This window comes from Wyeomyia smithii, chromosome 3 (assembly GCF_029784165.1).
Source record: "Wyeomyia smithii strain HCP4-BCI-WySm-NY-G18 chromosome 3, ASM2978416v1, whole genome shotgun sequence".
NCBI classification, from domain to species: Eukaryota; Metazoa; Arthropoda; class Insecta; order Diptera; family Culicidae; genus Wyeomyia; species Wyeomyia smithii.
In genome coordinates this window covers 198899751-199042279 of record NC_073696.1, presented here as the reverse complement: position 1 = coordinate 199042279, position 142529 = coordinate 198899751, and the positions used below count along the sequence as shown (strand labels likewise).

Sequence of the window (142529 nt, the reverse complement as noted above, 5' to 3'; positions counted from 1 at the left end):
TGCTAATGGCATTTTAAAACAAGCTCTTCATTTATCAGCATTCAACATGTCTGGCTTGAAGAACGTTAAGTGAATAAATTATCGAAAGCAGTAAACTTGGCAAATATCTTTCAAGATCACACCAGAGTGGCTGCTGGCAGTGGTTCTTCTGGTGACTGCCCTAAGCATTTGCCATACCTTCTGAAGCGCCCCTAACAGGTACCTACCTTTGCGTTCTTATTTTTATTCCATGAATGCGATATCTCCTGCCAAAAAAGTCTTTCATACCTGCTTGTGTTGCCTTTCCAAGCAGGTTGTGAGTAATCGAAGAACGATGCAGACAAAACAGAAAACGTCATTTCATGATGTTACAGTTTTCAGACTCGGGAACTAGACTCATCAGCGTAGTTGCGTTTCCGTCTGTGCGGGGCTTGAAGGGCAAATCAAAGAGAAAAAAACTTGACAAAATTTATTCAGCTGTGCTTGCCACCCGTACCGCACAGCCCATCGCTCAAATAGAGGGCACCTGAGCTAAAAAAGAAATTTATGCGAACTTGGTCAATGCTAGAAGTACGAAAATATCTGCAGGACGTTGAAACTGAATCCAGCGAGTTATTTCTCATCGATGCGCTTTGATCAGCGTGTTCTCAATTGAATTACTAATTGAGGGGTTCTGCAAAAATGTGTATTTAGACCGACGATAAAAGCGAATGATGTAGATTAAATGAATTTTTCTTTATTTTTGGCTGTTTATTCGGTTTCAAAAAGAAAAAGATTTTCTGACTGTAATGAAGTACAACTCAAAAAGCGTTTCAATCATCTGCTCAATCAGAGTTTGTATTTTGAATCAATTTATTCTCCGTGAAGAGAATTTAGTAAGTTTATTCGAAGATTTTAGGCTTCCTGTTGTTATTGTTCCCAGTATGATAATTTAGATACATCTTGAATAGAGATCCAATATGCTAGGCTCACTTCCATAGAAGCTGCAATTGCATTCTATTTTTCCCATGACAAGTTTTAAGATTTAAACTAATAGGCATTGACGGTCTATATAGGATGTCAAAACTCATTACCGGAATTATGAAATAATTACAATTCATCCTTCTGTGTTAGCATCATACGCATGCAAGTTGCACGGGTCAGGGTAAACTTCCCACTGAAATTCGACGGCACTCTAACCTACCGAAGGGGAAACACTAGAAGCTGCAAGTGACAATTTGATAACTGAAGGGCATCAACGCGCTTAAAGAAGGCCTCTGACACATGATCCCAATGCATCATTACGCCAGAGTGATTGAAGGGTATGCACACTCCGACCGGAATGTAGTGAAGAAACAGGGGGAGTTCCCTCGAAACATCCCAAAGTAATTTGTATGCTTCATTTTTTTTTTGTCCAAGCGATTCGGCAATAAATATTCTCCTATGAGAACTCAATTCCGTGCTCGACTCATTCGGAGAGGAAAACAAGTTACACGCATTTCAAAGAATGTGACGACCGCCTGAGCGAACTGTAAACAAATCAAAACAAACACCAGGATAATAACGGAGGAACAAAAAATAAGTGTATCGATGCCCAAACAAGGGTGGGAAATGAAATACAGCATCGATAAATTTTCTTGCCTTTCCCTTTTGCTGATGCTTGACACTCGCGCCAAAGCAGTTTGAAAAGTGCCGCTGATATTCAAAATATTCGTGGCTTTTCTCGGCGGAGTACAATCGGGAAAGCACTTGTGAAGGACACTGCGTACTGTAAAACCCGGATAAACGAGCAAAGGGCAATAAACTAATAAATCTAGCAACGGCGACGATTCTTTGTTACCGCTTTGGAGAAAAATGGCAGAAGGCATTCTTCGTTTGAAGGGTTTCCAGCAAAGTAAATATTTCAATAAATAATAAAATTTGCACACAAGAGAGATGAATAGCACGCTTGTTTGTTACCTTTGAAAATATCAAACAACCGATTCAACTTAATATAAACTGAGGGAACACAGTATATATTTTTCTAAGGTTTTTGAGATTTTTACGAATAGGAACTAGGGTCAAATTCTTTTTAAAAATACTAAAGTTATTACAGTAAGACCACAGACTAACAGACGTAACACTGAAACCTAGCTCCATCACCACAAAAAAACGATCAATTCAAATTTTCAATCGAATAACGGTCATCAAATTCCCAATCCAATAATAGTGTTTGTGCGAAATTAGATCAAAACTTGTGCAAATTGGAGGGAACCAATAAATACTCATGTGCGAACGAAGGAAAATGAGGGAAGTAAGAAAAAGTTACAGTTCAATAGTTTTATAATAGGTTGTAAAAACTGACCTCATACATCGACTCAACATGATTAGAATAATATGAAAAAAAAAATACAAAAACGTTGATGGTGGCTCAATCGACTGCATATGACATTGCCTTGAATATGTTAATAAAAGTATTTAAGTTCATCTCTCGAATCATGATATCACCAAAATTACAATCCTAACCAAACCACCTTCCGAAAGACTGAAGTGCTAGTTTGGTGCAAGTAGCAGCCAAATCACAGAAATGAAACCTAGTGTCCAAAAGACGTGCTTGGAATTTGTACAGCAAGGTGCTGATAAAGAACAAAAAAATGCTTGCGATGCAGGCAGCAAAATGCGTAGATATCGTGGCGTAAATTCATGGTAACTGTAACGGAACATTTTTTATTATCTCTCATAAAAGCTCAATAATCTTTATATATATAAAATTTTTCGTACGGTAACCTATTCCGTGACAAAACAGATTTTCATACTAGATCTGTATCTGAGCTTGAACGACCGCACATTTCGTAGTTACTCCTTTGTAACGGATCTGAGCTAGTGAAGTTGCACAAAGAACCACCATAAGATAGCTAATTTGGGATTGATTAACCACCTTCTATGTACAACAATTCAGTCGATATCGATATCGGTGTTGGTACGTCGTTACGGTCGTTTGGGGAAGAAAAGAGGAAAGTGTTACAATCGTTATTACCAAAGACCAAGTTTACCTCTGCATCTCTAACTACTCTAATGGAAAGGAAGGTTCTTTTTATTATTTTTTATAGTGGTTTTAACCCTTAGGGTCATTCGCCACCAAAAGGAAGTTATTTTTACCATCGTGATCAGAGTTACGGATTTTTATACTTTCATCCTTCTACTACTCTCCTACTCTTCATTACCGAACTTCGTTAGTTATCACAGCAAATGTCGGCAATTTTACTGCCTGGAGAGTAATTCTCACTACTGACTTTTTTCGAAATTTAGCGTAAAGAAAGGGACAAATATGGGGACGGGAGCGAACCTGATAAGAAACTCATGCGTAAAAGTCCCTTCGACACCCAACGGTCTGATTCTACTAAGATTCGAACTCATGACAATGCGCTTGTCAAAGTGGACCATGTAACCTTGAGGCTACGAGCTCCCTTTTTCATACTATATCTCTACTTTCGAAACTCAATAACAAATCTGTTTTTATTAATTGTACATTTAGGTATTCCGTTTTTCGTGTTCTTCTTTTTTGGTATGGACCCCACTGCGACCAGTATACTGCCGTAATCTCGCAGACTGACGTATGCGACGGCGAGTAAAACTTTCAGTACGAAGCTTTTTTCAAAAAACTTTGTATAGTGAGTGTTAGGACGAATTTCAACAATCTGATCTTTACATAATGCATTAATATAATCACAAAACATTGCCGAACATATGTTTTGTGGAAAACGGTTCATTAACTGAAGTTATGTTACCAACGTCATTTTGTTGTAGAAACAGCGATTTTTATTTCACTGTTTCTACAACCGATTGACGAACATCCATTGTAGTATGCGACAAGTCGCTCAACATTTTATTAATAAGGCAAAATATCGCGATTCAAGAATACTTTTTAGGAAATGAATTTGGTTTGGAATATAATAGCATTCGTGGTCTCTGCCATCTTACATCTGCACTTCTTCCGTACAAAAATAAAGTGCGCTTTAGTTGTCCACGAGCATGGACCAAGCTTCGTGGCCTTAGAGGGCTACAGTATGATCAAAATTTTGTAGATAGTCAACTGCGTTCCGCGGCGAATTTTTTTCGAGCAGTGCGTCCTCCAGAGTCCAGAAAAGGCACGATTTTCCGCTATAGGACCTCGACGAATTTCTCTGCTAATGTCGTTCTCGGTAATCACCAGTTAGCCTGGGTGCACACACTTGCCAATTACCTGAATTTCATCCCCACTAAGCTGAATCCGTGGTCGGAGATTAACACGGTCTTCTCTGGGGTCAATTGTAGGCTTCTGTTCATCATCCCGTTTAAGGAAATATCCATATTGAGTGGTACAGGTCGGACTCGATTATCCGGAACATCAAAAAAGAATTCATTCCGGATAATCGAGTTTTCCGGATAATCGAATCACACAAAAAATACTTAAATTTTGAGATTAACGAACATTAAATAAATGTTTCTTTTGTTTATTTTACTTGTATGATGCAGTGGCGTAACCAGAAGTTATTTCTGAGGCGAAAACAGGAAAAAACTTGAAAAGTAAAAAAAAAAATGGACATTGATTATTTTCACTTATTTCGACTTATGTCTCTTATTTTCACTTATGTCTCAAACATGCCGGAAGTGACATAAATGGTTAAAAATATGCCATAAAGGATGGTAAAGGCAAAATTTCGGACTAAAAGATGAAAACGGACTAAAAGATGAAACGGACTAAAAGATGAAACGGCCTCTGGGTATCATTCTGATTCCGAAAATTCTCTAATTGGGTGGTATTTGGCCATATTGGTCTGTTATTAAGGAACCAGAATATGCCATCTTGGAATTCAAAATAGTCTCTGGGGGCAATTCTTGGCTCCTATGCATCATTTCGATCATTTTTAGCTATTTTCCGGAAATACTGTTTCAAATATGTGGTTTTCTTGGACGGAACCCTTCTCTTGCAGAGGAGAGAGGTGTCGTACCACCATAGAAATATTTTCTGCTCCTATAAGCATCTACATGCCAAATTTGGTTTATTTGCGAGTCGTTGAATGCAATAAAAGCATCACAAACGTAGTTGGGTTGGATTTACGTCACGTTGAGTAGAAATGTCGGTTACGTCTTTGCGTTTTCGTGAATTAATGATGCTATTTTTTGCACTTTTCATAAAATTTCGGTGCCTATAGGTCCGGTTTGGTGTGTTCTACCGTTTAATCTCAGAAAACACAAATCGGCCACTTTGGCGCTTACGTGCAGTGTTACTTATTGAGAAGTAACCTGCTCCGTGTTGTATAACGTGCTATAGTCCCTATGATATAATCGAAGTTTTAGAACAGTGGTTATTAAGTCTGGAGAGAAGATTTTGCGTGGAAGAGCCTGAGAATAAACCCATACTTCAAGTTCTTTTTACCAACGAATGGCTAAGTTCTACTAAGATTCGAACCTATGACCATTCGCTTGTCAAAGCGGTTTCTGTAACCTTGCAGCTACAAAGCTCTACATTTTTCGTGTTAGTGCCCTTCCAGATTTCTAAGTGATATGGACCGACACATTTTATCGGAAATTCAATGATTACTTAGAACGCGTAAAGTAAAGCTTTGGTAAGCAACAATAAAAACAATAAGAAATTAAATTGCTGATTATCAGGAGAAAATCTCAAAAAATTATCAGAGCATCAACAAAACATCTTGGAACTAGAACTGCATTCAACGAAGGATGGGAAATACACTAAGGTCGCTTTTTATGCGGTTTTGTTATGCGGGTTTTTTTACGCGGATTCCGGAATATACGCGGTTTTTTTTACGCGGATTCCGGAACTTACGCGGTTTTTTTTTTTACGCGGATTCCGGAATTTACGCGGTTTTCTTTACGCGGTTTTTTATGTCCGGATTTCGGTTCCCCTTCACTAGGAATGCAAAATTAACGATGGTTTTTTTTTACGCGGATTCCGGAATTTACGCGGTTTTTTTTACGCGGATTCCGAAATTTACGCGGTTGTTTTTACGCGGATTCCGGAATTTACGCGGTTTTTTACGCGGCCCGTATCCCCCGCGTAAAAAGCGACTTTAGTGTATCGCATCGGACAGCTCCTTTAGATTTCAAACGATGATAACTATATAATCACATGATGAGTTACAATAATCAACATGGCGTTGAATAGATAAAATGTTGGAAAAGTTTGTGATATCGTAAGGAAGGAAAAAGAATCAATTCAGCTTTCGTTTCATTAGAAGAAATCTTCCTTTACGTGAAGTATAGCAACTGGAAAGCAGAAAGGCGTCGCACACGAATTACGTAACGCTAAAAATCTAGATTTTAGAACCCCCCTCCCCCCCCCCCCTCTATGAAACGATAGATAACGTCCTCCCCCCCTCCCCTTAAATTACCAAACGCTGAACATCCTGACCACCATCCGAAATTTTCAATTTCAAGCAAATATCATAGTTACGTAACGTCTCTACTACCTCCCCTCCCCCCTACGTAACCATAAGTAACGCTTCATTTGAACGGCTCGTAAGCCGTTCGCCCATCCCTAGTTCCACGCATAGTTGTCCCCCATGTTACTTTTGGTCGATTTTCGTTTTTGATCAGCAATGAGTCTATTTCCATGTATATTTTTGAAAAACTATTGAAAGTAACATTGTTTGTTCCAAAAATCTTGAAAAGCCATACCAAGTCTGTTTGTCCCATCAATGATTTTCTACACATATTTGTCCCCCTAGATTTTTTCTATTCTAATTCATCCCTTTAATCACAAATCCCCATATTTACAACTTGGGAAGTACTAAAGACTTCTCCTAACAACGTTTGGCTACATTACGGGTTTCAGAAATTCGGTATCGAAAATCACTTTGCTTGATTATTTAAATGCGGTACGTTCATATCTTTGTTAGAGATACCTAAACCTTGTTTGCTGGTTTGTAACCTGAATGCTTTTCCTTTTCGAGCATATATTAGAAGATAAACGCATTAGATTCATACTAATTGGAAGTTGTAAAAACTGTCTTTTGCGTGTAGCGAAAATGGTGAAAGCCCAACAACGTTCAAATATAATAGGAACGGGTAATCTAAAAAAAACAATTCCCCTTTGTAATTGTAAGTCATCTGATACTTATTCAATTAACCTAACTTTCATCTCGACTATCATCACTTGCGTATAACGACAACAAGATTAGCGTGATCATTTTCGTGAAAGATTAAACAGCCTTGTATCCCCAGTACGAACTTTGTATTGGGAAACATCGAATGCACGTGGTGGGACTGATATGCGTAGAAATTACCTATTGGAAGGCAAATTTCTCGGCTGTATTGTCCCAGTAGGTATTTTTATGGGGAAGAGTGTTAAATCTAAAAACCTTCAACTAGATTTATTGAAAACAGTCTTTTGCCATGTAAAGCTGGTTAGAAACGCACAATTGCATTTGTCACATTGACACAATGCGTAAAAGTATTGTAAAACTTTACAAGGTTTGGGTGTATGTGTGATTCGTATTCAGATTCTAATTTCTAAATACTGTTTTCCTGGGATATTTGATAAATAATTTATGCCTTGACGGCTTTTTGGTTTTTGGTTGTATTTGAGAGATGCTGGTTTTTGCTCGAATATGGGTTGCTTTTTTCTACTGAAGTTTTGCTCTATGATATTTTAATGCTGAAAAAATAAATGAAGTAGTTTAAAACCACTTGTGAAGTTTCAACAATGAATTACTTACAGAAAAAAATTGAAATTTCCTGTTTTTGAGATGCACCACAGTGTTCCCAATCTTTAATATCAAATATTATTCTCTATGTCTAAGATAAATTTTGCATCTTCAGAAAATGCTATTGCGATTTCTTTGGATACTCCTGGAGACTTGAAATCAATGGATCTGACGATAAAAGCAGTCTGAACAAACGATCAGCGTTGATTGTGACTCTTTAAGTTTTGCGTGTATTCTCCAATCTGTATCGCTTGACATCCTTGTTTCTAGCTTTCAAAGCTTCTTCGATAACTGGCCAATATGAATAGAGAAATGCCTATCACAGCTGATCCATGAGTTAAAATCTTATGGATTTTAGTTAGTTACTAACACCATGGGTATAAAGTAACAAGTGTAACTCCCCAAATTTACTAGCATTGGTTTTAAAACCCGATGCCACCACTTCCAAAATAGTGCCACATCAATACCTTCAATACCTCTTAATCTATACCTGTCATTTGAGCTGATATTTCAGGTTCGGCAAAAAACAACGTGCCGTATTACCATCGTTAGATGTACCAGCTCCACCAGGTCTGTGTTTATCTACGATAAGACCCATACGACGTTTAAATTCGAGTAATTTTGCATCAGCTCTCGAATTTGCCACTTTTTCATTACATCCGATGTGTCAAGTGAACAAAATACTCAAAAAATCTTATACATGTATGAAGCGTTGAAAGTCATTCATCAAAGTAAGTGTTGAATTACAAATATAGCACCTTTGTGAGGATTTTTTGTCTGTCAATGAGTTGCACACTTTACCACCAACCATGGTTCGTAACATTTCATATTTTATAGTAATTTCCCGGTCGTTAATTTTAATTATAGTTGGCAGTAACTTTTCAATCTGCTTTTCGACGTACGCTCGTTCTCATAGAGATTTCAGTAGTCTCCGATAAAAATTGAAATCGCAGTGGTGAATAAGGTTATGATTCGCTTCCAGTTTTATAGGAACGATTAAGGTTACGAACATGTTACTATCACCAACATTATTATCTAAAGAAAAACCTACAAGTTAAAAAGTCGGTTATTAAATTTACATATAAACCTTCCGGAAACTTTTGCTTTTGCATTTTGAGGTAAAGCAAAAATCTTGAAGCTCATTATCTGAACATTCCTGCAATGAATGTTGCAAAATTCTGGCATATTCTGGTAGCCGTGTGATTTAGTAACTGCTGCAGGTTTACCTCAGCTAATTTCTCAGTAACTATTATGAATTTTTCATCCGGATAGCAAAGTTTCATGGCTGCGAGAACCTGATTATATATTTGCATTCCGAAATTTTGCCCCTTTTAGAATTCTAATATACTGTGCTTTTGTTAAATTCGCATTAACAATCAAAGCCAAGGCCTCAATATCGGAGATATTCTGCGAAAGTTTTTTTTTTTTTTAAGAACTTTCGATCGAAGATGACGATTCTCCATTTTTTTTTGCTGCATGTACAATTTGGGTTTCGGAACCCGCGCTAGCAGTTCAACAACTTTCCTACGTTTAACATTTGAGCTGCTTTCGTACGGCAACGCCCACGGTGCTGAACCATTGATACAGATGGAAGTTTGTACAATATACGATCGGGTAGCACCTGAGAATTATTGAAAAAATCTTCATGAGACGAAAGTACCCGAACCGCCATGTAGTTGTACTTATTTATGAGCTTCTTGAATTCCGTTTTTTTTCTCGGTGTTATTAAATTTTCGAAATGAAAAGCCAATTGGAAACTAACGTCAGCGGTTGTAAAAGAGATAATTCTGAAGCCAACTAATCTATCACTTCACGCTTCTTGAACTTACTATATAACTATAAAGTTGTTACAGTTTTCAAAAGTGTTTTCCATCAAGACTTTACTTTAAATAATATTTTAATAGCAAATCATTGATTGAGAGAAGAGATTTTTATAATGTTTGCAAATGAGCTTTACCTTCAAGACATCAAATAATATGTTACATGTTAAGACAAGGAGGTTCTGCTGAGGTTGCATTAACCAATTGGAGAAACGTGCTTACGAATAATGCTACATATAAAAAAGTTGAACAAATTATCTCCGTCATTATATGCTGTGCAATTATTCAACAACAGCAATACTTTTGGCTTTCCATTAAAGTTAAGAACTCTCCTCACAGGCGACACAAACTTATCGTAGAACAACTTTTTGAACAAGTCTCGCGTCATCGAAACTAGACCTGGGATTCTTTCAAGCCCATTTCGATAATTATGGTTATGAAAATGTCCTCAAACTTAAGGTATACTACATATCGGATTTGTTACTCACCTCACACGCAATCCATTTCGACCTTTAAAATGCCGTATCCATCATCCGTCCACGTAATGTGCGTTTCTGAAGTTCACGCAGTAGTCCTTTACACAGATTGCGTTCTCTGTAACTATCTAATTTTGTTCTTAACTCTTCCTTGTGTAGAGGATCACATGTCATACTTTGTGATTCATAATCATACGTTCATACGTTCCGCCTTCACCTTCAAAATCCTCAATAACATTTACTTGTTGCATCAATGTGAGATTATTCTGCTTTCGGATCGAATCGAAAATAATCTCGACGCGATATTCACTTCTCTTCCGTGCACCATGACCGCCCAAAGTTTCTGAAAGAATGAGTTACCTGCAGAAATGATGAAAATAGTCTAGGCCAGAATTAACAAGGCGAAAATAGTCTCAATAAAAACATACAGATTTGCTGCATCAAAAATATGGTTTACGATTCACTTTCTCAACATTTAAATAATGTACTCATTACCCTCATATAACTAGTAAAAATTATGATTCAATCCGCTGAACAAGGGTCATATCTTGACAAGAAACAGTTTCAACGTATTCTAGTTCCTATACATAACGTTGATTCATATTCTGGAAACATCCAACATGAAGGTTCTGTAGACAGGTTTTTCCGCTAAAACATGGCAAATCCGTCCTACTCGTGCATTAACTGTTGAAAGCCGTTTTAAAAATAAAACGTATCGGAAAATATCGATATATGGATGAAAAATGATAGCGATAAAGGCATTCATAACCAGCTTTTTACGCGTCACAATGATGAACGTTGTCATGTTGGCAGATCACCTGGAGTCTCAATACCGACTGTTAATGATTCTTCTGTTAGTGTCATCTTCTTAAATAATATCAGTTCCTATAAGGTGTGGTTTTTGAGGAAAACTTATATTCCGGCTTGTATTTATGAAAATGTAAACCTGTTCGGGCAGAGGTCTTTAATTATTATGTCTCTTAAGCTGGAAGTACAAAGTCAGCAGAACAAAGAGTTAATAGCATGAATATTTAGTGCTCATTCGATGCTCATTTAATGCCATATCGCCGAATTTAATGCTCCATCATTTCTTTGAAAAATGTATTTGTTTGCTAGCTTAAGAAAATAGCTAGCAGACAATATACGAAAATAGCATTTTTAGTCACAAAACGGTTCTATAACGGTCAAAAACATTTAATGCTCATTTAATGCTCTTATAAAAACCTGATTTTCATGATAATTTTATTGATTTTGTATAAATTTTTCAAAAATATGACATTATATGAATAGCTTCATTTTTTTCAAACATTTTCCTCTGAAAACAATCAGAATCCTTTTGATACGATTAGATACCAATTAAATGCTCCTATATGCGAGCAGTTTCAATAACTTAGGTGCATTTTTCATAATATAATTTTTTTTTCAAAAATATTGTTATGCTAGCTTAAGAAAAAAGTTACCAGAACATTGGCCAGAAACAGCATTTTCAAGCAATAAACTGTTGTAGAATGGTCATAATAATTTAATGCTCATTTAATGCTCTTGAAAAAACATGATTTTCATGATAATTTTATTGATTTTGTATAAATTTTTCAAAAATATGATATTATAAGAATAGTTTCAATTTTTTCAAACATTTTCCTCTGAAAACAATCAGAATCCTTTTGATACGATTAGATACCAATTAAATGCTCCCATATGCGAGCAGTTTCAATAACTTAGGTGCATTTTTCATCAAATATATTTTTTTCAAAAATATTGTTCTGCTAGCTTAAGAAAAAACTTAGCAGAACATTGGCCAGAAACAGCACTTTTAAGCAATAAACTGTTGTAGAATGGTCATAATAATTTAATGCTCATTTAATGCTCTTGAAAAAACATGATTTTCATGATAATTTTATTGATTTTGTATAAATTTTTCAAAAATATGATATTATAAGAATAGCTTTAATTTTTTTCGAACATTTTCCTCTGAAAACAATCAGAATCCTTTTGATACGATTAGATACCAATTAAATGCTCCCATATGCGAGCAGTTTCAATAACTTAGGTGCATTTTTCATCAAATATATTTTTTTCAAAAATATTGTTCTGCTAGCTTAAGAAAAAACTTAGCAGAACATTGGCCAGAAACAGCATTTTTAAGCAATAACTGTTGTAGAATGGTCATAATAATTTGATGCTCGTTAAATGCTCTTGAAAAAACCTGATTTTTATGATAATTTTATTGATTTTGTATAAATTTTTCAATATTATAATAATATGATTATACATGAATAGCTTCAATTTTTTCAAACATTTTCCTCTGAAAACAATCAAATCCTTTTGATACGATTAGATACCAATTAAATGCTCCCATATGCGAGCAGTTTCAATAACTTAGGTGCATTTTTAATTAAATATATTTTTTTCAAAAATATTATTCTGCTAGCTTAAGAAAAAAGTTAGCAGAACATTGGCCAGAAACAGCATTTTTAAGCAATAAACTGTTGTAGAATGGTCATAATAATTTAATGCTCATTAAATGCTCTTGAAAAAACCTGATTTTTATGATAATTTTTATTGATTTTGTATAAATTTTTCAATAATATTGTAATATGATTATACATAAATAGCTTCAATTTTTTCAAACATTTTCCTCTGAAAACAATCAAATCCTTTTGATACGATTAGATACCAATTTAATGCTCCCATATGCGAGCAGTTTCAATAACTTAGGTGCATTTTTAATTAAATATATTTTTTTCAAAAATATTATTCTGCTAGCTTAAGAAAAAAGTTAGCAGAACATTGGCCAGAAACAGCATTTTTAAGCAATAAACTGTTTTAGAATGGTCATAATAATTTAATGCTCATTAAATGCTCTTGAAAAAACCTGATTTTATGATAATTTTATTGATTTTGTATAAATTTTTCAAAAATATGATATTATAAGAATAGCTTTAATTTTTTTCGAACATTTTCCTCTGAAAACAATCAGAATCCTTTTGATACGATTAGATACCAATTTAATGCTCCCATATGCGAGCAGTTTCAATAACTTAGGTGCATTTTTAATTAAATATATTTTTTTCAAAAATATTATTCTGCTAGCTTAAGAAAAAAGTTAGCAGAACATTGGCCAGAAACAGCATTTTTAAGCAATAAACTGTTTTAGAATGGTCATAATAATTTAATGCTCATTAAATGCTCTTGAAAAAACCTGATTTTTATGATAATTTTATTGATTTTGTATAAATTTTTCAATAATATTGTAATAATATGATTATACATAAATAGCTTCAATTTTTTCAAACATTTTCCTCTGAAAACAATCAAATCCTTTTGATACGATTAGATACCAATTAAATGCTCCCATATGCGAGCAGTTTCAATAACTTAGGTGCATTTTTCATTAAATATATTTTTTTCAAAAATATTGCTCTGCTAGCCTAAGAAAAAAGTTAGCAGAATATTGGCCAGAAACAGCATTTTTAAGCAATAAACTGTTGTAGAATGGTCAAAATAATTTAATGCTCATTAAATGCTCTTGAAAACACATGATTTTCATGATAATTTTATTGATTTTGTATAAATTTTTCAAAAATATGATATTATAAGAATAGCTTTAATTTTTTCGAACATTTTCCTCTGAAAACAATCAGAATCCTTTTGATACGATTAGATACCAATTGAATGCTCCCATATGCGAGCAGTTTCAATAACTTAGGTGCATTTTTCATCAAATATATTTTTTCAAAAATATTGTTCTGCTAGCTTAAGAAAAAACTTAGCAGAACATTGGCCAGAAACAGCATTTTTAAGCAATAAACTGTTGTAGAATGGTCATAATAATTTAATGCTCATTAAATGCTCTTGAAAAAACCTGATTTTTATGATAATTTTATTGATTTTGTATAAATTTTTCAATATTATAATAATATGATTATACATGAATAGCTTCAATTTTTTCAAACATTTTCCTCTGAAAACAATCAAATCCTTTTGATACGATTAGATACCAATTAAATGCTCCCATATGCGAGCAGTTTCAATAACTTAGGTGCATTTTTCATCAAATATATTTTTTTCAAAAATATTGTTCTGCTAGCTTAAGAAAAAACTTAGCAGAACATTGGCCAGAAACAGCATTTTTAAGCAATAAACTGTTGTAGAATGGTCATAATAATTTAATGCTCATTAAATGCTCTTGAAAAAACCTGATTTTTATGATAATTTTATTGATTTTGTATAAATTTTTCAATAATATTATAATAATATGATTATACATGAATAGCTTCAATTTTTTCAAACATTTTCCTCTGAAAACAATCAGAATCCTTTTGATACGATTAGATACCAAATCAGGGGCGACTCGTCTATAGGTGCAACCTGTGCAATGCACATGGGGTCGTCAGGCAAAAAATGAATCTAAAATCCAAATTCATGCTCTTATTTTCTTATTTTTTAGTTTTATTTTTAAATAGTAACAAAGGGAATTACCTGCTTTTATTCGCGGATAAAATTGTAATTACTTCCTCAAACTCTGATTTTCAGAATTTATAGTTGAACAGGTAGGTTCAACAGCCACGAGTCGCCCCTGTACCAAATAAATGCTCCCATTTACAAGCAGTTTCAATAACTTAAAAAATTAAATTAAAATAAAATTAAAATTAAAATTAAAAAATGTAATTTAATTTATTGAGATTTGTTTCAATTAGGACTTATCATTCGTAGGGAGTTAAACCTACTTATCAAAAAAAATATATATAAACTGACAACTAACTCAATTCAAAACTTATTGACTAAAAAGAGAGCTCATCGTAGCAATTGAGGATTGCAACGATTTTTGTCGAAAATTGTTAATAATTTTATTTGACATAGCTTCATGTTTCAACACCAGTAAGTCTATGTTATTCGAGTGTACCAAACCAAGACGCTTCAAAATCATTTTCAGAATTTTATTCCGAACCTGTTATCTGTGCAAAAGAGTAAAAAAATGAGCGGTACAGCGGTACAGCTTGGAGAATTTTGTTTTGATTGTGAAATTGAACTTTGTTTACCTTGCCGTGCCTTAACAATTGCTAGACGGACTGGGCATTAATAAAAATTTGACATATGGTTGCCGTTACAATTCGCACAGCGAAAATTTTTACTCTCTTTCACAGGACATATAGCCTTTTTGTGAGAAGAGTCTCCACAAATGAGGCATTTTCGGTCGAAGTTACAGATTTTTGAATCATGGCCATAACGTTGGAAAATTCGCAATTGGGCTTTTCTCCTCCCCCAAACTTTCTATATAACTCCCACTTTACCTGAACATTATGGATGGCATGTGGTTTGTCAAAAAATTTCAAATTTTTAACCTCAGTGCGGTTAGTAAAGCAAAGCCTGGGTGCTACATTCCGATTCGGAAACTGACATTCTGTTTACTATACAAAGACTTCGCAGCCGACTGTTTTAGTGGTGCGGGGCTAGCGCTACGATCCTACAGACACTAACAGTCTCTCCCAAACCGAGACTCAAACTTACGACGACTGGCTTGTTAGGCTTGCATCGTACGACGAGACCATCTGGGAGATAAGTCCGGTTAAAATGAATTAAATAATTAACAAGGGAAATTCCAGCTCTCTGACTTTTCTCACCTCATGATTTTCGTTTCATTAGATATGCCAATTAATTCTGTTGGGGTAAGTTATATGATCGGTGGTTGAGCGGTGATGATGATCTCATCAACGGTTTGATCGCTGGTGAGACCTTTCAAGACAACCTCGACCGACTTGGCGTTCTTGATGTCATAGGTTAAAAATTTGTATATCTTATCAGTTTAATACTGAACAAAACGATTATGGCCCATAATTGACCCAGCTAATAAGCATTCGCCGCTAATAAGCATAAGCAGTTGATCAAACAAGTGATCAAATAGTACCCAACAAATCGAAAAAAGAGACCAACAGTTGTTAGAAAATAGCCAGAGAAGTTATTGCTATTGAAAAGGATACGGAATAAGGGATTGGGCGATCTACAGGGAAAGATCAATCTTCAGGATCGATTCAGCTGAGCGGTCCCAGATCGATCCATCTAAAAAATCGGAGCTGCAGGATCGATCTCTGTTGAAACGATCATTCAAAGCATATTTTTTGAGGCGCTGTGAAATTCACTGAACCAAGCGCCATTTTTTTTAATTGAGTTAAGTATTAACACCAGTGTAGGGGTATTGGGGGTAAGCCCGGCCCCCTAAGGAAAATGATTCTTTAGTAGCACTTGATGGCGAATATTGTTAATTTTTTTTTCGCAGAATCATTGCTTAGATTGTTTTCTACAAGATATGGAGGTTTTCAGTACTTTCAAATTGTTATTTTACAAGGAAAAGTGAAGTTTTGAAACTAGGATAAAGATGACGTTTAGCAATCAGTGCGGGTGAAACCGGCACCCCTTGGGGGTAACACCGGCACCTAAGTTTGTTCATGAATTAACTCGAATTAACTGAACCAATTTTAATTCGGAAACCACCGAATGAGAGATCTTACATTTCTGTATGTTACTGTTGAATTTGGTTGTTGTCGGTTAACTGGTTCTGGGCAGATTACCGGAACAAGTTCCGGTGAACATTATGTATAAACAATGAAAGAATTTGATACTCGGCAAGTCTATCATGTGGCACTCTAAATCATATTATTAACTAGTTTTATTGAAGCCAGGATCAAATTGACCACACCGGAGCATATTTCAAATACCACCGGGAAAGCCGTCAGTTTTGTGACTTGATTCAGTACATTTGACACCTCAAATAACCCTTGGAATCATTCATAAATCACAGAAGAGCTTGAGTGCACGGTTCTAAGTCGATTAATTAATTTATTTATCAGCGAGATATCGGTAATAGATGAGAAATATGTGTCAGTAACATCCAACTAGCCTCAGACCATGTCGGGCTTACCCCCAGTACCCCTACGTGAGAATGAATAATCTATCATACATGAAGAACAGAAATCATTTAAATAGTTCATAATCATATGGCCTCACCTCCAGTCACTGACGGACGAGCAAAATGTTGTATTAGAGAATGCGAGTGAAACATGTTTGGTGACAGCTGAGTCGAACAGTTTCGCAGACCAGCTTGTCCAAATCCAGCCATCTGCAATATCAAAATTGGTCAGGCGAGTAACTCGCCGCTTGCCTCGTTCTCTGTAATAAGCCCCAATTACAAAAAATCCCTAGAACATTGAACACCGATGACTCGAAATCATGTTTTTGGAGATTGGTTCGATCTGGTTGTACTCCGATCATTTCATTATTGCTAGTCCATCACCAGTTGCATTATGGGCAGGAATGAAATGGACTATATGGAGGCATGATGATGTCATAATCGCACGCAACCATTCAAAAGCCGATAAGACAATATTAGAAATGGTACACGATACCTGACAATCACTCAAAATTGCATAAAAAAAAAGTTCTGCACGCTGAAAAATAATTTTTTTAAAAGATCGAAAAAAAAACACAAAATAAACGATCTTTCTAACTTTTTCAGGTCAACAGAATCGATCTGAAAATCAAAAAACAGGAACAGGAAATCATATTTTATCTTATTATCGAAAATTTAGAAAAAATCAATAAAATTATCATTTAATGAAAAATGCACCTAAGTTATTGGAACTGCTCGCATATGGAAGCATTTAATTGGTATCTAATCGTATCAAAAGGTTTCTGATTGTTTTCAGAGGGAAATGTTTGAAAAAATTGAAGCTATTTATGTATAATCATATTATTATAATATTATTGAAAAATTTATACAAAATCAATAAAATTATCATAAAAATCAGGTTTTTTCAAGAGCATTTAATGAGCATTAAATTATTATGACCATTCTACAACAGTTTATTGCTTAAAAATGCTTAAAAATTTTCTTAAGCTAGCAGAACAATATTTAAAAAAAAATATATTTAATGAAAAATGCACCTAAGTTATTGAAACTGCTCGCATATGGGAGCATTTAATTGGTATCTAATCGTATCAAAAGGATTCTGATTGTTTTCAGAGGAAAATGTTCGAAAAAATTGAAGCTATTAATGTATTATCATATTATTATAATATTATTGAAAAATTTATGCAACATCAATGAAATTATCATGAAAATCAGGTTTTTTCAAGAGCATTTAATGAGCATTAAACTATTTTGACCATTCTACAACAGTTTATTGCTTGAAAATGCTGTTTCTGGCCAATGTTCTGCTAACTTTTTTCTTAAGCTAGCAGAACAGTATTTAAAAAAAAATATATTTAATGAAAAATGCACATAAGTTATTGCAACTGCTCGCAACTGAGAGCATTTAATTGGTATCTAATCGTATCAAAAGGACTCTGATTGTTTTCAGAGGAAAATGTTCGAAAAAATTGAAGCTATTCATATATTATCATATATTTGAAAAATTTATACAAAATCAATAAAATTATCATGAAAATCATGTTTTTTCAAGAGCATTAAATGAGAATTGAATTATTATGACCATTCTACAACAGTTTATTGCTTAAAAATGCTGTTTCTGGCCAATGTTCTGCTAACTTTTTTCTCAAGCTAGCAGAACAATATTTTTGAAAAAAAAATTTAATGAAAAATGCACCTAAGTTATTGAAACTGCTCGCATATGGGAGCATTTAATTGGTATCTAATCGTATCAAAAGGATTCTGATTGTTTTCAGAGGAAAATGTTCGAAAAAATTGAAGCTATTCATGTATTATCATATTATTACAATATTATTGAAAAATAAATGCAACATCAATGAAATTATCATGAAAATCAGGTTTTTTCAAGAGCATTTAATGAGCAATAAACTATTTTGACCATTCTACAACAGTTTATTGCTTGAAAATGCTGTTTCTGGCCAATGTTCTGCTAACTTTTTTCTTAAGCTAGCAGAACAATATTTAAAAAAAAATATATTTAATGAAAAATGCACATAAATTATTGAAACTACTCGCATATGGGAACATTTAATTGGTATCTAATCGTATCAAAAGGACTTTGATTGTTTTCAAAGGAAAATGTTCGAAAAAATTGAAGCTATTCATATATTATCATATTTTTGAAAAATTTATACAAAATCAATAAAATTATCATGAAAATCATGTTTTTTCAAGAGCATTAAATGAGAATTGAATTATTATGACCATTCTACAACAGTTTATTGCTTAAAAATGCTGTTTCTGGCCAATGTTCTGCTAACTTTTTTCTCAAGCTAGCAGAACAATATTTTTAAAAAAAAAAAAAATTAATGAAAAATGCACCTAAGTTATTGAAACTGCTCGCATATGGGAGCATTTAATTGGTATCTAATCGTATCAAAAGGATTCTGATTGTTTTCAGAGGAGAATGTTTGAAAAAATTGAAGCTATTTATGTATAATCATATTATTACAATATTATTGAAAAATTTACACAAAATCAATAAAATTGTCATAAAAATCAGGTTTTTTCAAGAGCATTTAATGAGCATTAAATTATTATGACCATTCTACAACAGTTTATTGCTTAAAAATGCTGTTTCTGGCCAATGTTATGCTTACTTTTTTCTTAAGCTAGCAGAACAATATTTTTGAAAAAAAATATATTTAATGAAAAATGCACCTGAGTTATTGAAACTGCTCCCATATGGGAGCATTTAATTGGTATCTAATCGTATCAAAAGGATTCTGATTGTTTTCAAAGGAAAATGTTCGAAAAAATTGAAGCTATTCATATATTATCATATTTTTGAAAAATTTATACAAAATCAATAAAATTATCATGAAAATCATGTTTTTTCAAGAGCATTAAATGAGAATTGAATTATTATGACCATTCTACAACAGTTTATTGCTTAAAAATGCTGTTTCTGGCCAATGTTCTGCTAACTTTTTTCTCAAGCTAGCAGAACAATATTTAAAAAAAAAAAATAAAATTTAATGAAAAATGCACCTAAGTTATTGAAACTGCTCGCATATGGGAGCATTTAATTGGTATCTAATCGTATCAAAAGGATTCTGATTGTTTTCAGAGGAAAATGTTTGAAAAAATTGAAGCTATTTATGTATAATCATATTATTACAATATTATTGAAAAATTTACACAAAATCAATAAAATTGTCATAAAAATCAGGTTTTTTCAAGAGCATTTAATGAGCATTAAATTATTATGACCATTCTACAACAGTTTATTGCTTAAAAATGCTGTTTCTGGCCAATGTTATGCTTACTTTTTTCTTAAGCTAGCAGAACAATATTTTTGAAAAAAAATATATTTAATGAAAAATGCACCTGAGTTATTGAAACTGCTCCCATATGGGAGCATTTAATTGGTATCTAATCGTATCAAAAGGATTCTGATTGTTTTCAGATGAAAATGTTTGAAAAAATTGAAGCTATTTATGTATTATCATATTATTATAATATTATTGAAAAATTTATACAAAATCAATAAAATATCATGAAAATCAAGTTTTTTCAAGAGCATTAAATGAGCATTAAATGTTTTTGACCGTTATAGAGCCGTTTTGTGACCAAGAATGCTATTTTCGTATATTGTCTGCTAGCTATTTCCTTAAGCTAGCAAACAAATGCAATTTTCAAAGAAACGATGGAGCATTAAATTCGGCGATATGGCATTAAATGAGCATCGAATGAGCACTTAATTTTCATGCTATTAACTCTTTGTTCTGCTGACTTTGTACTTCCAGCTTAAGGGACATTTAATTATTGGGGTCCTAATAAAATTTCTAACTTTCGCAGCTGTACCTGAAATTCCTATTTCGTTTATTCTTTGACGAAAAATTTAAATATTTGTTTAAAGCTGTTTATATTACCTTAATCAAGACTAACTTATTTTACTCTACTCTTTTAAAGTAAGTCTACTCCATCGAATAAAATTATTATTTCAGGGCTAGTAGCGAACTTGGAGCAAAATAATAGTGACTTTAGTGACTTTTTTCATTAAAATAGTGACCAAATAGAGACTAAATAGTGACAAAAAATATACAAAAGAGGGTTTTGAAATTTATTGTTGAACCATAAATGAATTAAATTTTATCTGAAATTTATGTCTTCAGAACATAGGATGCGCAATGATATGTTCTCATAGGAAAAAAACGTCTAACTAAAATCTGTATCATAATTTCACATTGAAATGGTTGTAATAACACCTTGTTCAATATATTCGAATACAAGTTTTCGAGTTATAAGTGTTAATGAAAGTACGTGAACGAATGTATGCACTCTCGAATACGCATTGGTGTGCTGGTGGTCTGTCAGTTGTATTTAGTTCTTGATGTGCGATGTAACAAATCCGGAAAGTTGTAGTAGAACGATTTTTGGTCAGTGACTGCCCTTGCACAATATTCAAACATCTCAAATCATGTGAAGCTAGGCGAAATTTCGTTTATTAAACCATCGAAAAATACAAGGGAACATTCTCTTTGGGGGATCGTTGAAAATTCTGTCGGCCACGATCTGCAAGGATGGCGCAAGTCGTAAAATTGTGACTGTTATGAAGAAGCGTGTCCGGCGAAATGATAACGTTTTGGCCGATTCTTTTAGAAAAAGAGGCTCGATTCACAACTCGCTGTTCGCGAGTGCATTGTTTCTGATGAGAAACTATTTGGCCTGGAGTGTGACTGGTTACACAAAACAATCGAGAGTGGGCAGCAGCAAGAGACAACATTCCAGAGTTCTAAAGGAGTGTTCCTCGATTGCAGAGTACAGCTTTAGCGATGGTCTCGGGAGCAATTTGCAAGCAAGTAAACTTCCTCTGATTTTCATTTACAAAGACGCCAAATTTAATGCTGTTTATTATAAAACGGTGGTTTGAAAAAAAAAAAACGTTACCCCGTGTCTTCGAAAACTCTTCAGAGTTAATTACTATATGGTCGGTGTTAAGTCAGAGCGGACCAAGTGACATTTTGATCATTTCGAGAAAAACGAATTTGAAGTTTGGTGCTCTGGGAATTACGAAGTTTTCAATATTTTTGCGCAGTTTTGATATTATGAGTTGGAGTAACTCTTCAACTGTATCATGCAATGTGACAATTGAAAAAAAGGAGTGCCGTGAGCTCATAAAGGAAAGTTTTGTAATTGATTAAATGTACTTGGTCCACTCTGATTGAATCAAAGAAGAATCATTAATGACTTGGTCCAGTGTTGGAATAATCATGATAAAAAAAAGTTCACTTACCGCTCAATGCAATGAAAAATCGCCAGAGAACTTTGCACAAGAAGATCATCAAGGACATTCGATCTAAAAGTTCATGAAAACACCATACGAGAATCATTTTCAGCTGGCATCGTAGATCCTCTATTTTTGTCTCCATCTCACATGCGAGCGAAACGTACTCGGGATTCGAATCATTCGAACATCGTGTCGCCTTCGTGCTTTTTCTACGTTGAGAATAGGTAGCCTATATCAACGAACGCGTGAACTCATATTGATATTCGGTTTTGATATTTTTCGTTTCACTCAACCGCCCGGCCCGAGCGGCTCGGGTGAGGATTTTGTTAGTAGTTGTTTGGAAGTCTTGCAGATTCGACGTGCATTTACGGCTGTGACAGCAATTGGATGCGAGTTTTCGAGGAATGGATAATAATCGAAACCAATGTAAACGGTTTAAAATCGAAAAAGCTGTAGAAAAAATGATAACTCATGCCATTGAATTGCCGTGCGTTTCATTAACATTTAAGCTGCTGTTGTTATAGCATATAAATTCTTTGCTAGAAAAAAACATTTATTCTTCTCATCTGTTTGATAGATAGTTAACCCTATTCCAGCGGACAGAAATGACCTTCGAACTTTTATTACTATATGCACATTTGACACCATTGAATAAGTAATTCCCAGAATAGCATTTTGAAAATAGCTTCTTAAAAATGAGTCGTGTTTATTCTACCAGCTCACCTCGTTTTGACCTGAAAACAACCTAACTGCTTTCAAAACCCTTCTCTTTTCACTCGATTTTGATCCAGTATTGATCTGGCGTGCTGCCCGAAGTGCATTGTGAAATTTGTCAGCTTCAAGCTAGCACCGCACGTGCTTAATTCGTAAACAATTATCTTTCTTTATTCCTCGACAGATTTGCCTCAATGCAGTGGAATAAAGAAATGTCATATGCAGCTACTAGAAAGCCCTACATTAGAATCACCCATCAGCACCTTCATTGCACTTGTCGTAAATGAAATGTATAATCAGTTATCTGGCTGAAGAGCGGGTGAAGATCGATATTTCGTCGAACAATATCCCGAATCATTTCATGCTATTTTATTTACGACATGTGCTCTCGGTATACCATGAGCGAATGTGATGTAAAGAGATAGAGAGAAAAAAACGATCTGATTATTTCCGTATCCTTGCATCGGTGAGTTGCGGCAAATCAAGTTCATGCAAGTTCGTTTTCATGCACCTCGAAGTTCAATCGGGATTTATCAGCGTGTGAAACGAGCGACAGAAAGTTCAGAGGCGAAAACATATCGCATTTGAAATTGATATTTTGCTGACAATTCCAACACTGACTTGGTCCATTATGACTGAACAATTGAACAAAAAAGTTTAGTCCATTGATCGTCGAACAGTCAAAAAGTTTTTAATCTACATGGTTAGCTTCTGCGACATCAACAATCATTGGAAATAGTTTGAATAAGTTTTAAACTGTATTTGTTTCAACAAAGCAATGGTAGGAACGTAATGTTTCAACGGAACAAAAACATGGTTAATTCACTCAATTAAGTTATTCGTAATCATCCACTTTCTCTGTAACTTTGGCCAAAATTGCCGTAGAATTGATGGTGGACTGGATGGTTTCCTCGTGTGTTGGTTCTGGAATATTTTTGCCGTTTGGATGTAGTGCTTCAAGGACAGCTTCATGAAAAGTTGGCACAGGTTCACCATTATCGATTAGAAAATAATATTGAACAGTTGCTCTCTGCGATTGGGCCTTCATCTTATTACATTTAATTAGAATTGAACAGCTATGACAACATGCTTTACACACTTAAATGTCAATCGAGTCAGCTTCTTCTTGTATTAATATGAAAGGTCTTCTCCAAACAATCGCTTGAGCCTTTAGCTTGTGCCTTTAGCATTGTAGTTTCATTACGGGCAGAAATCTAATTAGCTTGCATAAAACAGTAACAAACATACACTTACCACTTATTTTAATCTTCTGAGAAAATAATTCATAGGTAAAATCGTCAAGTTTTAAGTCAGTACTACTACTGTAACCTGAACTTCTTTCTAAAATTGTGGAATTTTGTGGCACCCACACAAATGACTAACGTTTTTAATTTATGTGTTCAATCAGAGTGGACCATGTACGTTTACCTGCTTTACTGGTAAAGTATACTTTTTTGACTAACGGGCAATGAAGCATTCCGATAAGTTGCCTGATAGTGTTGAAATCCATTTATGCTGACTTCAAACCGATGCTGTAAAACTTTTTTCAACTTTTTTCTACTTAACACATGGTCCACTTTGTCTGCACACTATAAGGCATGATATCAGGTCATATTAGTGACAGCAATAAACGGTCCAAAAATATATTTAAAAACACGGCAGTGTGTGAAACTTCACAGATTCCGATGGGGGGTGAGTAAAATAGTTCTCTGATATAAAGAATTTCAGGTTCAAGGGGTTAGATGTAGGTCGGGATTTCATTTGCGTGATGTCCCGGCTTATGTCCAATCACTATAGATTTGACGCGCATCTCCGTCGTGTTGGGCTCGGGGAAAGTGGTATCTGTGCCTGTGGTGAGGGTTATCACGACATAGAGCATGTGGTTTGGTCATGCCCTGTACACCGTGACGCCAGGTCTAAATTAATAGCTTCCCTGCAGGCCGAAAGTAGGCAGCCGGCTGTTCCTGTTCGTGATGTCTTGGCGAGCCGTGACCTATCCTACATGTCCCTTATATACGTTTTCCTGAAATCCATCCACGCCCCAGTTTAATCCTATTCCCTTCCGCCTACATCCAACCAAACGACAAGAACACGTTAAGACCCCGGATCCGGAAACAGCAACTAGACCCGCACGATACTCTCAGGACCCGAGGGAGACAACCCAATATGCCAGTCCGTAATATCTTGGCCCAGCAGCGGAACATATTCAATATGCTGCTTACCTATGGCGATGGAAAACCATCAAACAACAAATCAGTGCTTTTAATGCAAAACATTCCAGCTTTAAATTAGATTTAGTTTCAGCTCGTAGTCGGCAGCGAGGATAAAAAATTTGCTTTTAGTTATTAAGATACTTTAGAAAGTAAGCTACCAGATATAATTGGCACCGTCAAACATTAAATTGTATTTGTGCCGTGTCAAATAAATTAAAGATGAAGAAAAAAAAATAAAGAATTCCGGAAAAACGCTTTAAAAATTCTTCCGTTCGTTCGCTTTTATCAATAGCTGACCGAAGGCAGTCTCCTTGAAAATAAACACTTGGTCCATTCTGACTGAACACTGTGATCGCTTTTCATTGGTCATGCAGACAAAAATCATGCTGTTATTTCTGCTGTTTTAAAGATAAATAAAATCTGATTGTTGTGTGATGTAGCTTCAGAAAATCTTTATCCAAAGCTATCATTAACTCGTTTTTTCCAATTTTGCGACTTGGTCCGGTCTGACTTAACACTAGCAAGACGGTGCATCAGCGCATACTGCGAACTTGACTCAAGGTTGGTATAGGGACAATTCGAGAGACTTTTTGAATAGAAATAAATTGCCGTTAAGTTCACCTGATCTCAACTCAAAAATCTTTTTTTTTAACAAAATCTCCAACTTGTAAAGCGGTTAAAGCGGTTATCCAGAAAATCTGGGAATCCGTGCCGCCTGTGACAGCTTCAAAAAGCGTTTGAAGTTGGTTAGGCTAACTAAGGGAGGGGTTTTTCAAAATATATTAAAAATAGCATTGTTCGTTCCGAAAATCTGCAAAAACAATACTAAGCCTGTTGGTCCCATCAATGATTTTCCACGCATATTTAACCCACTTGACATTTTTCAATCAAATTCGTCCCACTAAACACTCGTTTGTTTGATCTGGAACATGGGACAAATATACGTAGAACGGGTTATCATTATGGAATTTCGATATGGTATCTGGTAAACACCGGCAGGTTCGGATGATTGAAAGCAAAATCCTCAACACGACTATGCACAATATAAGCTCGAAATTTTTTAACCCACTTCAACCAGGAGGAACAGTTGATTTGAGACAAGCAAATAAAACTACAAACGTAATTTCACGCACAACACAGGTTTAAGACGCGAGTAGCTTGTAGAATAAACCTTTACATTCCTTTGCAGCTCTTAGACAATTCGTTCGTCACAATTCTGCACTGTTCACTTCGATGGTAAATTTGAAAACATTGCCTGGCATGAAACTTCTATGATGGAAAAGTTAACAAAAATGCCTTACAAACCGAACTGTCCAAACATTCTGTAAATGAGAAACAAGCTTTCTAAAGTATGTTGCAATACAACAATAGTTAATTTATACATTTAAAGCTAAAAAAGTGACTTTAGTGACCATTTTGTCGTAAAATAGTGACTTTTTAGCGTAAATGGTGACTTTTTAGTGACTAGGCTCAAAATAGTGACAAAGTCACTAAAAAGTGACTCGCTACTAGCCCTGTTATTTTGTTCTAGAAAGGAACGCCTTACGAAACAGTACCTTAGGATTTCACAATATAACGAATCGGTCACACTTTCAATGTCCTATTATATTTGTTGAAACTTGTAATCTACAAATAACATTATTTGCATCAGCCATTTTTCTCTCAGAGGAGTTAAACACGCATAAATAAATAAACCTGTAAACTGAATAAATTATTTCGCGAAAAGTTTTAAACCAATAAGGTTTAATTGTTCCAAAAAAAGATCATTTCAATTGATTTTAAAAACGCAGAAATAATTGTAGTCGAGCTTGTTGCATTCTGCGAACAGTCGTTTACAATGAACACCTCTAAATATCCTCCAATTGCAACAAATAATTTGACGCAGCTTATCGCAGCAGGGTGTGCTGCTTTTAAGCGTTCTAATAATGTATCTATATCTTCTGCTAACCGCAGTAACATCATTAGCAACAATATTCACCTACATTTGGTCACTACACAAGATTTCATAAATACCGTAATATCTACTTATTAAACAGTGACTCCAAGCGCAGGTTTTGTTCCGAGAACGTCACTCAACTTTTGCTGGTACATGACCAGAGTATTCTGGTCAGTAATACCTCGGTTTTTGCAGACCAAATGCAACGCATTCAGATACTGCATCTCGGTAAATTGCGTTCCTTTTTCGATTATTGAGGTTAAAATTTCCTGCAAGAAATAAAACGATAGGAATAATTGATGAAGCTTTTAAGCAGCAGACGAAAATAACTCACATCTGGATCAAGGTAAAACATTTCATAAAAGGACCTAGCATAGTCGAGTGCCACTTCCCGAGAAGCGGTGATACTACTGAGTGTTTGCTGCAGAGCTAATGCGTTACGACACATGCGTTGCACTCCAGCATGGTCGATATACTCCATGGAATTGGCTGTCATAACCAGAATTCGGGAAGCTAAATGAGCTAGACCTTCGAACACATACTGAAAGCAATAGTAAGATAATCAGTCACATGCAAACTGTTTACATAAACGAACATTTACCTTAGTTTTCCTCGGATGTAACGTCAAACTCAGTGCTTCATCCATATCGGATAGCACTTTCGTCAGCTTTAGCACCTTCGCATCCGGTTCAAGCGAATCGTTCTTGTTCGGATTGTTCGGCTTGAACTTATCCGAAGGATTGGACTTAAGATAGTGGAAGCACTGTACGCGTACCTCTAAATGCAACACCAGCAGGCAGGTGTTGGCCAGCTCTTCAAATTCCAGAGCCAAATTAATCAACACCTTAATCATACCATCTTTGATAACAACCGGCGACGAACTGGAACCCCCACCAGTCAACATTCCATTGACGATTGGCTTTCGCAACTCGTTAGCGAAGTCCGTGATCCGGTTGGCAAACCATTCCATACTTTCCTGCAGGATAGCCAACTCTTTTAGTACACCAACATCCGAGAGAATTTCCTGCTGCGAAATGCCTCCTTCACCCAAATTGCTGGTCAGCATTTCCGCTTCGCGGACGTTCCGCTGCTGAACGGCCGTTGGACTTTCCTCCTCGGATGGTTCCGCCTTGATAAGTCGCTTTTGGCCCGATTGCTGCTTATGACGAATATTGGACGTTTTAAGATCGGTCCAATTGGGAAGAGATCTGGAAGGAAACAAATAATATTTTCATGCTTTTTAACATTGCATAAAATAATCTCGAACTTACTTCAGAAACCTTGTGATGTCGTCATCTTTCAACCACGCTACACTGTAAATTCGTTTGTCTTCCGTTTCCGGCTGCACGATACCCCGGTAAGCAGCTTGACACGTTTCACGATATGTTTTCAACAGTGAACATACCATTTTGAGCAGTTCATCTGAATATGTTGGTAGATCAAGAATGAGTTTCTTAGTTTCAGAGATTCCTAAAACAAAAATGATCATAATAAAAAACAACTGCAACAACATTAAACCAGAGGCGTCGCGTGGCTGATTTCGTCACATGTGCACCAAACATTTATTCAAGTTCTTTTTTTCCCAGAAAAAAGAAAATCAAACCAAAGTGAAGTGAATTGAAGGACTTCGCTAGTATGCTTACTTCTTTTTATAGGTTACAATATTGCGACAATTGCATAGACTCGGATATTAGGGAATAGTCTACCTGTGCAGTGCACATGTTGCACAGGTGGACCCGACGCCACTACATTAAACTGGAGGCTACTTACGGCTTTCTACGAGAACTGTATTTTGCAGTAAAGGTCTCGTCAATCCAAGTCGCTTCATCTCCTCCGGTGTAATAATTGAACGCCAAGCATCTTGTGTTTTCGATAAAGATTCGATCGTTAGCTGCAGATTACGGTTGTGACCTCTCGCTAAGTAAGCATCTTTCACGTAATTAGCCAGAAAAGTGTTCAAGCTGCACAATTGTCTGAAAGAGCAAAAAAACTTAGATGAAAAGGTCATCGATAACAAGTGTAATTACATTTACCCTGATTTGCACTTCATAAATCCTTCTATCTCATGAATATAACCCATCATCGGTAGATAAATCTGTCGCACAAGTGCAGCATCTGGCGTGCAGACTAGTGATCGTTCTTGTTTCTTCCGTTCCGAACCGTGAGGTACAACAGCCTGTTTATTGCTGAAGCTAGAATTCAACAAATCTCGGCCATTTCCTAGGGACTGGTTGAGAGCTTCGTCTTTGGCCGCACTATTCGACACATTCGATGGATTGCGACGGTGCTCTTTTGTGCCAGAGTCCGGCTCCAGCAACGCCGTATGGGAAGACTTGTCGAATTTGAACAGCATCTTCTTACCCTGTAACTTGCGGCGGCTGAAGAATGTGTTGATGTTGGTCGTCTGTTCGGTGAACTGCGCTCGCATCAACTCATCACTACTGTCATTCTGTATATCCAGATAATCGGTCAACACTAGTTTTAACACAGCCTGAGCCTGGCCCCAATATTCGATCAAATCGTACGCCTTTACTTGTGACAGATTATAGCGGTGCATTACGTTGTGATAGTTTTTCAGCGTCAACTGATGGGCATTAGCAATTAGCTTAAACTGCTTGAAAACAACATCCAGTAGCTCAAGAATGGGAATGGTTTGCTCAGAAGAAGTGTCTTCAGTGGTTGTCGTTGAATTTCCAAACTGAGGCTGATGTTGAATCTGCTGTTGCTGCTGGTTTAGTGTGATAATGTGATAAGTAGATCTCGTAACAATAGCCAGGAGTTCACTTTGCATTTGTACTCTTATAGACTGCAATGAAAATTCGACGGTTATCAAATAAAATCCTAGTATACGTTTAACTTACTTCTATCGATTCAGGCACTTTATTCAGCAACGCAAAGCACTCAATGATGATGCCTATGAAATAGGTGGAATTGACATCCGGATCGAGTAAGTCCGTATCTTCGATGATTTCGCTCTTGTCGACATCGAGGTAGCCTAGAAGTGAATTATTAGAAACATAGCCTTGGAAATTACTAAACTTCAACAAACCATTCTGTGCAATTTCAAACAATGCTTTTCTAGCCTTCGTGTTTGCTTCCATTCGTTCAGCGGACCGCCGTAAAACGTTCCGTTGAAACGGTGAAGCCGCTGTACTGTTTGCGTACTGACTGTTTCGACCTGAACTCTGCCGTTGGAAGTTCTGTAGTACTTCTGCTGTACTGGAAACGTACAGATGTTTGTTCAGTTCGTCTAGCAGTTTTCCGTACAGTTGTTGCCTTTTGTTTTGAAAATCCTGCCGTAGATCGTTCAGCCCTTCCACGTCTTTCAGCGGGCCTTCAGTCATTTCAATTGCCGACATCAGGAGCTTCGTTGCATGAAGATAGTGTTTCTTTCCCATGAACGAAGCCAATTGTTGAGGAGTTCTACGAAGTTCGTTGATCTGATCCAGCATTTCCAGCACGTACTTGTGCTGCACAGCATCGGTATAGAGCTTTTTCAATTCTTCCCGCCGACAACGCAACAACTGTTTACACGTTTGCAAGTTCTCTTTGACCACATGAATTTTTTCCCGGGAGCTGGTGATCTGTGTCGACACTTTGCCGAACAGCTGCATAACCCGTGTGAGATCCCCATCGTTACGAGAAACCAGTTGATTCAACCTCTGATCGGTTTTCCGGAACTCTTTCTCGATTTTCTGCTTCTCTCGTTCCCGCTGCTCATTGGTTTCACTGGCATCAAGGGTTTTGATCACCGAAACCAACAAGCCGCAGCCGCTCTACGGAAATAGAAATGAGAATTGATGAGCAAGCAACTTTACGAACGCGTGTACATTGAACCGTTGCACCGCCGATGATGTCATGTATTTCAAACTTTCAACAGTAAACATAAAGCATAGCCATATTTGAGCATTCAGAACGCGTTTCTCACCATTATATTCCAATCAGTCACAATCAGCCAGTTCCAAAATCACAATACTAAGGACGTGGCAATGACTATCATGAGATTGAAGCACAAATAAATGTGATTTCTGTACAATGGCTCAATTACACTCCTAGAAAAGTGGGTTGATAACATATCCGTCTGATAAAACAAATGTTTTTCGTTCTGCAACGCATGACAATCGACGTCCGCGGTTGCGAACAAGAGAAACCGGACTACGGACTAGCAGTTGCCTTGTTTATGTCGGTGAGTTTAGCCCGCAAACAGAGTTGCTGTTTCATCGGAATTGATAAACAATACTTTGAAACTGCTCGAACTGATGAGAAATTTAAATTGTGAATTTAAAATCGTTGCCCGTATTTCTATTGCATTACAATCTCTTGGATAAAAAATTTTATTGATGATAATCTTCTATTCAAATATCTATAATGTTAAATCTGAGACCAGTTTTGAGTCAAAATTTTATAGCGAATTTCTTTATTCCACTGTGTGCGGGCAAAACTGCCAAGGAATAATAAAACGTCATCGCCATTTAAGACGCAAGTAAGAAAGAGATGCCAGATAATTGTTTACGAACTTAGCACGTGCGGTGGTGGGTTGAAGCTGACGAATTTTACAGTGCGCTTCGGGCAGCACGGCAGGTCAAAACTGGGTCAAAATCGAGCGAATAAAGAAGGGTTTTGACAGCAGTCAGTGCGCTCCCAGGTCAAAACGAGGTGAGCTGGTGGAATAAAGAAATTCGCTATTAGTGAAGTAAAGAGACACAGCTCCATTTTACGAGCAACATTTTTAATCATAATGGTCTATTTATGCAGAAATCTGTAAATAATTGCATCAGTTCGATTGTAATTCGCATTGACCATTGATAACTGTGTATACAGCTAAACTTTATCATTCCAAATATTTATTGGGACGGCTGCTCAACGGTTGGAGAACTTCAAGTACAAGTTTACCCATTTTTTATTTTTTTTCGAAAAGATTTCTATTCTGTGGAGTTGAACTGAGTGAATAAACTCAAAATCAAATCACTGAATTTGTGTAATGTACTATAGTTTTTTTGGTTCACACGTTTATTTGACACGGCAATGTACTATAGTACATATTAATAATACATTTAACCAATATGGTGAATGTATTAGATTCAATCAAATACTCAAGTTTTTGATTGAAATTCGAATTGATCTGCACAAAACGGGTGAATATATTAGATTCAATCAAATACTCAAGTTTTTGAATAAAATTCAAATTGATCTGCACAAAACATGTCAAACCGATTTTGTGATTTTTTTCCAAACTGCGAGAATTTCCCGACTTAAATAACTCAATAGCAGTTCTGGCAACACTTGCCCCATGGTTGAGGTTAGCTCCGTCGTTTTGACATTTTCTGTGCGCTTTTCTTTCGCCAGTACGACAGGTCCTAATGAATCGCATAAAATATCACCGTTCCCGAAAACGAAAACATGAACACCCACAAAAATAAACACAAATATCACTTTGATTGCGCAATTTCGACATCAACCAACTAGCGGACACTGTGCACTGTCCTGTTAACTACACTTAACACTGGTTTAGATTAGGATTCAAAGCACAAATTACCGTTTCTTTGCCGTATTTTACGGCTCTCGGTGGTTTTACGGGCGGAGAATCCATGTATTGAAATGAGCACTTGCACTTCTGCTACTGACTGACATGAATCTATTATCTTCGTTTTCTCTTACTGTTCGCCGTTCGGTTTTTTTTTTTTATTTTTTCAAAACGTATCTCTTCCCGTTACGCGAGAAGGCGCAAATGAGAATGAACTTGTAGTGAATTAGTATGAATCTAGGGGTGAATTGTATTAAATGGGAAAGTTGTGGAAATTCTAGAGTTAAGTTTCGAAAACTGAAAACATTAGCGCATTTTAAATCAGACAATAAATAAGCTGGATTTGCTACACGTGTTTTTTGGAACACGTTTTCTAACCAGTACGCAGCCAAGTAGAAAAATTTACTTTTACATAAAAGTAGCAGGCTTTGCACCGGAAAAAATGAGTTTTTCATTCGAATCAAAATTCTGCAGTGAAATAGAAGCAAATTTATTTCTCCGTCAAAATTTTAAAAATTTTATTGATAAAAAAGTTGAAGAAAAACTATAAAACGAAAGAAAATGGTAACGTATCCTTCCGGATTTGTTTCGGTTTTAAATAAAATTTGGATTCCGACAGAGCTTCAGCAATCGGGAAACGATCTCTGTGCATATTGGCCAAGCCGGCATTCAGCTGGGAAATGCCGCTTGGGAGCTGTACCTCTTGGAGCACCGAATTGGAAAAGACGGGCAACTCCAGGAAGCGGTTGAGCCGAATAACGACGATGCGAACAGCTTTTGCGGAACGTTTTTTCAGCGTACCGTTACGGATCGGTACGTTCCACGGGCCGTCCTAGTGGATACCGAACCGAGCGTGGTAGACCAGGTTCGTAATGGTGAATATAGACAACTGTTCCATCCGGATAACATGATAAGTGGGAAGGAGGATGCGGCCAACAATTATGCAAGAGGTCATTTTCATATTGGCAAAGAGCTGTTAGACGAAACAATGGAAGTCATTCGACGCATGGCAGAAGAGTCCAACAGTCTACAAGGGTTGTTCCTGTTCCATTCGTTCGGGGGAGGAACTGGGTCTGGTTTCACCTCCCTTCTGGCACGAAAGCTGGCAGATAATTTTTCTAAAAAGTCCAAACTCGAGGTTGCAATCTATCCATCACCGCATATTTGCACTAGCGTGGTCGAGCCGTACAACTCAATTTTAACGACTCATCATTCGATGGATTTTACTGATTGTACTTTCCTAGTAGACAACCAGGCCATTTACGATATTTGCCAAAATAAGTATGAGGTAATTTTTTTCTACTATAATTTTTAATATCATCTAATTTTCAACAGATTAAATGTCGAGCGGCCAACGTACAGTAACTTGAACCGTTTAATCAGCCAAGTTGTCTCCAGTATAACCGCTTCATTACGTTTTGGGGGTGCACTGAATGTCGATATGAACGAATTTCAAACTAATTTAGTACCCTACCCTCGGATTCATTTTCCATTGGCTGCCTTCTCTCCTTTGGTGCCGGTTGAGAAAGCCAATCATGCCAGTAAGTTTATATTACCAGATGCGAATTTATCGCATTTAATTTGTTTTTGTTTTACAGCAATGACCGTTTCGGATCTGACGTCGCAGTTGTTCGAACCAGACACACAGATGGTCAAGTGCAATTTAAAACAAGGTAAATATATTGCTTGCTGTTTGCTGTACCGCGGTGATGTGGTACCAAAGGATGTAAATACGGCTATTGCAACCATTAAGTACCGACGGGCGATTCGGTTCGTCGATTGGTGTCCAACTGGGTTTAAGGTTTGACGCTTTATTCTCTTGATATAAACTACTTTTACCTGAGTACCGTTTTGTTCCTAGGTTGGAATAAATCAGAAGTGTCCTATTATGATTCCCGGTGGCGATTTAGCACCCATTCACCGAGGAGTTTCGATGTTGGCTTCCAATACAGCCATTGCCGAAGCGTGGCAGAAGCTTAACTACAAGTTCGACCTGATGTTCAAGAAGCGAGCATTCGTGCACTGGTTCATAGGTGAAGGCATGGAAGAGACCACTTTTATAGAGGCGCGTGAGGACTTGGCAACCCTCGAGATGGACTACGAGGAGGTGGCTAAAGATTACGATGGTGAGTGCGGCTCTTTCTATATATTATTCGATGCTAGCTGGTGTTTTCTAGTGACTAGAAATCCCGCCTGCAAAACGTGGTTAGTTTTTGCTCAGAAAAAATCAGGGAAGAAGAGAAATCTCTTTAATTCTTTGCAACCGAAATATCGCAACTCTTTTTCAAAATATTCATTCAATGACGTGTGTGACTTATGGTGAAAATACATCATTCATCCATGGCTCATCCAAAACGTTTCCAACCTGAAAATAATCTGGACTTGGTTAGGAATCGAACCTAACATTTAGGAGTTTTAACTAATCAGAATTGGTTCTGGATAACGATCCAACCTGAAAATAATCTGGACTTGGTTAGGAATCGAACCTAACATTTAGGAGTTTTAACTAATCAGAATTGGTTCTGGATAACGATCCAGAACTACGAGAGAGATCCTATACTATTATAATAGTTCTCGATAACGAGCTTTACAGTTCACAGGTAAACTCAAGCCTATTCAGTTTGTTCTTCCATCCCTTTTTGTTTTTTTCTTTCAACCCTTTGTTTTTTCTCCCAACCATTCATTTGAACAAAATGTGATCCGGTAATAAATTTTAATAATTTCTTATAAAAAAGAAGAATACAATCCAGGTTTTTCCCTTCAATCGATGAATATCTCGAAATGTTTCGTCATAAGTAAAACTTTGAAATATTTCACCGTAAGTAAAATTATTGAAAGATTTCACCAGAGTTGATTAAGGTGAAAGAAATAGTTTATCTCAAATCGTCTTTAATTATATTTTGAATTGTACAACCGATCCCGGTTTCAAAAATATTTGAATGGCAAGCTCTACTTTCTTATATGATTCCAAAATTTTGCATTGTTTGATTTAAACCATCCTTAGAAGAGCATTTTACGAATTCACAACAAGCTGTCGAATATTTCTATACAACGATACTACGGCTGAGAGTTTCAGCCGTGTTAACTTTGACGAAAGTCTTTAACAGAGAGTACATTGTCGGTAAAAGCGCATGTTAACAAAACTGGATCTTCGGATCCCTAAAATTCTGAAATTATATTTGGTTTTGAAAAATTGGTCAGAGCCAGGCTTTGTTTTGCTCATCTTCATCTTAAAGAGAAAGAGTTTTCTTCCCTCTTAACTAGCGAACCTATACATTAGAGAAATGACAAGACACTCACCGTTAAGGCAACTGTCAACATCAAAACGGGCGAGCTGTATAAATTTGCATTGCCGTTATCCGTTTTGATGTTGACAGTTGCCTTAACGGTGAGTGTCTTGTCATTTCTCTAATGTATAGGTTCGCTACTCTTAACAACTGCGAGCTTACATTCAAAGTGCATCACACCATCGGCACTCAACTGAGCATTGCGTTACCGTTCTCATCGCTCTGGGGTGCGGCAAAAACAGTATAAAATCGAACTTTCTGCAGAATACGCACCCATGGTGAGTTGTGAATTTTCCTATAATATTAAATTCGAAAACGGTTGGGATGTGGCTTCAATGTGAACCTAAATGTTTTAATATTTGGCCAACTTCTCTTTTAGTAAAAGAGAAGCTAACGACAACTACTCCCTCTTAATCTGAGAGAGCAAATGTTGATCCCTAACACGTGATGATAAAGAGTGAAAAGGAACTCTGCGACTGAAATACTCTACGCCTAAATGTGGATAATTACTCACTCTGTGTGAGAGAAAGTCTAGTTCTCCAAGAGGTTTGGCAGGCAGAAAAGGAAATTTGGGCAAAAATCAAGAGAACGGAAGAAGCCTGGTCAGAGCACATGTTTTTGAGCCAGGTTTACTGCTAGTATGTGGGCAATCCCTTCTTTCTGTTTTCCTGTGTCATAATTAGGAGGCATATCATTAAAAACAAATATGCTCTTTCGAACTTCCAGATGACGCTGCACCCCAGCAGGTTGATCCGAACGAAGAATTTTAAACAGACGCAACTAGGGCATTGATATTAACCCAAACATCTTACCAGCAAATCGAGTGAGTAAACCGTTTTATCGTTCACTACTATAGAATATCGTTTAAATAAGTTTATTTTTGCTCTTGAAACTACTGTATAGTATGCTCTCGATCAGATAATAATTGTAATAATAAAACAATCTTAATTTATATACCACACGCCCCATTCGAGAGAGGGTGCCAACGAAACAACAGCTCATACCCGAGAAATTTTTCTTTATATGTATTAATTTTTTGAACTCATGGTTGCCTGATTCCCTTCATCTGTATCGTGTGCAGAGCATGTTTGAACTATATTACTTAGCAGATGATTTTAATATTAAAGTTCAAATACAAGCGATGTGATGATTTATTTTGGATTTATTTATTCATTAATTTGTTTATTAATCGTGAATTTATGTCATTTGCTATGCCGTCTACTATGAAGAAACAGGTCCTCTAAATATGCTTTGGCTTCTTGATCAACAAGTTTTAGGTTGTTTAATCCAATCTTAGATGATTTTATTGGTTTTATAATTTTACTTGTTTCTCTACTAATATGCCGGTAGTTGATTACAATTCTACGGCTTGTTTCTAATTTTTCTCTAATGGGTATATATAATAATACGCTTGGATCTTGATCTCTCATCAATAGAAGGTATAAGAAGATGTATATAGGCTCTGAACGGTGAAAAATATCTTTATCAAATAAATGTTCTGTTGTAAGTGTTTTTATTTTTGGACTTTGTGGGATCAGTTTCGGGGGTTTCATATGTTTCTGTTTCTCGGAGAGACATTGGCGCGTGGAAGCAAAACCGTTCGGTTTCGCAGGAAGATGACGTCTTAAAATAGTTTGTTTTATATTTTCATGTATAATTTTCGTTCACTTTTAGAATAGTTGGTTTACTGTTGTTCCTTTAACGTGGTTTACAGAATTACTTGAACTAATTGTTTGTTACCTGGTTGAATGATTTGCTGCTTAGAGTGATTGACTTTTCAAGATATAGCTCTACGTAGCGCTTTGAAGGTTACTCTGAAACCTCACCATCTATGACAGTAATAATAGCTTGATACCGTATAAAAGTGGTTCAATTGATACTAATCAAAATTTTGCGCCTAAGTTACATGAATCAATTTTGTCATCAATTGGTTCTGGAGAAGCTTCAGAAAATGTTTCAAGCGCTGGTCATATGGCTCAGCTATCTTTGCCACTCAATCACTCTAACTGCATCTACGTGGCTGTTTATTTTCATCCCGATAGAAAACACGTACATCTATAAAAATTGAAATCGGAGTGGTTTGTGACCTTTACTTGCACATGTGTTGTGTGTATGTATTAAATCTGCATGCATTCTTTTTACTGTTTGTTTTCATCTCGATAAAATATTATTACTCGAATACGACATAGAAAGTAATCTCCACAGCAGTTTATTGCAGCGTTTATTTTTTGATCGGCGGCAATTGCTCGTTGATCGTAACGCTCAACCGTCTGATATTAGGCTTATCGTAGTCTTCCATTGACATGCCACGGGATAGCCGTCGAGCTCCTGGAGTTCCTTCGGTTGAACCACCGGAGCTGGTGGAAAATGCCCGGCTGCGATCTATACCGGGCATAGCGACTGACGTCAGTAGACCTTGACCCTTGCAAAACAGCAGAATTGATTGAGCCACCTTGGCTGGCTAAAATTTGAAACATAAATATTGATAACTTGTAATCATGCAGATTAAAATAGAAATACGTACTGTATCAGCCAGAACATCACCAGCACGTTCGACCTTCAGAAGTGTGACCTTCTCCTTGTTCAAATCTCTATACAACTTCTCGACAACGCCAGCGTACGGGCTCATGACACCAGTAATCAACAAACAATCAACCTTGCAGTTCTTCAATGGCAGGTCCTTACGGCTGAAAGCACGTTTCTCGATTAACTACCTTGACCCTCTGAACATTGATCTCATATGCTTACCTCATAAATGCTTTAACGTATTGCTTCAAATTTTTGTTATTCAACGAACTGTGAAGTCGGCTTTGGAACTCAGCAACGATCTTCTCCTTATCCGGGTTGTCACCCGTCAATTGCTAAAAATGGCATGGAGCACATCGATTAGTACGCTTGGCAAATTCGGTTATAATTCAATGCACACTACAGAACAACGAAAACAAGACAAAATATTTGGCAGGGAAAGTGATGCATAGGCTCTAGTAGCTAGAAGTAACATCAAATTAAATGGGTAAGCCGATCCAGCGCCATTTGTAGATGGCATTTTTTTTGCAAATCGCCTAAGCAAAGTCGCAACCAAACAACATATTCGTTGGGAGAATCAATCGGCATTCTACCAGTACATTGCAGCAATTATTTTTGTAGCTGGGCAGCCTCATTCGAAATAGCACTAAAACTAAAAAAAAATAAAATAAAACACTGAAATTTGCAACAATAAAGCAATACAAGTTATATTTCTACTATGTAATGTGACTTGAACTGTTGTATACAACAGTCGAATTGATTGTAGCTGCAATAGGGTGTCGTCGAGCCAATCTATTTTTTGTCTCTCTTTAATTAAAATATCAAAACAAAAACTTCTGATTCCTTCTATTTTCAATTTCTATTTTCTCATGTAGCTACAGTTTTTTGATTATAAGCAGTTATTGAAAAATCCTGTTTTCCTTTGTAATTATCTCTATATGCATGCAAAATTGCATGCAACTGCTACCCTTCATTTTTGCTATTACATTTCCGAATCAATTTGAGGGTTCGTGACTTTTTGCACCTACAGTTGCTACCAATGCTCTTTTGAATACAAAATTCCTTTAGTCATACAAAAACAAAACGTAAAATATAGCTGAGTTTGCTTTAAATTTTCCATAGCTTTTTTACGTGAAAAGTAAAGCAAACGATCAATTGGGTTGTTTAGCTATACCAGATTTTTATATCATTTAAAAGAGGTGTATTTTCTAAGCAAAACTTAACTTTCAAAATTTTCTATCGTTAACCTTCGGTTAATAAATTACAACTTAAAACTCGAAATCTGCTCGAAGTCGCTACAATGATAGTTCACCTATGTACCAACTATCATTCAAGCGACTTAATGCGATTTTTATTCTTCACTTAAAAATCGAAGAAAAATTTAAAAAAAACACGTTTTGGTGATTACGCCACCAAGATGGTTCCCGCACGGCAGCCGAAACGAACGTACAAGCAGCTTCACCAGTTTTTTATAGACCAGCTTCATACCGGAGATTCCACGTCGATAACACAGAACATGCTACACCGCGTTCCGCGATTGTTGTTGAACCGGCTGTTTTTGTTGTTGTTGTTGAAAAGTCCGATGATATAGTAAGCGCGAATAGCGTCGCAAAGCGATTTCCGTTGCCGCAGTTAAATGTACAGCTCTATTTACGGCTGTACATTTACCCACGGCAACGAGAATCGCTTTGCCACACTATTCGCTCTTACTACGTCATCGGCTTAAAAGTGTTTACCGCGAAAAGAATATCGGGCCTAGTGCTCTGCACCAAATACATGAGACACCTGAATGCTTCCTGACACGGAATGTCCTTTATAGCAGTGGATTCATTGTTATCTTTCGGGCTGGCTTGCATCGCTCCATGTTGAACCTCTTCAGAATCGACTCTGTGAAAGTTTCCTGGTCCAAGCTGAAGAAATTATTGGCTCTTCCAATTCGGATATCAAGACAGTGTTGGGCTTCTCCCTGAGTTTTTCTCCAGAAGCAGCTGGAGATATGTTGCTTTAGTTTGTCCTTCCAAGCTGAATCGTTGCAGAAAATCATCAGATCGTCGACGTATATTGCTACAATCAACATCTTGCCTCCTTTGTTAGCGATGTATACACATGGATCCACTGTATTGGTTTCAGACCGAAACGTCGAAGAGCCGCATCCAGTTTTTGGTTCAAGCTGTACAATTTCTTGTTCAGCTTGCACACTATCGTTTATCGCTTATCATCCGTGAAACATCTTGTAGAAAGGCCGTCACTACATCCATCTGGTCAATCGCAAGGTTGCGCCTGATTGGCAATTCGAAAAAGTACCGCAGCGAACTATAGCGAACGACGCGAGCGTACATCTCATCATAGTCTACCTCCTTTCGCTGGGAGTAACCTCTGGTGACCAAATGTGCCTTGTTTCGTTGCATCTTGCCTTCGGCGTCCCGCTTCGTCATGAAGACCAATTTGCATTTAATTGCATTCCTTCCTCTCGGTAGCGAAATGAGAGTCCAGGTCTTGTTGTCCACCAGGGCGTCAAATTCCTTCTGTATAGCACGCTTCCACGCATCACTATCATCCCAGGCTAGCGCTTCCTGCACCATTCATGCCCACCGAAAGTACCGAAAACTCGAACATGTGGAAGATCGGGCTTTCTTCCACTTCATGCTTCCTCGAGAGGCAGGTCGTGACCACAGTTAGGTGATCGGTTTAATGTGGATACAGCCTTTGCCCAACATGAGATATCTTGCTTTTTTTACGATTGTCCGATCAGCGCGCTCTACCGATTCGTTTTGTTCGGCTCAGGGTTGACAAATTTTAGCGCTTTTCTCACGGCCTCTCAAACGTTCGTAGCTGGGATGTTGGGCGACCCGGAAAATCCGTTGGAGCTTGAAGTGATGCTTGAACTTGTAGTAATTTTCTTCGATTGACTGTTTGTTATACCTTTATTTTTTGCACAAAATATAAGTAAGTCAGAGATAGTGATATTTAAAAAAAATGTACGTGTTTGAGTTAAGTAGGACGCTAAAAGGATTTTTTTCTATTGTGCATTTAAATAAAAACTATCAAAACGTCGCTGATAAACTGGCATTTAGGCTCACTTCCGATGTTTATTTCTGGTGTTCGCGCAACACTATAACAATCTCAGCCGCCACTCCGGTTTTCAAAAACAGATATTACATTAAAATCATTCCCGCAGTCCATGTTGTGTGAACACGTTGTTCTATGTGTTTTTAGAGTCGGAAGAAAGTTTGGAAGTCGGAAGTGCGACTTCCGAACTCCAATTTAGTGCAGGCGCCACAATATTCAATGGAGTAAAGCTACACTCAAAATATTTTTCACGTTATAATTACCGGAAAAGTTATGTGAATATTTTCCGCTGTCATTTTTATGTAGATTTTACGTGATTGTCATTTGAGTTCATCATGAACTGGTGAGATGATTCATCCTGGGAATCTTATTCAGTAGACATATGCATTTCATGTGAGTTTCACGTTGATTTTAACTACCGGTAAACTGCCGGTAACAGCAAGTCAGTCCCATCTGTAAAAATGTTAAAACGAGAAAACAGCTTCGAAAGATATTTCATTCACGCTCAGTTATCACTTATTTAAGATGAATTATTTTGACAATATTCATGCTAAAATATAGTTTTTAGCCCGCACTAATTACGTTGTAAAAACCATTGATATAATTGATTTTATGATAAAAACCTTGAGTGTGACTGACTTGCCGTTACATTGTACACCGACGAGAAAAGAAACCGCAAGTCAGTCACATTGCCATGTTGAAACTATAGTGCGTGTTGACGTGTTGTTATTCGTTGCCGTGGAAAACTGTCAATCCTTCGCTGTTAGGAAGTGTATGTCCATGAGCACCTTTTAAGAAATGTCGACGTTGGAAAATCTCATGATGTACGGAACCGATGAAAGCATATCCGGTGAGGACTCGGATAAAGAAACTGAAGCCGGGACTGCAGTTGGTTCATCCGACAACAAATGTCAAGATGATCCAAATCCATTTGAGGTTCGAGCATCACTTTTGGAGATTTCTTGGAACGATTCCCTGGATTCTGATGGAAGTTTTTAGGATACTCAAGATTTTGCGGATAGATCCACGAAGAAGCGAACCAAGAAAAAAAAATGACTTGAATTCGTTTTAGCAGAAAATTGCTCCACATAAATTCATCACCAATTCAAACTAAAAAATAATCCCAATAATTGATAATTATTACTAGATAACTTATTTTCATCTAAACGGTCGTATCGAACTCTCTTTTACTCCCCATTCATTTTACTGTTGTATTATGCATGTTTTTTTTTTTGTAAATCGGGACTGACTTTCGGTTATTTTTCTTCTGGGACTGACTTTCGGTTATTTTTCTTCTGGGACTGACTTGCGGTTACTTTGCCTAATGTGACAATTCGACTTGGTATTGATTTCCACTTTTGTTGAACAAACCACTATTTTTTATCGGTACATCTGAAAATATACTCAAAGCTAGGCCAAAATACGATGCTAACTCAAAATTGACAAAATTACAGATGGGACTGACTTGCGGTTACCGGCAGTAAAGTGAAAAGCATTTGATTGTCTGATAGGTTCTACGTTTCATACAACGTATAATTTTCAATTGTGGTTTCCCAAATCCTGGCAGAAAATTATCCAAATATGTTGCTTGATAAGTCGCACGGGTATGCAAAATCGCCAATTCGTAATTGAATTAAACGACATACAAAATGGCAAAGGGATATTGCGACATTCGCTGGTGATAATCACTGTTAGCTGCAACTGTTTATGTTAAGGAAATTCCTCGCAATTTTAACTGAATCTGTGTGAAATCTCGATGCCGGATTCTTAGGGTTTTTCTAAAACTCACTTATTGGGAAGTTGTCGAGAAATTCCTTTCATGTTCAAAGACAACATCGCCATTTTGATTTCTGTGTATTTTCGCACGGTGAGTTCACGCGATACTTTATTCTGTTTGACGTTGCCAAGTTGACGTAGATGCTACGTGATAAAACATAGTATGCATGTGATTTTCATGTAAAATGACATGTAAAATGACAGAAAATGAATAAGTACAGGAAATTTCACGTAACAATAACGCGAAAAATATTTTGAGTGTATACCTTTGAGTTTGTTTGCGGAATAAATCTTTGTGTGCGAAAACGTTGAAGATGTTGGAGAAGGCCAAAATAAACGATAATTTCCAGTCACATAATATTCGTCGCGCAACAACACCGCCAGGGGCGCTACCACGCAATCTCGCATTTTTGTAATTCCCAATTTGAAAAATGCACGTACTCTAGCGCTGCTGTCGAATAACTACGAAGCGCGTGTACACAAATGACTGGGAGTTATCCGAACGATGATTTCATTGACAGTTTGCTCAAATAGTTATAGCTGTTAGTCTGTGCCATCCTTTTTATCTACTTCCACACCAATCTACTTCAAACTAATGCACAATCAGCGAATATTGTACTCTTACTTACTCTACTTTATGTACTTAATAAAACCTATTAAACTAGATCACGCGCTATTTACGAGATAAATTGCAATATCTGCACTCATGGATGTGAGTGAAAATTTCAAAAACTATTTTTTTTTTTATCGAACTAACTCTATCTAATGTTAAGGTGTCGTCTACTTGTTCACTAAAGTCGTTTGTGTGTCCCGCAAAGAATATTAATAAGCAACTTCAATTGCCGCATGCATCAGAAAATAGAACAGTTGCGAAAGTCCCTTGATCGCAAACCGAGTTCTACATCGCAGCAAATCAGATGACAGTCCCGATCGCAGGAGTCATAATAAATTGAGCCTGAATGCTTTAATAAATTTATAATTAGTATTTTTTTTTTAATTTATAATAATTTTTGATGACGAATAGCAGTATAAACTAGATGCGAATAACTTGTAGGTTAATTGCTCCTATTTTCATCCCTACATCTATGTCTCATCACTTTTATTTATTCATTCCAACGTCAAATTTTCAAGGTAAATGTTTTTACCTCTCGATTTGGTACATCGAAAGTCTTACTTGAAAAATATCGTAAAATTTAACGGTAAATTGGACAAATAAGATTGACGAGATAAATATAGATGTTGAGATGACTATAGCAGCGATTACCCTAATTACAAAAAAGCAAAAGTTAGCTTTCAAAAATAAACTCCGTTTTAGGCATAGACTTTAAAGATTTATACACATTTCGGTGGCATAAAAAATTTTCTCCTTTTGTATTCGACTGCCTGGGGTCGGGATACGTCGACAAAAAATACCAACAAGCGTTACTGATAATAGCTGCGCTCTTTCACAATCAAGCTGAACATCATCCAAGCACAAAAAAAAAAATAAGGACACTACGAAAGGAAGAAAAAGAAGGCAGTATAATCAACAATTGACAACGAACGAGTAAAAGGGAAAGCTCGAGCGATACTACAGTATGGAAAACCACTGGAGAATAGCGATATGCAAATGTACCTCGGAGAAGATCTGCGGTTTCCGAGGGCGGTTCATTTTCACAATTATGTGCGGGGCACCGCGGCAGATTATGGTTGTTGTAATTGTTGTCGTTGTTGTTGTTGTTGTCGAAGGAGTGGTTGGATTCGTTTGTTAGGAAGTTTAATTTAGATTTAAGCACGAATGTATGATCGTTGGATTGTTTTTCAATATATGTTTGACATTTCAACATTTTTTTTGTTGGTCACAATTTTCCGGGATATACGCGTTACCGCGCGGATTAATTGTACACAGTTTTCATTGGTTTCACGATGATTGTGTTCATTCGATATTGACAGGTGGTCAAATAAACACCACGATTCGCCGTAGATGGCAAAGTCGGTGGAGGATGTGTGGCATGAAATAATAGAGCAAACATGTATTTTGATTACAACGGTTGGGTGAAAGGCATTTCATTGAAAAGTGTTCGTAGATCAGGGTGTTTTAAACCGGGAGATTTAAGCTGGCGGAACTGTGAGTATCATCCAACGTAATTTACGCGCAAAATTGGGAACATATTTACATACAGGCTTGGCGTTACACATCCCTCGCTGTTGGAACCTAACTTTATGCTTATTTTAAACAGACTGCTGCCACCTGTTCATGTACACTACTGGTACTAATAATCTCTCTCATGCCGGAATTTGAACAAACGACGACCGGCTTGTTAGAGCGTCGTACCTCAAAACCGACAAACGAAAACCATTATACTGCCGTTCAAATCATGGTAGTCCCATGTTCTACACAAATCTTATGCACGCTGGGATAACTATGCTTAGAACGGCAGTATATGTATGACTACAAGTTGGATACAAAAAAGTTGCACTACACTCTTTTCATTTGTAAAAAATAACCGTTATACCAAGTCAACAATAGAATATATATTTTATATTGATGTACACATAGGGGTACTGGGGATAAGCCCGGCACTGAGGGTAAGACCGTCACCCCTTGGATTTTACTAGAAAACGCTAACTAACTGTGTTTTGGAATATGTGAAGTGTTGGTATTTAATATTTTAGACATTTTAAGACACATCGAAGCCACCGTGAAACGTCAAATGTCTAAATAATAGACAAAACATACGCTACTGCAGCTGATGCGTAAACGGATGTAATTTTTCGTGAGTGGAATTTAAGCTTTTATTCATTTGAAAAGACTAAAATAATTTTTCGTTGCTCTACAATTTATTGCCTGTATTGTTAGCAATCACAGGAATTCGATCTGAGGTAAATTGAAGCGATAAATGTGTAGAAATACTCTTTTTAAAAAAATGTGTACTGTCGGGGTAACACCGTCACCCAGTGAGTGGGGTAAGTCCGACATGGTCTGAGGCTAGTTGGATGTTACTGACACATATTTCTCATCTATTACCGATTTCTCGCTGATAAATAAATTAATTAATCGACTTAGAACCATGCACTCAAGCTCTTCTGTGATTTATGAATGATTCCAAGGGTTATTAGAGGTGCCAAATGTACTGAATCACAAAACTGACGGCCTTCCCCGTGGTATTTGAAATATGCTCCGGTGTGGTCAATGTGATCCTGGCTTCAATGAAACTAGTTAATAATATGATTTAAAGTGCCACATGATAGGCTTGCCGAGTATCAAATTCTTTCAATGTTTATACATAATGTTCACCGGAACTTGTTCCGGCAATCTGCCCAGAACCAGCTAACCGACAACAACCAAATTCAACAGTAACATACAGAAATGTAAGATCTCTCATTTGGCGGTTTCCGACTTCAACTTGGTTCAGTTAATTCGAGTTAATTCATGAACAAACTTAGGTGCCGGTGTTACCCCCAAGGGGTGCCGGTTTCACCCCCACTGATTGCTAAACTTCGTTTTTATCTTAGTTTCAAAACTTCACTATTCCTTATTAAATAACAGTTTGAAAGTAATGAAAACCTTCATATCTTGTAGAAAACAATCTGGGCAATGATTCTGTGAAAGAAATATAACAATATTCGCCATCAAGTGCTACTAAAGAATCATTTTCCTTAGGGGGCCGGGCTTACCCCCAGTACCCCTACTTGACTTTTTTTTCAATGGCCTGTTCCTCAACAGTCACAGTTCCACCAGCCAAAAAAAAAATGTTGATCTACAACTGTTTTAGATGTCGACGGAACTAAACTAGAAATGACGTATCCGGAGCATGATATGTGGCTCGCGTTGCTGCGGGAGCGGGAATTCTATTAGGTTCTGAGAGCGACAGAAGAGCAAGAGACAGGGGCTGGAAGACTATAGAGAATGGACGGTACGCGGAAGTCGGAGTATGCATTCTAATCGTTTCCAATTTTGAGTACAGGCAGTTTTCAATGTTTCCGTTTTGGTGGCTATTTAGTTCGAGCTTCAACTACGGGGTTTGGGAAAATAACAAGGTTGGGTAAATATGTTTACCTAACACAAAATGAAAAATTTCGAACATTCAAATTGCCGATTGAATACAGAACAATAGGGGATAGTATAGAAAAAGACACAGAGAAAGGTATATGCATAACAATAGAGTTGGTAACGGCAGTGGGAAAAGGGAACAGTTTTATTCTACCCGTCGAAAGCCAATGAATGCGGATTATGTGGGTTGGGTGGTGGTTTGAGGGTGATGGTGCTTAATATAAAATATGATTTCACGCTGGACAGCGTGATAGGCCGTAAATGGTATATCTGTGAAAATGCTGCGGTACGTTTTTCGGTAAACTTACATAGCCAAACTTGTGATACAACAGGAAATCCTCGGCTGACTGGCCAAGCTTATCTTCTTTCCAGCTGATGAATTTGGTCTTGAAAGCGTCTAACACCGAGGCCGCTGAACCAGTGACGTTGATCAGTATAAGACCAAGAGTTCGTGATGGATGTGCCAGTCCGAATCTGGCCAGGACGTTGGCGCCAGCACCTTCGCCTAGGCCAATAACATATTTTACGTGTAAAAAGTCCAGAACTGTGACCAACTCTTCACCCAACAGCTGGAGTGATGGAAACTGGAAGCTGGCAAAAGCGAATGTTGCATCATTTGAACGGAACAAATATTGAAATCATTCTAACTTACTTCTCTGGCAGATTTGGAGCATTGTCAGCGTGTCCTGGAACGTCAATGTGTATGAAGCACGATCGTTCCTTGATTTCGATCATACACGCACTGTTGACGAACTCTTCGAACGAGGAATCTAAAATTGCAAAATTTACAGCGAAATGGTTTTTTTGGTTTGTTTTTTTTTTCTCGTTGGAAAAACTGAAAGCACTTACGATTGCATCCCAGATCATGAACTGTAAGAAAAACGGCACGTTTTTCTTGCTGTGTTAGGTCACCCTGTAATACAGAGGAAAGCGAAAAAATATACAGATTTTTAGTACTAAGAAGGAAAAGAATTTTGAAATCTAAGTTAATAAGCATTAGTATCGAACCCAAAATAGCACAAATAACTCCTATTCTCTTGCTTCGTATTGAAAATCAAATATTAAAATCGCAGAGCACCATTCGTAAAAAATTGAGGCAATTCGTGTGGAATTCGTGTGGAAATTCTGAGCCAACAAAAAGGAAATGATTTCGCAATCGATGCAAAAGTTTAAACAGCAATTTGTTCACCTCATTTTCTATCTGATTCACATCACATGCAGCAATACAAGCATGACAAAAAATTTAGATTCATTTCAAGCATGAAGAGACGATAGACCAAATTATATATTTCGTTCCTCTCATATAGTTCGCTCTTCCGTTGAAACGAATTCTTGAATACAAATGGCGTAATTTGCGGCGAGAGTCTCATAAACGACGGCTCAATGCACAAATAAAAAAGCCTTGATGGAATGAATTCATGATGGTTTTATGTTGTATTTTTTTGATCCAGAAAAACTGTAAAAATATAAATATGTTCTTTGTGATGAATAAATTGAATGGTTATCTTCAAAGAACGATTTTGAGTACTGATTTCGTTTTGAAGTCAAATGCTATCAAATCTTGTAGCTGTAAACAGTCCACATGAGCTCTGATGATGGTTATAAGTAATAACCGGAATACACATCTGCGGAGGATTTAAGGGGTAATATCCACCAAAAAAAATTTTTGTTGTCACTTTTATTTATTGGTTTAAATCATGCTAAAACTATCCTAGAATCAAAATCTACATCGCCCTAGTTCTGATCTAAACTCAAAATTCGTTAAAATCAATTTTTACCGAACGAATTGTATGCTCCAAAATAACATTTTTAGTTTATTTTGGCGTTGCTCGTTTTTCTTTTTATTTCGAGGCTTTGTAAACTAGCAGAAGTTACCTATGATCGTTATCGTGTTTCAAATTCGAAGTATAGAGGTCGCTGCATCAAGTTCGACCGCTATAGCGTCTCTACAGCACGTGTTTACTCACAATTTTCCTTTGTTAAGTCGATCAGCCGTTCTCGTTGTGTACGTTCTTTGTTTGAGTTTTTCTATACTTCCTAACTGTGAGTTATACTCAAAAGTACTTAAATATGAGTGACAAGTTTGAGTTTTGCTTGGGATCGGATGCCAACCGCGTCAAAGTCGCTGAGCATCGCATGTCTGATATCGCGAAAGAGGCTGGGCGCAGTCTTACATCAGATAACAAAAAGAAAGAAGAGGAAAATAAAGCCCAGGAAGGACAACTTTACGGCGCAGAGATAGCTGACTGAAGGTAAGAAAAATTATGAGGGGCTTTATCATTGCGATTCTTAAGATTTTGAAACTTTAAACACGTTTTTCTCAAAACCATGTTTTTAAAATCGGCGAGCAGTAGAACTGAAAAAGTTTACGTCCGAGTGACTTGTAATTTTAACTGTAGCTTTTTCATTAGATTATCTAGTGAAGGTTACACGTTTTGGGCGATTGATTAACAACAACAAAAGTTACAAACAATTAAAGGCGATTTTTTTGTCGAGAAAGAATTTTTTTCCAAACCGTTGCCATTTTGCGAAAAAAAATTTTAAAAATATAATCATATGTACTTCACTAGCGACACTTATGTAGATAATAAACACTTATGTAGATAATGGAAGAACTTAAAAAAAAGCGGTTCACGACAATCGCTGCACAGCCGCCATTTTGTGAATAAAAAAGGCAATTTTTTTTTCTATTCTCCAAGAGTTGCTTAATCAAATGATTTATTATTTATATACCTTACATCTCAAATGTCCTTTACAAATAATCATGAAACAGCCTTGTTTTTTGAGCATTTGGTGGATATTACCCCTTGGGCGGTTTCCGATTTTTTGTAGCAGAACCAAATGGAGTGTAGTGCAAATAAATAGCCTATTCCCAATACCTAATTCCGTTCTACTAAGACGCTTAATAAAAGAATAATTTTTCTTGTTTCTTTACTTTACTTTTCGCCTTTTTGCGATTCTGAACTCGATTTTGGGATTCCTTACCTGTGTTTGTTCCACCCACAAGTCTACCCATTATGGTGCCTTCTTCTCGATGGACTTAAAAATCGTTTTTCTTGTTCAATTGAGCTTCATACTCCCTCTGTTTCTCGATATACCGAATTCACTTTTCAAGAACTCGCAATATGAACACGGGTTCTTCAGGGAGAGGGGTATTATGCCAATGGAGCAATTCCATAAAAATGCCTCAATTTTATTCTATTTTTTAAATTGTAATTTTTGATTTGGCTGAAATCTGATCTGGCACAGATGACTCATCTTAAAGAATATATTTTTTTGGAGAAATGGAACACAAAAAAGTTAAAGTTTATCAAAAACAAAAAAAATTAAGCCAGAACAGTTAGGGTAGATGGTCCAGTAATGGAGGGTCTAAGCACCAGTGTTTTTTAAAAACGAAAATATCAATATTCATATCGCAAATATTGAACCCATTTCACTTTGGGGTGATAGAAAATATTATAACCTGTCATTAGTACTGGGGGTAAGCCCGGCACTGAGGGTAAGACCGTCACCCCTTGGATTTTACTAGAAAACGCTAATTAACTGTGTTTTGGAATATGTGAAGTAATGATATTTAATATTTTAGATATTTTAAGGCACATCGAAGCAACCGTGAAACGTCAAACATCAAAATAATAGACAAAACACACGCTACTGCAGCTGATGCGTAAACGGATGTAATTTTTCGTAAGTGGAACTTAAGCTTTTATTCATTTTAAAAGACTAAAATAATTTTTCGTTGCTCTACAATTTATTGCCTGTATTGTTAGCAATCGCAGGAATTCGATCTGATGTAAATTTAAGCGATAAATTAGTAGAAATACTCTTTTTAAAAAAATGTGTGCTGTCGGGGTACCACCGTCACCCAGTGAGTGAGGTAAGCCCGACATGGTCTGAGGTTAGTTGGATGTTACTGACACATATTTTTCAACTATTACCGGTAATTCGCTGCTAAATAAATTAATAAATCGACTTAGAACCATGCACTTAAGCTCTTCTGTGATTTATGAATGATTCCAAGGGTTATTAGAGGTGTCAAATGTAATGAATCAAGTCACAAAACTGACTGCTTTTCCGGTATTAGGAATATTCTCCGGTGTGGTCAAGGTGATCCTGGCTTCGATGAAACTAGTTATTAATATGATTTAAAGTGCCACGTGATAGGCTTGCCGAGTATGAAATTCTTTCATTATTTATACATATCGTTCACCGGAACTTGTTCCGGCAATCTACCCAGAACCAGCTAACCGTCAACAACCAAATTCAACAGTAACATACAAAAATGTAAGATCTCTCATTTGACGGTTTCCAAATTCAAACTGGTTCAGTTAATTCGAGTAAATTCATGAACAATCTTAGGTGCCGGTGTTACCCCCAAGAGGTTCCGGTTTCACCCGCACTGGTTGCTAAACGTTGTTTTGACGTGGGACACGTCTTTGTTTACTATACTGGGATGCATTCTGTAAAATTGGAAATGAAACGGGCAAATGTTGCGTCAGATTTCAAACGTTAATAACAGCATAACCACATGATGGATAATAATAACCAATATGTTGTTGGATAGATAAAATGTATAACAATTTTGTAATATGCTAATTATCACTCTAATTTCACTGCTAAGCGGTAAAATTGATGAAAAATTTCAATAACAAATTTACGTCAATAGTGAACCAATTACATGCGAGCATTTCTAGCACAGACAACATGAATGGACACCATCCGTTCCCTGTGATATTCCCTGTATCAATTTCGAAATAAAAATTGACAGAGTCTCCCCGTCCCAATAGGTCAATTTATTTTTGCTTCCATGAGCTTAGACTTATGTGATGTCTCGAAGGTAAAAGTTTTCCTAAAAGTTTGAAACAATACCCATCCTTGAACAATTTCTAAACCTGCGTGTTAGGTTCTGAAGAACCTAATAAAAACTGATGTCTTGAAAGAAAACATGCCGGTAAAAGCAACAGTACCAGTGGAGTAAAGAACCGCAGGTCTCTCGTCGTCTATGATTGCAGTGGTACTCTTCTATTCGTACATTTCAGCGGTACACTTCTATTCGTACTGCAGCGGTACTATTCGTATTGCAGTGGTACACTTTTGTTCGTACATTTCTATTTGTATGCAATTTCTATTTGTATGCAATTGATGGAGATTGAAAGTTTATCTCATAAATATGATTGCCATAAATTACTTAACAAGAATTGTAAATTTTTGCAACGGATATTTATTTAATTTTATCTTCGATATTCACTAAATAATCTTGACCGGATAGTATCGAAAGAGTAAATTCCTAGATATATACATTTATAGATGAGTAAGAGCCTGCGAATGCTTGTGATTTTTTTTTGTTTATTAAGTGAGATTCGTACAGAATCTCTTTTACATTTCAAAATTGTTAAATGATATATGATTATTCTAAGCTTTACCATAATAAACGTATATTTCCTGTCTCCGTAATACAGCGAATGTAGTTGTAGGCAAATAAACAAAATTGTCAAGCAAAAAAAATTTAATTGTGGATTGCTACGATTTTTTGCTGGAACTTGTTAATAATTTTGTTTAAAATATTTTCTTCTGTTTGCTAATTGATGAACCTTTGTAAGGGCTTCCATATTATTTTGAAAGTAAGATCCATACTATAGATTTGATTTAATTACAGTTAAATAAAACAAAACCATTCATTATGATAACGTAAGCATTATTGGATTTGGTTTTTGAGGATATAGAGTTAATTCTGACTTTGACGCATTACGAGAAATTCTTTGTGCTTCTTCAACAAGCACGATATGCTTGTGCCTTGTCAAATACATATTTTTTGCACAAAAAAATACTACAGGCATAATATCGCCAAATATAAATTATATTCTTTTGAGTGTTGTTGAATATATTCCAAATATTGATTTCCAGGGAGGCTGAAAATAAAAATACGTACAGTCGCTGAGCAAACACATTGATTCTGTCTGCAGACTCTGTATATTTTGTAACAAAAAATCCCCTAATTACAGTGTTTAGTCCCACGTCACCTTTTCATACAACCCTAGGGCTGTATACCTTGTAGTATTTATCTTAGGTTCAAAACTTCACTATTCCTTGTAAAATAACAGTTTGAAAGTACTGACAGTCTTCATATCTTGTTGAAAACAATCTGGGCAATGATTCTGTGAAAGAAATATAACAATATTTCCCATCAAGTCCTACTAAAGAATCATTTTCCTTAGGGGACCGGGCTTACCCCCAGTACCCCTACGATTACAGTTTGTATATGTTTTCAACAAATTATGTTTGAAAAATGAATAATTGTAAACCAATGTTATGTTCCAGTTATAGAGGCAATGTTCCTATAATAGTGGAAACTGTGCCAGTAATAGTGGTAGTTGATTTTTTCATAGACTGCAGCAAATGAATCACGATTTAGTTGTTTTTATGCTCTAAAGTAGCATTCCAAACCTCTTCCTCCAACGTGGGCAATCGTCTAGCATGAGCTGTGATAATTATTCGTTTTGAGTTTAATGGTAAAAAAGTTATGAGATAAAAAAATACTACTTCTTTTGCTCCAGATGATGCTTCGCAATGCTAGAAAGATCTTTTCCGGTAGTTTTACCCAACTCTACTTTTAATCTTTGTGTCTGCTCAATTTTGTTCTTCAAATCAAGGGACACTTTACGAGCGCTTGTATGAATAAAAAAAATCGAATGTTTTAACGAAAATATAGAAGAAAAACGAACATGTCATGTAACAATTGTTTAAATAGTCGAAATCAGAGAAAAACAGCAGTAAATAATCACTGTACTGTATTCCATAGTGCCTAGAAGCACCGTAAATCGTTCTTTAACGGCTTTTGATGTTTTTTAGGCACTGGTAGATGGTTTCTTCGGTGTATGAACGAGATACCCGGTGACGTTTTTTTTTTCTTTTGCTGCTGCATTCTAAAAAATGCATGATTGGTAACTACCACTGGTGTAAGGTGAAATAGAAACTTACCTAAAACATCAAAATGTAAGAATAACGGTAACTGGACTGTATTGTGTGAACCAGAGCCAGATTTCCACACGAAAGTAATTCGCGCACCACAGTTTGTTTATATCTGCTGAGTTTAAACCTAACCTCAATTGTTAGCTGTAGCACTATTACTATTACTGGAACAGGGGTACTAAAATTGTTCCTATAGTGGAGTTTCAATTTATTCAGTATTTCGATGATTATTAGTGATTTTTCCGATTGATTATGGTAAGAAAAATAGTTAAGAACAGTTCTACAGAGACTGTTGCCACATAAATCGTGTTCACATTGATATTTCAAGCTACGAAATTTCACTGTTGCGTTACAAATTTCGTACGAAACTTGCTTGTTTTTTCACTCTTGAGTGAATTAATAGATACAAAGTGTTTAAATAAGATTTCAAACCAATATAGTTTACCAAATCGTAGACGTTCCACAGAATCAAAAAAAAATATTTGATAATATATAATTATCCCGGAAAATTCCTTAATAACTGGTACACCCACTGTTACTGGCTCATCTACCCTACCTGAATTTCAAACGTGGGCCCCAACAGCCTTACTCTTCCAGAACAAATGGAGTTAACAAGCTCCACGGCGTGCAGCCCTAAAAGGCCGCATGCACAATGCAGAACCGAGGAAATGAAACTGGAAGAGGACTTCAACCTCGACAGCGAATCACTGGACGGAGGGGTTTCATCTGAGTCATCTCGCGGTGCTGTCAAACGGCTCTTCCGATCGCAACGGTGGCGCCTGAAAATACTGCTAAGCCAATACCACTCACGCGAGGAGGCTACTAACAGTGCGTCAACCAGTCGACCAGACTGACCGCTTGAGTCAGGTCACAACCAAGAGACAGCGGTCGACTGAAACAGCGTTGCCCAACACGAGCGCTAAGGGCCCGAGCAGTAACAATCCCTGGCACTTGGCATGCGCGAAGCCGTCTGTAACGCGACATACGTCAGGGTCACCCATTCAACGTCTTCAACCATACGTGAAACCATTTAGCTATGTGGGATTGGATTATTTTGGTCCTATTGAGGTGTCAGTAGGTAGGCGCGTGGAGAAACGGTGGAGCGGGCTATTTACGTGCCTCGTAGTCCGGGCAGTGCATTGTGAAGTTGCGTATACTTTATCGACAGAATCGTGTATAATGGCAATACGCAGATTTGTCGGAAAGCGTGGTTCTCCCGTAGAAATATTTTCGGACAATGGAACCAACTTTCAGGGCGCTGAGCGAGTATTATGGAATCAGATCAGGCGTTTGGGAGAGAATGGTTCGCTCGGTCAAGGAGGCCCTTAAGACATTGAACCATGGACATAAATTCAATGACGAAATTTTAGTAACGACGCTAGCAGAAGCAGAAAATATCATAAATTCTCGACCATTGACATATTCCGGTACCGAGCCAGCCGATTTGGAGGCTATAACCCCAAATCATTTTCTGCATGGAAACTCAGCTGGAGAACACCAACCGTTTAGAACAACGTATAATCTGGCAGAGCAGCTGAGAAGCAGTTATAAACGGTCCCAAAATCTGGCGACTGAAATTTGGAACAGATGGTGTAGAGAGTACTTTCCAACATTAAATACTAGAAGCAAGTGGCTCGCAGAGAACAAAATTATAAAATTTGGAGATTTTGTCATAGTTATGGACGATGGTGATGGGGATAACGGCGTACGAGGTAGGATAGAGGAAATTTTTCCTGGATCAGATGGTCGCGTGCGCCAAGTAATGGTCAAAACAAATAAAGGTGTATTTCGACGGCCGGTAGCAAAATCGGCGGTTCTCGAATTGGAAGGTAAATCTTATCCTGCTACTGAACAACAGGAGGATAAGAGTTTACGGGCTGGGGAGTGTTCGATCCGCCAAGAAACTCCACTTGACTACCCCCTGCATTCAACCGACGTAACTCGTAAACGGTCAACTGACAGGCCCTCTAATTAAATATTATGTCACTTATTATAAGTAGATGTCAGTTAAACGATGACTCATCATCTCATTGGCAAACGTGACGATTAGTAATAGGTAGCAAACTAACGGTATGGTAAATCTTTATTAAAATAAAACTCGAATTATATTCTATCAATTGTTAGGATTAGGAGCAAGAAATACGATGCCATACGAAAACAGTTAACGCGAAAATTTATTGTACCAGCGAAAGCTGAATTATTGGGAGGAAACTAAAATTGTAAGTCCCATTTCATATAACCTTAAAAATGTCATCTAGATTAAGAAACCTTTATTTCGTAATATATTCTAGCTTTGAGCTTATTTCCACAAAATCGCTGCAGAGAAGTTTTTATTCCCAACACTGATCGTTATGCCATTCTGGACTGCATTGCGGACCAGGAATCACCCGCCATCAGACCAAAGTTTAGGAGCTGCCGAATAAAAAACGGCCTCCTACAACTTAATTGTTCCGATAACGACACAGCTAGAGACTACATCTCACACGAAAAACCTTCCAAAGGTCCTAGAATTCATAGGGTACTTCCAGGACAGTGTGAACACAACAAATGAGAGAGATCTCTGTGTACTCCAGAATCAGAACGACGGTTTTTCTACACGTGCATGGTCGCAACGTCACAGGAAAAACCGACGAACAGATGATAAAGCGGGACAAACAGTCTGATTACCTAATAGCAGCACAGAGTTTCCTGCTGAACTAGAAGTACGACGAGGCAAGCACGCGCCAGGTTGGCAGAAAGTCTTTAATGAAAAGACAGCTGAGGAACGTTCAGAGACTCCTTCAGAGAGTGTACTGCTACCACCTGCACATTGCAATTCAGCGAAGAAGGATCTGTTTAATTCCATTTCCTTCAATTTCATTTTCTACTAAGACGCTCAATTAGAAATTAATTTGAATAGGTTCCGCCGAAAAATCGAAATAGGAGTAAGCGTGAGCATTTGATCTGTCGCAACCCGACCTGACCTGTCGCCAAAACGTGGAAGTCGCACTTCTGTCGCCTACCGTCTGCTGCAAAGGGTGCGCAGCCCGACCCAACGTCACCGTTAATGGCAACCGTCCGCCAATCGGAATTCAACTAGATCCGACGAAGGGCGCTTTTAGTGTTTTTTTGCCGCAGATTCACCAAAGATCAGCTATCCATTGCGCTGATCCAAGAACCATGGGTCCATGACACCAGGATCCTTGACTAAGGCAACCAAAACGGTAAGTTGATCTATTGCAGCCAACAGTCAAATCATAGGACTGCAATTCTGTTGACCAGAAACATTACATTTGTTCCCATTACAGAATTAATCCAGCGGCACATAAAATGGTCGTTGACTCCGTTCACTTCCCGGGAGACGTGGACGACATACCGCCATCTGACGTCGGAACGCTCGTGTGGTACTGCCGAAGCATCAACAAGCCACTTATAGTCGGCTGCGATGCCAACGCGTACAACACAGTCTGGGGTAGTTCGGATGTACACGGGGTGAGTACCTGCTTGAACACTTTACTCCTAACAACGTTGATATATGCAACGGAGAAGACGAAACAACTTTTACTAACGCTATTAGACAAGAGGTTTAAATCTCACTCTTTTTGGAGACTCGATAGCGGAGAGGGTTCAAAACGGAACCTAGTTTATCAGACCATAGACATATCAGATTTGACATCTAGGCCACTCTTAGAAGAGCACACTTCAGGAATCCATACAAAACCCACTGGAACTCTTTAAAGGAATATTTGGTAAACTCAAGGACCTATATATCCTGCTATACAAATATTCGAACTTCAGTTACACTGGACATCGCAGCAATCGACGTACAGCACAAGGTCTCATTCAACAGGGCTAAAATCGTGTCTAAATGGGATGCTTATAGATCATCACTCGCTAAATACAACGCTGAGTTACGCAAGCCAAAAGGAGATCCAGAGCTTGATTCTGTGAGGGCATTCTGACTCTGCCTGAGATAACGAGTCTGTAGAAAGCAATGTCCAAAGATATGATCTTTTTTTTTTTTTGGACAATTGAAAAATGAAGAAGGAAGTATGGCGGATGGAAAAACTCGTATCGCATAACAATCATTCGGGTATCATTTCTGAACGTGCTATTTATAAGCTTTCAATCCTAGCAAACCATCGCCATTAAAAGTTACACATTCTCACGCATGCAAGAGACAACTTAGAGCAAAGAAATATATGGTAGCTTCCTTTGATGATTTTGTTTCAGTATTGCCTGCTTTAGGCGGAGCGAGCAACATATAACGAGTTTTTCACGAAAGAATCGTAAACGATTGCACTCAAGCGATCGCAATGATACTTCCAAATGTTGGTTGCTTGTAAGCGGAATTCGGCTACTCCACGTCGTGCTTTCACCGTGATATACCACGATGATTCTTGGTGATTTCAAGTATCACATGCTAATGCATCATGCTACAATTTCCGTTAGCATTGATGATACCGGCTTGCTCCGGTAAGCAAACAATTGAACGCAATCTAACGTTCATTTGGATTCATAATTTTGTATCACTGGCGAAAATATCTCAAAGATTCTTGCGATTCTGAACTCTTAGAAGCGAAAAACAATCAGCAGCGTTTCTATGGAAAACTTGTACGCGAGTGGAAATAGTTGAACCACAGACTAAAAGACATAACACTTCGAACAAATTTTCAATAAAATCCACGTTCGGATGTTTCCAGTACTTTACTTTAGTAACACCAGCTCCATCTGCTGTCGTGTTCGCGCTGCGTTATGTATTTCGACATCAGCGCCAGCGTTACTGCATGTGTCAAATGGGGAACCACAAAATATGTATGAGACTGCATGACAGCGCCCCAGACGGCGATATCGCGTGATGACTGTTATTCGATTGGAAATTTGAAATGATCGTTTTTTGTGGCGATGAAGCTAGGTTCCAGTGTTACGTCTGTTAGTCTGTGGTTGGACGATAACTGATGAATCAAAGAACAAAGAAATATTGCTAGTGAGTGAACTCTTCCATGCTTGGCAGTCACTACCGAAGAAACGCTTGATGTTCTTATGAGCATTCTTTTTCCTGGCTCGACCTGGCTTCGAACGTTGAAGAGCTACAGAGCCTCGGATTCAGACGCATGACATCACGTGACTCCGTAGTACTCGCTCGTCGACTGTTCACGGAGACTTCTATCAACTGGACGCGCTTTTCTTGATATTAAGGGAGCTTTCGGTTACACGTCCTTTGCCTCAATTTACACGACTCTACAAAATATTTGTAAGAGTCGACAATACTACAATGAGCTGAATCCACGCAATGCTTTGGAGAAGGAAGATAACAGGGGCATTGGAATATACGTCTGTCACAGGAGAGGCGGTGGAAGGGTGCCCTTAGGGGGAGTTCTCTCTCAAGTTCAACGACTGGCACGTCTTTCAATTATCAGTGTCAGGGAAACCATGCTCTGCTTATTGCTTCTACATCTTGTGGAGAAGGAAGCAGAGCTTGGCGCACTTAGGCCGATGACATAATAAGCGCGAATAGCGTCGCGAAGCAAATCGCGTTTCCGTGGTTGAATGTAAAGCACTACTTACGGCAGTACATTTAACCACGTCAACGAGAATCGCTTCGCGACGCTTTTTGCGCTTGCTCTATCATCGGTCTTAGGCTGTGAAGGAACACAACGATGCTCGAAGGTGACCTAACGGATTACCTAAGCAGCCTAAAGGTGTTCAAGCTAAAACCTTTAGTAACAGTCTCGGATTCGGTGGAAGCAAAGCTAAACATGTACGTTCCATATAGCGCGATTGACTGTGCTACTCATTGGAAACTTATCTTCTCTCTATCATTTAAAGCCACATGTTGAGGTTCATGCACCCCTGTCAGCACTGGTTCCTCAAAAATCGATCCACTCTAACGAATCTGATGGAAACGGTACAAAAGTTCAACGATGTGCTTGATGATGGTGGCCAGGTGGACGCAGTTTACTTCGATGTGTCCATAGCGTTCGACAAAGTTCCACACTCTCTCTTACTCGAGAAATGCAAAACCTACGGACTTTCTGATGCTACTATTAACCTACGTACCTTCCCAATAGAGCTTACCAGGTTAGAATCAACGGTGTGTCATCTCGACTAATCTACGCAAATTCAGGAGTCGGCCAAGGATCTGTATTTGGTCCCTTACTCTATCTACTATTTCAATGACTTACTATTCAGGATAGCAGACTGGTGTTGGGCGTTTGCTGATGATGTGAAAATTGCTAAGCGCATCGCAACTATCCACGACACCTTGGGACTGCAGAAGACGATCGACGTTATTACACAGTGGTGTGCAGCTAAAGGTCTTACTCTTAATGTGAGGAAGAGCAAGCAATTTACCTTCTCGCGCCAGAGACGTCCTGTCGAATCAACGTAGTCTGTGGACGGAGTATCGCTTGAGAAGGTATCTGAGATACCCAATCTGGGTATAATAGTTGACACTCGTTTGAGCTTTAATACACATGTTGACATGATCGTACGGAAAACGACGAGACTATCCGGTTTCGTGATGAGGATTTGTAGAAACTTCAACCAACTTGAACCTATGATATCGCTTTTCTTCGCATCGTACGCCTTTTACTAGAATACTGCTCACTGTCATGGAATCCTTATTATGCGCAGTATGTGGAACGAATCGAAACTGTACAGCATACGTTCACACGCTTTTTGTACAAGAAATTTCATTACCCTTCTGAGCCGTGCCAAACAAGGATAGGCCGCCTGCAACTGACATCATTAAGTGATCGTCGGCGCATCCTCAACGTGTCTACGCTTCATCGACTGGTCCATGACACTATTCACTGTAATCTTACCAACGATCTCAACTACCGATTTCCCACGCATGGTCTGCGCGCGGTGAATTTATTCAGCGTTTCTAGATCGAGAACAAACCTTGGAAAATCAGCGCCTTTATTTTGTTTATGTCAGACTTACAACGAGAGCTATAACGACGTGGACATCTTTCTGAACGTTCATCAATTTAAAAGGATGATCCGGTTTATTAATGTGATAAACGTATGCTGTTTATAGTTTGACCACAGACTAACAGACATAACACGTCGAGCAAATTTTTAATAAAATCATCGTTTGGATGATTCCAGTACTTTACGTTAGTAACACTAGCACCATCTGCTGTCGTGTTCGCGCTGCGTCATACATGTCGACAGTAGCGCCAGCGTTACTGCATGTGTCAAATGGGTAACTACAAAATATGTATGAGACTAAGACAAGACGCGACAGCTGGCTTTTTATTTTTCTTTTCGTAACGGCCGTCATCCCCGTCGAAATTTTTTTGAACGTTCCATACCGTTGATGCCAGAATGATTATTTTTAACAACTTCTGAAGGTCAATGAAAATAAAACAAATTAAAATTGCAATATATAGGCGAATAATACTCAATTCTTATTTATTATTTTATGTTCAATAAAGCATACTTCTATTATCAAATTTTTTCTTCCTAAGTCTCTTGGTACCCAAATTTTTTCTTTCTAAGTTTCTTGGACTGCAACCGAAATAGAAATAAACGATTAATCAATGCCTTTTTAAAGTTATAACAGTGAAATACATTACTCGGTAATATCATGTACCTTGCATACTTTTGCATCACTATTTATGAACAATTATAATAGCTAAATTATGACTCTCCAGCATCACTGCTTTACAGTGAAAAGTAACCTCGTTGTATTTCTACGTGACGATTGCGTTATCGAATTCAGCCAATCAGCAGCCGGTTCAAATTGGTTGAATGTAACGGTGACCAGCTGTCACGTCTTGTCTTAGGTATGAGATTGCATGACAGCGCCCCAAACGACGTTTTCGCGCGATGACTGTTATTCGATTGAAAATTTGAAATGATCGTTTTTTTGTGGCGATGGAGCTAAATTCCAGTGTTACGTCTGTTAGTCTGTGGTTTGACGTTCTAGAAACACTAAAAACAAAACAATAAATAACTTAAAAAAAATTATAAATTAAACATCTCCGAGAACTCACATTTTAAGAATCTATAATTTTTTCTCCGGAAACTATCTAAACATTGATAGTTGACTGAACTTGGAGAAACAAAAAATTATAGAATAGAAATGGATAAAACAAATCAGTTTTTCAGAATAACTCCTCCTTACTAGATTTTTTGTTGGCAGAAAGCACGTATGATTTCAATTGACTGACCCGAGTGCCTTTGATTGATGAAATTGTTTTTAGAACCGAAACGGTTTGTTTTATCGCTAAAGTTCAGTATATCCAATAACTGCGAAATTTCATGTTAAAATATTTAATATGACCGAGTTTTGCTTTGCAGCAAATGAAGGCCTCCACGGTTTTTCGAACAGACTACAACCGAACAGATTTTCCTAAAACATGGATGAATCTTTAGGTTCCTGAAACGCATGACTATATCAGCAGAATATTCTCAAGGGGTCGTTGCTTATAATAGCAGCCTCATATAAAACCACCATTAAAAAATCAATTATCTCAAACATTTTGTATTATTTTTTCCTATCGATGAAAATCATAATGTATAATTATTTCATTATCTTTTTTTTAACACAATACACTATACAGTCTCTCTCATTTCCTCTCTTTTCTCTATCTCTCTCTCTCTCTCTCACACACACACACACATTGTACATATCGTTACCATATCATATGTTTTAATGTACCTAGCGTCTCCATAGATGGGCAAAAATGATGAAACCTATTTTAATCAAGTTTTCCCCGAAGCAATTTTTTTCAACAAGTTTTCATTTGAAAGCTTAGACCCTAAACTAACTTTTGGTGAAGAAAAACACAAGGTTCATTGAAGTTGCATATTATGCCGCTTCGGACACGGTGTGCTACGTTGAGAGACTTTACATTAAACATGTCTAATGATTCTTACCTGAACTGTAACTATGATTTCACCGCTTTTCTCCGTGTTAACTGCATATCTCTGGAAATAGAAAGCGAAAACGGAAAGCATTATTTTAAAGTGTTCATGTCACACTGGAAATTTGGTTCTCCGCTACAATGTCCAGACATGCATGAACCTATAGCGGATAATCCTATTAACGCATTTAGTGCGCCGCATCGCATCGAACATTTCAATCAATTACAGCACACTGAGTGATTACCCGGCGGCCCATGTTGGTGTATACATCTGCGGGTTATTATCCAGCCCGGTTCGCGCTTATCCTGCTCCTGCTCAGTTGGCCCTATTTCCTGTACAGTATCGGATTTCAATCAATTTTATGCCTAACCCGGTGAGATCGGGCGAGTACACATTTTATACATCACTGACAACCGCCTGTAGCAACCCTTTCAAGTGCCCTATCATCGTGCGACCGCTTTCAGTCTAAAGGATGCGGTTAGCGACGGGTCGAGATGAAAAGTCACAATCGTTCAGGTTCGTCGGGGTCTGATCGATGTGCAGCTTGATATTGAAATAAACGCGAAAATGAAGATTACCTTATCTGGCAGGTGTAGAGCGTCGTGGAAATCGAAGCGCCTGTTTCGGGTTACACGAGAATGCCTCAACACCGCAAAGCACCTGTTTCCAATCAAGGCTGATTGGATCTCGAGTAGTATTAGGTTGCGGAAAGCTTACGCCTACACCGCACAGAGCATTGAACCATAGACAAAAAATATGTTTTCAATTTGTTTTACTAGGGCCTACTGAGTACTTACGGTGCTGTACAGCATCAATGTCTGCGAAAAGGCATCCCAATTTTATTTATACAAGCGTTAAGAAATCTTCCATGGTAATAAGTATAAGTACCTAAATATTCCACTTAGAGTGTCTTGGAAAGGATCAAGTGAGTTGCAGCTGCAACTTCTCCCATTTGTAGAATAACAGTGAGAAGAAGATAGCCTTCATTCCTTTTTTTTTCACAAGTTTGGTAATTTGAAGAATTTGCTGAATCTTCGACTCGACATTTTGACAAAATTCATTTTACGTGAATTTTATCGGCCATCAGAATACATCTCTTATACTTCACTGTGTTGACAACCATATTTGTTTTACTAGCCTATTGATTAGTAATCTTCCCGCAATTAAACTTGTCGAATTGCACTAAACGTCGCAGAGAACCTTTCACTAGTTAACGTCCTAAATCCCAGGATTGTTTCGGACTACCATATCGACCTTCGCTCGTAATTTCTGGTCAAATGCTCAAATTGTCGTTTTCCGCGATCCAGTAATGTTCGAGCACAGCATTTACAGTTGGTTTTGGGAATTTAGAAAATTTGCAATCATTTCCCCTGGCCATGCTGAGTTTCCAATGTAAATTTGCAGTTTCCTCGCGACTTTCCTGTGCAGCTTTAATAACTGCTGGGCTTATTTTTAATCATTAGCACCCACTGATTAAATTTTCACTACAGCAATATAAGAAACAATTCTTCTTTTCCTTTATTTTCGTGTCCAATCAGCAGCTGTTGAGGAAATTCGCTCTGCGTCTAATTAGATTGTAGGAATGCCAGTCACGAAATCCGCCCGAAACTATCGAGCACAAAAAGGATTTTTGATTCAATCCACTTGAACGAAACAAACGGCACCAAAACGGACCAAAGGAAAAGTGCCGCTCATTTACCAAGGCGAGCGAGGAAGAGTAAAGCGTGATTGTATCGAATTGAACATGCCATCCTTGCCCATTTGATTCGGTCGGGGAACGATGTTGTGCACGATTGCTCGGTGGCTTCTGGACTTGATTGAAAAATAATGGTACCATCGCAAAAGGCGTAGGAACATTTCGAAAATCATTAAGATAACTTTTAGATGAAATTGAGTGTTTCACTGAAGAGGCTATGCATAAACACAATCCCTAAAAAACGCTTTGAATACGTTTACCCTTTACATTTTTACTTCTAACTAATTTATGATCGAATTTGCTAACATTTGGTAGAAGCTAAACTTTTCTTTTGGAGGGAGAATTTTCCTACTAAACCGAAAACTAGTCCTGTCTGTGATTAAAAGACTAATTTATGTCTGCAGCGACAAGGTGGGGTAATAGATCTGTTTTGTCACATTTATGTAGTCCCTCGGGAACCATTATTGGTGTCATTTGACACGACGAAAGAACAGTGAGTGAGAATTAGCAGATGTTGGTCAGTGATTGTTTCTATATGTCCCATAGCTATTAGAGCACACAAGGTTTTAGTTTAGACTAATTGAAACACTAAGTCCAAATACTGATCAAAACGCTTGTTTAAATTTAAAAAATTCACGACGCATAACGTAAGGAGAGTATATTATGAAACTGTATTATAATACAAGTAGAAACTTCGAACCAATATCAAAAAGTAAGTCTAGTTTCAAGATCCATTCTCAAAACAAGTCACACACTGTCAGTGAATAGCTTGTTTTATCTAAGCCAAAGGGAAAGCCCCCTCGCAACCGTTAATATAAATGCCCAAAATAAACGTGGACACACAGTCCAAAATGATTAATAACACTGTTAAACGTCCCGGTTGCTTTTTGTGAACGCAACGGCACGATCATCGAAAGATAAAACGATAATGAGAGCTATTTCCCATAGGAAGTCCAGTGTAATGATGTCCACCGAAGTATCCTCTTTGCTGACGGCCACTCGTGACAGATGGTACAAAAAGCCCTATTAAAATACTTTTGCTAGATGATTACTCTATGGTTCCGTTTTTGGTAATCGATTTTCCGGTAAAATAAGTTTTGATGCTAAGGACATAATGGCGTCTCCATTATAGTTTAGGTGGAGACGCCATTATGTCATTTTAAAAATTGTACTTAACAAGCCCGTCTCCCACTAGGATAGTTACAATTGGAATGCGTGCATCGGACATCGGAGTCGCACAACCATTCAATTCAATTGATGCTATCTTGACGATTGGCCGTATAACAGCATCTTTTATGACACCACCAATAGCCGTAACGGTCGTGTACAACAGGCTCTTGCCCTTTCTGGGAAGATAGCTGCCAGTTAATTAAAAAGCAATTAGGGGTAATTGAAATGTACTGCGAAGTTTCCTAGTGCGTTGCTCGCTTTATGCATGAGTGACCATCGTACGATCACATACGAGCGATAAAATGAAGACGAGCGAAGGATATCAATCATCTCCAGAATAATTTGCGGTTGTTGTGACATTTTCTAGATACAAAAACCAAATCGTTCAGATTATTTCCATCAGATGACACAGATGTTACTCTTCAGTGCTACCAGAAGTTTGCGTTTGCTAATGTCAATCTAGTGTCCCCAGAGTTAAGATTCTCTGTTCATCTCTCAACATGCTATGCGGCTTTTGTGGCTATTTAATGCACCACAGGGCATGTAAATTACCTATTATATTACTAACTCAGAGAGGCTTAGACTCAAATTACTGAAGACCTGAACTGCAAGACTGGTTTGCACTTTTTACTGACTTGCTTCAAGGATTTGTATTCAACTTGCTCTTATCACAGGGTGTACCATAATTACTGCAACAAGAAACAGAGGACCGTTAACCATATTTTTGAAAGTAAGAGAAAACTTATGAAATGAAAATAATTTATTTGGTAAAAACTATGAAAAAACAGAAATAATCCACAAAGCGGTGCAGGAACCTTTGTTATACTAACTATTACGTGGTTTTTACAAGTTTTGTGAATGTTATCTCTGGAGTACTCATATAAGTCTTATTTTTTTTCGATCACAAACCAATTTTTATATGCTGGCAAATATGTATGTCAACTCACTGTAAACGTAAATGTAAACGTTGCTTAAATTACATGTGAGATTATTTCAATTAATAAAAATCTTGTTTCGCGATAAAATCTGTGTAGTTCAAAAATAAGGTAAAATCTGTAAAGATAAAATGCAAGCAGACTTATTAAAAGTCATGTAACTGCTAACGAAAGTTGTCAATTCAATTCTATTCCAAATGCCATTTTGGATTTTAGGAGTGTACTAGGCTAGGCAGTATGGTAAAAACCGAAACGAGGACTTTATAAAACTTGCTGCGATTAAGAGAAGTGGGAAAACATGGTTACTCTGTTTGCACTGAGTCTTAAATCAGAAAGCAATAATCATATCTTACATAAGCATAGTGTATTACATCATACATTTTTAGTAAAGGTTTTCAAGATATCTGCATCGCTGATTGTATGACATTTGCACGCTGTGGAGTCAGATTTTGCTACAATGGTCGACTCCCGAAAGCTGTAAATGTTCCTTACTCTCCGCGAATCTGGGTTCAACGTATAGTTCAATTTAAAATATATAAATAAAAATAAGAACGGAAGCCTCGTAAGTGAGAATAAGAGTTAAGTAAACATTGCAGATTCCTCTAATATTTTTATCAAATAAAAAAGAAAAGAGTATTAACAACAAAAGGTTAATTTATTTACACCGATTAAGACGCACAACGAAGAGTTGTCGATGATTGTAAATTTCATTTGAGGAATAAATAGCGATACGAAAAAAAAAGAAATAAAGAGAGGAAGAGAGAGAGAAGGAGAGAGTGAAAGGGCGAGAGGTAGAGAGAGAGAGAGAGAAATCATTCAAAAAGGAAAATAGCCCATGTCTAAAACATGCTTTGGTCAATACATATTTCGAAGTTCAAAAGAACAATAAAAAAAATCTTTCAATTTGATTTTCGAAGAGCTTTTGAGCTTCCATTTGAGCCTGCGAACAACAATATCGGAATATGCGTTCTTTAAAAAGGGTTTTGTTTTGTTTTTTTTTTTTTTTACATACGACTCGGCCCTTCAGGTTTTGGATCTATTTTGCGTTTTTCGGCCGATTGTATAACCTTTGTTAAGTATAACAAAGGCAAAACAACAACTCTTTCAATGTGTCCTCCTTTAGATCTGATGACAGCTCGAAGATGCTTGGGATAAAACTCGATGACGAACCGAATGTCATTTAGATGGAATCCTTCAAGCAAAGATTTCTTCAACTAGTCCAAACTTGTGTGTTTTCGTGATCAGGCCTTTGCTGTTGAGGGCTTCAAATGGTAAGTCGACAACTTGGAAGGAGCGTCAAACTTAGCTCCGGTCCTCACAAGTTCCTATCTCACGCCTCCACGAGTCATATGATACAATAGACTACCACTTAAAACATGGACACAACTGGTTGGCGTTGCCTGGGCAATGTTGTCATCCGACAATAGCTAAGTGAGAAGGTGCGACGCGATCGTTGGCGCGGTAACCATATTTCGGCGGTAGAGGAAATGCTTCGCCAACCCGAGCGTCTGTTCACCAAGATGGTGCGGCTCAAAACAGCGTCTGATCTCCATGTTAGGAGCGGCTGATCAACGTCCTGGTGTCAGCGTGGGACTCTCATCAGAGCTGACACGATGGCCCTCCGGCGAGACAGGGGGTTGGGGAAGGCCCAACAAGCCGCCCCAAAAAACACCAAACGTTGCAAATATCGAAGAAGTTAATACGGATCGGAAAAATCGGCACAGACCTAGGCGACGCAATAAGGACTACGATTGGAAACTCGGTACATGGAACTGCAGATCGTTAGGCTTTCACGGCTGCGACAGCATCATATATGATGAACTAAATCCGCGCAACTGCGAAATCGTAGCACTGCAGGAACATTGCTGGTCGGGACAGAAGGTATGGAAAAGCGGACATCGGGAGGCTACCTTTTATCAAAGCTGTGGCACTACCAATGAGCTTGGGACGGGCTTTATAGTGCTGGGTAGGATGCGCCAACGCGTGATCGGGTGGCAGCCGATCAGTGAGAGGATGTGTAAGTTGAGAATTAAGGGCCGGTTCTTCAACTTCAGCATCATCAACGTGCACTGCCCACTCGAAGGAAGAGCCGACGATGAGAAAGAAGCGTTCTATGCGCAACTGGAGCAGGTGTATGATAGCTGTCCGCAACGGAACGTTAAGATCGTCATCGGTGATATGAACGCTCAGATAGGACGGGAGGCGATGTACAGACCGGTGATACGGCCGAATAGCCTGCACTCCGCATCAAATGACCAACGATGTGTGAACTTTGCAGCCTCCCGCGGTATGGTAGTCAAAAGTACCTTTTTCCCCCGCAAAGACAACCACAAAGCCACCTGGAGATTCCCTGACTTACAAGAGGAGAACCAAATCGACCACGTTCTAATCGATGGTAAATTCTTCCCTGACGCACCTACCGCAGTGCGAATATTGTTTCGGACCATTACCTTGTTGCAGTATGCATGCGCTCAAAACTTTCAACGGTGCGAAACACGCGTCAAAGTCGCCCACCGCGACCAAACATCGGGCAACTACGGGACGTCGAGGTTGCACGGGAGAACGCGCAGCAGCTGGAAGCAGCATTACCAACGGAAGAGCAGCTTGGCGCAGCTACTCTCGAAGATGGCTGGAGGGACATTTGATCAGCCATATGTAGTACTGCTGTAGCGGCGCTTGGTACTAATGCTCCGAACAGGAGAAACGACGAGTGCAAACAGTTAGTGGAAGAGAAGAATGCCGCACGAGCGAGAATGCTGCAACACCAAACAAGAGCGAACGTGGAGCGCTACTGACGCGCACGGAACAGGCAAAACTCGGTCTTACGGAAAAAGAAGCGCCAGGAGGAAGATCGAGATCGCGAGGCGATGGAAGAACTGTACCGTGCGAATGACACACGAAAGTTCTACGAGAAGCTGAACTGTTCCCGCAAAGGCTATGTGCAACAAGCCGACATGTGCAGGGACCTGGGCGGCAACCTTCTCACGAACAAGTGTGAGGTGATTGACAAGTGGGAGCAGTACTACGATGAGCACCTCAATGGCGATGTAGCAGAGGACGACGACGGAGTGGTAGTAGATCTCGGTGTACCCCAGATGACGACAGAATCCCAGCCCCTGACCTTCAGGAGGTTAGAGAGGAGATCGGCCGGCTGAACAACAATAAAGCCGCTGGAGTTGACCAACTCCCCAGTGAGCTGTTGAAACACGGTGGTGAATCACTGGCTAAGGCGCTACACTGGGTTATTGCCAAGATTTGGGAGAAGGAGGTAGCACCGGAGGAGTGGATGGAGGGTACAGTGTGCCCTATCTACAAAAAAGGCGACAAGTTGAATTGCTGCAACTACCGTGCAATCACGTTGCTAAACGCCGCCTACAAGGTACTCTCTCAAATTCTGTGCTGTCGACTATCACCGTTTGCAAGGGAATTCGTGGGGCAATACCAAGCGGGATTTATGGGTGCCCGCGCCACCACGGACCAAATATTCGCGGTACGGCAGATCCTACATAAGTGCCGTGAGTATAACGTGCCCACACATCACTTGTTTATCGATTTTAAATCGGCATATGACACAATCGTTCGAGACCAGCTATGGCAGATTATGCACGATTACGGCTTTCCGGATAAACTGACACGGTTGGTAAAGTCGACAATGAATCGGGTGATGTGCGTAGTTCGAGTTTCGGGGACACTCTCGAGTCAAGGGGGACACTCCCGAGTCAAGAGAATTCTCGAATCTCGAAAAGGGTTACGGCAAGGTGATGGATTATCGTGCTTGCTATTCAACATCGCTTTGGAAGGTGTGATACGTAGGGCTGGTATCGACACGAGTGGCACGATTTTTAGAAGGTCTGTTCAGCTCTTTGGCTTCGCCGAGGACATTGATATTGTAGCACGAACCCTTGAAAAGATGACAGAGACGTACATCAGACTGAAGGCTGAAGCCGGACGGATTGAACTGGCCATAAACGCTTCGAAGACCAAGTACATGAGAGGAAGAGGTTCCAGAGAAGACAGCGTCAACCTCCCGCCACGAATTCATATTAGCGGTGATGAAATCGAGGTGGTAGACGAGTTCGTGTACCTGAGCTCACTGGTGACTGCTGACAACGACACCAGCAGAGAAATTCGTCGACGCCTTATGGCAAGAAAACGTGCCTACTTTGGACTCCGGAGGACGCTTCGCTCGAATAAAATCCGCCGCTGCACGAAGTTAACCATCTACAATACACTGATCAGACCTGTAGTCCTTTACGGCCACGAAACCTGGACTATGCTCGTGGAGGACCAACGCGCCCTTGGGGTTTTTGAACGAAAGGTGTTGCGTACCATCTGTGGTGGAGTGCAGATGGAAGATGGATCATGGCGGAGGCGGATGAACTACGAGTTGCATCGTTAGGATGTCGGACGACAACCCGGTGAAAATGGTTCTTGATAACAACCCGACTGGAACAAGGCGACGGGGCGCGCAGCGAGCAAGGTGGCTCGATCAAGTGGAAGACGACCTGCGGGGCCTCCGCAGACGACATGGCTGGCGAGCTGCAGCCATGAACCGAGTTGAATGGAGACGACTTCTTCGAACAGCAAAGGACACTTCGGCCTGGAGCTGACTGATAAGGTAAGTAAGCCTTTGCTGTTGAATGGTCCCCTTTGTGTAAGCCGGGGCACCGTCTTGAAGGTTCAGTTTTGATCGTTATTCGTTTCCGGGGCACAACAAATATCGACCTGCAACCCGACTTTGCATTTTCGTTGCAATAATTATGGCGCACCCTGTAATTCTGCTAACTGTTCTCATGCAATCACAGATTATTATTGTTAGTGAAATAGAACAGCGGTTCTCAACCTCAACCATACCCCTGAGGGTAACCGGAAACCTTCAGGCGGTACGCGAAGCAAAATCAGTAATGGCGGACAAAGCAACTTTTCTTTATAATACTTCATTTGTTGTTCAATCTTGCTCTTAAAATATGACTACAACAATCAAACATTTTGAAATCTGAACTACCACAACATGATCTTTCGCTACTCTATCCCACTCTGCGAGAATATTCCAAGCCAGGGAAATATGAAAAATATCGCCAAGGGGTACGCGGACAAAAAAAGGTTGAGAACCGTTGCAATACACTCAAAATATTTTTCACGTTATTGTTACGTAAAATTTCCTATACTTGTTCGTTTTCTTTCATTTTGCATGAATTATGTGACAAACATAACATCTACGTGAAAATCACATGCATACTATGTTTTATCACGTAGCATCTACGTCAACTTGGCAACGTCAAACAGAATGAAGTATCGTGTGAACTCTCCGTGCGAAAATCCACAGAAATCAGAATGTTGCCTGATTCAGTCTTTGAATTTCTCGATTTTTTTGATGACTTGCCAATAGGTGAGCTTCAAAAAACCATTAGAATCCGACATCGAGTCCTGAGCTTACAGATTTTACAGAGATTTAGTTCAAATGGCAAGAAATTACCTGAATATAAACAGTTGCAGCTAACAGTAATTATCGCCGGCAAATATCGCAATATCATTTAGTCATTTTGTATGTCAATTCGTTTACGAATTGGCGAGTTTGCATGCCCGTGCGACTTATCAAGCAACATATTTGGATAATTTCTAAAAACTATTTCCAGTCTCTCAAAAATTTGGGAATCCACAATTAAAAACTATACGTTGTATAAAACGTGGTAGCTATCAGACAATCAAATGCTTTCCACTTTACCGGTAGTTGATTTCTACGTGAAACTCACATGAAATGCATATGTTTGCTGAACAAGATTCACAGGATAAATCATATCGCCAGTTTATGATGAACTCAAATGACAATCACGTAAAGTTTACGTGAAAATGACAGTGGAAAATATTCACATAACTTTTCCGGTAATTATAACGTGAAAAATATTTTGAGTGTAGAACTTGAACGAAAGCAAGTTTTTTGTTTGTACCTTCACTAGAGGAGGCCCGGGGCATTTGCCTACGTTGCCCCCTTTGGAACCTTGGCCTGGGTTCACCAATATATTTATTTTAACCACTGTTATTTATTATTAAACAGGCAAATCAAACATCGAATTGAATTCATCATAAAAGCCTGTCACAAATTGCAACGTGTTCCAGAATATTTGTTACTGAACAAACTATCGAAGAATTTTTTTTACCCATCTTACTTAAAAGTTCTTATAAAGTACACAAACACACACCAGATATCATAGAAATGTAGCTGCAACTACAGAGTATACATTTAACATAATAGAAAATATTGACACAGTTGCATCGGCATTTTCTCAAACAACTAAGCACCTGTTAAAACGTATAAACGCAGATTATCAGACGTAACACTAGTAGCTAGTTCCATCACCACAAAAAATGATCATTTCGAATTTCCATTCTAATTGCGCGACAACACTACTTGGGGCATATTTTAAGGTTCCCAATTTGACATATGCAGGTACACTAGCGCTGATGTCGAAACGCGAAACGCAATGCGAACACCGCAGCAGATGGTGCTAGTGTTACTAACATGAGGTACTGGTTTCATTCGAACGATGATTTTAATTTTGTTCAAAGAGTCATGTCTGCTAGTCTGAGATATAAATGTCCCCAGGTGCACTTCAAAATCTGTCTATGACTATAGCAATTACGCCAGAGAACTCAGCAAATATGTAAGAGGTTCCTGGGCACTACAGTACTCTTGAAAATAAACATGCATATAAAGCAGGGAGATTTGTATCCGATTGCTAGATATAAGCATAGAATCAAAATAATGGAAAAGCGGAAGGATATCTACCACGGATAGCCTGGGGAGCAAATCGATTAATCGATCAACTTCTCATAAGATTAATAGCGAGTTTCTTTATTCCACCAGCGCACCTCGTTTTGACCTGGGAGCGCACTAACTGCTGTCAAACCTCTTCTTTATTCGCTCGATTTTGACCCAGTTTTGACCTGCCGTGCTGCCCGAAGCGCACTGTAAAATTTGTCGGCTTCAACCCACCACCGCACGTGCTATGTTCGTAAACAATCATCTGGCACCTCTTTCTTACTTGCGTCTTAAATGGCGATGACGTTTCATTATTCCTCGACAGTTTTGCCCGCACACAGTGGAATAAAGAAATTTGCTATAAGATTTACCCAATATTCTAGGAGAAAAATATAACTGAATATTGTCTACACAAGTAGTTTTTGGCAAAAACTCTCTAGTGCTATGTTATAGCTACTAGTCACTTTTTGGAATAATTTTCCAAATACTGAATTCCAGTATTTTTTGCTTCTGATCGCATCGTGGAATCGACGTATAATTTATATTGAATTTAACCGTAACGATACAAATCCAAACACACAAAATGTTTGACAGATCTTTCGCCTTGTTTGTATGTCTTCTTAAAGTTACACAAAAGGATGCCGTCAATCGCAACACATTCTACATATCTCTTCGGAGCAGGGTTGCTACAAGCTCGGTCTGGAGAATATATTACACATCGTCAAAAAACCAATCAATCACTACCGCCGTCAATCGTTCTTCTACTGCGACTTCAAACTTTTTCACTGCGTTCACGAAGCACTTTTCCATCTTTCATCAATACTGTACCTATACGTAACAGCGATACTCGCGACGAATGCAATCAGATGCTTACGAACCCGCGGTCAAGAATAAACTGAGAAAACCCGTCAATCCAGCTGCGGAAAACTAGGATTGATTCAAGTAGCAAAAAAAAGTTATTGGAGGCAGGATGCAAAACACTCATCGGCTTAATTTGCTTAGATTGGTTCGACGTTTTTATGGTGACTTTCACTAGGGCCGGCGAAGCTAGGTAGCGCCGGAAAGGAGAGGCGTGTGCAAATCAATTCAAATTTATCGCTTTCCATCTTCATCAATGCGAAGCGAGCCGGGTGTTGTTGTTGTTGCTATGGTAGTCATCAGCATATAACTCATGACGCGTCTGTGAAATGATGTGCACTTCCCAGGTCTAAAATTGGTTCCACTTGCACTAGCAATATAAATTGGGGACAGGCCCGGGTTTAAGGGAGGGGGGGGGGGCGAAGGGGGCAAATGCCCCGGGCCTTCCGACACAAGAGGCCCCCCGAGTCCTGGGCCAGACGTGAAGACAGAATGATGACTTTTTTGCTCGTTACACTTTCCAGAAAAGCGGTAAGTCATTTTTTTGGTCATTTGTTTATAAGAATAGAGGGCCCCACGAAAATTACTGCCCCGGGCCTCCCACTACCTAAATCCGGCCCTCATTGGGGGTTATTGCGAAAAATATGGTAGCAAATCACTATGGATTGTGAGACGCGAACCTTTCTAGCATTGACATATTGATTTTAAAAGATTTTGTAATTCTTTTATTAATTTCAATCGGCGCGTTTTCACTTTCATTTTATTCTGTTGATTGATTGAGCCACATTACAGCGAACGGTTACAACGCAATAACCACTGAACATTACCAATCGCATTGTTAATATTCATGCATTCAGAAAATAATTTCCGACCTAAAACATTCAGAACTATTCCCGAACCTAGAGAGAACGCTGTTATACAACCTAATTCATTGTTACGGGTTCCCAATCTGACACATGTACATACGAAGGCGCTGCTGTCGATATAGGAAACGCGGTGCGGAGACTGCATCAGATAGAACTGGAGTTCCATAGTACTGTTATAATCCGACGATGATTTTATTGAAAATGCCTGTTGTCTGTTCGGAAATAAAAACACTCGAATGGTTATCATCTATATAAAAAGTCTGCGTACCAGTTATCTTTTATTTCGTTAGTCAGACGAATGGCGTATTTTAAAATATTCGGTAGAACATTTTCATGTTCTGTGTTCATTAGTAACTCGTAAAATCTACCTTAGAAATAAACGACAAAAACTAATGCCATCATATACAATCGAGGTAACTTCAAATTTCAATCGGAAAATAGATGCAAACTTTGCACAGCAGAAGCAGTTGTCAATGTCCTTCCACGGGAAAATGTTGAATGGGAGACTTTGTTACTGACGCTTTGAGCGGTCGGACGCTTCGGCTGTTATCGTTGTCAGTGTTTCACTGAAAACTGGAACAAACTTTTATCGAAAAAAAAACTACAACTGCAACCGAGTCAGCTTCAAGGCAGTAGAAAGTTAGTAAACAGAGAGCAGTTTGTTGAGAAAAGTCCCCCCACAGAACTTATACCCCCCGAAGAAAAGTTCTGTTGATGTCACATACGAAAGATATTTCCAATTGAAAGTGCAGTAAAAGCTTATGCAGTAATAGATCCGAAAAACTAATCATATTCAGTGTTATCATTTGAAGTTTATTTATTTTACCGAAGTAATAATCCATTAGTAGATACAGTTTTTCCACTTTAAACATTCATCGTAAAGTTTCGCTTGCTTACTTATTGCGTTTAAAGTCAAGAGAATTTTACTGTTTTGAATTCGTCCGGCTAAGACACAGCGAAAGGTTGTGTAGAATGTTATGATACGGTTTTCATGACCTGTTGTTTGCTTATCGTAGTTCTTATCAAGGAAAACCTACTTTTCTACCTATTCTAGCTAAATTAAATTCAGTGTATCAAAACACGTGACGTAACTATGTAGGCAAAAGAGGGTTCCACTGATTATCATAACTGGCTGCGCATTTCTCTACAAGTATAAATTAAATACTTCCTCTGTTCCACGTCCTAGCTAATGAATTGAAATGTCTATATTCATTCGTCCTCTGTTTCGAACTTTCTTCAGAACCCACACCTACTCTTCCGGCTCAAAATGAATTCTTAATTAGGCAGCCAGGAAGTCGTGCTACCACAGTGTGTTGGAAACATGCAAACTAATCCCGCGAAAAGTCACTTTTCTCAGAAGCAACACTTATCTTCCCGTGTATCCTGAATACAGAATTGGCTCGGGCGTGTCTTAATTTGGATAGCAAACCGTCACTCGTTTGTACCTACTTTTTAATTGTGAAAAAGTCAACAATCGGACTCCAGTACATCCCAGTGGTGAAGTGTTTGCAATAATGGAGGAAAAATGTTAAGAAAATGTAAAATAACCTGAGGGAGATCTCGCTTGTTAACGCCGTGGAATGCTAATAGGAATATTGTTGAAGTGAGTTGTGTAGGTCGTGCGCTTTAATGAATATATAAATAGCCTTCATCGCAATTGCTTTTCGTTGGCGGTCGGTGTTACGGTGTTACGGTGGAAAGCACGAAAGAAGAGATTCTGCTGGCCACAATAAAAGTTTGTTTAAAATATTCTACCTGAAGCCTAAACAAGCCACAGACTCTGTGCAACTGGTAGTACTGCTACTTTTGCGTTATAGACTGCGACCGAGTTATTCTGCTCAACGAGAACTATGAAAATTTATAATAAATTTATGTGGTGTAATAAATTAAAATATAATATGGAGCAGGGTACTGTGGCACCCGCATTTTTGGCAAGCGTATATGCTCTTTATCTTTACTATAAACAAATTGAAGATTTTTATCGAAGAGTTCCTTCGATAAAAAATCCCTGTCTGAAAAAATCGTCAGACGTACCTTACTCTCTACACACATCTGTGCGTAGAACCGCAATAAAGGAGGGTAGCAATTTAAAACAGAATAAATGCCTAGGTTGCCGGAAACTGATGAAAAACCCTGCTCACGATTCACCATTTTGATTTCATTCCGGTAAAATGTTATCTTACTAGTCCCAAACTATTATTTTTAATGCTACACTCACAGTTTTGATACAAGCTGCTCAGAATTTGAGGTTATTTTGAGAGAGTAATTGTTTCATTTAAAGGTTTACAGAAATTCCCCAACAACAAAGACCATTCCACAATATTCTCTTCCCCCGCTTGTAGTTGAGTCGACAATTGTATTACCCATCGATAGCATCATTAATAAACTAACCAGCCAGTGTCTCTGTGTATTGACCGCGGCGGTAGGGATCGGTGATAAGGGGAGGTGCAACCGGAAAGAAACCCCCAAAGTGCCGACACTGGAAGTATCATTTCCCCATTATTCAAAACCGTATCACATTTCCTATTCCAATCACGTCGCCCGCTGAGGGTTTCGGTATCGTCGTTGGGTGCATTCCAGCAAAAGCCGGACGGTCCGAAAATTGGCGAGTCGGTAAGGAACGAGGACGACGGAGGTTGCTTGAACGGGTAGAACCCCTGCCCCTTACGGTCGGGTGTTGGATTTCCTGCTTGTCCTCCCGGTTTCAGGGCAGTGAATGACGATCTGTCGAAATAAGCAGTTGGTGCCAATTATGGGGTTTAGTTGAAACACAAGGCACGAATTGGTGCACTTACACATGCGCAGAGATCAGCATGTCAACTAGTCGTTCGACAAACGGATTATACGAAAAAATACGCAAGGAATGGAAAGGAAATTTCCATGTGGATCATAAACTAGGGATCCAGTATCATCGCTATGCTCATATTAAAGACAGCTCGTTCACTTTCGGAAGAAGGAGACGGTTACGTACGGAAAAAGGAGGATTTCCTTCACAATAGACACGTTCGTATGAACCTAACAATGATGCAATCCACAAAAGAGAAATAATAGAATTGTTGGAAGTCAACTGGAATTTTACGTCCGAAATGTCGGCAAACTTCGAAGCATTTCTGCTTCGCAGATCAATCGAATTAGGTAAGAAGACGCATGCTGAAATATCTTGACAACCCGCGTTGTTTTGCATAAAATATTTTGCCGCCTGAAAAAAATGTTACTTCAACATAAGATATATTTTCTGAATGGCTGCTAGAAAATCATTGTTTTCAAGTCCCACGAAAAAAAAGGTTTTGCATGTACGTTGTAACGTTCATTCATCTTAGAGTTCGTTTCAATCACGATCCAAACAAATTCTACATTCAGCCAAAAATTGAACTTCATCGTCCGATAATGTAAACCGAATTACTTCCAACTACTGAATACGGTCCACTATCTAGCATCATTCCTCTTTCTTGCGGATATACCTGCAGCATCGCTGGTGGCCGCATCCAGCAAAGGCACAGTCGCAAAGCAGCACACAAAAGCACAATCTAGAAACATCTTGAGACTAGGACAATCTGATTGAATGCGATGTCGGGAAACTTGATAAATGGGCTATATCCTTCGGAATGTATTTTAATTCCTGTTGCTTAGCGATATAACAATAGCCCATTTTACGAGACGCTTTAGAACTAAATTCATGTATGAAATTCCGACAGAAAGCACAAAACCACTGACATAACGCACGTAACGGGTGAAAACTAAAATTTTGGATTTATTTCCTACTGCTGTCAAAAAAAGAAAAGAAGCAAATTAATTTATTTCTCATTAGGATGTACTCATTATAGACGAAAAAAAATTAACATTGGAGAAAGGTACATAAATCAGCTTTCCGTTTTTTGAGAAAAGCGGGAGTGAATATCGGCGACGAAATTTCCGAGCCATTTGTCGCTACTTCCGGAATTGCCCAAGGTAGTCATCTTGGCCCATTGGTGTTCCTGTTGTATTTCAATGTTGTACATCCACTCGTCAAAATTTCCTCGTCTTGCGTTCGCTGACGATTTGACGCTATTTAACGAAATCGAAAACGTCCAATACGCCACTTATCTCCAACAACAGCTGAACTTATTCGCACGTTGGTGCACGTTAAACTGCATGGTACTCAGCCCTAAGAAATTTTCAGTAACAACGTTCACTTGGAAACACCGCCCGCTACACTTCAATTACATGTTAGATGGGTCTTCAATGCAGCGAATCAATCACGTCAAGGATCTTGGAGTTTTTCTCGATACCAAACTGACATTCTAGCAACATATATCGTTTACTGTTGCCAAAGCCGCTAGACGACTGGGAATTATTTGTCGCATGACACGGGATTTTAGTAATATACAACGTATAACAACACTCTATTGCTCGCTTGTTCGGTCCTCATTGGAATTCTGTTCCACTGTATGGATTCCTCACTACAATAATGCATCCAGCGCCGCACAGTGGGAGGAATTTTGTGTCTTCGGCAAAGTTTCATGAAATCGATAGCTCTACAACTTGGCCGAAGATCAAAATTGAATATCTCGTAAAATAAAAAAGTTAATTTTTCCAAGTGCGATACTAGCTTAATAAGCAATTAAATGAAAATGTCAGATAATTATAATCAGTATTCTGAACAATTCTTCCGAAGACACCAAACCCCTAAAATGTAAGTAAAAGTGAGAAAAGACTTTTGACCGTCTTTTTTCGAAACGGCCCCACTGTGCGCCGGTTCGTACGTTACGCTCTTAGAATGCTTCCCTGGCGGTAACCCATGCGTAACACCCGATACGAGGATCGCTGCCAGCTTCTCCAGCTCGATACTCTTCAGCTTCGCCGAGAAACAGCGCGCGCCATGGTAGTCTCGGATGTTTTAACTTCACGGATGAATTGTCCGGCTATTCTTCGCCTGATCAACCTAAACGCGCCATCCAGGAGGAGGTCATCTGCGTTTCAACTGCCTTTTCGTCGCATCAACTACAGTGCAAACAGAGGTATTCAACGTGCATCATTGGTACTCAACGTGCCTTCAACCGTGTGTCATCTGCTTTTGACTTTCATTTATCGCATCGAGTCCTACGTACAAAATTTGTGTCTCTGTTTCGCAATGTTTTATATTTTAATAACCATTTGGGCTAGTTTAATAATGTCTATTGGTAGAGATATATAAAAAATAGTCCGAATTCGCCATTCCGGAGCAGTGAATGACTTTCACGTTGGCTCTTTGAATACGTCTCTTGATTATACAAATCAACTATTTGTCGTTCGTTGCTCTCCAGTTATTTTCGAACACCAAGGAACTCAAAATCCCAAAGAAATCATCAATTAGGCAACATTGAGACAGATTCGTTGGGTTGCTTATTGGGTACAAATGGGTTTGAGTGGTTGTTTAAGAAAGTTTGTGTTTTGGCAGAATTTTATGGTGCTTTAGCTAGCCAAAAACACATACATTTTATCGGCATGGTGTTCTTGAAGAAATAAAATCAATTTTTTTCCGATCATTCGTTCTGATACCCTTCTTGACTGATTGTCAAACCGATGTGCTTGAACTATGATTTAGACAAGAAGAACGAGGTCATTTTTTTCCATCACTTTGGCCGGTCTTCCGAAGAAATACTGTTAAGGTTTGCAAAAAATATGCACAGTCGAAACCAGAAGAATTTTGCTTTTGAAATGGTTTACCTTGAATTGTTTGTCAAGAATTTTGTTCAGTGCAGTTAGAACCGTACAAAGCGCTCGCGCAATGCTTCTTGTTCCGACGCCATTTTGAACTGAACTGAGCATGTATAAACATAAGACAATACGCAACAACAGGCTTCTTATTTTTCTTTTCGTATCGGTCACTATTCCTGTTGAAATGTTTTAAAACGTTCCGCATCGTTGTTGCCAGATTGAACATATTCAGAAACTCTGGATTTCTGCTCTTCGTTTTCTCAAAAAAAAAACTGCTTTGCATTTGATTTTAGAAAAAAAAAACCTAATCTCTCACATAATTACGAATAAACTTCACCGACCGCACTATACAAAAGCTTACGAATGACCCACTAATACGCTTACATAGTCTTACAACATCTCTTATGGACAATGAACATTTACAACAGCTAAGTTATGAGTTTCCAACAACACTGCGTTACAATTAGAAAGTAACCTGGTTGTTTTTTTTACGTAACGGTCAAATGTCAGATTCAGCCAATCAGCATCCTGGTAGCAACTGGTTCCATATAACGGACATCGATTGTCAAGTTCTGTCCTAGGTATAAACAATACAAATAACCTCACTATTTTGACAGCTCGGGAGGTTTGTTTACAAGGTGTAAGTTTTTTTTTTGCTTTTTTCGTTTAGTGATGGATACGAAAAAGATCGGACAGCTTTCCGCCTACGCGAATTCTTTACTATCGGACAACAAAAAGCACTTTTAAGACCAAGTACATGAGAGGAAGAGGTTCCAGAGAAGACAGCGTCAACCTCCCGCCACGAATTCATATTAGCGGTGATGAAATCGAGGTGGTAGACGAGTTCGTGTACCTGAGCTCACTGGTGACTGCTGACAACGACACCAGCAGAGAAATTCGTCGACGCCTTATGGCAAGAAAACGTGCCTACTTTGGACTCCGGAGGACGCTTCGCTCGAATAAAATCCGCCGCTGCACGAAGTTAACCATCTACAATACACTGATCAGACCTGTAGTCCTTTACGGCCACGAAACCTGGACTATGCTCGTGGAGGACCAACGCGCCCTTGGGGTTTTTGAACGAAAGGTGTTGCGTACCATCTGTGGTGGAGTGCAGATGGAAGATGGATCATGGCGGAGGCGGATGAACTACGAGTTGCATCGTTAGGATGTCGGACGACAACCCGGTGAAAATGGTTCTTGATAACAACCCGACTGGAACAAGGCGACGGGGCGCGCAGCGAGCAAGGTGGCTCGATCAAGTGGAAGACGACCTGCGGGGCCTCCGCAGACGACATGGCTGGCGAGCTGCAGCCATGAACCGAGTTGAATGGAGACGACTTCTTCGAACAGCAAAGGACACTTCGGCCTGGAGCTGACTGATAAGGTAAGTAAGCCTTTGCTGTTGAATGGTCCCCTTTGTGTAAGCCGGGGCACCGTCTTGAAGGTTCAGTTTTGATCGTTATTCGTTTCCGGGGCACAACAAATATCGACCTGCAACCCGACTTTGCATTTTCGTTGCAATAATTATGGCGCACCCTGTAATTCTGCTAACTGTTCTCATGCAATCACAGATTATTATTGTTAGTGAAATAGAACAGCGGTTCTCAACCTCAACCATACCCCTGAGGGTAACCGGAAACCTTCAGGCGGTACGCGAAGCAAAATCAGTAATGGCGGACAAAGCAACTTTTCTTTATAATACTTCATTTGTTGTTCAATCTTGCTCTTAAAATATGACTACAACAATCAAACATTTTGAAATCTGAACTACCACAACATGATCTTTCGCTACTCTATCCCACTCTGCGAGAATATTCCAAGCCAGGGAAATATGAAAAATATCGCCAAGGGGTACGCGGACAAAAAAAGGTTGAGAACCGTTGCAATACACTCAAAATATTTTTCACGTTATTGTTACGTGAAATTTCCTATACTTGTTCGTTTTCTTTCATTTTGCATGAATTATGTGACAAACATAACATCTACGTGAAAATCACATGCATACTATGTTTTATCACGTAGCATCTACGTCAACTTGGCAACGTCAAACAGAATGAAGTATCGTGTGAACTCTCCGTGCGAAAATCCACAGAAATCAGAATGTTGCCTGATTCAGTCTTTGAATTTCTCGATTTTTTTGATGACTTGCCAATAGGTGAGCTTCAAAAAACCATTAGAATCCGACATCGAGTCCTGAGCTTACAGATTTTACAGAGATTTAGTTCAAATGGCAAGAAATTACCTGAATATAAACAGTTGCAGCTAACAGTAATTATCGCCGGCAAATATCGCAATATCATTTAGTCATTTTGTATGTCAATTCGTTTACGAATTGGCGAGTTTGCATGCCCGTGCGACTTATCAAGCAACATATTTGGATAATTTCTAAAAACTATTTCCAGTCTCTCAAAAATTTGGGAATCCACAATTAAAAACTATACGTTGTATAAAACGTGGTAGCTATCAGACAATCAAATGCTTTCCACTTTACCGGTAGTTGATTTCTACGTGAAACTCACATGAAATGCATATGTTTGCTGAACAAGATTCACAGGATAAATCATATCGCCAGTTTATGATGAACTCAAATGACAATCACGTAAAGTTTACGTGAAAATGACAGTGGAAAATATTCACATAACTTTTCCGGTAATTATAACGTGAAAAATATTTTGAGTGTAGAACTTGAACGAAAGCAAGTTTTTTGTTTGTACCTTCACTAGAGGAGGCCCGGGGCATTTGCCTACGTTGCCCCCTTTGGAACCTTGGCCTGGGTTCACCAATATATTTATTTTAACCACTGTTATTTATTATTAAACAGGCAAATCAAACATCGAATTGAATTCATCATAAAAGCCTGTCACAAATTGCAACGTGTTCCAGAATATTTGTTACTGAACGAACTATCGAAGAATTTTTTTTACCCATCTTACTTAAAAGTTCTTATAAAGTACACAAACACACACCAGATATCATAGAAATGTAGCTGCAACTACAGAGTATACATTTAACATAATAGAAAATATTGACACAGTTGCATCGGCATTTTCTCAAACAACTAAGCACCTGTTAAAACGTATAAACGCAGATTATCAGACGTAACACTAGTAGCTAGTTCCATCACCACAAAAAATGATCATTTCGAATTTCCATTCTAATTGCGCGACAACACTACTTGGGGCATATTTTAAGGTTCCCAATTTGACATATGCAGGTACACTAGCGCTGATGTCGAAACGCGAAACGCAATGCGAACACCGCAGCAGATGGTGCTAGTGTTACTAACATGAGGTACTGGTTTCATTCGAACGATGATTTTAATTTTGTTCAAAGAGTCATGTCTGCTAGTCTGAGATATAAATGTCCCCAGGTGCACTTCAAAATCTGTCTATGACTATAGCAATTACGCCAGAGAACTCAGCAAATATGTAAGAGGTTCCTGGGCACTACAGTACTCTTGAAAATAAACATGCATATAAAGCAGGGAGATTTGTATCCGATTGCTAGATATAAGCATAGAATCAAAATAATGGAAAAGCGGAAGGATATCTACCACGGATAGCCTGGGGAGCAAATCGATTAATCGATCAACTTCTCATAAGATTAATAGCGAGTTTCTTTATTCCACCAGCGCACCTCGTTTTGACCTGGGAGCGCACTAACTGCTGTCAAACCTCTTCTTTATTCGCTCGATTTTGACCCAGTTTTGACCTGCCGTGCTGCCCGAAGCGCACTGTAAAATTTGTCGGCTTCAACCCACCACCGCACGTGCTATGTTCGTAAACAATCATCTGGCACCTCTTTCTTACTTGCGTCTTAAATGGCGATGACGTTTCATTATTCCTCGACAGTTTTGCCCGCACACAGTGGAATAAAGAAATTTGCTATAAGATTTACCCAATATTCTAGGAGAAAAATATAACTGAATATTGTCTACACAAGTAGTTTTTGGCAAAAACTCTCTAGTGCTATGTTATAGCTACTAGTCACTTTTTGGAATAATTTTCCAAATACTGAATTCCAGTATTTTTTGCTTCTGATCGCATCGTGGAATCGACGTATAATTTATATTGAATTTAACCGTAACGATACAAATCCAAACACACAAAATGTTTGACAGATCTTTCGCCTTGTTTGTATGTCTTCTTAAAGTTACACAAAAGGATGCCGTCAATCGCAACACATTCTACATATCTCTTCGGAGCAGGGTTGCTACAAGCTCGGTCTGGAGAATATATTACACATCGTCAAAAAACCAATCAATCACTACCGCCGTCAATCGTTCTTCTACTGCGACTTCAAACTTTTTCACTGCGTTCACGAAGCACTTTTCCATCTTTCATCAATACTGTACCTATACGTAACAGCGATACTCGCGACGAATGCAATCAGATGCTTACGAACCCGCGGTCAAGAATAAACTGAGAAAACCCGTCAATCCAGCTGCGGAAAACTAGGATTGATTCAAGTAGCAAAAAAAAGTTATTGGAGGCAGGATGCAAAACACTCATCGGCTTAATTTGCTTAGATTGGTTCGACGTTTTTATGGTGACTTTCACTAGGGCCGGCGAAGCTAGGTAGCGCCGGAAAGGAGAGGCGTGTGCAAATCAATTCAAATTTATCGCTTTCCATCTTCATCAATGCGAAGCGAGCCGGGTGTTGTTGTTGTTGCTATGGTAGTCATCAGCATATAACTCATGACGCGTCTGTGAAATGATGTGCACTTCCCAGGTCTAAAATTGGTTCCACTTGCACTAGCAATATAAATTGGGGACAGGCCCGGGTTTAAGGGAGGGGGGGGGGGGGCGAAGGGGGCAAATGCCCCGGGCCTTCCGACACAAGAGGCCCCCCGAGTCCTGGGCCAGACGTGAAGACAGAATGATGACTTTTTTGCTCGTTACACTTTCCAGAAAAGCGGTAAGTCATTTTTTTGGTCATTTGTTTATAAGAATAGAGGGCCCCACGAAAATTACTGCCCCGGGCCTCCCACTACCTAAATCCGGCCCTCATTGGGGGTTATTGCGAAAAATATGGTAGCAAATCACTATGGATTGTGAGACGCGAACCTTTCTAGCATTGACATATTGATTTTAAAAGATTTTGTAATTCTTTTATTAATTTCAATCGGCGCGTTTTCACTTTCATTTTATTCTGTTGATTGATTGAGCCACATTACAGCGAACGGTTACAACGCAATAACCACTGAACATTACCAATCGCATTGTTAATATTCATGCATTCAGAAAATAATTTCCGACCTAAAACATTCAGAACTATTCCCGAACCTAGAGAGAACGCTGTTATACAACCTAATTCATTGTTACGGGTTCCCAATCTGACACATGTACATACGAAGGCGCTGCTGTCGATATAGGAAACGCGGTGCGGAGACTGCATCAGATAGAACTGGAGTTCCATAGTACTGTTATAATCCGACGATGATTTTATTGAAAATGCCTGTTGTCTGTTCGGAAATAAAAACACTCGAATGGTTATCATCTATATAAAAAGTCTGCGTACCAGTTATCTTTTATTTCGTTAGTCAGACGAATGGCGTATTTTAAAATATTCGGTAGAACATTTTCATGTTCTGTGTTCATTAGTAACTCGTAAAATCTACCTTAGAAATAAACGACAAAAACTAATGCCATCATATACAATCGAGGTAACTTCAAATTTCAATCGGAAAATAGATGCAAACTTTGCACAGCAGAAGCAGTTGTCAATGTCCTTCCACGGGAAAATGTTGAATGGGAGACTTTGTTACTGACGCTTTGAGCGGTCGGACGCTTCTGCTGTTATCGTTGTCAGTGTTTCACTGAAAACTGGAACAAACTTTTATCGAAAAAAAAACTACAACTGCAACCGAGTCAGCTTCAAGGCAGTAGAAAGTTAGTAAACAGAGAGCAGTTTGTTGAGAAAAGTCCCCCCACAGAACTTATACCCCCCGAAGAAAAGTTCTGTTGATGTCACATACGAAAGATATTTCCAATTGAAAGTGCAGTAAAAGCTTATGCAGTAATAGATCCGAAAAACTAATCATATTCAGTGTTATCATTTGAAGTTTATTTATTTTACCGAAGTAATAATCCATTAGTAGATACAGTTTTTCCACTTTAAACATTCATCGTAAAGTTTCGCTTGCTTACTTATTGCGTTTAAAGTCAAGAGAATTTTACTGTTTTGAATTCGTCCGGCTAAGACACAGCGAAAGGTTGTGTAGAATGTTATGATACGGTTTTCATGACCTGTTGTTTGCTTATCGTAGTTCTTATCAAGGAAAACCTACTTTTCTACCTATTCTAGCTAAATTAAATTCAGTGTATCAAAACACGTGACGTAACTATGTAGGCAAAAGAGGGTTCCACTGATTATCATAACTGGCTGCGCATTTCTCTACAAGTATAAATTAAATACTTCCTCTGTTCCACGTCCTAGCTAATGAATTGAAATGTCTATATTCATTCGTCCTCTGTTTCGAACTTTCTTCAGAACCCACACCTACTCTTCCGGCTCAAAATGAATTCTTAATTAGGCAGCCAGGAAGTCGTGCTACCACAGTGTGTTGGAAACATGCAAACTAATCCCGCGAAAAGTCACTTTTCTCAGAAGCAACACTTATCTTCCCGTGTATCCTGAATACAGAATTGGCTCGGGCGTGTCTTAATTTGGATAGCAAACCGTCACTCGTTTGTACCTACTTTTTAATTGTGAAAAAGTCAACAATCGGACTCCAGTACATCCCAGTGGTGAAGTGTTTGCAATAATGGAGGAAAAATGTTAAGAAAATGTAAAATAACCTGAGGGAGATCTCGCTTGTTAACGCCGTGGAATGCTAATAGGAATATTGTTGAAGTGAGTTGTGTAGGTCGTGCGCTTTAATGAATATATAAATAGCCTTCATCGCAATTGCTTTTCGTTGGCGGTCGGTGTTACGGTGTTACGGTGGAAAGCACGAAAGAAGAGATTCTGCTGGCCACAATAAAAGTTTGTTTAAAATATTCTACCTGAAGCCTAAACAAGCCACAGACTCTGTGCAACTGGTAGTACTGCTACTTTTGCGTTATAGACTGCGACCGAGTTATTCTGCTCAACGAGAACTATGAAAATTTATAATAAATTTATGTGGTGTAATAAATTAAAATATAATATGGAGCAGGGTACTGTGGCACCCGCATTTTTGGCAAGCGTATATGCTCTTTATCTTTACTATAAACAAATTGAAGATTTTTATCGAAGAGTTCCTTCGATAAAAAATCCCTGTCTGAAAAAATCGTCAGACGTACCTTACTCTCTACACACATCTGTGCGTAGAACCGCAATAAAGGAGGGTAGCAATTTAAAACAGAATAAATGCCTAGGTTGCCGGAAACTGATGAAAAACCCTGCTCACGATTCACCATTTTGATTTCATTCCGGTAAAATGTTATCTTACTAGTCCCAAACTATTATTTTTAATGCTACACTCACAGTTTTGATACAAGCTGCTCAGAATTTGAGGTTATTTTGAGAGAGTAATTGTTTCATTTAAAGGTTTACAGAAATTCCCCAACAACAAAGACCATTCCACAATATTCTCTTCCCCCGCTTGTAGTTGAGTCGACAATTGTATTACCCATCGATAGCATCATTAATAAACTAACCAGCCAGTGTCTCTGTGTATTGACCGCGGCGGTAGGGATCGGTGATAAGGGGAGGTGCAACCGGAAAGAAACCCCCAAAGTGCCGACACTGGAAGTATCATTTCCCCATTATTCAAAACCGTATCACATTTCCTATTCCAATCACGTCGCCCGCTGAGGGTTTCGGTATCGTCGTTGGGTGCATTCCAGCAAAAGCCGGACGGTCCGAAAATTGGCGAGTCGGTAAGGAACGAGGACGACGGAGGTTGCTTGAACGGGTAGAACCCCTGCCCCTTACGGTCGGGTGTTGGATTTCCTGCTTGTCCTCCCGGTTTCAGGGCAGTGAATGACGATCTGTCGAAATAAGCAGTTGGTGCCAATTATGGGGTTTAGTTGAAACACAAGGCACGAATTGGTGCACTTACACATGCGCAGAGATCAGCATGTCAACTAGTCGTTCGACAAACGGATTATACGAAAAAATACGCAAGGAATGGAAAGGAAATTTCCATGTGGATCATAAACTAGGGATCCAGTATCATCGCTATGCTCATATTAAAGACAGCTCGTTCACTTTCGGAAGAAGGAGACGGTTACGTACGGAAAAAGGAGGATTTCCTTCACAATAGACACGTTCGTATGAACCTAACAATGATGCAATCCACAAAAGAGAAATAATAGAATTGTTGGAAGTCAACTGGAATTTTACGTCCGAAATGTCGGCAAACTTCGAAGCATTTCTGCTTCGCAGATCAATCGAATTAGGTAAGAAGACGCATGCTGAAATATCTTGACAACCCGCGTTGTTTTGCATAAAATATTTTGCCGCCTGAAAAAAATGTTACTTCAACATAAGATATATTTTCTGAATGGCTGCTAGAAAATCATTGTTTTCAAGTCCCACGAAAAAAAAAGGTTTTGCATGTACGTTGTAACGTTCATTCATCTTAGAGTTCGTTTCAATCACGATCCAAACAAATTCTACATTCAGCCAAAAATTGAACTTCATCGTCCGATAATGTAAACCGAATTACTTCCAACTACTGAATACGGTCCACTATCTAGCATCATTCCTCTTTCTTGCGGATATACCTGCAGCATCGCTGGTGGCCGCATCCAGCAAAGGCACAGTCGCAAAGCAGCACACAAAAGCACAATCTAGAAACATCTTGAGACTAGGACAATCTGATTGAATGCGATGTCGGGAAACTTGATAAATGGGCTATATCCTTCGGAATGTATTTTAATTCCTGTTGCTTAGCGATATAACAATAGCCCATTTTACGAGACGCTTTAGAACTAAATTCATGTATGAAATTCCGACAGAAAGCACAAAACCACTGACATAACGCACGTAACGGGTGAAAACTAAAATTTTGGATTTATTTCCTACTGCTGTCAAAAAAAGAAAAGAAGCAAATTAATTTATTTCTCATTAGGATGTACTCATTATAGACGAAAAAAAATTAACATTGGAGAAAGGTACATAAATCAGCTTTCCGTTTTTTGAGAAAAGCGGGAGTGAATATCGGCGACGAAATTTCCGAGCCATTTGTCGCTACTTCCGGAATTGCCCAAGGTAGTCATCTTGGCCCATTGGTGTTCCTGTTGTATTTCAATGTTGTACATCCACTCGTCAAAATTTCCTCGTCTTGCGTTCGCTGACGATTTGACGCTATTTAACGAAATCGAAAACGTCCAATACGCCACTTATCTCCAACAACAGCTGAACTTATTCGCACGTTGGTGCACGTTAAACTGCATGGTACTCAGCCCTAAGAAATTTTCAGTAACAACGTTCACTTGGAAACACCGCCCGCTACACTTCAATTACATGTTAGATGGGTCTTCAATGCAGCGAATCAATCACGTCAAGGATCTTGGAGTTTTTCTCGATACCAAACTGACATTCTAGCAACATATATCGTTTACTGTTGCCAAAGCCGCTAGACGACTGGGAATTATTTGTCGCATGACACGGGATTTTAGTAATATACAACGTATAACAACACTCTATTGCTCGCTTGTTCGGTCCTCATTGGAATTCTGTTCCACTGTCTGGATTCCTCACTACAATAATGCATCCAGCGCCGCACAGTGGGAGGAATTTTGTGTCTTCGGCAAAGTTTCATGAAATCGATAGCTCTACAACTTGGCCGAAGATCAAAATTGAATATCTCGTAAAATAAAAAAGTTAATTTTTCCAAGTGCGATACTAGCTTAATAAGCAATTAAATGAAAATGTCAGATAATTATAATCAGTATTCTGAACAATTCTTCCGAAGACACCAAACCCCTAAAATGTAAGTAAAAGTGAGAAAAGACTTTTGACCGTCTTTTTTCGAAACGGCCCCACTGTGCGCCGGTTCGTACGTTACGCTCTTAGAATGCTTCCCTGGCGGTAACCCATGCGTAACACCCGATACGAGGATCGCTGCCAGCTTCTCCAGCTCGATACTCTTCAGCTTCGCCGAGAAACAGCGCGCGCCATGGTAGTCTCGGATGTTTTAACTTCACGGATGAATTGTCCGGCTATTCTTCGCCTGATCAACCTAAACGCGCCATCCAGGAGGAGGTCATCTGCGTTTCAACTGCCTTTTCGTCGCATCAACTACAGTGCAAACAGAGGTATTCAACGTGCATCATTGGTACTCAACGTGCCTTCAACCGTGTGTCATCTGCTTTTGACTTTCATTTATCGCATCGAGTCCTACGTACAAAATTTGTGTCTCTGTTTCGCAATGTTTTATATTTTAATAACCATTTGGGCTAGTTTAATAATGTCTATTGGTAGAGATATATAAAAAATAGTCCGAATTCGCCATTCCGGAGCAGTGAATGACTTTCACGTTGGCTCTTTGAATACGTCTCTTGATTATACAAATCAACTATTTGTCGTTCGTTGCTCTCCAGTTATTTTCGAACACCAAGGAACTCAAAATCCCAAAGAAATCATCAATTAGGCAACATTGAGACAGATTCGTTGGGTTGCTTATTGGGTACAAATGGGTTTGAGTGGTTGTTTAAGAAAGTTTGTGTTTTGGCAGAATTTTATGGTGCTTTAGCTAGCCAAAAACACATACATTTTATCGGCATGGTGTTCTTGAAGAAATAAAATCAATTTTTTTCCGATCATTCGTTCTGATACCCTTCTTGACTGATTGTCAAACCGATGTGCTTGAACTATGATTTAGACAAGAAGAACGAGGTCATTTTTTTCCATCACTTTGGCCGGTCTTCCGAAGAAATACTGTTAAGGTTTGCAAAAAATATGCACAGTCGAAACCAGAAGAATTTTGCTTTTGAAATGGTTTACCTTGAATTGTTTGTCAAGAATTTTGTTCAGTGCAGTTAGAACCGTACAAAGCGCTCGCGCAATGCTTCTTGTTCCGACGCCATTTTGAACTGAACTGAGCATGTATAAACATAAGACAATACGCAACAACAGGCTTCTTATTTTTCTTTTCGTATCGGTCACTATTCCTGTTGAAATGTTTTAAAACGTTCCGCATCGTTGTTGCCAGATTGAACATATTCAGAAACTCTGGATTTCTGCTCTTCGTTTTCTCAAAAAAAAAACTGCTTTGCATTTGATTTTAGAAAAAAAAAACCTAATCTCTCACATAATTACGAATAAACTTCACCGACCGCACTATACAAAAGCTTACGAATGACCCACTAATACGCTTACATAGTCTTACAACATCTCTTATGGACAATGAACATTTACAACAGCTAAGTTATGAGTTTCCAACAACACTGCGTTACAATTAGAAAGTAACCTGGTTGTTTTTTTTACGTAACGGTCAAATGTCAGATTCAGCCAATCAGCATCCTGGTAGCAACTGGTTCCATATAACGGACATCGATTGTCAAGTTCTGTCCTAGGTATAAACAATACAAATAACCTCACTATTTTGACAGCTCGGGAGGTTTGTTTACAAGGTGTAAGTTTTTTTTTTGCTTTTTTCGTTTAGTGATGGATACGAAAAAGATCGGACAGCTTTCCGCCTACGCGAATTCTTTACTATCGGACAACAAAAAGCACTTTGCTGAAGAAATCCGAAATCTGATCGAAAAACTTTACAAGTCTATGTGAACAAACCTTCCTGAACTGTTAAATCTGTTTTTTCTTTTTTGTGTTGTCATCGTACAATGTTCTATTGTGGTAAAGGTTGACTGTGGGGGGAGGGGAGTCATATCGAACATTATTTATTATTACCTAGGGGGAGGGGATCCACGGTGTGGTCAGCAAAACAGCGCGAGAAGTGATAAGCATGACAACGGGAACCACGCTGAGTGTCTAGAGGTGACGGAAGAGAAGAACCGGGCCTACACCAGTCGCCAACACGTTAGTAGCAGCTAATCGTGGGACGCGTCAGATGCGGGAGAAATAGCGGGAGGTAAGAGCTGCCAAAAAGAGGCTTCACCGCCGTAAAAAACGTGAGCACTACCATCGTGTCCTCGCGGAGGCGAAGAATTGCTTCACCAGGGACAACACAGAACGATTAACGGAGTCAGGATCCGGACCGTGCCAGTACCTGCCATGTGTACAGGGAGGATAACCTGATTACCGATAAATTGCAGGTGGCCAGGCGTTGGAAGCAACATTTTGAAGTGGTGTTGAACGGTAAACAAGGTAAAAGAGTCGTCGCAGGGAACAGGATAGAAATTGGGGAGACCGGACAAGCTGTGGACCCACCAACAATGAAAGAGGTGAAGAATACTTGCACAGAGCTGAAAAACTACAAAGCCGCTGGGAAGAACGTCTCACCAGCCGAAATTTCCGAAGTCAGGAGCGAGCGGGTTGTGTAGTGCAATTCATCAGATTATCCTGATCAGATTATCTGAGGAACAACTACCTACGGACTGGTTGGAAGGACTCATATGCCCTATCTGCAGGAAGGAACATAGACTTTACTGTAGTAATTATCGACGCAGAACTCCCCTCAATTCCGCTTATAAAATTCTCTCCTGTATCTTGTTCCAGCGACTGAGACTGTTGCAGGAAGCGGTTATCGAGCGCAACGATCTACAACGAACCAGATGTTCATCTTGAGACAGATCCTTGACAGGTTTCGAGCACACAACTCGCAGACACATCATCTGTTTATAGACTTCAAGGCGGGGTACGATACAGTTAAATGCAACGAGCTGTGGCAAATTATGCTTGAACCAAACACAAACAAAACTAATTAAACTGTTACGTAAGACGCTAGACGGTTTCACATCAAGCGTCAGGACAGTGGGCACATTTCCGGACGCGTTTGTGACGTTAGATGGTCTGAAGCAAGGTGACGGGCTCTCAAACTTGCCGTTCAACATGGCTTTAGAAGGTGCAATACCAAGGGTAGGTGTGCAGAGGAGCGGCACGAAGTCTAACATGGTTCTGAGCCTCGCGGACGACTTTGATATCATTCGTGCTAACCGTAGAGCTGTTGAGAAGGCCTTTACGGCTCTTAAAAGGGAAGCTGCGAGTATGGGACTCACCATAAACATTGCCAAAACAAAGTACATGGTGGCTGGCAGAGAGCGTGGTAGTTCCCGTAGGTGCCCGTAGGTGTTGGTGTTGCGGTGAAGATGGATGGGGATACTTTCGAAGTGGTCGACGAATTTGTTTATCTTGATACTCTTGTGACATGTGACAACGAGGTGAGCCGCGAAGTGAAGAGATGGATTGCGGCAGCGAATAGGGCTTATTATGGATTGCGTAGCCAGCTTAGGTACGATGCTGGCCTAACAAGCCAGTCGTCGTAGGTTCGAGTCTCGGCTCGGGAGAGACTGTTAGTGTCAGTAGGATCGTAGCGCTAGCCCCGCAATTGTCCTGTACACTGAACAGTTGGCTGCGAAGTCTGTGTATAACAAACAGAAGGTCAAGTTCCGAATCGGAATGTAGCCCCAAGGCTGTGCTGTATGGCTGAGCCAGCTTAGGTTCCGTAGCCTGCAGATCCATAGGAAATTTGTGCTCTACAGAACTCCGATCCTCCCGGTGGCGCTCTACGGACATGAATCGTGGATGTGAAAGGAGGCCGATCGACGAGTGCTTGGGGTCATTGAGCGTAGGATCCTGCGATCAACACTCGGAGGCAAACTAGAAAATGGAGTGTGGCGCAGGCAAATAATTCACGAGCTGTACGAAGTATACAATTACGCTAATATTGTCAAGCTGATGGCCACGTAGCACGGAGGGTCTATGAGCGACCTGCAAAGATAATATTTAGTAGAGAACCGGATAGAGGCCGACAACTTAGAGGTAGACCACGCATCCGGTGCTGTTGACGAGAATGCCAGAGCAGCGGGTGTAAGGGGAGACTGAAGAGGAGCAGCCCAAGACCGAGTTTTGTAACTATCATACTATTGAAAAATGTAAAGCCTTGTTGATCTAGCAGAGCACCAGCTGCTTTCAGCGCAGTAAGACTGAGTTGGCGGCTCATTCGATCGCAGGATTCCACGTGGACCAACCGGCGAACCGCAACACTGCAGAGGATTGCCAAAAATGCCTGAACATTTTAGTAATTTTGTCCGGATTTGATTTGAACGATTCGCGTTTACTTTCAACTTAGCTATTATAATTGTTCATAAATAATGATGCAAAAGTATGCAAGGTACATGATATTACCGAGTAATGTATTTCACTGTTATAACTTTAAAAATGCATTGATTAATCGTTTATTACTATTTCGGTTGAAGTCCAAGAAACTTAGAAAGAAAAAATTTGGGTACCAAGAAACTTAGGAAGAAAAATTTTGATAATAGAAGTATGCTTTATTGAACATAAAATAATAAATAAGAATTGAGTATTATTCGCCTATATATTGCAATTTTATTTTATTTTATTTATTTTATTTATTTTATTTTAATTTTATTTTCATTGACCTGCAGAAGTTGTTAAAAATAATCATTCTGGCATCAACGGTATGGAACGTTCAAAAAAATTTCGACGGGGATAACGGCCGTTACGAAAAGAAAAATAAGAAGCCAGCTGTCGCGCTTTGTCTTAGCTTGCAGTGTGTGCGAAGCGGAGAATAACAAGAGAACTAGCCCAAAATCAACGCTTCTTTTCAAGGTCACCAATCAAATATTAAAAAAGAGAGTTGAGAGAGAATTGGTCGGCGTGCGACCAGACCGAACCAAGCGCCAAGAACATTATTTCGAGTAAGCGGCGATCAAAGTTTAACCACCCCGTATATTTCCTGCAGGCTGCTGCAGAGAAATTTTGTTATAATACTATTATAAACTGTTCAAATGATTTCGTTTTTTCATGAAAGATAGATTATCAATTTTAACATCCACTGGTGATAAAAACTCGATTTTCAAAAAAATGGCGCTTGGTTCGGTCTGGTCGCACGCCGACCAATTATCACTGAAATTTACCGCTTTACACCATTAAATTGATTAATCCAAATCGAGTGTAACCCCTAACACTAACTATAAGTAATAGCTACCATAACGCCACCATAACGGAGTATGTTGCCTTTCGTTAATTTCGATAAAAGAAGATGAAACGAGTATAGTTTAACAAGCTCTTTCTATTGATGAGGAAAACCAAATACATATTGACGAGAACAGAAATAGACCTGCCAACCACAGACCTAAAGTGCATACGTTTTACTCGGGTCGGCTTTTCGAAACTTTGCTTACTTAAATACTGAGATGAACTATAGGAAAGTATCATAAAATAATGTAAAAAAATTGACTACTGATTGAATAATGGAAGCTTTATAAAATACAACTGCTAAGACTAAAATTGGTAAAATATTAAATTACAGCGATTTTCGGTGACTTTGTCAAAGAGCTTTAAATCTAGAAACTACTTGGCTTCACTCTGAATGAACTAAATAAGTCACAGCCAGGCCAACCTAGTAAGGCCTTTCTTGTGGATTGTAATTGACGATACAGGAAAATCGAGCATCAGTATAGTAGAGTAGTAAGCTTAAAAGGAAGGGTAAAAACCATTAACCCAAGCAGAGATAATGGAACGACTAAACATTTCACATACTCTTAACAGTTGCTTTTAATTAATAATTCTCGCTAAAGTAAGTTCACTGGTTGCAATTAGCTTTAATATACACAAACATTACTTCACAATAAACGAGAATGGCTTTTATTTGAAGTAAACAAAACTTTGGCAGCCATATTGCATTTGGCCGTCAACTAAGATTTTATAAGAAAAAAATGCCATGGTACGCGACAACCGATTTGATACCTAAAATCTGTATGGGTTTGCCAAAAAAAAAACTACAGGAGAATAAAAAATATTCTCAGTTAAAATGTATAAAAACTTTATTTGTTTAGGTGAGCTAAAATTCCAATTCAAAAGTCGTTCAACCATGTCATCAGCCTAGCGAATTTATCATTAGATATTTCGTTTAACATCCATATGATGCAGCGATGTATCATAGCCATTTCAATAAAAACATTCCTGAAATGGCAATATCGTTCTGTTTAAAAGCGGATTGCGAAAAAAAAAGATAACCATTTTAAGCGAACCGAGTGAAAGTAATTTTCGTCGTTCCTTGTTATTGCCGAATGTAGCTGGCCGAACGAAGAAAAGTTCATGCCCAGGTCGCCTGGGTAGAATTAATTCACCAGATAGCTCGTAAATATCTCGGTTGGTTGACGAATGTCGCTGGACCGTTTAGCTGTGTGCAGTCCCCGTAGACAGCATCACTCGACATCGCTCGGTTGGCCACTGATTTTACTAGTTCAGTTGTACAGGCCAAGTTGAAGGGAAGGAGGAACACGACCGACATTGAATCTACTCTCAGGAGTCATATTTCCGGTAATGGTAACATTTATGGGATTTTTTATTAATCAGCGATACTTGCGATGGTAACGACTGCCTGCCAATGAATGACAGCGGGAAGGCATGCTCGAGTTGGACATTCCATCAGTGAATCTATAATATTAAACTACATTTCCGTCGCGCCACGTCTGTGCAATGTCCGCTTGGCGACTGAGAGATGATCTGTAGAACCGGATCATCATCTATTATTGAAATACTTATAATTGAAATGTCCATTTCATTGGGCATCATGGCCGCTGAGAGATGCACATGGAAACATCCTATAATCTATAATACCAGAGTGTTCGTTGTAATGATGCGAACAAAATGAGCCGAAGGCAAAACAGTGTTGCCGAAAATTGTGATTTCGTGAAAATCAATGCAACATTTATTTTTTCCCGGATTCTTAAAAATAACAGTTAGTAGGGTAGAGCGGGGCTAGTTGGTTACGAAGTAAGTTGGTCAATGAGAATATCTTCGAACCTACGTATCAAAAAAATCGTGTAATATGGGCGATATGTAGCAAATAACCAGAGAAACTAAATGACAAAATAAAGTACAGTTTTAATTAGGATGTATAATAAATACAGGTTGGTGCCAAATTGGCGATTAATTCTACTCGGTTTTCAAGTTGAAACTTTTTGTCTTAACAAACCTAGCCAAGTTAAAATAAACCTAATTCAATGCATAATGAAAGTACTTTTTGTTAGTTTTAAGTAGTGTAAAACAAATTTTCGCCAAAATTTTATTTTCATGTATTTTAAGTAATTTTCATTTTTAATACATGAGGGGCTAGTTGGTCCTATGCACATCATCAATGAATTCTAGTAACCAAGTTTATGCAATTTCAGGAACGTCGCATTTCGTGATGCATACTGAAACCAAATGAAAACAACATGTGCTCTGCTTAGCAAAACCGTTTATTTTATTTATTTTAAACGATAAACAATTTGGTAAAAATTATCTTCATTTCGTCGTCATTTTTATGAATATTTTAGTGGACACTATAAATACCGAGTCATTGATCTGAAATAATTATAACGTACACAAATGCATCGACATATGCCTCCTACTCGACGAAAATTTCATCGAATGCGAGTTTTCAACAACAAAAAACTAATGAGACTTTGGTAGAAGAACACTGATTGCAGATGTGAATCTAGAATTCGGCTCTGGTTCACAATTTAATCCGTGTTGTCTTTGATTTTGTGTCCAACCAAACCATTAGAGAGATTTCATCATATACGTTTCGTCGAAAGAGTAATACGATTTTTTTTCATGCAATTATGAGTTATTTTTCTCATGGTTTGGGATTCCGGAAAGCGAACGTATAAACAAAAAAACCGGAAGAGGTTTGACTTCCGTTGAGACGCTACAGGCTGGATAACTGAATTGTCCTTCCGAAATAAAAATGGTCAATTTACCCCACACCCTGACCAACTTACCCCACCTGAGGGGCTAGTTGGACAATTTGACATCAACTCAAAAAACATAAAATATCCATAGAATCGTAAACTATTTTGAGTCGTTCATATTTTTCTAGAAGCTACAGACTTAACGCAACATTTTCATGTGATGAGTTTTTGCCATAATATTCCCTACAAAAAGTTAGAGAACATTTTGACCAAAAATGACCAACTAGCCCCGCTCTACCCTATACTTCGACCCACTTTTTGTTCGCTTGTAGTTGTGGACAATCTTGTCAATCGGAGAAAATGATTTCATGCAAAAACATACTTCTAAGAATATTTTCACAAAATGTCGGTTACGAAATTGTAACTAAATTGTGCGCACTATTAGTAGCGAAAACATATTTTTTGAATCAAGCTTTTGTGGTTTGAGAATAATTTTCTCGGCCAGGCCAGAATTTTGGATGTTTTTTTATTGTATACCTAATTTATATTATTGAAGTTGCATCAATATACCATGAATATAACACAACAAATTATAAACAACATACTAATGGCTAATGTCCACGGTCCATACAATTTTTTCAGAATTTATATGGGCAGTTGTCCACGGAGGGGGAGGGGGGGGGGTCAAAATCATTAAAAATCTGTCCACGTGGTATGTGGATGGCCCCTAAGGTTTGTGTAGAACAGGGACTACTATGATTTGGAACGGCAGTATAGTATAGGGCATATTTTAACCAAAATCTGAAAAAAAATTAAAAAAATACCCTTCAAATGGAATTTAGTCAAAATTCTACTTGGTTGTGCTACGGTTTTATAATAAAAATATGTTGATGAAATAAATTTTCATTTTCATCAAAATCTTCACTTCTGATAAGATTTCTTGGCTTTTACTACAGTGCAGTTGTGCAGAAGTTTGTTTTTTTTTTCGGTCGGACTAAAAGCTTCAACTGCTAGCTTTGAAACAACTTTATTAAACGCTCGAGGAACCATTGAAAGAAACTAATTATCACCGTGGAAAACCATAAAGTAGTACAGAACCCAGATGGACAAAAGCTATTCCCTGGGACATTCAATAGGAAATAAATTCACTCGACGGATCGTTCTCATCGTCATCATGGTGTGAATGTAAATGAGAGCAAGTAGAAATTTTAATCTTTTGTTCAAACTTCTTTTGTTTGATTTTTAGAAATCTGGTAGAACCATCTGTGCCGCCGGAATGCCATGGAATAGAATTCGCTGATAAGCCAAAGCCACGTTGGAGAGTAATAGCCGACTTCAGCTGAATACTGTCCAAGTTTCTTCAGCTGGTCATTATTTTAACCAGCTGCTTTCATTCTATGCTCGTAGCACTGTCTTACGATGGCCATAACCAGAAGAAATTCAAATCTTCTAAAAAGATTATATTTGTACTTTAACAAACCATTTAATTTTATCGTCATTTGTCTTTCTTCCTTAGTATTTGGCTTCTTTGTAAAATTGTCATAAGGCACAATGCATACAATATGTCCTCTCCAGACACCGAACTTAATTACATTGAGGGTAGATTTTTTTAAAAGGAATCTGATGTTTATCCAGTTAGTCCCTCACATCTACCATCCAGTATTTTATCGTACCTTTATTATTAACCGTGAAATGGAAGCCTTCTAAACTCAAAATTAAGCCTAAAAAGGTTTCCGGCAATCGGATGCCGAATCTGATACCCAATTAGTATAATTTTGCAAGCCTCCGCGAACACAACCGCGTAGTCTAATTTGATTTAGTGCGTCCAATCATGACCATGTGTGTCACCTGTTTGTGTGCCGCTTTCATGCCTCGGCCAGAGGTGTCACCAAATGGGTAACAAATCACTTTCCCAAACATTACCTGCCTATCTATGATGACATACCGCCCGTTCCTGCCAGGTTTAGCCAGCCAGCAGTACTGATGGCGTGATTGTGTGTGATAATATTTATCTACCTACCGAACTGCAGCCATGCGTGGCTCAGACGTGTGGTAGATTTTATGCTATAAAAAGATACAAGCCTAAAGCAAACAAACAACAAAATGTAACTTCTACAGCAGTAGGACCCCTGAGATTGGCACGAAAATTAAAGTGATAGCAAGGAATTTTTCGATTACATTTTTCTTTCTGTGAATCACTGCGTTCAGAAACATTGATCTTTTCTAGTATTGACTGGGTGTTTCTAGTATCCCGCACTTCACATTATTAGCAATGTCACTATTGCGAGTAGATGACATGTTGATTATCATTTCATCCATGCTTGTGTTGTGTGTATGCTTTTTCCCTTCCTGTTAAGCTTACTGCTTTACTATGCCAAGCCACGTTTCTCCTTCCAGTATCACCAATTACAACTTACCCTGGAGAGACCTCATTACGATCCTGTTACCAGTTTCACTATTAGAGCGATTTATTTTGTCAAGTGGAAATTTTAGAGGTACCGTCTGCGGGAAATATTTCTAGTACCTAATGCCTCAAACTCAATTCAATACTGTATGAAACATGACATATTTATTCACAACTTGAGATAGAATATAAATAATATTAGTGAACTGTTTTACTTAAATGATGTTTCGAAGTACAGGCTGAAAAACACGCGCAAATAACGTTACCCAAAAATGTCCAATGCAGACCAACCCGATCAAGAAATTACATCAACTTAATGCTCAGATGGTACGTTAGGATGTCGTCTCCAATGTGTTGAGGAAATATTATGCATTGAACCTGTGATGGCTCAGAAAATAATGTTTTTCCAAACTGTACACTTTTCGAGCCCTTTTGGGGTGAGATAGTGCCAAGCTATAATGAACGGTACAGTGTGCGGAATTCACATTCACGACAAAATTATTTCAGTATACACCAAAACACTTGCATTGTTTACATAGGATATGTTATCTAGCTATGGTATTAACGTGTGAGGAATAAAATCCGAACAATTTTTAAATGGGTCTACCATTTCGAAGTACTGCACAAATCGAAAAATCCTTTTCCACAAAAAGAAGATCCACTTTTATATAACTGGTAACACGACTAGCCAATTCTGTCAAGTGACGCTCAGTTGGGAAAAAGGCGTGGTCGGAAGAAGATCGTCGTAAATTGATTTGCAACTTTTGTGAGCAAAATGAAGAAAAATCTAAAAGTGAAGTGTTCTACTATTCTAAAGATCTTGGAAATTAAAAGAAAACATTTATGTACATTATTGACAAACTCTTCGAGAATGGAAATACCTTCAAAAGAAAGCAAAGTTCGAGCGAAATTGAGGGTGGAAACGCCTGGTAGGTCGGCGTAATCATCTCGTGAACTAGGCAATGAATATCCGATTAATTCAATAACGGTGAACAAGTATCTGCATGAAATGGGTTTAAAACTTCGAATATAGGTACAAACTATGCTAATGCAACTTCAGCGGATTTGCGACAAAGCAATAACGAGTTTATTCCGAAAGAATGCAACCCTTAAAATGTGACACAAATGCAGTCTATTGAAACTTTCTGGACAAATTTGAAGTGAATGGTCTACCATAAATGTTACGGAGCAAAAAACGTTGATTGTTTGATCGAAAAATGAAGAAGGTGCTCAAAAGAATTGAAACATCCGGAATTCAGGAAGCTATGAGCCTAGTACCCCAAAGGATCAGGAAATCAGTGCAATATGGAGCTGAGTGTTTCTTATGAGGTTTGTTGATGAGTTACATTGCTAAATAAAGAAACAAGTTTGAAAAAATAAGTTGTGCAATATTTTCATTTGGAATTGAAAGTTTGTTTGGATTTTTTTCCTCATACGTTATTTGAAATAATGACTAAATACTTGAGAATAGTAAGCTAACAACTGTTAGATGGAAATTTACAATGACTGATATTACTTAAGGAATGTAACAAAATTTTGTACACCTATTCTACACGCAAAACTTTTCCTTATTACTTTAAAAGCAATAGCGCAAAATTACCTTTTAGGTAACAAATCCATTACTTAAAAAGCAATAAAATTCTTCCCCAGTTAAGTAACAACACATACTGTCATATATTCAGCACGTGTTATGAGAGTACGACTATCTAATAATGGTCGTTTCAACCACATGCAACGTTTTTTCTGTCGAAAAATGCTCCCTTTCCACCTCAAGTCGAAAAAAATCACACACCGTCGCATAAGTTGCACATGTTACAAGTTTTTTCAATCTCCAATTCATCCGGTGGGCGTGTATTAGTTCGCTCGTTGTATGCATACGGAGTAGCGAAAAAATATGACAAGAGCTGCCAAGCAACATTTTCCCCGTCATAGAGTATGCAAACGTTGATGATTTCAAAGACTTGAAATGCGCCTTAAAATGACATCACGATCTGTAAACTGCGTTAGAGAAAGATAAAAACATTCGCTTTCTTGCAAGCTATTTACAGCACATAATCATTGGTTCATGGAAACTCATTTGGACCTGTTTGAATATACAAAACTCGTGCCCTTCCAGAACAATATTCGCAACTTCGGCAACTCTGGTCAGACAGTATTACATATTTCCATTTCAAGTAAACACTGGGGGACGAAACGAAAGTGTTTCTAATTGGACTTTTGAGGTTGACGGTTGAGATTCTGATTATGTGTGGATGAAGGGAGACAAAAATGAACCAGATCGTTGCATCGATACAAATGCAGCGAGTGAAGTCTTGCCAACACATGCATTGCGGTGCTTGGCTGTATGTTCTCCTGCAGAAACACATACAAGCGTGTGGCCGTCATAATTTTTATTACTTTTTGTTTGTTACTTTTTGTGTATAATGCGCAGTCATAAGAAACAAAAAGTAACAAAAAATTGCCCAAAAGTAATAAAATATTCCCCGTTTGCATTGGGTGTACCTATTCTATATAAACTGATGACTTTCAAGCAAGGAAGGAGGGTTGTGGGTACGTTTCCAGTGGTTTTGAGATGTCCAATGGAATATGCAGTGGTCAATCTAAACATATAAAATGCAGCTCTGACGGTCTGTCTGTCTGTCTGTCTGATTCATATAGGCTTGGAAACCACTTAACCGAATGGCGTGAAATATTTTATCTAGGGGTTTTAGGGGCCGAGAAAGGTGACTAAGATAGTTTGAGACCCCTCCCTCATCTGGAAGGGAGGTGCCCCATACAAATGAAACACAAATTCATGCACATCTCGAAAACTAACCAAGCAAATGGAACCAAATTTGGCATGTGGATGTTTTAAGGAGTGACAAATATGTCCATATTGGTTCGACAGCCTTCCCTTTTATAAAAGGGAGGGGTTCCATACGAATGAAACACAAATTTCTGCATATCTCAAGAACTAACCAAGTAAATGGAACCAAATTTGGCGGGTGGATATTTCTAGGAGTAACAAATATATCTATAATGGTTTGACACCCCTCCCTCTTTTATAAGGGAGGGGTCCCATACAAATGAAACACAAATTTCGCACAGCTCGAGAGCCAATCAACCAAATAGAGCACAATTTGGCATGTAAATGTTTTCAGAGGTAACAAATTTGTCCAGAATGGTTCGACGCCCCTCCCTCTTATGTGAGGGAGGGGTTCCAAACAAATGGAACACAAATTTCTGCACATCTCGAGAACTAACCAACTGAATGGAACCAAAATTAGCAGGTGAATGTTTTTAGGGGTAACAAATATATCCATAATGGTTTGATAACCCTCCCTCTTCTATAAGGGAGGGGTCCCATACAAATGAAAACAAATTTCGCACTCGAGAACCAATCAAGCAAATACAACAAAATTTGGCAGGTGAATGTTTTTAGGTGTAACAAACATGTCCATAATGGCCCGACATCCTTCCTCCTTCTTCCGGTTTCTGAAAAACAGCGGCAAATGACCAAATACCACCCAACATGAGTATTTCCGGAATTGTTATGATGCACTCAAGCCACAAATCGACCTCAGACAACATATTGAATTGTAAGATGGCAACTTCCGGTGTCTGGAAAACAGCCGAAAATGACCCAATATGAGTGTTTATTTAACCAGAATGACGCTCAGAGATCAGGAATTGTCTTCTAATGCCATTTTGAAATCCAAGATGGCGACTTCCGGTTTCTAAAAATCAGCGGCAAATGACCAAATACCACCCAATATGGGTATTTCCGAAATTGTTATGATGCACTGAAGCCACAAATCTACCTCAGACAACATATTGAATTGTAAGATGGCGACTTCCGGTGTCCGAAAAACAGCCGAAAATGACCAAATACCACCCAACATGAGTGTTTCTTTAACCAGAATGACGCTCAGAGGGCAGAAATCGTCTCCAAATGCAATTTTAAAATCCAATATGGCGACTTCCGGTTTCTGAAAAACAGCGGCGAATGACCAAATACCACCCTATATGAATGTTTCTTTAACCAGAATGACGCTCAGAGGCCAGAAGTTGTCTCCAAATGCCATTTTAAAACCCAATATGGCGACTTACGGTTTCTGAAAAACAGCGGCAAATGATCAATACCACCCAATCTAGGTATTTCCGGAATTGTTATGATGCACTGAAACCACAAATCGACCTCAGACAATATTTTGAATTGTAAGCAGAGTTGCCATTTTCACAGATTTTTCTGTAAAATCACAGATTTTTTTCCTTTTTCAAATCACAGAATCTGTGATCACAGATGACCGATATTTTTGGAAAATCACAGATTTTCACAGATTTTTCCCATAAATGCCGGAAATAACAAATTACCTACATTTTTTCTACAGGTCAAACTCATTAATTCGAAGGTACGATTTCCCGGAAGCTCGAATAACCATCCGTAGAAAATAGTTCGACTATCCGGAGTCATTCTTTTCCAAAATTTCGAATTCGTTTGCACTTCCGACATTTGCCTTTTTATCGATTCCATCTAGGAATGCTTGTTTTTCGCGATATATGCTGCTTGGTTAACTCAATGAAGTGTGCAGAGAGGTGACCTGATTGAATCACCTCATTATGATTGAATTTACGATATTTTGACGTTTACCGTATCCAACGGATGAAAGAGTCTCTTCTGACTAAATCATGGCCACTTTCTCTGATACGTAGCTTATCTGGTCTCAATTCCAACCTGAAAAACACTTCGTTTAGGAACAAGTTGACTGTTCCAATGCAATTTTAAAAGCTAAATAGTTAATTCAATCGAGTGGAGGAAAATTTAATGTTAATATAAAGCATTTCAATCAATCTCGTTTTGACGTTGGACTAACGTCTTAATCGAAGTTAGGTACCTGAATTTGAAAAACTAGTAATTTAACCAGGGAAAACCAGGGAAAAGTGGTCAGGTTTTGAGCGCTTATATATCAGCCATTTCTTTTCAGAATTTCGAGGTTTTGGCATCAACCGATCAGAAATTCTTTAACGGTTGAATTTATGTAACAAAAATAACCTATTGTTCGAGATACACTATTGAAAAATTGATAAATCACATCGATTGTCTAAATCATACCGAGCAACCAATCACCACTTCTCTTCACAAGCACAGTCGACACTAACGGATATAACCGATCGGATTTTGTAAACAGTCTCGCAGCTTTCAACCAATAAGGAGCTCGCTTTCGGTAGCTGCAACAGGTGTTTCAACACCGTTTTAAAATGCTTCTTTTATCATTACCACTGAACAGATTTTAAACACCAATGGCTTAATTGATAGGGGATTTATTGTGCAAGATTGTCATATAATAATTTTAATATGTTTTCGATACTAAACTAGCTAAAAAATGTGTTAAAAGTCGTGCACATTCAACCAATCACAAGCTCGCTTCTCCTTTGCTCGCGGATGGATTTTTGTTTTGTTCTATATAATAGCCTGCGTCGTCTCATAGCAGTCATTAGGGACGAATGACCGTTTGGGGTTAAAGTCCCTTCAAAAGAAATCAATCAATCAAATCATAGCAGTCATCAGTTAACAAGTGGAAGGCCACTAGAACGGTACTGAATAATCAGCAGCGGTAGCTGATTCCAGTGGCGAAACTGAGCTGCAGCAGAACCAGAGCGGTGGTATCAGGCAGCAGTGGCGGAGTTAGTGGGCAGCTGCATTTCTTCATTCAGTTCGGTTCCCCTTCGATCTGAGTTGAACCCCACCAGCGGTAAACCAATTCAGATATCGTTGGGTGAAAACAGCCAGAAACTGCACGAGCCAGCACCGCCACTAGGAAAGCTACTGCCATTCAGTGTGTGTGCAGTGTGCACATATAGCGTATGTGCATCTCGTGCATCTGCATAGCTATGACATTTGCGATGATAGGGATGATAGCTAACCAACCCATGTGTATCGATAGCTAGAGCTGTTGCGCGTGTATGGCTAGCTATAGCGTGTGTAAGACATAGCATGTGTAGCATATTATGGCTATTGCGTGTATAACTTCAGCGTGTGTACGGATAGCTGCGAATGTGTAATGATTAGTTATAGCGTATGTATGGATAGTAATAGCACATGGTTGGATAGCTTATGCGTGTGTATAGATAGTTGTATCGGATGTATGGATAGGAATAGCGTCTGTATGGATAGCATTAGCATGTGTGTATAAAAACTATAGTGACAGCGTGTGTATGAATAGTTTTAACGTGTGTATAGATAGTTATAGCATGTGTGTGGATAACTATAGCGGGTGTTTATCGAAGATTATTATTGTTATTGAAAATATTAAAACGTCTTAACGAACACAGTTGTGAATTTGATTTTACAGCAGCGATTTTAACTTCTTCAGCCAGTCTTTATTCATCGAGGAAAAATTACTGCCTATGAATGATCAACACTTATTTACTAGAAATTTTATTTAGATCAAAAAAGGTTCATTTGAGTATCATAAATTATTGGTAAAAAGAGTTGCAAGTTTTTTCAATGAACATTCATTAAATTTTCGTTTTCGTTTCTCGGTGCGCGGTTTTGATTTTGTTTCTCGCACACAGAGAAAGAAACAAACTTGTCGCTATCGTGAAAAATAACAAAACAATTAGAAATGCTCTAAATCACAATTGAAGAAGTTAAGATATTTTCCTGTCACTCGCCAAAACCTTGATAACAACTACCGAAAAACGTGTAATTGAGCTCTTGCTATATTAGGTTATTGAAATAAACGTATTTTTTTTTTTTTTTTGAATGCATGAAGTTATATGCTGGGCTGGAGCTAACCTAGCATGAGTATTATCAATTCAATGTCAAACAATTTTTAAATTTAAAATTTTCGTTTGAATCGTTCTGGGCTCCAATTTCAGATAGTTTCGTTAAGTTTGCTTTTTGCTTAGATAGGAAAATTTTACCAATTCGCTCAATTAAATGATTGTCTTAGTAGTGCAGCTATGAACAAAGGTTTGATTCGAATATGTATGAAATGACAGCGATTGAATAAAAGATATCCATTCTTGTAGTATATATTATTATTTATAACGTTTTAACGTCTCAGCATTCATAAATGCACTGTTAAATAAAATTGCAGCAAATACTAGAGTTGCAATTCTCTCTATTATTTGTTTTAATGGAATATAAGAATACCGTAGTCCAACGTCATGTGGTCGTGTCCTGAATACCACCCTCCTACTTTTTGTTTTTAAACAAATAATCATACCCCAGATATGATCACAGATTTTTTTTCTCTGGTCACAGATTTTCACAGATTTTTGTCGTCAAAACACAGATTTCTAAACAGCAACTCTGATTGTAAGATGGTGACTTCCGGTGAATGGAAAACAGCCGAAAATCATCAAATACCACCCAATATGAGTAGAATGACGCTCAGAGGCCAGAAATTGTCTCTAAATGCCATTTTGAAATCCAAGATGGCGACTTCCGGTTTCTTAAAAACAGCCAAAAACGGCCAATTCCCATCCAATATGACATTCTTCGGAACCAGAATGATACACAGGAGCTAGAATCGACCACATACACCATTTTGAATTCTAAGATGGTGACTTCCAGTGTCTGGAAAACAGCCGAAAAAACCATATAACACCTATTGTGGGTGTTTCTCAAACCAGAATGACGCTCAGGGGCCAGGATGGCGACTTTTGGTTTCTGAAAAATAGTCTAAAGTGACCAAATACCATCCAATATGAGTGTTTCTTTAACCAGAATGATGCAGAGAGCAAAAAATTGACCTCAGACACCATTTTGAATTGTAAGATGGCAACTTCTGGGAAACAGCCGAATACTACTACATATGGATATTTCCGTAATCGAAATAATATATAGAAGCCAACCATTGACCATGGACATCATTTTGACTTCGAAGATGACCCCTTTCAGTTTCTGGAATTCAACGAAAATAACTGAATACCACCCAATATGAGTATTTCCTTAATAGAGGTGATGTACTAAAGGCAAAAGTCGAGGATGTTGTCATTCCGATAAAACCAATCATTTCAAACGATATAAACAAATCGCAAGAAATTAATGGATTTGGAATGTTGAAAATTATTAAATTAAACACAAAAATAGGTGGGACGAAGTTTGCCGGGTCAGCTAGTGACACATAATAATTAAAACGAAAAGTCTTCTCAGGCTTTATGTCCTAACGTTTTTCCTTTCTAAGCTACATGGAGACGCCACTATGTGTTTAGAGACTGTCCATGAGCCACGTTCTCATAACTGGTTACTCCTGATATTGATTTGATCCAGTCATACATTTTTCTACATTTCATATGAAACGTAGTTTCTGGTCAACCCTCTACAGCCCCTTGATAGTCCACGTTGTTTATGGTCGTCCCTATACTTACTGTTTTATCATGTTATTCATGTGAATTATTCTAAGATACACTACTGTTCAACAGGTATTGAATTCAAATTTTTGTTTTTGGCACAATCTCACCCCATAGAAAAAGTGAGATTAGGCCAAAGTTCATTCAATTTTAGCAAAATTATAGTTTATTGTAACTTGACCATATTTGCGGCAGTCGTTAACTAAACATTTAAGTGTGCATTGACGTGATTTGGATCAAACTCATTGCCTAAATGTGTGCTTTACAAGCTAAGGAACAAAAACGTGTCCTTTTTTGACACAATCTCACCCCGGCAGACGATATTGTAGAATGTCGCATAAAAGAAGGGGATGCAATAAACGCATGATAAAGTCATAGACTATCAACCGCATCATTGATGAAATCTTGTTTCATTGTCACAAAACCGATTTTTTTGAAATTTGTACTCAAATAACAGGCTAGGTTCCTTTTCTGATACATGCACGTATACTGGCGCTGCTGTTGATATAGAAGACGCGATGCGAAGATTGCTGTTAGTGTTACTTGCAAGTATCTTAGAAATTTGTTCGAAGTATCTGCTGGTCTGTGCTAAACTCCTCAAGTCTAGTCGAGAGTAAAATAAGTATCTGTTAGTTTATTCTGTTGCTTCTTATTGTAGTTCAAGGTGAAACTGGACGGAACCCAAGCGTTATTATAACATTGTTAACAGTACATGGCTACTAAATTTTTAATTTTTTTGATGCCATAAAAACTTGAAACTAGAAAAAAGTAAAAACCGGAATTTTTTGAGGCGCTACATTTTAGATACAAGTTTTAGTCCATTTCGGCCAATTTTTCGTGGAAATAAATTGGGATGGCACTGTTTATTAGCGTAAAGAGAAAAGTATATTTAGTTTAAGTGGTTACGCGACTCCCACGGGCCGGTATTTGTGACAAATGTTCTAGTCGCTACCGGCGCGAAAATACATATATAAAGGGTGATTTTTTTGCTATTTGGTTTTCCGTGTATTCAGATTTGACAGTTCACGCGGGAATTCCGACAGCTGTCAAAGTCTAATGTACTCAGATTGGTTTGCCATTTCACCATGAACAGACTTACGCCTGAACAACGCTTACAAATAATCGAATTTTATTACCAAAATTCGTCCTCTGTGAAAAATGTTTTTCGCGCATTACGACCATTTTATGGTCGTCATAATCGACCTACTGAGCAAGCTATTCAAGCTATTGTGACGAAATTTCAAACCAGCTTTACTCTGTTGGACATAAAGCCACCAACACGTATACCTAGAGTGCGTACAGAAGAAAATATTGCTGTCGTATCAGCCAGTGTGGTGGAAGACCGTGAAATGTCAATTCGACGCCGTTCGCAGCAATTGAGCTTGTGTTGTTTTACGAAAGGATCATGCGGCTTGGTGTAAAGCCTTACAAAATACAGCTCGTGCAAGAATTGAAGCCGAACGACTTGCCGCAGCGTTGAATTTTTGATGAATGGGTCTTAGAACAACTTGCTGAAAATCCACTTCTTTACCGAAAAATTGTGTTCAGTGACGAAGCTCATTTCTGGTTAAATGGGTATGTTGAAAGCAAAACTGCCGCATTTGGATCGAAGAGCAACCAGAGGCAATACAAGAATCGCCAATGCACCCAGAAAAATGCACGGTTTAGTGCGGTTTACACGCTGGAGGCATCAATGGTCCGTACTTCTTCAAAGATGATCAAAATCACAACGTTACGGTCAATGGCGCTCGCTATCGCGCGATGATTTCTGAATATTTTTTGCCGGAAATGGAAGAGCTGGGTCTTGTTGACATGTGGTTTCAGCAAGACGGAGCAACGTGCCACACATCGCGCGAATCAATGGACATATTGCGGAATGAGTTCGGTGAGCAATTTATCTCACGAAATGGACCGGTGAATTGGCCGCCTAGATCATGCGATTTAACACCGCTAGATTATTTTTTGTGGGGCTACGTTAAGTCTCTCGTCTATGCGGATAAGCCAACAACAATTCCAGCCTTGGAAGACAACATTACACGCGTTATTCGCGAGATACCAGCCGAAATGCTCGAAAAAGTGACAAAAATTGGACTTTTCGTATGGACCATTTAAAACGTAGCCGTGGCCAACATTTGAATGAAATTATCTTTAAAAAGTAAATGGCATAAACCAATTTATCGTCTGAAAATAAAGATTTCATACAGTTTTGTAATTTCTATGCGTTTTTTTTAAAGAAAAACCAAATTCTTAAAAAATCACCCTTAACAACACCAAATAAGAAAAAATAGTGGGTGAGGAATAACATGATTAAAACGTTTCAAAGGTTTCACGAAGAAATCAAATGGGCAACTATGCTCTGATGCTGGTTTGGCAGTTTTACAATAAAGTGTAAGTTGAAAAATTAATGACATTTTATAAGGCATTCCCGGAGATTCTGGGATACATCTGTTAGATGTTGCGAATCGATAATTGATTATATTTTAGGTATAAATTTTGAGAGCTTCTAAGAGCTGAGGCTGTTGTGATTTACCGACCTTTTACTATTACCAATTTTACTATTTCATGTTTTGTGGTTATGGGTGAATGAATACATAGACAGTTTAGTTATACTTAATAATTGTCATTAGTAGCAAATGAATTTTCAGACAGCCAGTCTAAAGGGGTTTTACCACCTCAAATATTTACATTACACCTAAACTGATAGTCGAATATTGTCAAATAAGACCCACGCGAACAAAGTTTAATGTTGTCCGTAACATAAACCCGAATCTCTAAAAATTTTTGTTAAGTGACACATTCGTATGAACAAAAAATCCTCTGTATATTTACAAACATTCTAGTAAAAAATTAGTTTATTTTTCTTCTACTCTCAACCGAAAATACATCCAAAACAGATCTGTATGAATCTACCTCTACACGTCGATTATCAAAGCGAAAAAAAATGCAGCGCCGCCTACAAGTCAAATAACAATTGATTCAGTATATAGTATGTAACACAAACAACTCAAACAGATAATAAAAATCTAGAAAAATAATATCACTTATCTCGCACAAAATCCTCCAAAGACTGCATATTCCGATAGTTCTGTTATTTGGAGCACCAACACTAGTAATTTTAGTAGATTTCAATGTTTATTTTCTCGCAAAACACACTTTAAATGAATAAATTACGTGGAGATAAAAGCGCTCACAAACAATCGGCCTTGTTGCCAGTTTCTCGCCCAGGAAATTCGTTGAAAACTAATTCAAAACTAATTCATAAGCATTTGAAATGTATATCTCGCTTGCTTTTACAGTGTTAATGGTAGATGATATCAAAAAAGTAACCTCCTGTCGCACTTGAATAGAGATTTCCCATTCTTATGAGACAATAAGAAAATATATCGAAACTTTGGGAAATGGAATGATAGGTTTCAAACGCATAAAATTTGCATATGAATCGATAGAGTTTTCGCGCAAGCCTCTTGATCTTTCGAGCAAATAAAGGGTTGCTCTATATGCATGACTTGTTTTCTTTCACCTGACTAGCTGTCAAGCTGTGACAAATTACATGCAGGTAAGGTAGCACGGAAAGTCACGTTTCAAGGAAATTTAGAAGTTGGGGTAGCATTAACGAAAGCATCGAAATTTATGGCACACATTTTATTAATAAAACGAGGTGATCAATGCTCTCCATGCTACTTACATAATGGCCAAATGAAAATTAGAAGAGCAAATGGGAAAACAAATTGACCTACCTGTTGCAAAAAGACGATACGAGAACGCCTAACTAATTACAAGAAGATATGAGCCGTGAATGCGTCAATCGTTAGTTAAGCAACACCTGATAATAATATATGCTCTGAGAAGTCGAAAATCATTCTTCATGCACGATTCAACATTCTGCCCTTTAACATCAGGCGAAAACAATAGGAAGAGTCTCAAAATAGTAACAAAAAAATTGATAGTGGAGAAATCGCCTCAATCGGACAGAATCACCAAATATGGTGAACAGAGCATTTTTCGTGAATAGTCATCGTGACGTTGCAATAACACTGTTTTTTTTTTCGGACTATTCCAGGAACCGGGATACACTCGGGAAATTGTCGTTGAAAACGAAACTGTAGATGGACATTATGTTTGTCAAAAATGCGTTACAAAGTCAACATACCGTTGTACATTCCGCATAACTCGAGACAATACGGTCGTAAGGCATTTCAGTGAACAAATTAGGTTTACGTTTCTCTCACACGCCGAGCCGGTGATAGCTTGTCGACACATCCCAACGTGAAAAATTCATTATTCAGCGCATTGCAACATTACGGTTGAAAATTGCCTCTGAAGTTATGTTGGCCTACCTTCCACCAGAGTAATTGAAACATTGTGCAGACCACGTGCATTTCTCTGTCCGGTGAGAATAAAGATGAAGTATAATCCATTATGATAATGGTGTTATCAATATTTAATCAGTTGATAAATTATTCCATTATATATCACAAAGTACAGTCGCTGTACTGACGAGGGGCAGGGTCACCTGATTGCTAATAAATTTCCCTCTTGTATCCAGGATCCAGCCGATAGCCTATACCTAGCGTGTTGGTTCGATAAAATCGGATCGCCCTTGAAGGGGTTGAAAACTGATCCTGTGATCCTGATGCAGCCGTCACTGTCGGCGCTGAAGTACCATCTTGTACTCAACAAACATTTCATGGGTTTGTGCAGTATACGTTTCCCGTTTAACAAGTACTCCTCGAGCATTCTTTCGTAATTGCACCAGAAACACCGGTATCGCTGCTGGTGGATAAGCTTCTATTTTCAAGACGGATTGTACTATATCGGAAGCCGAAGGCGCCGACACATAACAACATGTATCTTATATATGTGTACTGATATGTAGTCACTAGGAAACGGATAGTGTCCTATTAAATTATCAGCAACTATTAGCTTCACATCACAGTTCAGTAGACATTTGCTGTTCATGAGCACATATACGGTTGTAGATATGGATATATACCTCGTGTTTGCTTATCCCAAGGAGGAATATAGTGAGAGTTTGTCCGTTTTTATTACGAACTGTACCACAGTGAAGTGGGCACGTACAGAAAGTTAAGGAGGAAACGCTCAACAAGTGCCCTCTTCACGTTGTGTTCCTATGAGGTAGAAGGCAATGCTAACTATCGAGAAAAAAGGATGGTAAATCAATTTACGAGCATTTTGAAAAATGTATCAACTAACAGTAGTGTGAGACAAACTATTTGAGTTAATTAACATTCTTAGTATGACCCCAGATGGAGTAAATCTACTTTTTAATGCATACTTCGAAACTGTCGGTTGCTATTCACGAAACTTCAATTAATGAGAATTTTTGCAATCAATGAATGTTCTACTGACCTATTTAGATTTCAACTTCATTATTTGCCTAAAATAATTAGTTAGAATAGAGAAAAATAATGACATAACCACGAAAATTTTTCTGTCGGATGTGGATTGTCACTGCAAATAATTTAAAAGTTACAAAATTGTTCACCCAGTTCCTGACTTCCAAGTTGAGTACCGATTATAACTACAACTTTCATAAACATGGGTTGAGTACTTATCGATAATAACCCAGCCTAATTATTTTTCAATAACAGTAACAACAATGCCTAAACAATAAGCCAGTCACCATATGTTCGATCCCAGGCCCTGAGGAGACTGTGAGTATCAATAGGATAGTAGCGATAGTCCCGCAATTGTACCGATAGTATAGCTGCAAAGTCTTTGCCCAATAAACAAATAGGATAAGTTTTGACACCAAAATGCTAGTACCTAAATATTGCTTCTTATCAAACAAGGGATAAAATTAATTCGTTCAATTACTTACAAATTGGCAGGACAAGATTGTTACTCACCTAAAATAGAAATAAAAATTGATTAATACTCAACTCTTCAAAATACGATTAAGGTTATTTTTCTATTCTTATGCCTGACATTTTATTGGTTATAATTACTAGAATGTTTTTTTTTTTTTTGTTATTACAGTGATGATACTTACGACAATATCAGGTAAAGTTTAATAATTCACTATCAAGAATAAAGCAGTGACGGTCTTTCAAAAAATTTAATAGAACCACTCCAGTTATCATGAACAAAATAAATTTAAATTTGCGACCTCGCAAAAAATTCTATAACCAAAAAATATCGTGAATTCAATATAACCCAAAACATATCAAATTAATCATTTCAAATATCTTCAGTCAAATAAAATGTAGAACTACAAATTCACAACACCCATTTTCTAATCGTTAGAGATACGAACCTGCTTTAAATAATTTTCGTGGTTAACCGAAAGCACAGAGCGGTAATCGTATAAAAGCATTGAAATGTTGATTTTGGAGCTTAAAATTGAATCGGGATTGAGCTGATACTCCTCTGACCGGCACAAAATCTCAAAAATATTAAAACGTATTCGAATTCCATCGGGTTTCCCCAAGTCTATCACTTGAAACCACTGCTGTTTTAACATAATTACGATGTAGTATTCATTTTTCACGTAGGACTGACACTGACTCCAAATTTCGGTAGTAAATTTTATTAATCTTGACACCTTGAGTCGTGTATTTTTTTAATTTAAAATGACAAACTTTACTGAAGAGAAATGTCAAGGGAGTGGGAAAAATATAGCGTCTGCTGCTGAAATGGTGTTACGAGCAAACTTTTCTTCGGTTGCAACTCAAGAAAATGATTTTTTCAACTAGCCTAATGATTTTTTTTTTCGGAAAAAATCGTTTTTCCTTAGAAGAGCAATTCTCGCTGAAATCAGGCCACTAGGCGCACAAGGTCTTTCGAATTTGATATAAATGCACATATTAGTTAGGAATAGAGAGAAAATGATTATGCCATTTTTGTTTGATTGGATTTGTAAACCCCTCGGTCACCAAGGGGTGAAATAGTTTCTAGAAAAGTGGGAAATTTAACAATGGAACACCAAATGAAATCCCTATCATTCCACTTTACAAAAAAAGTGCTACTTGTAGTATAGCTTAAAAAAAACATCAAGAATTGTTGAAATGTTCACTTTTTTAGAAACTATTTCATCCCTTGGTGACCGAGAGGTCAATAAATTCAATCAAACTAAAATGGCATAGGGTAAATGACCCAATAGTGGAGGAGCTAAGCACGAGTTATGCATGTTTAGCCATGTTTTGGCTAAGAAAAACGAATCTACCTGGTACGTTTCACTATTTTCTGTTGAAATGGGTTCTATTTGATAATTTTACACCTTAAAATTGACTTTGAACCCACTTTGAGGTTTGAAAATAACTAAAATATGCTGCACGCTTTTGTTCCAATAGTTGTGGTAGAGTTCCTATAGTTGTGAATGGGTGTTCCTGTAGTTGCGGTATATAAAACATTCGTGTTTGCTTGATTAAATGAAGGTATTTGCCTCGCTTGAAGTGATTTTTGATTGTTTTACTATTTATCATATTGTTTTTAATAGGTTGACAAGTCGGTTTGCAAGTAAATACAAAAATGCACGAAGTTAACTAAGAGACGGATTTTGCGCCATTTAGTCAGATGTTGGCAAAATTCAGTGAGGGTATGTAGGTTTTATTAAAATAAAACAAATTTTGCATACTTTTTATAAAATGTCTTTAGACTAACATTCGAAAAGGGCTGAAGTTGGCTGAAGAGAAAGACCAATGGCGCTCATTTTGAAATATTCAGAAGAATTTTTTTTTTCACAAATGGTGACTTCTCAACACTGGAAGTTAGAGTCTATTACCTCCGCTTCGTACCATGTTTGCGCCTACATTTTCGACGTTAGTGTTTACTAAAAGAGCGACTGAAGCTGTGAAAGGCTCATTAAAAGAATTACAAGACCAAAAGCAGTGGGTAAGCATCGATCATACATAAATAATATAGCATTTTAGGGGCGAGAGCGATAGCTTTTTTGACCGATCATGTATGAAGTATCGGTAAATACACGGTGGCAGGGGAAGGTGGGGTTCAAAAATTGAACAGTAATAAGTTACATCATTTAGGTATGTCCCCTAGTACCTGCTTGTCCCTAATATACACAAGTAGTCCCACATGCATATGTTCTGATAAACGTAAATCAGAATTGCGAAACATACCGCAACTATAAGAGCACAGTGTATCCTGTGATCCAATAGTAGAGGAAGTAATTTATAAATAATATGATCATCTATTAACAAACTTCACCTGTGAAATAGTTTCCATAATAAACTATTATCTGGGAAAATAATTATATGAGTAATAATCGTACTAAATCCACACACATATCTTAAAACCTTCGTGGACAAAATAAGAAAATGGGTAGTGAGTGGTGCCTTCCGGGTAAGTTTCTGAAAAATACAGTATTCTTCAGTAATTTGGATATTTTCAGTATATATTGTTGTAGTAACATATGTACTTATGTTTAATCTATTATTTCTTCAACATGTAGCATAAGCAATTCGGTTCTATTTAGTTTAAACGATGAATTTAAAAGCGATGCCGCAACTATTGGTGCTACCACAACTATTGGATCATCTACCCTAATTATTTTTTTTCTATTCCTAGCTAATATGTGCATTTATATCAAATCCGAAAGACCTTGTGCACCTGGTGGCCTGGTTTCAGCGATAATTGCTCAGAAGATAATTGTTTCAGTTAGGTCATTTTCAATTTGTTTTACTGCAAGTTTTGTTGTCCTTTCGAAAGGGTAGTACATTTTGACATTCAGTCATCAAACATGGGTATTACACCTGAAGCTATCACCAACTCAATTACTCAATAAAAAGATGGGAAATTTTATTTTTAAGCCTACACAGAAACCATCTGCCGTCAGAATTGAAATCATCAACTACTTTCGGTATCAGCATGAGAATCAAAATCTTTAAGTTGGTCAAACCGTTCAAAATATAGCAACCAGAACCTGACAATGTAATTTAAGTTGACAATTATCAGGTTTCATTTCAAATGAAAACTACTTAAAATCTCTTGCTTTTATTTTGACAGCTGAAGGGCTTGGAAAGGACAGAAATGATCAGAGATGCCAGATGTTTTTGAAAAAAATTTGTGACTGCTTGAAAAACCGAAAAAGTCGGTTTGAAATCTGATAATAATTAAATTTGCTCACGCAGGCAAAAGTCTGCAAAACTTGCACACAATTTAAGAAAGTCTGCAATAAGAATATTCTGATAAAAATCTACAAAAACTATGTAAAAACTGCAAATATCTGCGAATCAATAGAAATCTGCACACGGTTTCTTAAAATCTGCGTTTTACAGACAAATATGCACATCTGTTATCCATTGAAATGTTTTTCAATTGAAAGCGGACATTAACAACGCACCCTGACGATTTTCAATTAAAAATAAGGAGATAGGGGACTTCCATACAGTTCTTTACGCATGTAGAGGGAAGAGGGAGTTAAGAAAACCGTGACGATATGAAACAAGAACGCCAATAGAGTAGTGAGGGGCAAAAGTACGCACCTAATTTTTTTTGCAACAGAACTATTGCAAACAATTCACATAAAATTCGGTTTTGTTTCCAAGCGGTACATGAACCTTTTGCCTTCAAAATGTATTACCAGAGTTTTTCGAATTTTGTTTGTAGCATGGGAATTTCAGTTTTCAAAAAAAACTCAGATGCGAACTTTCACCCAGCTTGCGGGGCAAAAGTACGCAGTTTACGGGGCAGAAGTTCACACTGTATGAACAGTGTATTTATTACACTATACTTAAAAAAGTTAATTGTTTTTCGCTGGTTTTGCACTGATTCTTTTTTGCTGCGTTAGAGCAGTGCCTTGATATAATTTTCTTACTTCCGGAAATTCGGTTTTCTGGGGATATGTTTGGGTGTTTTGGTGATATATCCCAAAAATGGACCTTTCAGAAGAGATTCCACTGGGGCTTCTAGAGGCCATTGAAACAAATTGATAATATTTAGTTTCGGAACCAGGGTGATACACAGAGACCCGAAAACGACTCCAGATGCCATATTAGATTCCAAAAAAGCGACCTCCGGTTTCCGAGAAACAACCAAAAATGGTTGAATACAACCCAATACTGGTATTTTCGGAATCGAATTGATGCTCTGAGATCAAAAATCAATTCTAGACGTTATTTAAATTAATTAAAGATGGTGACTTCCGATTTGCGGTAAACAGTAAAAATTGACCAAATACCACCCCATCTGAGTTGTTTCGGAATCGAAATGATGCCAAGAGACCTTAAAACGATCCCAGACGCCATCTTGAATTCCAAGATGGTGACTTCCGGTTTCCGGAACACAACTCAAAATGGCCGAATACCAATATGAGTATTTCAGGGATCGGGATGATGCGCAGGCACCAGAAATAAATTCCAAACGCGATTTTTTAATCCAAGATTGTGACTTCCAGTTTCTGGAAAACATCCAAAATTGACCAAATACCATCGCATATGAGAATGATGCCAAGAGACCTGAATACGACACCAGACGAACCAGAAGTCACCATCTAGAATTTTAAAATGGCGTCTAAAGTCGATTTTCGGTCTCAGGGTGTCATTTGATTTTAAGATATACACATATTGGGGGGTACTCGATCACTCTGGGTTGTTTCCTAGAAACCGGATGTTGACATCTTGGGATCCAAAATGGCGTCTGGGGTCATTTAATGGTCTCAGAGCATCATCCTGATTCCGAAATTACTCACATTACCTAGTATTTGATCACATTTTGTTGTTTTCTAGATACCGGAAGTCGCCTATTGGAATCAAAAATGGTGTCTGGGGTCGTTATCCAGTCTCTGGACATCATCTCGATTACGTAAATACACATATTGGAGGGTATTCGACCATCTTAGGTTGCTTTTTAGAAACCGGTAGTCGCCATCTTGAAATTCAAAATGGCGTCCGGGCCATTTTCCGATCTGTGGACATAATCCCAGTTGTGAAATAAATATTGGATGGTATTTGGCCTTGTATTTTTCATTGTTTCTTTGGCTTCTAGAAGCCTCTATCTATTCCGGAAGGACCATTTTGAAAACATATCAACAAAACTATTAAAATGGTTGTAAGATTACATATAAAAAAACATGAAGTTATAATATTCCTCAGTTTTGGAGCACATCCGCATATCACTAGTTATTTTTGAGTAATTTCTGCACAAAAACATCGTTATTAAACACATTTTTTCATTACGGTTAATGGCACTTAGTGCATACTTTTGCCCCGTGGTTTATGTGTACTTTTGCCCCACAATGAGTTTTCCAACTGGTTTGAGTTTTATGATCAACATCAAAATATTTCCGGCAAAACAAATTCACCCTACAAACCACAATTATACAAAAGTTTTTGGGCGCTGTTGTTTTCGAGTTTCTGTAGTTTCCGAATAGATCAGTCATAGTTTCATGCAAAAAATTTTCTATCAAGACGCTCGAACATAAGTGAATAAATTCAGTCATAGTTCCCAAAACGTAGAAAATTAGATCAAAACAGCTCAAAACACAACTTTCCTCATAGCTTCGCCCCATTTAAACGGAATCTTATGTGTTTACATGTGTGATTAACTGACGTTATAATACTGCAAATTCATACAATGTTGCCAGTTTATTTTGCTCGTATGCTTCGCCAGTGCGTACTTTTACCCCGTGCGTACTTTTGGCCCTCACTACTCTACCAGTTTCACTATCCGAACCATCCGGTTATGGGGCGCCAGCGATCAACAGCAAAAAAAATCGAAATATTGATCAGAACTTGCGTGACGTATTCATTGGATGCCATTGCCTAAGCTAATCTATTCTAATAGCTTATTTCAAATAACACACAGAGGAGAGGAAAGTATCATAATATGCGTCAGTGTCTCCGTTAATTGAGACAACCATCAGTGTCATTTGAAATGATTCGATGAACACCAGACGGGAAAGAAACCCGTAATCAAATCTGTTTGACAGCGAAAGTGTTCATCGTGACTCGGTGACACCTAACGGGCGACAACTAGGTATAGATTTGCATCCACTTTGGGAACCACTCGCTGATTGGTTGAAATTAAAAAACCAGAGTGCATTATAGACTGTTCCGATAATTATAAATACACTTACGATCAACCGTCATTTCAAATAACGTGCAGTATTCAACCAAACGTTGGCTGCGTCCTGTTGTTTACATCCAAAAGAAACAGATTCTGTCATTTTTTCCAACATTTAGTGCGAAATTTTGAAAATGCGTGGCCTTTCTCCCGAGCAAAGAAAGTGAATTGTGCACAAATGGGGCACCGTGAGTGGTCTTTCTATAAGAAAATTAGCCAGAGAAGGAGGTATAAGTGTCGGAGCAGTTCAAACCGCATTGCGGAAGTATTGTGAAGAGTGCACATTTTTTGATGCCCCAAGACGTGGTAGAAAACCCGGGCCTGTTGATCCCACAATGGACAAAAAGGTTAAGGAATGCTACAAGCGGCATCCTTCAGTATCATTCGAGATGTGGCGAGAAAGCTTGGAGCCTCGGCGAGTAACGTTATGCGTGTCAAGGGAAGAATGGGTCTGCAGACCCGTCGGAAGCAGAAGCAGCCAAAACGAAATCCAAAACTAGCTGAATCTGTGAAACTGAGAGCTCGGAAGCTTTATGACAAACTTCTGACCAAAAAAATGGGGTGTGTTATCATGGATGACGAAACCTACATAAAACTGGACTATACGACTCTGCCAGGACCGCAATTTTATACATCACCGAAGGGAAAGAATGTCCCTGGACCAGTGAAAGCCATTTACACTGAAAAATTCGGCAAGAAGGTAATGGTTTGGCAGGCCATTTGTGAATGTGGGAAAATATCTCGTCCATTCATTACGAATGACACAATGAATGGTAAAATTTACGTGAAAGAGTGTTTGCAGAAAAGGTTGTTACCCATGGTTAAGCAGCATAACAATCCTCCAATCTTTGGGCCCGATCTTGCTTCCTGCCAGTACTCTAAGGATGCACTAGGGTGGTATAAAACAAATAATGTCACATGTGTCCCAAAGGAGATGAATCCTCCAAACTGCCCTGAAATTCGCCCTATTGAAACTTTTTGGGCTTTGACCAAGGCAAAGCTGAGGAAATATATCAAACCAGCGGACAATGTTGAAAAATTTAAAAAAGATTGGCTTAAAGTGGTAAAAATGGTCGGAGAACACACTGTGCAAAAGCTTATGAAAAATGTTAAGAGAAAATTTAGAGAACTCGCGTATCCTACGAAAATCATCCCAACTTGAATTGAAACTGGAAAGAAAACACTTATTATCTATATTTCAGAATAAAATGACCCGAAAAATCCTGTATTTTTTGTTTTATTCAAGAAAGAAGATGTATTTATAATTTTCGGAACAGTCTATAAAATTTATCATTAGGCTTACTGTTTTCATTTTGGCAGTATTGCTGAACAACATGCTCTTGTTGTTTTGTTTCATGGTTTATTATGACTTCACCTGTTATTATCTAAAATATTCAAGTATTTTCACCTTCCGAATTTGGTTCATCACATATATCGATTTCTGAAAGATCCAACAGTGCGCAAAGATCCAAAAGGCTGGATACGGTTTGCGTGAAGCATAAGAATGACATAGACGACATCCATTAAGTATGTCACGCAAATTTCGATCAAATTTAACTCCCCATTCCACCCATGTCGCCATACCGGTGTTCAATGTTGGAAGAAAACTGTGTAGTGTGAACCTAAATCATCTTTTGAATTCGTTCTGGCTTATATTTGTTGTTTCATATTTCTTGTGCGGAGAGTACAATTTAGATGGCTCGATGAATGAACCATAATCTTCGATTGTTGGCACGTTCGATTTTAAGCATATTGAAGACTAAGCCGGAGCACATTTTCAGGTAATCCTGAGACGATAAATGTATCGCCTGCAGGAAGGAATGTGCATAATGTTAATAAAAAGCAATAAAACATTCAAGTATTTTCCGTGTAAATGGCATCACTTGCGGAAAATACAACAGGGATTATCGAGGTGGGTGATGGAAAAGAGTAAGAAGCCAGTTGTCGTCCCTCAGGTTGACACTAGCCAAAAGCAATCAAATGAAAATGAAACTGTTGGAATCAAAATGACAGCGCGAAATATTCAGATTCATTGATATGCTTCGAAAATGTAGAACCCAGGTGGCAACCGAAGTTGTGGCGGTTTGGAATCAAACCGGTCTCCCGTATCAGCTCAAAACGAACGATGTTCCCCGGATTTCCAAACTTGTCAAGGGTTGGCAACGTTTCAGGAAGGCGTTTTCGAAGAAAAAACAACAGCTTCGTCGGAAGTGAAGATAAGAAAGAAACGAGTGACGAGTTTCGGAGCCAACAGGTGTCTAGGAGAAATCCTATTGAGTTTCCCAACAGCTTAAAATTGGGAAAAAACAAGAAGACGACTGCAAAGAACAGTAAAAGAAGTTGACTAGGACGATACAAGAGCAATACCTTGCCGAAGTACAAGGCAACAACCGCTGACAAATGCTGTCGTCGAAAATTCGGACCGAGCTCGGGTGTCGAATCGAGAAGCAGTTGGAGTGTTAGCGGCCACAGCGGTTGCTTGTGGTTGACCCAGAAAAGTTGATTTGAATAAATCAACTATTCACAGTAAGTGCAAAGCGGTATATGATTTGATCTATGATTTATAATTTTGAGCTTTACATTAGTATTCCATTCTCTAGGTGCGTCAAGAAGTTGTCAGTATTATTCAGAAGAACTTTCAAAGAGACAAAGCTCTGGTGGTTTACTTTGTCTCCGAGTTCTCTTTTACAAATCATCAGTACCTACAACGTTTATCGGCTTTTGTTCGGGGAAACGGTTGCAGATACAGTATTTCAAGGTCTGGAAAAATAAAATCTTCTTGACAAATCGATGGCAAATGCCTCGATACTACAAATTGGAGAGAAGAATGGAGCTACTGTTAGCCCGAAAAGATTGTTCGGAAGAAAGTTGCTCGATTTTCCGTGTAGACATCACGTCTATGAACAAAAGCAAATATTGGTGACATTACAAGCAAGCAACGACTACTCCAAACGACTCTTTATTCAATGGGATAAATTGCACAGTGGAGAATCGCTGGCCATCAGCCAAAAAAAATTTTTTTCGTTAGCTGTTTCATAATATTTTTCTTTTATTGCTGTAACATTCAAGTGTCTAAATCCAAAATTTGGGCGCAATATCATTGAATCTGAATTTTTCATGACTTGTCAAAGCTTGGCGAACTGACGTTTTTTGTCTTTTTTTAATAAAAAATACAAATTTCTTATGGAGCCTTATACTTCAGAGGCACCACCTAATTCAATGTCTAGTAAGTTGTCAATTCATGGTGTTATACATGTATTTAAATGTCCTGTTTCAACCATAGAAACCGGATTAAGGAGATAACATATATATGAAACAATGACACATCGAAAATCACTAGAAGAAATGAAAATTGCAGCGTAAGACATTTTCCTGCTGATAAGTATAATGAACTTCAAATTTTCTGGAAACAATTCAACACAAGATTTAAGCGATCACAGCGGAAGATGATGATGATGATGATGACTTTTTCAATTTGTAATTAGTTTGTATTACTTATGTTGTTTTACTTTATTTAAAAGAATATATATATTTGGCAAAATTCGTTTAGTTCGAGGGGTCTTCCATAAATTACGTAATTTTTCTTCAATGGGGAGGACGCCCGGTGGCACTACTTGTGGTTAATGCACAATGGTCCAGAAACCGAATTTAGGGGGAAATTTGGATCTAGAGCTCTATAGCAACATTTTAGAGAAAAACTTTCTTCTACAAAGTTGTTGCATATGATAAAGCGCTCATTGAAAAATTATCAAAAATTAGGGTGACCAACACTTTTGATGCAATCAAGTATATAACTTTTTTATCTTTGTAGATAGAAGAAAAATTTGTTCTACAATGTTTTAGTTCCATTAATTTTAAGTAACTTTGTAAAAAAAAATTTCTATATCTTTGAAAACAACCGATTTGTATTGAAAAAAACATATTTTACGCTCTAACTTTTGCATTTCAAGTTTCATCTCAAAACTGTCTTTGAACGACTTTTAGAGCTTTTTAGGAGAAACAATTTGCAATGCTGACATCGTCAATATCTCAATTTTACTCAAAGTTATTAATATTTTTCATCAAAAAATATGCGTTTTTTCATTTGTATGTCATTCATTTTGGGGCAAACATGAAAAATATCTCTTGGTTTCATTTTGAAGGGCATACTTGACTCTATAAATGGAGGAACTTTTAGAAATATGTTATTTTTTAAATTTGAGTAAATTCAATTTAAAAACAAGCCGAAAATTTCAATAATTTTATACATTATGCATATAAAAGCACCCAGATTTATTTTTTGGTATTTTTTTTTATAACTAGACGTAATTACCTTTAATTTGACCCAAAAAGATCGAAAATCGATCAACTGGTTCAAAAGTTATGAATTTGTTTAAAATTAAATACATCGAACACAGTCGTTTTTTATGGTCACCCTATTTCGAAGTTGGTCACGCAAAGTGCTTCAATTGTGCTCAAAATCGCAGGGATGCATCTATGTTGAAAATAATCAAACCCGTATTGTTTCGTTGGGTTGTTAAGAGGACCAGCTCCGAAATAGGGTGACCATAAAAAACGGCTATATTCGATGTATTTTATTTAAACAAATTCATAACTTTTGAACCAGTTGATCGATTTTCGATCTTTTTGGGTCAAATTAAAGGTAATTACGACTAGTTATGAAAAAAATACCAAAAAATAAATCTCGGTGCTTTTATATGCATAATGTATAAAATTATTGAAATTTTCGGCTTGTTTTTAAATTGAATTTACTCAAATTTAAAAAATAACATATTTCTGAAAGTTCCTCCATTTATAGAGTCAAGTATGCCCTTCAAAATGAGACCAAGAGACATTTTTTATGTTTGCCCCAAAATGAATCAAATACAAATGAAAAACGCATATTTTGTGATTAAAAATATTAATAACTTTGAGTTAAATTGAGATATTTACGATGTCGATGATTTACGATTGCAAATTGTTTCTCTTAAAAAGCTTCAAAAGTCATTCAAAGACAGTTTTGAGATGAAACTTGAAATAAAAAAGTTAGAGCGTAAAATATTTTTTTTTTCAAAATAAATCGGTTGTTTTCAAAGAAAAAATTGAGTTTTTTAAATAAAAAAAATACTTCTACGTCTCTCCAAGGTCCATCATCGAAAGATCCCAAAGCCTGGATAATAAGAAAAAGTTATCCTGATGTCAAATCCAAATGTGATAGCTTGACAGTTATCAATTATCCTGTAAAACTGCAGATGAAAACCGCAGAAAAAAAATAATTCAAAGGCTTCAGTTGTTGGTTACTTAGCATCCTAATATTGTTCAATTTATTACAAAAAATGATCCTGATTATTGTTTTTTTTACTTTCCATTTTTCAAAAATTGAGTTCAGTTGAATTTAGTTTACTACCCATTTTTGATGATTGAAAATTTTCAGCAAAATAAATTGATTATGAACCAACCAAAACCATTTTTACCCTTATATTTTGAACCTTAGGGCATCTTCAGCGGTGGTTCAAATCGTTGTTTTGTTCTATTTTTTTGGAACAAACTCTCATTCACTGCTGCACCGGTGGTGTAAATTTTGTTTTATACCAGATCTAAATTGAAAAAAATTGAAACTGGTATATGTTTTGGTCTATTTTTGTCACTTTTTGGAACAAGAAATAGATCGTTCTAAAACCCTTCGTACGCTACCAATAGGTGGGTAAAATGTCATATTTCAATTGAATACCTCATTTTTAGCTATTTTCATATAAGCGTTTTGCGAGTGTTGGGGAATAAACAAAACAAAGATTTTTTATCACAATTCACAATTCATTTTTGTGGATTTTCCGAAGAAGAAAATGAACAGGTTTGTTGTTTTCGGCTTCAAGAAAACCGATCAACAAAAGGGGGAATTCTGGAAGACCATAACCGTAGGTTCAACTACTTGGTTTGCAACCATCCAGGATGACAAATATGTTGGGTATTTGTTAATCGCCTTAATTGTAGTGAGACTAAAGGAGACCTTAAGAAGCCAGAAAAATGTTCCTCGAAGACACTGAACTGAAATTTTCAAAATGCAGGCTTGTTTCAATATCCTCAAAACCCAACCCAAGTTTGAAGAACTGCAAGATTTTGAAATATTAATGAGATGAAAACGGAAGACGAACATCTACGCGATCAAATATTTTTCGCTAACCTCTGAAGCCCAACTTGTAACAGAAATTTTTCGATCATACTAATCCATCGTGAGAAATGTCACTAACGCTCGGGTCAAACTGCCAAATCCATAAAGCCTTGTGGATATAGTGTCTTGCCAAAGTAATCATTTAATGTGCGTAAAAATTATCGAATTTCCGTTTGTTAAATATTGAGTGCTTTTTATTATAACAAGTCTCATAAACTGATAGCATGGGGTATTGAATTGTTGACAGTGTGACAGATGTCTGCGGTTTAAAACAACAAGATATACAACACCGGTGCGGAGAACGGAAAATTGGTCTATATTATCTGGTTCTATTCTGGTTTCGCTGGTGTAAATCTAGTATAAAGTTGTTTCAAAAATAGACCACCGCTGAAGATGCCCTTAAGGAACCTGCAAAAAATATTAAAGGATTAGGTCTCACGAACAGTTGAATACGATTTTAAATAAGAAAAACCGGTTTTTTTTTAATCATCAGGGCCAGTTGAAAATAAAATAAAATCAATTATGTTCGATATTTAGTACATACACTATTTTCAAAGTTCCAAAAACATATTCACATAAACAGTTTGAGCCAAATAAAATTGTTTAAATTTATGATTTTGAAGTAGAAATATAAATATAGTAGAGATATATATTCACGACACAAAAAGTGCCACTTGTTTTATTATTTCTGATAAAAAAAGGTTGTCGGGTCTAGCAAGGCTGACTAAAATCGACAAAGCCCGGACTTGCCTTTCATCTCTCTTTAGCTTTTGTTTTTCAGCTGAATCTTCTTACTCTCGTTCCATTCTCGTTTTTCCACGGTCTTTAGGATCGTCGAAACAATACTCAGAAGGACTCTTTCCGTTATTTCTATCACTTTTCTATCAAATTCTTCGATAATCTCAAACAACGGTCAGCGCATCAACTTTTGCTTTCTCAGATTTCTTCATTTTTCATACGAATTCAGATTTAAATTACTCTCACACGATTTGCACGTCTGACAAGCTTGAAACTTTAGGCTATATCGACTAATACAAATCAAACAAAGAAACGGGATTATCGTGCAAAGATAGCATCGATTCGTTCAGTTGATATTGGACATACATCGAGACCAGCTGGGGGACCGGCAGAGCAAGAAAAAAACCCACACACTTGTGACCTTTAACAACGATTGAAATTTTTGAATCAGCTAACTCGGTCGATCTAAAATATTTAATACGAGGAGAAAAAAATTGGAGAAAGTATTTGAAAATCTGCTTGAATAACATCGCCTTTTAGAACTTCCACTGTACATATGCGCCTTTATATATTTTCACATCTTGTTGGAATATTTTTTATCCCATATATATTTACGCTGATTTGGTTTCTATTTCTGTTTTACACAGCAGTTGCGCCCGGCATCGGGGCGTGTTTTCACCCGTATCAACTATAGAACATTCCCAGTTCAAAAGGTGGAAAAAACGCCTCAAATTAAAATGAATCCTTGTTGAAGTGTTTATTTCCACACGAGTTTTTTTGTAGCTAAATCATTTTTCCTTGACTTAAAAAAAAATGTATTTTAAATTTCTGCTATTATCCCGGAAATATTTGCTTCAAATTTCATTCTTTGTAATAATTAAGTTTATGGTAATATTTTATTCAAATTGTTTGGAATATTTCAGAGCAAATTGATGTACTAACTTCAATCCGTTTTTGTTGTAGACTGACGACACTGACATTTTATTTATTTTTTTATTTTTTTTCTTGGTCATAAGCTAAACGTAGGACAGTATAGTGCTAAAAAAATTTTCTTAAAGGACAATAGAAAAGTGAAGCGATTTCGTGAATCTTTTTAAATAGATTATATTTGTTTTATTCATTTTGTTTTCGTTATTCAAAAAGCCATTACTTTTGGTAGAAAGAAATGGAAAATACAATACTTTGTGTTCATCAAGTAAGTTACAAAAGTAGAACAAAACTATAAAATAAATAATTTTAAACTTAACCCAGGCTACGCATTACATTGATACCCGATTGTTATTGATTTCATGATGTTTTTAAACGACCTGACCCATGAAAGTGAATCGTTTTCCAGGTTTGAACCTTAATCAAATATTGCGAAAATTTTACAAAATATTGATGTGGTTTTGCACATCACCTTTTTTGAGTGCAGTTTACAGTTGATTTCGATTCAATGCAAATTAATAATCATGCAGCTCCTAACTAGGACGAACGGCAGAATCGCTTAACAGTCTGCAATCAGCTGAAGGTAGACACCGATTCCAACGATATTGTAAGTGAATGACGTAATCATCCACATTCCGCACCTGGCAGAACAAAATTCCTACACACCACAACAACAGTTTACATTCAAACTAGAGCTGCCCGCAAGTACGGATCGATTCCGAGATGTATGTAGAAAAAATCTGCGGAGTCCTTCCAGAGCAGACTTTCACTACAGGAGAAAAAAAAAACATAACATCCTAATTGCGAAACATGTACCAACCAACTCCCGCTCCCTGTTTCTGACCGTGTGGTTTACTAACACTGCTGCTGATGACGGATGTCATTCCTCGTCAAACCCGCCCAAGCTGCTGCTGGTTTATTAACCCCAGCAGCATCCATCCAACACTCCCGTGGAGTTGAACTTTTCGCAGCAGAGAATGAGTAAGATGGAGAGCGATGAAATCTGAACTACTGGAACTGACGAAGAGCACAAAAGGAGTAACGAGAAGAGAAAGAGAGATATGCATCATTGCTCATCGAGTTCGCAACCAAAGGACTTCCATTATGCTAGTGCATGTGCGTCCCGTGGCGCAGATCGTTTCACAGAATGAAACAATTTGTTTTGTTTACACTGTTCAAACTAGTTCGCTTACAATAAAAATGCTTTTGAGTCACTTGCAGCTCATCTTATTCAAGTCATCAACATTAACGCGCAATATTTTTTTAAGCTTCTCATACCTTTAAATCTATCCTCATAATCTTTCCCTCGTTCTATTCAAATACAGATCATCCAACCATTCGCTTTAAACGCTCTTAGAATTCTCAGAAGTACACCAAATCTGAACAAATATTTTCAATTCATTGTTGTCTTTTCGCATAAGCCTTGCGAAAGGCTTTGCAGTCGGCACGCAAAACTGCACTTACCGAAGATTAGCCGAAAGGTCGCTTAACTAGGATTGATAAATTGGTTGCCAAAACGGTGACATCTGCCATTCTCATCCCTGTGGTGTTAATCCGCTCCAGCACAGCCGTAAATCGCAAAAGTTTGGTTCCCCTCTGCTGGGCTGATGGGATGGATATCAGTATTCCCATCGCTTCACGATGGGAGTTGCCTAAAGCAATGATGGCAGCATAGACGCGAAATTGCGTCGCAGCTTTTCCCCTGCAGAGGAGCTGCCGGCCGAGGATGTTATGTAACGTTGTGTTTCTGTGTTTGACACGTTTGCTGGGTAGGGTTGGTCATATTGCTAACCAAAACAACGGTCACTCGTAGGATACGTTTAAAGGAGTGGTACATGTTTTGAAGTAAGAACAATTTACCTTCCGCCTCCAGCAAATGTTAACAGTCCACTTGCGTCATCATTACTTGCGGCTTGTTGGGATGATTTGAATTTGGCAGGGATTCTTTTCCTACTGCTTCCACGCCAAGATGTTATCTCATTAAATCATCCAACGAAAGCCTCTAATTGTAAACCAACTTTACGAATGAGTTAACAGATAAAAACATTCGTACCCACTCGGAAAAAATGGGAAAAAATTTCTGCGTATACAAGTGCTGGTCATTGTGAACCATACCGATGCAATAATTCGCGAAGGTTTTCTCGTTCAGAATTTGATTTACTCGTGTGGAATGAATTTATGCGTAAACTTCGAATCACTGTCTGTCTAACAAATGAGTAATGAGTTTTTTATATACATTAAATATACTAAATTACTCACAAACACATTTATCATTATGTTTCAAATTTGGCAAAATTTCAAACAGAAAGTGTGCTTATAATTTGACAGTCATTTCGTGTGATAGAAATGGTACAATAAATAATTGCAAAATTTGACGCAAAAAGTTATTTAGCTGGTGAAAAGAAAGAGTCTTTTTGTTTCGACAAAACCTAAACAATCAAATATTAATATTTGGTTGCTATATCTTATCGGACGCATTAAACTAGACACACGATGCTGATGTCACAGGTCATTGGCGTTGACAGCTCTACTAATATTTATCTGGTTTTAGCTTGCGAAAAAGAAGGAAGGAAATATTTTTGCTCTTGTCATCGCACATAATTTGGCAATTACATATGAAAAATCGTGTTGCGTTGAAAAATCTCTTCCACTTGTGTTATCATCAATAGAGTTGGCTGAAAAAATACGAAAAACGAAACATAACGCCCATCATCATTTATTTTTGTTCGAGTTACTTAAAACGACGAGATGCGCAATGTCACCCCAGATTGTGTTTTGGAGCTGCGATGCTGCATTTTCATTAAATAATTATAGAGATACTACGAAATTCATATACACTTTTTAATTTATCGCGGCAAACTTCCCAACAGCTGATCGAGCTCGGCGAAGTTTTTAACAAATGTCTGCTATATATTTCGACGAACGTTCAGCAAATATATCGATCTACCGTAAACCAGCATGTATGATATTTTGTTTGCCGAAGTTCTTGAAAATTCTGCCGAAAACTTGTGGAACATTTCGCTGAAGTTATCAGCTGTTGAGTTCTCGGCAATAAAATCTAAGTGCGTAGATAAAAACAAACGATATTCAGGCCTCTCGGTATAAATACCAACAGTATCGATACGGTATCGGCCGAAGCTACTTCCAGGAAATCAACTACAAAACAAAATTTAAATGCTAATGCTAAAACTCGACAAAATAAGCTACACGGTGATCAGAACCCGAAAATACCTCTAATTTTTGAAAAACAGCCTAAAGTGACGAAAGTCCCGAGTTATGTTTTCTTAATTGTTCGTAGTGTAGGTTGCCTTCCTAAATAACAATTTATCTTTCATGATGCTCTTGGAGACTCTCTTAAAACTTATTTTGTACTTCTGATACGCTTGAAAACCTGATATGTTACTTCGGTTACTAGGGCCACGTTACCTAATCTCGTGATGATGCGACCATCTTGGCGTTCGAGATAACACGTTTTTGAATTCAGCCACCCGTTCCTGGTCAGACGCTGTTGTGAGCCGACTCTAACCTGGGTAACAGGTGCTCAGAAGGGTTGGGGTTTCCTCCAAGGAGCGCAGCCCCTGGTAAACCGCCACGACTAATCAGAGCTACCTTGGATCGAGTGATGCGCTTCGTGTGCGTTTCGGGGACACCCTCGAATCCCTTCAAAGCGTGCAGAGGGTTAAAACAAAAATATGGACTATCCTGCAAGTTTTTTAACATTGCTCTAGAGCAGTGGTTCCCAGCCCTTTTGTCTCCGCGGCCCTTTTTGCGAAGCACTGAGAGCTTCGCGGCCCCCCAAAAAGCTTCAGGTACAATTTTTGCAATACGAGGCTGCGTTTTTCAGTCTTATATTATCTTGCAAGTCTAATTTACTCCACGTCATGGCCCTAATATATAGAAAAGTTGAAAATATGCTCTCACTGAGATATCTAGCAACAAATTTTAATCACTTGTCAAATTCACCAGGAGCTTCGTGATCCCCCGTGATGAGCCTCGCGGCCCTCTTGCCGGCCGCGGACCCCCGGTTGGGAACCGCTGCTCAAGAAGGTGTAATCCTACGAGCGGGCATCGAAACGAGAGGCAGGATTTTCAGTAAAGGTAGTCACCTCATAGGCTTTGCAGACGACCTCAACGACACGACGACGACCTCAACGATACGACAAACTTTGCAACGGTGGAGGCAACCTACGCCAAACTAGAAGTTTATCCTCCACTTTTGAGAGAGTTGGACTTGGACTTGAAGAAGGGAGAGGCTCGAGTGAAACCAACACTCGCCTCACATTCGGAAGGCGATAAACTCGAAAAGCTAGGTGGTTTCGTATACTTGGGATCTCTAGGAACCGCTGACAATAACACTAGTAAGGAGATCCAACGACGTATTCAAGCATGAAATTGGGCCTACTTTGGCCTTCGCAGGATGCTTCGATCCAGGAGCATACGACGCCGCACGGAACTGACGATGTACAATACCTTGATTATTCCAGTAGTTCTCTATGAACATGAATCCGTTACACTTCTCAAGGGGAACTTACGCACACTGGCCGTATTTGAACAGAAAGTGTTGCGGACAATATTTGGTGTAGTACAAAGCGAAAGCCCAACGTGCTAGGTGGCTTGACCAGGTTGAAGCGGACCTGCGAGAGTCGAGACGCCTAGCAAATTAGTGAAGAGTAGCCTAAGGCCGGCCGAGGAGAGGGAAAAATTTTTGATAGGACACGAGCCACCTCTAGGCTGCTGAAATAAGTAAGTAGCCTAATGTGACCAAATATCATTTAATATAGGTATTTTCGGCATCGACGATGACGCCGGAAATCAACTCCAGAATACCACCCAATACGAGTTTTCTCAGATCCGGGAGGCCAAAAATCGACCGAAACTGTCTTCATAAATCAAAAATGGCGATTTGCGGTTTCTGAAACACAGTCTAAAGGAAAGCAAAGCAAAGCCTTGGTGCTACATTCCGATTCGGAATTCGACTTTCTATTTGTTATACACTAGGGTGGGGCAAAGCGATCGATTTTCTAGAACCAAGTTTTTTTGGTTTCTTTCGGGGCCCCAAGCAGTCCTGAACCCACCGGAAGCCGATTGGTTTTGTCTCCGCTTGGCACATTGCATTTCTAATTTGTATGAAGAATTGTATGGGAAAACCTCTCTCTCTAGAGAGCTCAGTAATGCTATATTGATACACTACATTACATTAAAGTACAGTATTTTAGATGCCTAACAACTTTGCCAGTTTTGACAGTCACAGAAAATATTATTGAGAAAAAACTGATTTTGGAAGGGGTGCTTCTCAAAAAACTCTATTTTGTCGTGTTCAACGTACAATTAGGACATCACAGTATTCAGATATTGTTTTTGTTCTAAAATTTTCCACAACTTTGCTGAAGAAAGCAATCCAGTATATTGAAAATTAGAAAATATATTTTTTTTTTCTAACTGTTAGGTGGATTGATCGAAAAACTAAAAACGCCAAAAGTAAGGCCTTATTTTATGAAACAATTTTGTTGAAGACATTGAGTACATAAAATCAATTTTTCATAGTCAAATCTAGAACGATCACAATTTTTCGAATTTAGACCACTGTGCACTGTGGGATTTTCAAATAAATCTTTCCACCAATTGTAAATGTCTTGAAATATAATACTTGGAAGGTGTAGTAACAATTTTGGAAGTTGTTTCATAAAATTGTGGCTGAAAAACGTGCTTAACATTGAGTATTTCGTCGTTTTTATATCACTTTTTTGTACTTTACGACCTTCAAAAGGGCATAACTCAAAAATGTACTGTACGATGATTTTGAAATTTTGACCAGAGGTTCTGAACATCATAACAAATCGAATGGTGTACTCAGATTCTTTGGTGCATTTATTTTATTATAACGGTCTGTGGGAGCACCGTGGTACAGGACAATTGCGGGGCTAGCACTACGATCCTACTGACAATAACAGTCTCTCCCGAGCTGGGACTCGAACCTACTACGACTGTCTTGTTAGGCCAGCAACATACCTCGAGACCAGCTGGAAAGGTACAGGTTTCAATCGACCGCGGACGCCATTTCGAAATTGAAGGCATGACATTTGGGAACTGAGTTGAACTAAAGAGGTAGCAAAATATGAGAAATAATTCATAGTCCCGAGCAATTCCAAGAACTAGACTGGTCGCTTTGGTGTCACGATATTCAGGAGATCTGTTCAGCCCTCTTCGCCGATGACGTTGACATTTTGGAACGAACCCTTGAGAAGATGACGGAGACGTACATCAGACTGAAAACTAAAGAGCGCATTGAACTGGTGGCCAGACTTAAGGTGAAACCTCAAAAACACAAGACTCGGAAATACTCATTGCGTTCCCTATGAAAATTATATTTTGTGTTTGCTTCACCACAGCAAACATAAAATAGCATTTTTACAAGGAACGCATTAACTATTTCCGAGTCTTGTACTTTTGAAAATTCGAAGTGGTGACTCGAAGTCGGCCATTTTTGGACTCAATGAGATTTCACCTTAAGTACATGAGAGGAAGATGACAGAGAAGACAGTTTCAACCTCCCACCACGAATTCAGATTACGGGGATGAAGTTGAGGTGATAGACGAGCTAGTGTACCTGAGCTCATGACGACTACTGATGACACCAATAGAGAAATTCGTCGACGCCTCATGGCAGAAATTCGTGCCAACTTTGGACTCTGGAAGACGCTCGAATAAATTCCACTATTACACGAAATCGACCATCTACAGAACTCTGATTAGACCGGTAGTCCACAACAGCCACGAAACTTAAACCATGCTTGTTGAGGACCAACTTGTCATTGGGATCTTCGACCCGAAGGTGATACGTGGTGGAGTACAAATGGAAGATGAATCGTGACAGAGGCGATTGAACAATCAGTTGCATCAGCCGCGGGGAAAACCTCTCATGGTCCAAACGGCGATGGTCCAAACGGCTCTAATTTGAACAGCAGCGCTAGCGTACGTGTATATGTCAAAACGGGAACCAAAAAAAATGTATGAGATTGAATAATAGGGCGTCACATTTTACTGACATTTAGGAGAGATCTTTTTTTTTTGCTACGGGAGGCTGGGGTCTGTGGGAAGATAACTGAGTATAGATTGACATCCAATTTGCGAGCCGCTTGCTGAATATTTGGCATTCAAAATCTCGAGTGTGTTAAAGTTTATCATCAAACTTAATGTTTTGATTTTGGCAGTGTTGCCTGCTTTCGTTGCTTTGAAATATAATTTATTTACGATTTCACATGTTGTTAATAAATATTCAAGTGAACATGCAACATGAAATGCAAACTGCACAATCTTGGGCGTAGTAAGGGGTCCCATCCGGATCATTGAATCCATAATCTATTTATTGGTCAAACACTGCTAAACTTATAATCTGAAATAATGTTTTCCAATTTCTAATTCCGTGTAACCTGAGGAATCACAAACTGCAAGAATCCTTGAAAACGCACACTTTGAGTTAACAAAAATACAACCATCAATATTAAATAATCCATATTTTTCCAAAGCAACAACAAACCGCTTGATGTAAACAGAATTTTGATACCGAAATTGGTATTAATTTTACGATGAGCGCAGCTGTCGATTACATTCTTCCAGCCTTGATCTTCAAACGGACGCTTGAGAAACCGGAACTCCCGCAAAGACTCTCAATAAAGACGGAGAAATGTCAATAACCTCAAGCACACATTTCGTAGAAATTGAAATCCAATCTCAACAGAAGGAAAAATTCTGAGGCTCTACAAAGAACTAAAAGGGCACGAAAGGAGAATCCTGCATAAGACTTCCGTTGACCTTCAACGATTCTCTCTGGTTTTGATTTTCTTGATCAATCCTAATGGTGTAAGTTACATCATGTAACCTTTAAAATATAAAATGAATGTTTTGTCTTGATTTATGTAAACAAGGTTTCGTTTTGGTTGATTCCACGCCTTACTTACCATCCGACCAGAAACAAAAGCAATGAGATTTTAGGCGTACCCTTTCCCTACTTCATGTGCACATTTGTTCACTTTGTAGCGTAAGAATCCGCTTCGTAAATTATTGAAAAATATATTAGAACCTTATGATGCGACTGAAATTTACAAAGTTTACAAAGTCTACAAAGTTACAAAGCTCTCTTATATTTACTGATTTTACCTAACCTTTTCACTTGATTAGCAGGGAGAAATATTTATTGTACTCTTTAAATTTTTTCTTTAATAGTATTTAGCAGACATTATTAAAAACTTGCAAATGATGTTTTCACTAATTTTCATACGTAGAAAAAACCCCAATGCATAAACTTTGCAATACAAAACAATAATATAAAAACACGCATCATCAGTCAAAATAAAAAAGAAACGTTTTGTTATTTGGTTGTCATTTCGATTTAGCACTCTATCTATTTCGCTTCATTTCAATCTAGCAAGTAAATCTATCTCTCAGGTTTAAAAATTTTCCTCAATTATAAGGACAGTAAACTAACGTTACCGACTTTCGCTTATTAAATAAAACCGTTCAATGGCCACATGAAACGCTCCACAAACGAGACTGCAGATAACAAGTTCTTTTTTATGTTCTCGGTATCAGTTTCATAACTAATCGTTTTTAATTTCGTGTGAATGACACCTTTGTAGAATGTTTCAAAGGGAAGTTAAAATTTATTGCTTACTGATGCGTCATCGATAAGTATGTTTTAAGTAAGAAACATAAGTGGGTTTTACACTCTTCAGAATATATAGTTTCAAAGGAATAGCAAAATAACTATCCAGTAAAAATTTAAAAAAACCTTCCAAGCCAAATAAAAACTAAACTTCCGGCCGAGCAACAGAAGAAATGCAGTTTAAGCATCTAGGCCTGCAAAGTTGGTAGCAAGAATAATAAAAAACAAACAAATGTCTGTTCTCAGTAAATATTGCGTTTTCTTCGCCAGAGGCGGTAAATCTTCAACAGTCACTAGAGCTTTCCAGTACTTGTTTTCGCTGTTGAGAAACGAAAATATGTCACCAAGATTCGTCGGTTCGAGGAAAATGTACCAACTGTGGGTAACGATTTACCAGACGAAAAAAAAACTCGTTCACGTACTTTGTTTATGTACTGCATGGCATATTTCTCCCCTCAACCCTAGCTAAAAGGTTTTCGGTGTACGTATGTACCGAAACGAGTGCAATTTAAGCAAAGAACTGTGAATACGTACATGCACTCCGCTCTTTTGGGGGGCTGCCGTGTCGTTCGCTTTGGTCTTATCCATTGTTATCCTTTGAAAAACGTTCGAGCTCGGCTGCCGTTGATTGTCTTGCTAGGTTTCCAAAATTTCACTCTCCGTGCTTCTCAGATTTAATGAAAGGCTGATTGAAAATAAAATTTCACTTGCGCTTTCCTTCGCTTTATTTGACCTTCAATATTGCCTTCGCCACAATGAACCGAAAAATGCACAGCCAGAGCAAACAGGTAACAATGTTAGGCTTCACTTTCCGCTTTCTTATTGTTTGGCAACACACCAGAAACAAAGGAAAACCAACCTCACGGCGGGGTCGGTACGCACAACTTTTCGACGCACGTCAGCACTTTTTCCGAAACGCAATTTGAGCGCGCAATAGCAAATCAACAAACAACGAAGCCCAAACGCTTACCTAACGCGCTTTTTTCCAGCGAAGCCACCTTTTTCTAACTACTAAACGCCCCTGCTTTGCAGACAACTTTTCCTTCCGCATTCACCTCGCGACGCATTTTCACTCCTAACGACCAAGTAAGATGCTGGAAGCAGCTTGCTGTTCCTTCTTGTATCCAATCCGGCTCCAGATGTACTCCTCTGTATATATCCTTGTTTTCCACTACTGCTACCTGATGTTGGAAACCGATCCAATGACTTTGAGCGATTAGGTTGAACTGGATCCACGAGCAGCAGATAACGCCAAAGCCTGATGAAGCTATTTTCTTTATCAACTCGTTACACCACAACTGGAAAAGCTCTCTTGCACTCTCCCTGGCGTCATCTCTGCCAAGAGAGCCGATCTCTGTTTTATTGTTGCGGCTTCCACTCGGGATAGGCACCCTTATCCAGGAATTTTCCACCCACACAAGGAGAAGTTTTTCTCTCTTGCTCCAATTATCGATTTAGAATTTCCCGCGCTGGGCAGAGCTTTTTTCTCTGCCACATGCTCCGCCATTCTCGCGGTGCGTGTAACATAAAAAACAGACGCTTATCTAGAACTTGCACTATTTTTCCATGGAAAACAGCTCCCACCCAGAAAGGCTTGAATGGGCGCTCGTATGTGTGCGTGTTTATTTACACTGCGTAGCCCTTAAAGTAAAAGTGGACTGCATTACAAAGCAGAATGTATAACAATGTAAGAATCAGTTCGAACAAAATTGCGTTGCAAGGTTGTTTATAAAACATTGATTTGTTTGGAACATTTAACACATTTAAGGAACATTTAAGGAACATTGACGAACTTACTTCAAAATTTAAACTATCGACTACGGTGTTAATGAAACCAAACCCAAACAAACAGAATCAGATTCCTTATTTGTGCATGCTCTCGCATATAAACACACACACTCAAGTCAAATGTAGAAACGATGGCAATTCATTTCGTTTTATATGTGCTACGAAAAACCATTTCGTATTTTGTCGTTTTATGCGTAGCATAAATTTTACTTAGCTAGAAAGTTTAACAACTAGTATTTTTGTAAATCACTTTAAATTTTATTTCCATAGCTGTTTGCAAAGTTTGTTTGTTCTGAAGCAGGCTTCGAAACGGTCAGCATTTTCATTTTATCTCGCTTCCCAAGAGTGCGTCACAGTACGCTTTCGCTCGCAGGGCCGGCGGTTCATGTGGGTCAAAACGGACGAAACAAAAAAAATGGAATGTTGCGAGCAACAGATATGTTGAGGAATATCGTTCAGTGAGAGCTAAAGCTACAGATTTATGTAGGTACGGTTGTAAAGTTTCTCAGGGTAAAGGATGAATTTTTTATTTGTTCTCGAATTTGTTTGTTTTCTCTGATTAATCAGGCTAGGCTTGTTGTAACGAAAGAAGAGTATTTCTGATTCGTGCCAAATCAAAAACTATTTAACAACTGTGGCGGTTCTATATTCATATTCAGCTTTTCAAAGCTGAAGTCGCAAAATGGAAATTAATATTAAATAAATTACAAATATCCGCATAAGAAAAACGCGTCTATTCTGAAATCTACGTGAACATATTTGATGGTTACAATTTTCAACCATACCTGCTAAATACTTTTATAAATGACTCCCTTCTCAATTTAAAGGTCTTCTTCTTCATATACGACTCTTTTTTAAACAATCAAGTGTTTTTGAATGTTGGTTCCTAGATGAAAAATAATATAGTTACCGCTTGTTAACAATTTTTAGTCTTAGATTTAATATATTTAATTTCCACCATTTTTTGATAGTTGATTAGTTGATTGTTGTCAAAATTATAGTTATTTGATCGATGATAAAAATGTTTGTGCTGGGAGTGTCTCTTGTATGTTCTGGTGTAACTCGATTCTCTTAGCGCAAAAGTTTCCATGTCCCTGAAACGTATTCTTTTTAAACATTTTTTTATGGAAGAACATTAGATCTCGACATTTCATGTATTTCCAAGAGAATTGCCATCGAAAAAAAAATCGAAACTTCAAGAACTACTTTTGTGCTTCACCTGTTCCGGTAGCTACAACATTTTAACACTATTGAACTACAATCAGAGCATCCATGGAAAGCCCGTTACCGGACGGTCGACGACCCTGAGCCACAAGAAGCTCCAAAGAATGCTGAAGAGGAAGGCCGAGGGAAAAGTGGCTACATCGCTGCGTACGCTTGACCGGTGGGTCGGTGCAACCGGCCAAACAGTGAAAAAGTACCTTTCACTGGTCTCGGAGCTGCAGGCAATGACGCAGTGGCAGTGGCTGAATAAAATGGTCAAGTCAATTTTCCCGGCAAATCACTACGTGATGGTGGTGATGGATGCCGAGACCTATCCTACCCTGCTTCTACCCATGCTGAGCAACCTTAAGCTGGACAGCTAAAGCCCTTGGTCTCCCCGGGACCGCCGTTAGGCATTACTTCAGGGAGAGGGCCAGGCGTGCTTTTTTCGCACTTACCTCTACGGGTAGCAGAGCTGCTAACTAACTGGGGCACGTCGATGGTTTTCCGTCGATTGGTACCCTGCAGAATATAATTATTCCTAAAGATTTCCAATATTCTCTGGCGTGGTGTCCGTCCCACTTATTGCCAGCATTTCGTACCTCGAAACGCGGACATTTAAAGAACATATGCTCCACGTTTTCCTCCGCACCCGTACATGCGGGGCACATAGGGGACTCGGCGTACCCGAACCTATGCAGGTACTGCCTCAAGCAGCCATGGCCTGACAGGATCTGTGTCAGATGGAAGGTTACTTCCCCATGGCACCTATTAATCCAGCATGCTAACTCTGGAATGAGTCGGTGTGTCCATCTACCTTTCGTAATGTTGGACCACTCCCGCTGCCACCTGGCCATTGAAGATGACCGTATGGTGTTGCGTATACCCCTCGTGTCGCGTTGGTAGAAGCACTCTACATCCTCTTTGACGATGATGCTGATAGGCATCATGCCAGTCAAGACACAAACCGCCTCGTGCGACACTGTTCGGTATGCGCACGCGACCCTTAGGCACATTAGCCTATACGTACTCTCGAGTTTACCACGATGGCACGAAGTACCCAAAACCTTGGATCACACTGGCCCTCCATACCTAAGTATGGACGTAGTCACGCTAGCACGCTTGCGCCTGCTGCTACGGACTGTCGAGCTGTTTACCATCATGCGAGATAGCGCCGCTACAGCTATGGAAGCTTTCTTGCAGGTATAATCGACGTGGCTCCCGGACGTGAGCTTGTCGTCGATCGTAACTCCCAGAAGCTTCAAGGAGCGTTTTTGCAAAACCGATCTTTTCGGGTCAATTCATCGGTGTTTTGCATCGATTTCTTTGCGCGCGATCTCTTACTGAATCGATCTTTAGAATTGTGAGATTGATTTTTTTCCTGCCTGGAAAATGAATGTGTGCAAAACGGATTGAAGACAAGTGCTGATTGCATTTATTGTTACAAACGTAATCTGATCTGAAAAATGTGTCAATTTTTACCGGCATGACCATAATTGAAGAATATGTTAAAATTCAATAGACATGA

General features: G+C 38.3%; 3 protein-coding genes and 1 long non-coding RNA gene across 9 annotated transcripts; 2 read left to right on the top strand and 2 right to left on the bottom strand.

Moving 5' to 3' along the window:
- Positions 1 to 26638: 26638 nt before the first annotated feature.
- LOC129731950 (exocyst complex component 4) lies at positions 26639 to 32638 on the bottom strand. Of its 2 annotated transcripts, none has more exons than XM_055692352.1 (9): positions 32521 to 32638; positions 30034 to 30760; positions 29846 to 29979; positions 29018 to 29790; positions 28755 to 28957; positions 28256 to 28454; positions 27586 to 28192; positions 27319 to 27525; positions 26639 to 27253 (listed from the first exon to the last, which is right to left on the bottom strand). In XM_055692352.1, the coding sequence occupies exons 1-9, from the start codon at positions 32572 to 32574 to the stop codon at positions 27077 to 27079; spliced, it is 3081 nt and encodes a 1026-aa protein (XP_055548327.1). In that variant the 5' UTR covers positions 32575 to 32638; the 3' UTR covers positions 26639 to 27076. The 2 variants fall into 2 exon arrangements, with proteins under 2 accessions (XP_055548327.1, XP_055548328.1); XM_055692353.1 differs by lacking the exon at positions 32521 to 32638 and adding an exon at positions 30913 to 31150.
- Positions 32639 to 32918: 280 nt separating this feature from the next.
- Positions 32919 to 36749, top strand: LOC129731951 (tubulin alpha-8 chain-like). Its single transcript, XM_055692354.1, has 6 exons — positions 32919 to 33072; positions 33128 to 33789; positions 33844 to 34049; positions 34107 to 34309; positions 34370 to 34634; positions 36522 to 36749. Exons 1-6 carry the CDS (start codon positions 33070 to 33072, stop codon positions 36563 to 36565), a joined length of 1383 nt encoding a protein of 460 aa, XP_055548329.1. The 5' UTR covers positions 32919 to 33069; the 3' UTR covers positions 36566 to 36749.
- On the bottom strand, positions 36654 to 74481 carry LOC129731952 (uncharacterized protein ZK1073.1). Of its 5 annotated transcripts, none has more exons than XM_055692357.1 (10): positions 74332 to 74481; positions 63271 to 63358; positions 63039 to 63089; positions 48049 to 48112; positions 47852 to 47969; positions 47508 to 47790; positions 44782 to 44793; positions 38544 to 38656; positions 38320 to 38482; positions 36654 to 38256 (listed from the first exon to the last, which is right to left on the bottom strand). In XM_055692357.1, the coding sequence occupies exons 2-10, from the start codon at positions 63280 to 63282 to the stop codon at positions 38017 to 38019; spliced, it is 1056 nt and encodes a 351-aa protein (XP_055548332.1). In that variant the 5' UTR covers positions 63283 to 63358; positions 74332 to 74481; the 3' UTR covers positions 36654 to 38016. The 5 variants fall into 5 exon arrangements, with proteins under 5 accessions (XP_055548332.1, XP_055548330.1, XP_055548331.1 ...); XM_055692355.1 differs by having other exon boundaries at positions 74303 to 74477; XM_055692356.1 differs by having other exon boundaries at positions 74416 to 74474.
- Positions 52666 to 53340, top strand: LOC129731954 (uncharacterized). The gene is made up of 3 exons (XR_008729126.1): positions 52666 to 52794; positions 52856 to 52887; positions 53104 to 53340. It is a non-coding gene; the product is annotated as an uncharacterized LOC129731954 (long non-coding RNA).
- Positions 74482 to 142529: the final 68048 nt, after the last annotated feature.

Excerpts from the sequence above, each read along its gene's own strand:
- LOC129731950 (XM_055692352.1), bottom strand. The coding sequence starts at position 32,574 with ATGGATTCTCCGCCCGTAAAACCACCGAGAGCCGTAAAATACGGCAAA. Across the intron at positions 30,761-32,520 it reads TAAAATACGGCAAAGAAACG|AGCGGCTGCGGCTTGTTGGT; the intron begins GTAATTTGTGCT and ends CTATTTCCGTAG. Across the intron at positions 28,455-28,754 it reads TACAGTTCTCGTAGAAAGCC|GAATCTCTGAAACTAAGAAA; the intron begins GTAAGTAGCCTC and ends TTTTTGTTTTAG.
- LOC129731951 (XM_055692354.1), top strand. Across the intron at positions 34,050-34,106 it reads TGAGAAAGCCAATCATGCCA|CAATGACCGTTTCGGATCTG; the intron begins GTAAGTTTATAT and ends TTTGTTTTACAG. Across the intron at positions 34,310-34,369 it reads GGTGTCCAACTGGGTTTAAG|GTTGGAATAAATCAGAAGTG; the intron begins GTTTGACGCTTT and ends TTTTGTTCCTAG.
- LOC129731952 (XM_055692357.1), bottom strand. Across the intron at positions 48,113-63,038 it reads AAATCATAGTTACAGTTCAG|GGTGACCTAACACAGCAAGA; the intron begins GTAAGAATCATT and ends TCTGTATTACAG. Across the intron at positions 47,970-48,048 it reads TCATGATCTGGGATGCAATC|ATTCCTCGTTCGAAGAGTTC; the intron begins GTAAGTGCTTTC and ends TTGCAATTTTAG.